We start from the raw sequence: 142339 nt of genomic DNA, 5'->3' as shown, positions 1-142339 counted from the left end.
AACAAAAGTATTTAAAATTGATCAATTGTTGTTAATCTAATTAACAAGTTGACTTTGGGGTTCTGAGGTTTGTAAGCTCAGAATCTGAGGTTTGTAAGCTCAAACTCCCCCTGAGTCTGATAGTCTTTAAGGTGAGGTTTGTAAGCTCCCCCTAAGTTCTATCCAGGTTAATTAAATTCATTTTGCGCGCAATAATTATTATCAGAGCTTAAAAGCAAAATTGAATCATTGAAAGAATTAACTTATAGATAAGAAGAATGGTTCAATTGACTTTACTTGAATTTTGATACTCCTTCGTTCATTCATAGCTTATACCAATAAGGTAAAAAGATAGAAGTTTTTCAAAAATTTCAAATGCCATTAATGGGGCTCAGAGCCTTTAAATACTTGTCACATATACTCCCCCTTTTGTCATTATCAAAAAAAATTAAAATAAATCTAAGCACAAAAGACAAAAAGATATGAGAAAAACTCAAACGTGAGAGAGTATACTAAGCAATGAACTAAATAAATCAGAGCAAAAAATCATGTATATTCAATTGTCAGAAGCAGCTAAACAGTCAGAATCAGTAAGCATTCAGAAGCAAAAGAAATAAGACAAGATGATTTCAGAAGCAAGGACTAAGAAAATAAAACAAACAACAAACAAAGAAAAACACAAGGGTGTGCAACTAAGGGTTGGTTTGTTGTTGTTTCTTCATCTCTTCCATTTCTTCAATCTTCTTCTTCAACAATTCTTCAAGTTGTTGTTGCCTCTGAAGAAGAGCTTGTTCCCTTTCTTTAGCTTCTTGCTGCTGCTGTGCCATCTGTTTCTTCAGAAGCTTACACAGCCTTGCTTCTCTGGTCAAGTAATCCGTTTCAAAGAAGAAAGGCTGGTTTGCCAGGAGCAGTGTAGAACTTCTTACTCTAAGACTCTGATTCAGATTTTCCATTAGCCTTCTGACTGAAGCTTGCTTGACTCTGATGCATTTAGCCTTGATCTCTTCAATAAGCTCAGCTGCCCTGTTCTGAAGTGATGCCCAGGAGTCTTCATATGCACCTGTGAGATCAATCGTCCTTCTTTGATCCACCAGATTGTGCATCTGACTCAAGATTGTCAGAAACTCAGAATCGATATACCCAGATTCCAGGATGTTTGTGGGTGGATGTTCAAGGATTTCAAGATCAGAATCACTGATTTCTAAATCTTGAATAGGGTTAGGAACTGGAATGGTAAGGTGTGTTTGTGTGTTAGAAGATGAGGGCTGGTCAGAATCAATGTGTGTGGTGGAGGTTGAGGCTTGAACATTGACTAGAGAGATGTCAACATCCATGGGAGTTGGTTCAGGAGAGTGTTCAGGTAAAGGTTGAAATTCAGTTTCAGATGGTGGTTGTTGTGGTGAAGTTGTTGTTTGAGTGTTTAGTTGGGGGTCAGTGATGGCTATTGGTGATTGTGGGGGTGTTGTGGGTTTTTGTGGTTCAGGTGTTTGTTGATGAGGGTTTTCTGAAACAACATTTTCAGAAGCAGCTGCTTCTGGAGTTGTTTCAGAGGCTTTTTCTGAGGTGGACTCAACATTTTCAGGAGGAATCATGTTGAGAGGTTGAATGTTAAGAGGTTGAGGGTGAAGGCGAAAAATAGTGTCAATGACTCTTTCTCTCTGCTCAGCCAGTTCAGCCAACTTCTCAATAATTATGTGACCAACTGGTTCATAAGTAGTTGACTGAGAGGGCTTATCGTTGGTTTTGGATGATGTTGATTGGCTTTTTACTGGTTTTCGAAACAGTTGAGCTAAGGGTATATCATCATCAGAATCATCAGAATCTGATAATGATACGGATGCGGAATCTGAAGATATATTAATTACCTTTTCTGGTTCAGGATCAGAATCCTCTTTAGAAGATTCACTGGACACCTGCAACAGTTGCTTGGCTTCTGAAACTACAGACTCTCGTAGCTCAGCAGCAATTTCCAGAACTTTTTCAGCGGCTGCTTTCTTCTCTTGTAACTCTTTTAACTTCAAATCAGAAGCAGCTTGAGCTCTTAAGGTGATATGAGGAAAATCCTTGGTTCTCCTCAAGGCTGGCTTTCTCTTCCTCTTTGGTATAGCAGGTTGATCAAGAGAAATGTCAACACCCATGATCATCCTGGAGTCCATGTCTTCAATGGCTTCTTCAATAGAAGGTACTGATGAACTTCCAATTTTGAGCTTGTCAGCAGCAACTTTTGCCTTTTTAGTAGGTTGTTCAACCTCTAGATATTGCTCTGCAGTCATCTTCCTTTTTGACTTTCTGCCTCTGGCTCGTGGCAGAGCACCACCATACATTTCCTCTGGAATATCTTCCAATCTGATTCTTTCATTGGTTGCCTCAAAATGTTCCTTGATATAGTACATCTGCACTTCAATGGGATCCTTCTTGCAGATGGGTGGAAAGTCCTTCATAAGATCAGACTTAACAAAAGATTCACTTAAATCAGTTTGAAGTTTGGTGACTTCACTGATTAGCTTCATATTCAAGAGAGTATGAGCATTAATGAATTTTCCAGTTTTTGTGTCAAGTAGCTGATCTGTGAAGCCTTGAGATTGACTGAGACTGTCCAAGATACCTCCTTGATAGAATATCTCTGAGAGGAGTCTTCCATAAGGAACCAAGGGTTTATCCAGTAGCTGACTCTGTTTCAAACACTCTACCAAGTACTTGAACATGTATTTGGGCACATTCACCTTTTCCTTCTTGATGAAGTGCTGGAGAAGGACCTTCTGAGCTAGATTTGGCTTCACACAGTCACCACTTGGAAACAGGGTCTCATTCTGAATCTTCAGAAGCATCTTGGTTTCCATGCTCAATTCAGCATATTTCTTCTCCTTCTCAGAATTGTAAATCACCAAGTTGGCTTGCTTTTTCCAAATGCGTTTTTCAGCAGCATCTGAAAGATCAATTCCAGAGTAGTATCCAGAGGCTGCAGCCTTGAGAACATACTCTATGTGCCATTGTGCAATTCTGATTGGAATACCACAGATGCTGGACCTGATTTCATCTTCAACAAATGGCGCAAGACCCATTTCTTCTCTTGTTTTCCCTTCTAATTCAGGATACATTAGCACCATTTGACTTTCCTCAGATAAGGATGCCGCTTTGTTGTAAAATTTTGCTCTTACCCAGAAGTGTCTAACCAGAGCTTCATATGTTGGTCCATTCAACATTCTGAAATAATCCATGAGTCCTTGCTCTTCATAGTAGCTTCTGATAGAACACCTATGAAAATTCAGAGAATCAAAGTCCACTGGATTCTCTATCTGAACTTGCAAATCCCATTCTTCCAATTTCATGCTTCTTCCTCTGTAGTCATATTCAGGGACCATTCTTGAAGTAGATACTGAATCTTTTCGTTGCGAGCTTGATGATGCCATTTGATGATTGACGAAGATTTGAAGAAGATGAAGATTTTAGGGTTCTAAGGTTGAGAGAATGCGCTTACTTCGCAAACGGTTTGAGAGCAAATGTGTTTGTTGTGAGTGAGTAGTGTGTGAATTGACAAAGTGTTAAAAGTAAAACGATTGCAATTCAAAAGAGACAAACAAAGATAACATTAATGACAAAATTGGGGGCGCGTGAAAAGTACTTTCATAGCTATTAAATCATCATTGCCCTTTTTAGTTATACACCAACACATACAGGCCACGTAAGAAGTTCACAGAGTAACTACCAAGTTAGTGGGCCAGAAGTTACTTTAAAAAGTAACTCCCAACGTTTCCACTAATCCAACTATTCAGAAGCAACAAATCCAGCTTCTGGACTTCAGATGCTGATGTCATCATCAGAAGCGAGTTTTCCTCAGAACCTCAATAAAGAGCTTCTGATGGACTACTGCTTCTGGACTAACTTCAGAACCTAAAATCCTATTCAGGAGCAAGCAAACATTTAATCAGACACGAAGTGCATGTTCAAATTTTTCTTTATAAAATCAAATCTTTCAACAGTTAAAGGCTTAGTAAATATATCAGCCCATTGATTTTCAGTATCAATGAATTGTATATCTAAAATTCCTTTTTGAACATAATCTCTGATAAAATGGTGTTTGATTTCAATGTGCTTAGCTCTTGAATGCAAAATTGGATTTTTAGACAAACAAATAGCAGCAGTATTATCACAATAAATGGGAATACTGTTAGCAGTTATCTGATAATCTTCCAACTGATGTTTCATCCAAAGTAGTTGTGTACAACAACTTGCAGCTGAAATGTATTCTGCTTCTGCTGTAGACATAGCAATAGTTGTTTGTCTTTTGCTAGCCCAGGATATAAGATTATCACCCAGAAATTGACAATTGCCACTGGTTGATTTTCTTTCAATCCTATCACCAGCATAATCAGCATCACAGAATCCAATTAGCTTATAATCTAAGGATTTCCTATAAAGGAGTCCAAGATTAGTTGTTCCCTTCAAATACCTGAAGATTCTCTTGACAGCAGTCATATGAGATTCTCTAGGATCTGATTGGAATCTTGCACACAAGCATACACTGAATAAAATATCTGGCCTAGATGCAGTGAGGTATAACAAAGAACCAATCATACCTCTATACAGCTTCTGATCTACTTTAGCTCCTTCATCTTCTTTGCTCAGGTTGCACGTAGGATGCATTGGAGTGTTCATCACTTTACAATCTTCAAGTTTGAACTTCTTCAGAAGCTCCTTTGTGTACTTTGATTGATGAACATAGACTCCATCTTTGCATTGATTGATTTGAATGCCAAGGAAGAACTTCAGCTCTCCCATCATGCTCATTTCAAATTCATCCTGCATTAACTCAGAAAATTCCTTGCAAAGAGATGCACTAGTAGAACCAAATATTATATCATCAACATATATTTGCACAACAAGAATATCTTTCCCAAGGGTCCTTCTGAAGAGTGTAGTGTCAACCTGTCCTCTCTTAAAATCATTTTTGATTAAGAAATTACTTAGTCTATCATACCAAGCTCTGGGAGCTTGTTTCAAGCCATATAGTGATTTCTTCAGTTTAAAAACATGGTCAGGATATTTAATATCCTCAAATCCAGGAGGTTGCTTAACATACACTTCTTCTTCTATGACACCATTGAGAAATGCACTCTTAACATCCATCTGATATAATATTATGCCATGATTAACTGCATAGGAAAGAAGTAACCTGATTGCTTCCAATCTTGCAACTGGAGCAAACGTTTCAGTGTAATCAATGCCTTCTTGTTGACTATACCCTTGTGCAACAAGCCTTGCTTTGTTTCTTGTTACTTCACCTTGCTCATTCAGCTTGTTTCTGAATACCCATTTTGTTCCAATAATGTTCTTGTGCTGAGGTTTGGGTACCAGATCCCACACATCATTTCTTTGAAATTGATTCAACTCTTCTTGCATAGCTAGGATCCATCCATCATCTGAAAGTGCTTCATCAACTGTTGTAGGTTCAATCATTGAGATTAGTCCAATCATTGACTCTTCTTGTCTGAAATGTGATCTTGTTCTTCTTGGACTATCTTTGTTTCCAATGATTAGCTCCTCAGGATGTGAAGAATTGTGTTTGAATGTGTTTCTGGGAGGATCTTCTTGATGTGAGCCATCTTGTGCTTCATCAGAAGCAGTTTCATTTTGCGCTTCTGATGTGGGTTCAGCTTCTGGACTATCTTCAGACTCAGCTATCTGATCAGGTTCTGGAGTAGCTTCAGGAACCTGTATCTCTGCAAAACTTTCACCTTGCTTTGAAGTTTTATCTTCAAGCTCCTTGTCATCAAATTTAACGTGCATAGATTCTTCAACACAGAGTGTTTCTGAATTATACACTCTGTATGCCTTTGACCTTTCAGAGTAACCTAAAAAGATTCCTCTTTGGGCCTTGGCATCAAATTTCTTTAGGTAGAGCTTGTTGTTCAGAATGTAACAAGTACATCCAAATTGATGAAAGTAAGAGATATTGGGTTTTCTTCCTTTAAAGAGTTCATATGCTGTTTTCTCCAAAATAGGTCTAATATAGATCCTGTTTTGAACATAGCATGCTGTATTCACTGCTTCTGCCCAAAAATGTTTTGGTAAATTGTTTTCATGAATCATGGTTCTGGCCATTTCTTGTAAAGTTCTATTCTTTCTCTCTACAACTCCATTTTGTTGTGGTGTTCTAGGAGAAGAGAATTCATGGAAAATTCCATGTTTTTCACAAAAAGCTTCAAATGGCTCATTTTCAAATTCTCCACCATGATCACTTCTGACTTTCAAAATTTTTGATTCTTTTTCAGATTGAATTTTAGTGCAGAAGCTACTGAATACATCACACGCAACATCTTTACTTTTTATGAATTTCACCCAAGTCCATCTGCTGTAATCATCAACAATGACTAATCCATATCTACTTCCATATAAGGATGCAGTACTCACTGGTCCAAATAAATCAATATGGAGTAATTCTAAAGGTCTTGAGGTTGAGACAATGTCTTTGGTTTTAAAAGATGATTTCACAATTTTCCCTCTCTGACATGCACCACAAAGTGCATCTGAATGATAGTCAATGTCTGGTAGCCCTTTCACAAGTTGTAACTTACTAAGCTTAGAGATTAACCTCCAGTTAGCATGTCCCAACCTTCTGTGCCACATCCATTTCTTATCATTCACTGATAGTAGGCAAATCACCTTCTGATCAGCCAGTTCAGAAAAATTGATTTTATAGACATTGTCAACTCTCTTTCCCTTGAACACAATGGATTTGTCTTCCTTGTTGATTACTGTACAGTTGGGTTTTTCAAAAAGCACATCATAACCATTATCACAAAATTGACTAATGCTCAAAAGGTTATGTTCAAGACCATCTACCAACCATACATTATTAATTGAGGTAGAGGAATTACCAATAGTTCCTGTACCTATGATCCTGCCTGACTGGTTGCCTCCAAATTTCACATTTCCTCCCTCTTTCATTGTTAGGCTGAGGAACATGGACTTGTCTCCTGTCATGTGTCTTGAGCAACCGCTGTCTAGGTACCATGATCTTTGCTTTGGCACTGCTCTTAGACATACCTGCATCATTGACATTTTTAGATTTAGGTACCCATTGTTCTATGGGTCCTGGAAGGTTAGTACTTAAGGCTTTACTCTTCACTTCTTGTACCTTGTGCTGTGAGTTGGGTTGCTTCTGATTAACCATCACCTTAGGTTTTGGTACTTCAGAAGCAGTAACTGTCTTCTTCTGAAACTTAGACTTCAGAACCCCAGATTTTGGTTTCACCAGACTCTGAGGAATAGGTTCTGATCTTTTCAGGATCCTAACCTTTGAAGTTTTGGAATCAGATTTGATCATAGCCTTTGACTTAGAGTTCTTTGGCTTTGAAGTAATCTTAGCCTTAGAACTAGAAGCTTCAGGTTCTGATTGAACAACAGTTTCCAACTCAGCCCCTTCTGGTACAAAGAATGTTTTCAGACCTTCCTTGATGCATTCACAACAAGACTTTAGATTGGTTTTCTCCAGTTTCACTTCTGGAAAACCAATTCCTCTGCCATTGTTCTTGTAAATGCTATAAATCATAGAAGCCACTCTGCTTCTGTCAATGCCAAATATAATGAAGTCTTCAAGAGCAATTTCATGATTACTTAAAGGTTTTTCATTACACTTTTCTTGTAGCTTCTGACATAAGAACCTGAGCTGGTCTTCATATGTTTTACACATGAAGTCAAAGCCCCTAAGTCCCTGTTCAGAAGCTTTCAGATCCAATAGAGTTGATTTTTGCTGTTGTACCAAATCAGCATATTTTTCTTTTAAATCCTTCAACTCATTGGTTCTTACTTCAAAATGTGTAAGAAGTTCTTTAAGTGACTCAACAAGTTCATCTCTGGGAATTTTGGAATATACCTCATTTTCATCTTCTGAGTCTGAATCTGATCCAGCTTCTGAAGTTGCTGTTGCTACCAACCCAACAGCTACCTTTGCATCTTCATCAGCTTCCTCTTTATCAGATCCAGATTCACTACCCAAATCATCCCAGGTTGCCATTAAACTCTGCTTAATCTGCTTCTTGAATTTGCTTGGTTTGAATGTAGACCTCTTTGACTTGTCCTTTGACTTTTCTCTTTGAAGATCAGGGCATTCAGCAATGAAGTGACCTGGCTTCTTACAGTTGAAGCATCCCTTCTGATCTTCTTTCCTTGAGCTTCTGGAGTTACCCCTTCTGGAGAGAAACTTTCTGTTCTTCTTGGCCAGATATTGAAGTCTGTTTGAGAGCATGGCCATTTCAGCAGCATCTGGTTCAGAGTCTGAACTTGACTGTTCTTCCTCTTCAGATTCAACCACTTTGAGAGCTTTTGATGACTTGCCTTTGGATGGAAGAGCTATTGATTTACTCTTCTTAGTAGACTCATGTTCATTAAGACTTAACTCATGAACTTTGAGAGAACTAACAAGATCTTCGACACTTAAAGTGTTTAAATCTTTAGCTTCCTCAATGGCAGTCACTTTTGGTCTCCATCTGGCAGGTAAGCTTCTGAGTATCTTGCTTACATGATCAGAAGCAACATAGCTCTTCTTTAGAATCTGTAGACCAGAAACTAAGGTTTGAAACCTTGAGTACATCTCCTCAATAGTTTCATCATCCTTCATTTTGAATAACTCATACTGATGTACAAGCAGGAGAGCCTTTGCTTCTTTGACCTTCTTGCTCCCTTCATAATTTGAACAGAGAGAAGCAAACATAGCTTTAGCAGTGGATTTGTCACTCATCTTCATGTATTCTGCTTTGGGTATGGCAGTGACAAGAGCTCCTCTGATAATATGATGCTTCTTGTAAAGTTTCCTCAGTTCTGGAGTATGTTTCTTTCTATCCACAGCAGCTCCTTCTTCATCAAGGACTAAACCACCAACGCCGTCTTCCAGAATATCCCACAATTCTTCATCTAGGCTCATGATGTAACTGTAAAAGTTGGTCTTCCACCAAGAGAACTCTTCAGCATCTCCATTGAACTTTGGAACTTTTCCAACACTGGTTTTCTTACTATCACTATAATCATGTGAGACATTTTTATAGCTAGTATCACCATCAGGAGGAGGAGTAGTCATGTTTTTCTCAGATCTTTGACTGTTGCACGGTTAAGTGATACACAACAGACCAAGGCTCTAGATACCAATTGAAGGTGAGAAAAACACAAGAAGGGGGGTTGAATTGTGTTTTAGAAAAATTCTTCGTTTCTCCTAAAAACTGAACACACTGATCAGAAGCTAAGTGAGACAGCTTCTGAAGTGATAATCAGAATCTAAATGCAGCGGAATAAAACAGAGAGAGAGAAGAAGAACGACACAAAGCAATTATACTGGTTCCTTCCACAATCCGGAAGTAGTCCAGTCCCCCTTGCACTTCCAAGGAGATTTCACTATGAGTAATATCTGATTACAAATGCTCAAGCACACAAGCAAGAGACTTCCAATGCTCAAGCACACAAGCAAGAGACTTCCTTTGCTCAAGAACACAATCAAGAGACTTCCTGCTCAAGCACAACTGCAAGAGACTTCCTAACTAAACAAAATTACACAGAAAATTGTTTAAGGTTGAACACTTGATATACAATCAGAGGTGCTCACAATACAAATCAGATACAGACTCAATGGACTTAAGAATTTCTAAGATATGACTTTGAGATACAGAAATTCTAAGTGAATGCAGAACAATTTCAGCAGAGGTTTGGTACTTGTGAAAATCTTTGTGAGTCTTTCGTTCAGCGTTCTTGCATTACCAATTCTCTAGGTCTTCACTCCTTTATATAGAGGTGTGAAAGAGACGTTGTGAAATTGCCAGCACACCAAAGAGTCGTTGTTGAAGCTTGATCTTTCACCAATGATCTTTTGCCTGATTTGGTTGTTGTCCTATGAAGAACAAATTTGAAATCCATTCCTTATCCAAAGGAACATCTATGCAGGCGAGACCGTATTCTGGAGCTGTTTTCTTGTCTTGAAGTGCAGACACAAAACAGAGTAGTGGAGAACGTGGTTGTACAATTCGTACAAAGTACAATGTCAACGCTTTTGTCCAAATTGCAAACACATGCCTTTAAACACCTTTGAAATGACCGTTGCAAACTCCACTAATCCTTTGGTTGTGTTTTCGAATCCAATAGACAGCTTTTGCATTGATGATTCTTCAATTCTTGATTCTTTGCAAATCCAGTTGATATTCAGCTTCTGGTGAAATGGCTTCTGATGAGGCAGCTTCTGATGATGCAGCTTCTGATGAGATGACTTCTGCAGCTTCTGATGATGCAGCTTCTGATGATGTGACTTCTGGACCTCTTGTCTTCAGGAGCAGCTTACTTCAGGAGCGCTATTTCTTCAGGAGCAGCTTGACTTCAGGAGCGCTTTTTCTTCAGGAGCAAGTTGCCTTCAGGAGCGTCCAAGCTTCAAATTTTTGTTGTTTCCATAGCTCTTTATTTGCTCATTCAGAACCAATGATGATGTAACTTTATAATTATGGTCCTGTACACTTGAACAAATATTAGCTAATCCAATTTACAATTTTTAATACCTTGTTATCATCAAAACTCTTTAAGGTTTATTGTTAAACACATTTTGTTCCAACAGATGATGTTGTTAATGGTTGTTGTTTCTTAAATTTTTTTTCTGGATTTTTTTTTATGAATATTGATGAAGATGATGAAAAAAGTGGAAGGAAGAAGATGAAGAAAGCAAAAAAATAAAAAAAAAATAGTCATTTAACAGCCAAAACAAATGGGGGGGGGGGGGGAGGGGTAATTGACTAACGTTTGACAATTTCAGGGGGTTTTTGAAGTTTCTTAAAAATCAAGGAGGTTTTTGACGAAAGTTACAATTTCGGGGGGGGGGGGGGGGGGGGGGGGGGGGGGGGGGGTTGCCTATTCACTCATTTTTGAATTATTGCATGTGATTATGTTTGTGTGCTTTCAACCACTGCCCAACGATTCACTACTCACAATTTCACTGTCAATTCATTCTCATATGTTTGTATTCTTTTTTAATATTTTATTTCTCCACCATTCAAAATAAAACTTTAGTCTCATCATTCTCTAGAAAGCCTCAAAGTCCCCATCTTTCTTATATCCTTGAAAGTTCTTAAAATTCTCATTATGGTTGTCCCAAAAGTTGTTAATCAAATGGTTATTCAAATAAGATAACTCTAACTTTAATTATATCTTATAGTTTCATGTACGTGTTATGCATTTGAAAAAAAAATTTATTAAATTATACTTCAAAACCTTGTCTCCCAAAGTTTAATTTATGGCTCCGTCCCAGTCAACATATGATACTACCTATTAGAGTTATGACATTCATCGTCAGATCCTTTTTTCCTCCAGTGATTGCCAAGAGAGGAGTGTAAGCGTTTGCCATAACAAGAATACAAAAATCTGATTGTATTTGCTTGATCTGGTGGTAGGTATATGGTGCTGACGAAAATGATCTTACTCACTATATATAGATAGGTAACAAATGACTTATGATTGACTACAAAACAAATAGGCGCAAGTTAGGGTAAAATTAGGGTTGACACCATAATAACTACAATCATTAGCAATCAATAACATTAAATGAGAAAGTCAAACCATGTTATAAATGATGATGGGAGGGAATGTTTGATTTTCAAATGAATGAATGATGATTAGGAAAAAAGTTTATTAGGATTTAATGCATGGCTAAAGGAGGGGCAAGTTAAGATAAAACTATGGTTCACATCATAATAACTGCAGTCATTGGCAATCAACAACATTTATTACGCAATTATCAACACGATATAATCACATTGCGATGAGAAGGTTAAATGTGAGCATTAAATGCTTGGCAAAGGGAGGGGGAAAATTAGGGCAATCTCCTTTAAATGAGAAGGTCAAACCTAATTATGAGGGTTTAGAAGCATTTATTGCACGATAAAGGGATTAGAAGGTCAAATGTGAGAATTTATTGCTTTGGAAAGGGAGGGAAAAATTTAGGTTAAAATTAGGGTTGTGGGATGCTTGAGGGGTTAAGTTTTAATAATAACTAGAACATCGACCCGTGCGACGCACGAGTCCAACCAACGAAGAAAAGCGACGAATAAGTTATATCGTCTAATTGGGTTGTAATTTAATAGTTCCATAAGGAGTATGATGTATTACATAATTAGTATTAAGTTGACATCGTTGGAGTATGACATCATTAAAGTACAAATAAGAGACATGAACAATATATGCAAACACATTCTTGGATTTACATGGACGATTTACAAAGCAAATTTTTACTACATTAGAATATATAACTATCTTTGATTTTTATAAACTCTAAATGGGAATGAAGATAGTGGAGGTCAGATGTTTGAGACATGCTAACCTCTAAGGCTTGAGAGAGGTTACACGTTCATTCAACATTATGTTACTTAAAATAAATGGTTTCAAACATATACATTCAATCATGGTCAGGTGTGCTTTACCATATGACCAACTAACATACATTAAAAAAAGGATAACTAATGATAGAAAAATATCTTGGCCATTTTCGGATTGAAATTCCATATGGATGCATGTTAAAATCATAAAATAAGTTGAACTTTTTAAAACTTTATCGTACTATTAATGTATTCAAACTGAGTTGAACTTGTTCAAATTTGAGTATTTTAGATCATCTAAATTTATATGTAGGTGATCTGCTTAAACTATATATTATGTGATGTCCGATAATTGTTAACTTGTAGCTTTGCTTCTATCTCAGCATGTTTGATGTCTTATAACTTTGCTTCCATCTCTTAAAATCATAAAATAAGTTGAACTTGTTTAAATTTGAGTATTAACGATGTATCCAAACTTTGTTTAACTTATTTAAATTTTGTTTACGCTATGTCAGCACATAATTTTTTTTGTCTTTTATATTTTCTTCTAACACTATATCAGATGGAATAATTTGCAAATACACTATATTATACTGAATCAAAATAAAGGTGGACATATAACTTAATGCAAAAAAGACATATTCATTAGATTTTCTGAGGATAAGGAAACATCTTACACGTTACTGAAAACATAAAACAAAAATACATCTCTAAATCATCATTGGTAAGTCTGAGATTAAAAACAGAAACAACTTAAAAACATATAAGAAAAATACATAGAACTAACAACATTTGAATCTCGTGTAATACACTTAAAATTCGATTTTATCTACAATTTGAAAAACCCCAATTAGAAATTTCTAAAACATGGATTGACTCAAAGAAAATATGGTGTATCTAAAATACCTCCAAAAAAAAAACACACATTTCCTTGACTATGCTGACCCGTGAGAGGGTGAAGATGATTTCTGCTGAGGGGGTTAAGCTTTAATAATAAGAGATAAACGTGAGCATATGAATGACATTCATTGCATGATTAAGGGGTAGAAGGTCAAATGTTAGAATTTATTGTGTGGTAAAAGATTATTTAAAAGATTGATCTTAAAGAAGAAGGTCAAACAATTGCATTTAAATAAGGAGAAATATTTTGGATTTGATGTGAATGAATTCATTGCGTGACAAAGGGGTGAGAAGGTCAAATGTTAGTATTTATTGTGTGGTAAAGGAGCATTTAAAAGATTGATCTTAAAGAAGAATGTCAAACAATTGCATTTAAATGAGGAGAGAATTTTCAGATTTGATATGAATGGTAAAAGTGCATTTAATGAATGGCAAAGGAGTGAGAAGGTCAAATGTGAGAATTCGAAATGCTTTAAGGGCATTTAAATGAGAAATTTAAACAATTGAATTTGAAATGAATGACATTTATTGCATGACAAAGGGGTGAGGAGGTCAAATCTGCGAATTTATTGCGTTGAAATGGGAGGGAAAAAGCTAGGTAAAAATTAGGGTTAAGGATTGCTTAACCCGACAAGCTTTAGAAACAAAGACAATTTGACTTGAACCATATTATTTTAATTTCCAATATCGTTTATTTTTTTTAAAAAAAATTATTTTATTTTCCAAACAACTGTGTCCTTAAATGAAATGAATTGCCAAACAATCTGAATTTAAATGAACTTATGGCGTGTATAAATGGTTTAAATGAAATGAATTGCCAAACAACCTGAATTTAAATGTATTTATGACGTGTATTAAGGGTGAGGAGGTCAAACCTGGAATTAATGCGTTAGAAATGGGAGGGAAAATGCTAGGTTAATTTTATGGTTAGGGTTAGCTTGACCTGACAAGCTTTAGTAAGTAAGATTTATGGCGTGTATAAAGGGTTTAAATGAAATGAATTGCCAAACAACCTGAATTTAAATGTATTTATGACGTGTATTAAGGGTGAGGAGGTCAAACCTGGAATTAATGCGTTAGAAATTGGAGGGAAAATGCTAGGTTAATTTTAGGGTTAGGGTTAGCTTGACCTGACAAGCTTTAGTAAGTAAGATAACTAGATCATTGACCCGTGCAAACTAACGGGTCATATCGAAGGTAATATCTGACAGTAATATGTAACAAAATAGTTTAGTTGAAGGTCAAAATATTAAGAAGTATATACGTTGATACGGTACCATAACATAATATTTCCATGACATCGTCCTTGGTACTATAACATAACATAATACTTTAGAAAGTAAATATTTGACATTAAATGCAAAAGTGTGGAGGGAAATTTGGCGAGAGAATTAGGTTAAAATTAGGTTTAATTTTGCGAGACGGGTTAAGATTTATAAGTAAGAAGAAAAAAAAATAGGACTTAATTTTCGCATGAAATGAGAAACATAATTTGACTGTAGATAAACATTAAATGCAAAAGTGTGGAGGGAAATTAGGCGAGAGAATTAGGTTAAAATTAGGTTTAATTTTGCGAGATGAGTTAAGATTTATAAGTAAGAGAAAATTGTCACAGGCTTAGTGGTGAAATTGTTTAGAAGAAGCCATTAAGACCCGGGTTCGAATCCCTGCAAAGGCTTTTTTCAATAAAGATTTTTTAGATTAATTGCGTGGAGAAAGGAGGGAAATTTTGAGATTAAAATTAGGGTTTAATTAGGGTTAATGATAGCTTGACGGGTTAACATTTATAAATAAGAGATTTTCAATAAAGATTTTTTAGATTAATTGCATGGAGAAAGGAGGGAAATTTTGAGATTAAAATTAGGGTTTATTTAAAGTTAAGGATAGCTTGACGGGTTAGCATTTATAAATAAGAGATAAGAGATTTAATGATTTGTTTAAAAGGGCGATTGATGTTGGATATCAATTACTGGAAGCAAAATTAAATCAAGAAAATTGCCAGTGGCTTAGTAGTGAAATTGTTGAGAAGAAGCTATTAAGACCCGAGTTCGAATGAGGGAAATTTTGAGATTAAAATTAGTGTTTAATTAGGGTTAAGGATAGCTTGACGGGTTAACATTTATAAATAAGAGATAAGAGATTTAATGATTTGTTTAAAAGGGTGATTGATATTGGATATCAATTACTGGAAGCAAAATTAAATCAAGAAAATTGTCAGTGGCTTAGTGGTGAAATTGTTGACAAGAAGCCATTAAGACCTGAGTTCGAATCCCTGCAAATGTTTTTTTCAATAAAGATTTTTTAGATTAATTGCATGGAGAAATGAGGGAAATTTTGAGATTAAACTTAGCAAATGTTTTTTTCAATAAAGATTTTTTAGATTAATTGCATGGAGAAATGAGGGAAATTTTGAGATTAAACTTAGGGTTTAATTAGCATTAAGGATAGCTTGACGGGTTAACATTTATAAATAAGAGATAATAGATTTAATGATTTGTTTAAAAGAGCGATTGATATTGGATATCAATTAATAGAAGAAAAATTAAATCAAGAAAATTGTCAGTGGCTTAGTGGTAAAAAATTTCTCGAGAAGAAGTCATTAAGACTTGGGTTCGAATCCCTGCAAAGGCTTTTTTCTTTTTCAATAAATATTTTTTAGATTAATTGCGTGGATAAAGGAGGGAAATTTTGAGATTATAATTAGGGTTTAATTAGGGTTAATGATAGCTTGACGGGTTAACATTTATAAATAAGAGTTTTCAATAAAGATTTTTAAGATTAATTGCATGGAGAAAGGAGGGAAATTTTGAGATTAAAATTAGGGTTTATTTAGAGTTAAGGATAGCTTGACGGGTTAGCATTTATAAATAAGAGATAAGAGATTTAATGATTTTTTTAAAAGGGCGATTGATGTTGGATATCAATTACTGGAAGCAAAATTAAATCAAGAAAATTGACAGTGGCTTAGTAGTGAAATTGTTGAGAAGAAGCTATTAAGATCCGAGTTCGAATGAGGGAAATTTTGAGATTAAAATTAGTGTTTAATTAGGGTTAAGGATAGCTTGACGGGTTAACATTTATAAATAAGAGATAAGAGATTTAATGATTTGTTTAAAAGGGCGATTGATATTGGATATCAATTAAAGGAAGCAAAATTAAATCAAGAAAATTGTCAGTGTCTTAGTGGTGAAATTGTTGAGAAGAAGCCATTACGACCTGAGTTCGAATCCCTGCAAATGTTTTTTTCAATAAAGATTTTTTAGATTAATTGCATGGAGAAATGAGGGAAATTTTGAGATTAAAATTAGGGTTTAATTAGCATTAAGGATGGCTTGACGGTTAACATTTATGAATAAGAGATAATAGATTTAATGATTTGTTTAAAAAGGCGATTGATATTGGATATCAATTAATAGAAGAAAAATTAAATCAAAAAAATTGTCAGTGGCTTAGTGGTAAAAATTTTCTCTAGAAGAAGTCATTAAGACTTGGGTTCGAATCCCTGCAAAGGCTTTTTTCAATAAATATTTTTTATATTAATTGCGTGGAGAAAGGAGGGAAATTTTGAAATTAAAATATTTTCTCTAGAAGAAGTCATTAAGACTTGGGTTCGAATCCCTGCAAAGGCTTTTTTCAATAAATATTTTTTATATTAATTGCGTGGAGAAAGGAGGGAAATTTTGAAATTAAAATTAGGGTTTAATTAGGGTTAAGGATAGCTTGACGGGTTAACATTTATAAATAAGAGATTTAATGATTTGTTTAAAAGAGCGATTGATATTGGATATCAATTAATGGAAGAAAAACTAAATCAAGAAAATTGTGTTTTCAATAATGATTTTTTAGATTAATTACGTGGAGAAATGAGGGAAATTTTGAGATTAAAATTAGGGTTTAATTAGGGTTAAGGATAACTTGACTGGTTAACATTTATAAATAAGGGATTTTCAATATAGATTTTTTATATTAATTAGGGTTTAATAACGGTTAAGGATAACTTGCTAATGGCTTAGTGGTGAAATTTTTCTCGAGAAGAAGCCATTAAGACTCGGGTTTGAATCCATGCAAAGGCTTTTTTCAATATAGATTTTTTAGATTAATTGCGTGGAGAAAGGAGTGAAATTTTGAGATTAAAATTAAGGTTTAATTAGGGTTAAGGATAGCTTGACGGGTTAACTTCTATAAATAAGAGATTTAATGATTTGTTTAAAAGAGCGATAGATATTGGATATCAATTAATGGAAGAAAAATTAAATCAAGAAAATTGTGTTTTCAATAATGATTTTTTAGATTAATTGCGTGGAGAAATGAGGGAAATTTTGAGATTAAAATTAGGGTTTAATTAGGGTTAAGGATAACTTGACTGGTTAACATTTATAAATAAGAGATTTTCAATATAGATTTTTTAGATTAATTAGGGTTTAATTACGGTTAAGGATAACTTGCTAATGACTTAGTGGTGAAATATTTCTCGAGAAGAAGCCTTTAAGACTCGGGTTTGAATCCATGCAAAGGCTTTTTTCAATATAGATTTTTTAGATTAATTGCGTGGAGAAAGGAGTGAAATTTTGAGATTAAAATTAAGGTTTAATTTGGGTTAAGGATAGCTTGACGGGTTAACATGTATAAATAAGAGATTTAATGATTTGTTTAAAAGAGCGATTGATATTGGATATCAATTAATGGAAGAAAAATTAAATCACGAAAATTGTTAGTGGCTTAGTGGTGAAATTGTTCTCGAGAAGAATCCATTAAGACTCGGGGTTTGAATCCCTGCAAAGGCTTTTGTCAATAAAGATTTTTTAGATTAATTGCATGGAGAAAGGAGAGAAATTTTGAGATTAAAATTAGGGTTTAATTAGGGTTAAGGATAGCTTGACGGGTTAACATTTATAAATAAGAGATTTTCAATATAGATTTTTTAGATTAATTGCGTGGAGAAAGGAGGTAAATTTTGAGATTAAAATTAGGGTTTAATTAGGGTTAAGGACAGCTTGACGGATTAACATTTTTAAATATAAGAGATAAAAGATTTAATGACTTGTTTAAAACAGCGATTCATATTGGATATCAATTACTGGAAGCAAAATTAAATCAAGAAAATTGTCAGTGGCTTAGTGGTGAAATTGTTCTCGAGAAGAAGCCATTAAGACTCGGGTTCGAATCCCTTCAAAGGCTTGTTTTAATAAAGATTTTTAGATTAATTGTGGGGAGAAAAGAGGGAAATTTTGAGATTAAACTTAAGATTTAATTAGGGTTAAGGATAGCTTCACGGATTAACATTTATAAATAAGAGATTTTCAAAAAAGATTTTTTAGATTAATTGCGTGGAGAAAGGATGGAAATTTTGAGATTAAAATTAGGGTTTAATTAGGGTTAAGGATAACTTGACGGGTTAACATTTATAAATAAGAGATTTTCAATATAGATTTTTTAGATTAATTGCGTGGAGAAAGGAGGAAAATTTTGAGATTAAAATTAGGGTTTAATTAGGGTTAAGGATAGCTTGACGGGTTAACATTTATATATTAGAGATTTATTGATTTGTTTAAAAGGGTGATTGATATTGGATATCAATTACTGGAAGCAAAATTAAATCAAGAAAATTGTCAGTGGCTTTGTGGTGAAATTGTTCTCGAGAAGAAGCCATTAAGACTCGGGTTCGAATCCCTTGAAAGGCTTATTTCAATAAAGATTTTTTAGATTAATTGCAGGGAGAAAAGAGGGAAATTTTTAGATTAAATTTTGGGTTTAATTAGGGTTAAGGATAGCTTGACGGGTTAACATTTATAAATAAGAGATTTTCAATAAAGATTTTTTAGATTAATTGCGTGGAGAAAGGAGGGAAATTTTGAGATTAAAATTAGGGTTTAATTAGGGTTAAGGATAACTTGACTGGTTAACATTTATAAATAAGGGATTTTCAATATAGATTTTTTAGATTAATTGCGTGGAGAAAGGAGGGAAATTTTGAGATTAAAATTAGGGTTTAATTAGGGTTAAGGATAGCTTGACGGGTTAACATTTATAAATAAGAGATTTAATGATTTGTTTAAAAGGGCGATTGATATTGGATATCAATTACTGGAAGCAAAATTAAATCAAGAAAATTTTCAGTGACTTAGTGGTGAAATAGTTCTCGAGAAGAAGCCATTAAGACTCGAGTTCGAATTCTGGCACTGGTTAAGTAACAATAAAATTAATGAGTCCCATTTAATTTACTTCAATTAATTTGAAAACTTAGTCAACTTAATTAAGATAGTAAAACGCTGCATTTAATACTCTTTAATATCTTAATAGTTTTTTGAATCATTTTTTTAATCCACTTGATTCCTTTGATATTTTAACAATTTTTTTTCTCCTATGAATTTTACTCTAACCCATTTTTGTTTTCGTGAATTTTTTTAATCACTTTTTCCTTTCAATTTTTCTGTAATATACCGCCTGTCAGTATCGGTATATTACCCGTTGATCGTGTCAGAGGAATTAAGTGTGATGAAAATATTTTATGAGATGTCAGCTTAATACGGATGAAGTATCAGTGTCGTATTAAATACGCTTAAGGCAAGGGCAAAATGGTAAATTCACGTGGAAAGGATATTTATTTGATTTTGGGGCAAAATATCTCATTTCCTTCTTATCTTTCTCTCTCTCTATGTTGGATAGAATTATCTTCCTTCTCTCTTCTCTTCCCTCACGCCACCTCCTTTCCTCTTCTCCATCAATCTTTCTTAAAGTTTCTTCCTTCCATGGTAAGCTTTTATACTATGTTTCCTTGTGATCTCTTGAGCTTAAGGAAGCTTGGTTTAAGTTTGGTTTCTTTATTTCTCCTCTCAAGAAGTTAGGGTTTTGGTTATGTTGGAAGTGGAAGTTTGATCTTGTGCAAGATGTGGTTCCTTCATGAACAAAGAAGATGACTTGAAGTTGAATTTATGAGCTAAGGCTATGGTTGTTGGTTCAACAAAGAACTTAGGGTTTGAGGATGGAGTGGTAAGTTGAGAGAGAAAACTTAAAGATTTATAATCAACAAGGATCATGATGCTTTGGATTGCAAGAAAATAACAAGATTGAGATGGTTTGAGCCAAGGAAAAGCAAGTGATCAAGAGCTAGGGTTTTGAGGTGTGAAAAGGAAGTGATGCTTGGGAGCTAAAGAATCTTGTGCAGCTTTGTTTAGGTGAGTTCCATAGATAGTTTTCCCACCCTTGGGATCATGATTATGTCTTGTAAGATTAATATGAAAACTATGAAAAGTCTAGGGTTATGTAAATGATAGTTACCCCATTTGTATGCCATGATTGCTTGACTTGGGAATACTTGCTAAGTTCATGTTTTACAGGTTTCTAATGATCCTAATGGTCATATTGCGCTTGGAGATGCTTGGTTTGAGGTTTTTAAGTCAAAAATATCAATTTTGAGGTTGTTGGACTGTCACAACTCGCCACGGCGAGCAAATAGCTCGCTAGGCGAGCTAGAAGGCAGAACAGGGGGTCCTGCTCGCCCCCAACTCTCCATGGCGAGTAAGAGCTCGCCTCCCACACAAAATCACTCGCCTAGGCGAGCAACACAGTGGGGAAACCCATTGTTTTGTTCGCCTCAGGTCGTTTCGGCGTTTTGCGGGCGGTTTTTCTTGTGCAGTCTTTTAATAAGATAAACCCCTCAATCCAAGATCCTAAATGTTAATCTTTGAAAGAAAACTTCCTTATAAATTAAGCAAGTATTTGACAAGTATAGTAAATCATGGTAAACGAGAGATAATACGATAAGAATTGGGTAGCAAGATATTCCTTAAGCAAAGGGAAAGAACTAGAGCCTCGACATAGTTGTCGAGAACTAGCATGTTAGCAAGAATCCCTAGAATGATAAGACGCGAAGTGTAATCTCTTCGCACATGATCAAGAATGACATAGCAAGCATGTTAAGTCGTGGTTTGATTAGTTAATCTCTCCACCATGATTAAGAATGTACATGAACAAGTATGAATTTACCATTAATCGGATCGATCAAGGTTCCGAGGTAAACATGCAAGCATGAACAAGTTTAACTTTCAAGAACGACAAGACCATGACAAGCATAATGTAGGTGGCATGTCTCTTGCTATCCACACCAGGGGGATACAAGGGGTTCTCATAATGAAAACGATTCAAGCCGTAAGGGACCCGCATGTCACCGAGTAAACAAGACGTAGGTGTTCGTGTCTCTTGTTATCCACATCAGGGGGATACGGGAGGTTCTCGACTCAAGGGGAACAGTTCAAGCCGTAAGGGACCCGCACGACACCGAGGGAGTCTGATGTACGTACATCGGTCATGTAAGGGATTGTTCTCGGGGTTACTCCACCCGGGGCTCTCCGTAAAATGAATCAAGATAATGATTGTTTGTTCAACGCTAACCTAATGAATGAACTTATGTACGACCATGCATGTTATGAATATGTTTATGATTATGCAAGAATGATTCCATGCACGATTATGTTTAAGAACAAGAGCACTAGATGCTATAAGTCAAGTTCAAGTGTTGTATAGAACATGATATTGATGACGGTCTTAGGTTTCCCCTAATCGTCCGGTTTAGATTCGTGTCATGACATGTTATGCTCAGGCCTCGATACGTAGAGCGTACTCTTGGCAATGCGGTCCTAGATTTCCCCCTCTGCCGCCATGACACGTATAGAAGTGAAGCCTATAACAAGTAAGATGAGCCTATGACGGGTCTAGCATGCTCTACCATCTGGGAAGCATGACCACTCACATATAATCAACCGCCAGGTTGTATTGTAGACACGTGGTGACCGTAGGTTTCCCCTAAGGTTACCTATAGCCTAGGATTTAGGGGAACTCACTGAGACATTATGTCTCATCCCAATCCTTATTTGTTTCAGATATCAGGTTGGATGACAAGCTAGTAGCCGGATGGATATTTCAGCAAGAGCTCATTCGTACCCTCAGCATGGAGAATATGGATATCAAGGATGCATTTATCTTATTTTAGACAAGTTGTGTTGTATTGATAATGTACGAACGCGTCTTTGTTGTATATATATTCATTCGAAGTTTTTATGTTGTAAAATTTTAATGTATCCAATACTAAAGATATCGTTCATGCTAAACTTCCTCGGTACGTTTAGTATGGGTGTTATATTTTCCTTTCAAACCAAATTCACGGGAAATCCTATACTCGAACCAGTTTTTTTCCATTAATTTTTTTCTTCCGGTGAAAAAACCTATTGTTTTTTTTCATCACTGATAGATGCCACGAAGCCTAATTCAACGAAAACCAAGATGAGACACAATGCAACAGTTACAAAAGTTTTTTTTAAATTTTAAAATAATATCATTTGGGCTTTGGTGGCAATCATGGTAGGGCTTGTGTTATTCTTAGGGTAAAATGTTCCGAAAAGGAAGTTTTACCCTGTACCCCAACATTTTCCTTTTTTTATTAAAAGATGTAGAAATATCCATGCCTTTGAGAATTAAGAGAGTATTTAATATAGCTTTTATTAATTTTAATTAGTTGATTTATTTTACACTTTGATTATGGTAAAACAAGTGGAACTCAACAATTAATTATTTCTAAACCAGTGCCCTGGTTAGCATTGCCCTAATAATAAAAGAAGAGATTTATCAATTCAAATGGTAACTATTGTGCTGATTTCTTAGCTAAATTGGGAGCATCATCTGAAGATGTTTTCACCGTGCATCCTTCGCCACCAATCGACCTTCCGGCTCTGATTAGGAATGACGCTTCGGGCACCCTCTTCACTAGGGCCTAGTCTTCTGTTTGTGTCTTCTGCTTTCCTGTTTCTGTTTTTGTTTTCTGTTTCTAATTTGCTTCTGTAACCAAAAAAAATTCAAATGGAAAAAAGAAACAGTAGGACAAAATGACACTCAACAGATTAGATTCACTATTAAACACAACCGTTACACAACCGTTAATGCAGATTCAAGCACACTGCTTTGCGGTTCAATATTCAACTTCCGAATGAATAATTAAACCCTAAGTTCATTACGTCCATTTGCATTGCATCACTAATTTCTTCAATCGGCATATAATATAATATTCTGTTTGAAATAATATCTTTTACTCATTTCTTGTCCCAACCATATGGACTATACTTCTGTACACAAATGCTATATATCATTTATTATCTTTCAAGTTTCATAGTTTAATTTTTAGTCTTATGATACGTAATACAACGCGGTTTAATTTTGTCATTTCATATTTCCTGGCATTAAAATATCCTAGGCGATTGAATTTTTCTTGTTTATAGTACCAAGTAACTTGGTATACTTTATTTAGATGTAAATTAATGTTAGTAATTGGTGTCATTTTCTGTATGAAATTTCATTCAAAGTTCGAAAGAAAATACGTAAAGACCGTGACACTATATAAATTGTCTTAGCTAATAGCTAGATTCACATTCACACAGGTTAATTTCAATATAGTGAGACTGAAATGGCTTATAACTTCAACGTATCTAATCCAATTTCTTTACGTTTTCTCATCTTGTTGATAATCGCCTTTACTTTGTTTATGCAATTGATTCCAGTTAGTGCAGGTTTGTCTTTGTCCACATTGAAATTAATGAACTAAAAATGTACAAAGTCATGCATGTTAATAATGTTCACAAAGTAGTAGTTAAATTTGTTTAATCTTGAAATATATTTTGAATTTTTTATAATAATGTATAGTTCAATTTGTAGATATGAAGATGAGGAAATTGGGAAACTCACTAAATTCACCTTCTCCACCTAAGTTTGCCCCAGCACCAGGGTCCGGTAATACTCCACCTAGGCCATGATCACAAAAATTTGGTAGATTCATTTCCCCCTAGTTCTGGGATAGGGATCATATCTCCAACCCAGTGGAAACCCCTGTTAGATATTAATTATAATTAGTTTAATATATTGATTAAAGTATTAGAAGTTTGTTATGATTAATCAAAAGTTGGTTGTATATCTTTGGATCACTAATATAAACTACTCCCTCCGTTCCTTTTTAAGTGTCTCTTTTGGAGAATTTTTTTTTCCTATTTAAGTGTCACTTTACATAGTTCAATGCAACATTAAATGTTATTTTACTAATATTATCTTTATTTATTATTGTGGAGAGAGAAATATATGTAATGAGATATTAAATAAATAAGGTCATTATAGTAAAAATATAAATTATTGTATCAAAAGTAACAACATTTATTGATTGTCTTAGTTTGTGTAAAATGTCAAAATGTGACAATTAAAAAGGAACGGAGGTAGTATTTATCATACTATCATTTCCAAATTCAATATTTTTAAGAATTATATTATATTTTTCCTTTTTTATGTTTTACCATGCTTCTCAACTCAATATGCATGGACGAAGTTAGAAGGAGGACCACCAGAGGCCACGGTCCCCTAAGCTTTTTTAATTTTTTTAATACTAGTACATATGTTATTATACTTTTTTGGTCTCTCTCTCTTTTTGTGACTATTAAACACTTGAACTTTTAGGCTTAATTACACTAATTATTAACTAGAATCTTTAACAACAAAAAAAGAAAGTGAAGTTTTGTCTACAATTTACAGATGAAATTCAAATCTTTAACTAGAATTTCAATTTATGGTTCCTCGTTGTTATTTCGCTCAGAACTTTTGATTCATTGCACGTGATTATGTTTGTGCGCTCTCAACTACTGCTCAACGATTCACTGCACACAATTTCATTGTCAATTCATTCTCATATGTTTGTATTCTTTTTTAATATTTTATTTCTCCACTATTCGAAAACATTTCTAGTCTCATCATTCGCTAGAAAGCCTCAAAGTCCTCATCTTTCTTATATCCTTGAAATATCTTAAAATTTTGAATATGTTTTAACTTTAATTATATATATCTTATAGTTTATTGTATATGTTATGCATTTGAAAAATTATTTTTCTTTATTAAATTATACTTTAAAATCGGATCCCCCGAAGTTTAATTTATAGCTCCGGCCCAGTCAACTAGAGTCATGACATCCATCTTGAAGAGGTCCTAACTCCATTTTTGTTCTTTCCTTTCCACCTCTTTTTTCTTTGTTTCATTTTCTCTTTTAATTTTATTTTTGTTCAAGAATGACTCAAATTTAGATGTGAAATATTTTCCTTTTAATCCAAGAAGTTCTATAAGACAACTAAAATCACAATTCTTCTCATGTTAGTTTCAATGGTGGTGAAGTTGAGTATGTGTGGTCATTTGTTAGAAATTTGTATAGTGTTTTGACCATTTCCGATTTGCAAGCATGCAAGCTGCATATTTTTTGTGTAGGCACTAGTGAGTCTTTACATAACCAATTATTTACCGTATTTTACCATCAAATCAAAATTGGATAACTCACACTTCTACTTTGTTTTTTCTAATTTGATATACCAAAGTTTGCTAAAAAAAAACTTGATATACCAAAGTCATACTGTGAATCGTCTAATTTTAAATTGACGGTTTGGATCACATAATATACTTTCTTTATCATTCTCTCTTCAGTTGGTAGGTACACTTAGCTGGAAAGTTTAATGCCCTAATTAGTAAGTATGTGTCTAAGACTTACCAAAATGGGATTAAACCCTAAAAGAATAATCAATCTTTTATTATTCACCTCTCTTTCCGTCATTCGTTTTGTGTCCTTTCTCTACATTGCACATGCATATATTCTATCATATACTATAATATATTATCCTTGAAAAGTTTATTCTGAATGCAACTTCAAATTTACATCCCAATTCACAAGTTCGTGGTCTAAAATCTATCAATGATGAACTTTTTTTGGTTTTATTTTCAAAGATACCAATCATAATTCAAAAACCCATCAAAAGCCATAAAGATATTTGCATCAATAATGTTGATGCTGTTTGGTTAAATTTAAATTAATAATATTGATTCCTCTCACACTTTTTCAAGAGTTATCCTTATATTGGCCAACCAAGTTGGTATGTGGTACCCAAAATAAATATTCAATAAACAAGTTAGAACTGACTACACACAAGAAGAATAGTCTTCACCCCAAAAAGGAAAGTCCAAAAGGTTGTAAATATATACATTCTATAACCAATGGCAGACCAAGGTGTCCACATTATGTGGCAGTTTCAATAGTGTTATCTATGATTCTCACTCTGATCAGTCAATGAAGTGGGTCTAGTGAGGCATAATGAAGAATGGTGGTATGGGGTACTGCCAGGTGTTGGAGATCAATTAGGTCTCCACACCTTCTTTATTCACCACTAAGTTCTAGTGAGCAATGGTCTTTCACCTTTTATTTTATGAGTCTTATATGTAGTTTTCGACTTGGAATATACAACTTTTATGAGTAGTTTTTGTCCTAGAAGAATGTCTCAGGAGTATTGGTTAAAACATCTAAAAATAAAATTTTGAGTATTGGTTAAAACATCTAAAAATAAAAATTTTGTCTTGAAAACGGAAGCTATTATTTTAAATTGAGTAATAATTGCACAACTTTTAACAAAAACTTATTTCTTTTGGTTGCTTAACCAATGTCTTTGGTGCACTGTTTAACATTGTCCTTATTTTATTTACAATCTTTTGTACTGGAATATTTATCTATCCACCCATGCAATATTTACTTACAAAAATGGAGACACTCACACAACGTGGTGAACTAAAGTTCAAACTCCGTTGAAAGAGTATACACATTTAGATATTCAAGACGCCGTAGAATAGAACTATAAAAAAAAATGTTATTCATTTCATACTCTCTATATACCTTTTTATAAATTCCTTTTCGATTATATATATACACACACACACGAGACTCCGCCTTGTAATTATGTAGTCTTGACATTTAATTTATTGTCACACCTTTGTTAATAAAATTGTCTTTGATATAATTAATATATATATATATATATATATATATATATATATATATATATTAAATTGTATGCCGACTCCTTTATTTATACGTGTGAATTTTCGATAGATAATATCTACCAAAAAATAATATAAAGGAGTGAGAGTATATTTTGTCGGATCTTACACTGAAAATAGCTTATGAAACTGTTTAGATGAAAAAGTAGCTTGGTAAAGGGATAAGAAATATCCATTTGCTTATGGAACTGTTTGGATGAAACAGAGCGTTGTTCTTAATTTCTTCTCCATGCTTCCAGGCATGTTGCATAACTTAGACATAGGGAAGTATTTCTCCAAGAACTTCAGCTCTAACTCTTCCCATGTTTGGACAGTCCCGTTTGGAATTGTTAGCAACCAATCTTTTGCTCTTCCCGTCAAGGTGAAAGGAAATAGCCTTAGCTTCTTTTGTGCTTCAGTCACGGTGGCTGGTTGCACACAAAACTCGCAGGTTTCAGCAAAACGGCTCAAGTGTTCATGAGGACTCATAGCTTCAGTCCCATCGAATTGCTTGTCCCTCAAACCGTTGAGGACAGTTGTCTTGATGTCGAAAGCTACAGGGTTAGCTGGTTGAAAAGTGTGGGTCAGTTGACCGCGATGAGTGGCTAACCCGTAGTCTCCTAGCTTAGGTCTCGGTGGTACAACTCCTTCTCCTTCCATAGTTGCAGATTTAGGAGAAGAGATTGTTTCAGATTCACTTGAGAGTTGCTCAGGTACTTGTTCTCGAACACCCGGTGGAACGGACTGAGCTAACCTTTGCGATCGGACGGCTTTCCGAAGTGCTCTAGCAGTCCTTTCAATTTCCGGATCGTATTCTAAGTCGTCTGAGCTCTGTTTACCTTGCATAAACAGCAAAATACCTTAGTAGCACTGCACAACGCAAAGTAATCAAGTGAATATGAAAACAGAAAAATAAAAATTAAAAACAGAAAAGTAAATTACAAAAACCCTAAATTATAACGTAATTGCCTTGTTGAAATAATTCAACAGTTCCCCGGCAACGGCGCCAAAAACTTGGTAGAAGATTGGCAAGTGCACCAATAACTATCGAAGTAGTAAAAATATCGTTCCCACGAGGACTGTTTTTAACTTCAATTATTCAATTTCGTTATAAAAGTATGATGTATAAAAGTTTATTTTGTTTTGCCACTAGGCAGTCGATTTGGTTTGATTTTAAGAAATCAAATAAAAAAGTAAAGATTTGATTAAGAAAATAGGAGAGAGATGAGATCAGGTCTTCGAATCCTCTATGTTTCCCCTAATTGGTTACTGCACCTATTATTACTAATGATTCTCTAGTTTCACGATAGTTAACAAATTAGCCCTAATCAATCCCTTGAGTTAGGACCCTCTTTTTAAACTACAACCCCTAATTCCTTAGGTGGTCTAATAATCATCAAAGGTTTAAGCACGTTAACCTAATATCACTAACAAACGATTATCCATTCCTAGACTAACCATGTTTATTAGAACAATTCAATTAGGTCTAAGTCGAAAGCTATGGTCAGTAGTCATTCGATCTCACAAAATCATGTTTATATTTGATCAGGATATAAAAAGCAGTAAGAACAATTGAATTGAATGAAAACTAGAATATCATTAATAAGTAATAGAGTTTCACAGCAACATATGATCAATTAGGGTTACATAGGTTCATCTCCGACCTAATCTCTAAGAGATTTAGCTACTCATAATTGAGTTTACAAATAGCATAATCAATGAAAGAATTAAAACATACATAAACTGGGTTAGAGATGATGAAATCCTCTCCGCTGCAGCCTTCTGGGTGTTAAAATCGCACTTTCGTTCTCCAAAATCGTAACCCTTGTTCTTCAGATTGAGTGCAGTATTTATAGAAGTCATGGGCCTGACCCGTCAAAATCGCGCCGCGCCATGTATATAGGCGTGCCGCGATTTCCCTCAAACAGGGAGGATGTAATTTTGCTTCAAAAATCGCAGCACGGCTTGAAATTGGCGTGGCGCGATTTCCTTCGAACAGACTTCAACATTTAAGCTTTTTGCACTCCAGAACAGTAGAAATTGCATAAGAACTCTATCAAAATGTCACAATAAGTCCCTAATATTACGTAATGACAGAATGTCATCACAACCCCAAACTTAAACCATTCCTTGTCCTCAAGGAATTTGCTTGCAACAGTGACAAACGACAGTAAAATAACAGTCACCTGACAAAACGATAGTACCCAAAAGTTCATTCTCCTTCTAGCTAAAGATGAGCTAGTTTGACTTGTTCGCATCCACCAATTCACAACTCCACGCAACAATATGAAATAGGGTTCTACCAGTCGACATGCAGGTCTACATATTACCATACGCTTGAAAAGTTTCTAAACATCAATCAAAGTCAATATCATTACACACTTTTGAGGTCTTTAGGGTTATAACGGGGCTTAGGTGAAAGGTGGGATATATTTGGATAAGTAGGCTACACAAAATTTGAGTTAGGCATTCCTACGGAAATTAAAGCACAAAATTCAATCCTTCGATCATTCACCTTGTGGAAATACAATCAATGCAAAGGTACTAGAGAATATTTTTTTACATTTAGGGACAATCGAGTTTGAAGTTACTCGGATTTTCAATGTTTTGTCCCTTTTTCATCATTCAATTTCTTTCTTTTTTTTTTTGATACACCATTTTTATGTGTATATTTTGCATGACAATCTCATATTTCTTTCATTTTTTTTTTTTTGTTCTCTTATTCTCTAGTACCCCCACCCCAAACTTAGTTGGTTGCAAATTCCAATAGCAACCCCAAACTTAATCTTTAGCAACATTCTACAATGCCTTAACTCAGAAATTCATTAAGGGACAAGTCCTAAAAGTCTCTAGGCTTGTAATGTAGTTTGTCACCGAACAAAAAGTTCTAATCCTACCGGCTCACAATTGGTTAAGAAAGGATAATTTCAATTAATATCAGGGTAGGCTTCAAAAAGGCTCACAGGACCAAGCACTTTTGCCTCAGTGTGTAATTGACAAAGACCAATCAATAATAGAGAAACAATGCAAGTTCTAGAAATGTAGTTGCATGGAAAACTAATCTAAATATAAGTAAATTGAAAAACAAATTTGGCAATGAACCTTATGGCTGAGATTTCTGGGAGTATGTGACTACCTAGCAACGCCGTACACTTCGCCTTTGAATCAAGTCACCCCTCCTTTAGAACTTTTGGAATACCGTTTCATCAAACAACTGTTACTAAACTGGAATAGGTCACATGAAACAAAACAAATTCATTAATAATAAACAAGTGCAGGAGCAATTACAATAGGGAAATAAGTTCAATGGACTTCGACATTAAAAAGAAAATAAAAAGAAAATACATCAAAAGAAAAATGACTGAAAAATAAAATACAAAGCAGAAAATGCTAATCCATCAGTAGATCAGCCCATGTCCTGATCATCATCCGAGTGTCCAGCCCCCGGTGTCCTCAATCCATCAAAGATGCCATCCCCTTGATCTTGCTCGGTGGTATTGAAATCATCAGTGATTTCCCTCCTCATGCGCAGCCCATACTCTTCTTGATGTGTAAAATATTTCTCCATGCGCTCACGGGAGCCTCCAAACCTCTCATAAGACCCACTAATCGGACCCATATGCAATTGAGCCTCCGCAGCAAACGCAGCTGAGAACCTAGGACGGTTCACCCACAGCTGGTCCGAAGTCTCATTCATCCAATTAGCTTGCACATGCATGAATTCCTCAAGCTTTGGATGAAGAGGAGCATAACCCCCTTGGCTACTACTCCCTCCTTGCTCCATTCGTTGTTGCCTTGCTGCCTCCCTCTCTCTCTCCTTCATATAGCCTTCATACTTCTTCACAAACCCATCCATGACCGAGTCGGTGATCGGCTTCATATTGCTTGTGTTGAGATCACTATCATAAGCCGGCACCAACTCTTGCTCACACAACCAATTAATTAAGCTTCCATGTCCCAATTGTGTGGTGTTCCCGGTTGCTAGATCATGAAGACTATTGGCCAAGAGGCGGCCAATATCTATAGGGTGCCCCTTGATGATGGCATAGGCAGCAAGCACCCTCTTGAGAGGAATTTCAGAAGTGCAAGATGCACTCTCAAGAGTCTGGACCACATATGATACCCACGCCTTGGGTACCGGCAGCATCTCCGCATAAGTAAGCATCCGGGACTTTTTCCAAGTCGACCCAGGCCTACACATGGTGGTGATGATCTCATCAAAGGTATCCTCCGTAATAGCAAATCTCTCCCTCCTCAATTTTTCAACCCAACACTCCTCCGGTGCCTGAACATTCAGCCATGCGTTGAGAGCATCCGGGCTGAAATCAATGTACTTTCCTCGAACAAAAGATTGAAAGGGTGTATCGGACACCCTTGCATTTGCAAAGAATTCGACGATCACCGTTTTGTTGTTTGCTTCGTCGATCATCTCATTCAACCTCGTCCACCCCCTCCTTCTTAATTCAGATTCAAAGAAAGGATATTTCACTAGCTTTGTGAAATCAAACTTCGTCTCCCCTATTACTTCGAAACTCTTCATAGATTGATGGAACTCTTGGGCTTGGTCATTGATGAAATGGATGGCGTTTTCGGGTGGTTCGGATGCGGCACGAGGACGTTTGGATTTGCTTGTGGATGGCTTGGGGTTGGTGGCTTTCTTTGAGCGAGTGTTTCTTTGGTTGGAGGCCATTTGTGGTTTGGGAAGATGGTGAATGGAAAGTTTTGTGAAGTTTGGGAAAGTTTTGAATGATTGTGGTTTGATGGTGGTTTGGATTGATGAATTTGTGATTGGAATGTTGGTTTGATGATGGTTAAGAAGTGAATAAGATGGTGAAAATGAGGAGAATTCGTGAATGGAAGTTTAGGGAAGTTTTGGTAGAGAAAGGTAGGAAGAATGGAATGAAAATGATGATGAACAGTTAGGTTTTTATAGGCCTATTTGGGCAAAATCGCGGCACGCCAAAAAGCAAGGCGCGGCGCGATTTTGTGTTGCAACGGCTAGTAACGGCTAGTTTTTAACGGTTGGGAAGTTTGGTGGGTTTGTAACGGCTAGTTTTTGCAACGGTCATGAATCTTTCAAGCAAAATCGCGCTGCGGCCAATTACAAGGCGCGGCGCGATTTCTTTAAAACAGGGAAAGTGTTCTCCTGTTCTTAAAAATCGCGGCACGCCAATTTGCACAGAGCGGCGTGATTTTTATGAAACAGGTAGTGTGTTTTGCTTCCTCAGGCCAAAAAAATTGTTTTCTTGAAAAAAAATGCCTGAGTTCCTTTAAGTTCTGAAAATTTTTGAGGAGAGAATCATGCAAGACATCAGTACCTTGCATGATTTTCTTGGCTAGAGGTATATTTTGAACAAATTTTTAAACTTTCCTGCCTTGTGTTAAAAGAAAAGAAAAATATTTTTGTGTTTTTATTTTTGAAAGCAATAAAATCATACCTGAAAAATAAATAGTGGGTTGCCTCCCACTCAGCGCTTCTTTACCGTCACTAGCTTGACTGATAACTATCCCTAAGGATCATTTGATGTGGCTCCCTCTTCATTGTTTGGGAGTCCTCCTTTACGGTACCGTTTCAGCTTTTGTTCCTTACCCTTGAAATTTCCTTGTGCACCAGACTTCCTTAGGTCCACAGCTTCATCAACAGGCTTGTTTCTTGCCAACCCTTCGTCACAGTACCTCCTAATTCTTTCTAAAGTATCAGAGAGAGTTGAAAGCATACACCATTGAAAAGCAGCCGGCCCATTACGCATCCCACAGGGAATCCTCTTATAAGCCAATTTACCACCTGGACCAGTGGTAGTAGTCTTTATTTCATTTTTACCAGTTGTCAATCCCCCATACTTGTTGTCACGGATGTCTCCTGATGATTGTTGTTGCATCTGTTCTTTGCTTACTTCCAGTTGTTTAACACCCTCTATCATTCCAACATCTTCAATCACTTCTTGTCTATCTATAGATTCCACACTTTCCACCTCCTTAGATTGAATAGGTTGAGATTCAAGGGTTTTATCTTCGACTGTTTCTTCCACAACGTCAATCCGGTAACACTTGGGATTCTCATCTTGGTGCTTCATTGCCTCAAAGATATTGAAGACTACCTGCTCCTTATGAAACCTCAACATTAGCTCTCCACGTTCAACATCAATCAAAGCACGACCAGTTGCAAGGAAAGGTCTTCCTAGAATGAGTGGCATGTCTTCATCTTCAGCCATGTCTAGGACAACAAAATCTGCTGGAAATACCAAGTCATTAACCTTGACTAGCACATCTTCAAGTATACCGAAAGGATAAGAGATTGACCGATCAGCTAAAGTAATGGTCATTCTTGTTGGTTTTGGTTCCCCACACTTAAGCTTCTTCATCATTGAAAGAGGCATCAGATTTATACTTGCTCCCAAGTCACATAAAGCTCTTCCAATGTCTATCGGTCCAATGGAACAAGGGATAGTGAAAGCACCAGGATCCTTCAACTTAGGTGGCAGCTTCTTTTGAAGAATAGCACTACAATTTTCAGAAAGTGCTATGTTCTCATCATCCTTAGGCTTCCTTCGTTTGGTTAACAAGTCTTTCATGAACTTAGCATATAACGGCATTTGATCAAGAGCTTCGCCGAAAGGAATATTCACCTGAAGTTGTGAGAAAAGTTGCATGAACTTCTTGAATTGGCCTTCATCCTTTTCTTTCTTCTTTGAAAGGTGAGGGTATGGAAGCTTCACATATGATGGAATAACCTGTGGTTTGTCTCCATCTTTCAAAATTTGACTCTTCGACTTCCTCAAGATTGAATCTTCATCAATTAACTTCTCACTTTTTTCTCCCTCTATTTTTTTCTTCCTTTTGTTTTCAACTACTCCATGATCATTTTCTTTTTCAACTCCACCCTCATCATTTTTTTCAACTACATCATCCTCCTCTACCTCAACTACATCATCAACCTTCTTTGGAGCTTTTGGAACTAAAGGTGTCAAAACCTTTTTGCTCCTCAATTCAATAGCATTACAAGACTCATTCTTAGGGTTATCTTTAGTGTTACCTGAGAATCCGCCTTTACTTTGTTCAGCCAATTGCTTAGCTAATTGCCCCAGTTGAGTTTCAAGCAGCTTCCTAGAAGCTTCATTGTTCTTTCTTTCAGCTTCTTGACTCTTCTTCATCTCTTCAAAGTTGCCTTGAGTCATCTTCATGAAGTTCATCATAGTTTCCTCAAGAGCTGATGGCTTCCTTTGTTGTTGTTGAGGAGGAGTGAGCATCTGAGAGTTCAAAGCATTGTTATTTGAGTAGCTTAGATTGGGATGCTTGTTGATGCCTGAATTGTAGTATTGATTCTGCCTTTGATAACCTCCCATGAAGTTAGCTTCTTCATTTGACCCTTCTGGAACACATTCACCGTTGGGATGTTCTTCACCACATAAGTCACACTTGATTGCAGCTACTTGTTGTTGTTTATGGGCCAAAGTGAAGCCTTGAAACTCCTTAGTTAGAGCTTCAATTTGTTTGTTCATCGCTGCTTGGTTAGCAAGGATAGCAGTTTGCTCACTTACTCCAAACACTCCTCTTTCTTTCTTCTTAGCTTCAGCACGATACTCATTTCCAGCCATGTTTTCTATCAAAGCTTGGACTTCATGATCAGTTTTGCTCTTGAGACTACCTCCCGCGGAAGCATCTAAGAACATTCGAGTGTTTGGTGTTACCCCCTCAGTGAAGATTTGGAGGTATTGCTTCTCGGTGAACTCATGATTAGGGCATCTCTTGAGAAGCAAATTGAATCGCTCCCAAGCATCATACAATGATTCACCTTCTCCTTGCTTGAAGTTAGAGATCTCCATCTTCTTGTCCCAATACTTAGACATAGGGAAGTATTTCTCCAAGAACTTCAGCTCTAACTCTTCCCATGTTTGGACAGTCCCGTTTGGAATTGTTAGCAACCAATCTTTTGCTCTTCCCGTCAAGGTGAAAGGAAATAGCCTTAGCTTCTTTTGTGCTTCAGTCACGGTGGCTGGTTGCACACAAAACTCGCAGGTTTCAGCAAAACGGCTCAAGTGTTCATGAGGACTCATAGCTTCAGTCCCATCGAATTGCTTGTCCCTCAAACCGTTGAGGACAGTTGTCTTGATGTCGAAAGCTACAGGGTTAGCTGGTTGAAAAGTGTGGGTCAGTTGACCGCGATGAGTGGCTAACCCGTAGTCTCCTAGCTTAGGTCTCGGTGGTACAACTCCTTCTCCTTCCATAGTTGCAGATTTAGGAGAAGAGATTGTTTCAGATTCACTTGAGAGTTGCTCAGGTACTTGTTCTCGAACACCCGGTGGAACGGACTGAGCTAACCTTTGCGATCGGACGGCTTTCCGAAGTGCTCTAGCAGTCCTTTCAATTTCCGGATCGTATTCTAAGTCGTCTGAGCTCTGTTTACCTTGCATAAACAGCAAAATACCTTAGTAGCACTGCACAACGCAAAGTAATCAAGTGAATATGAAAACAGAAAAATAAAAATTAAAAACAGAAAAGTAAATTACAAAAACCCTAAATTATAACGTAATTGCCTTGTTGAAATAATTCAACAGTTCCCCGGCAACGGCGCCAAAAACTTGGTAGAAGATTGGCAAGTGCACCAATAACTATCGAAGTAGTAAAAATATCGTTCCCACGAGGACTGTTTTTAACTTCAATTATTCAATTTCGTTATAAAAGTATGATGTATAAAAGTTTATTTTGTTTTGCCACTAGGCAGTCGATTTGGTTTGATTTTAAGAAATCAAATAAAAAAGTAAAGATTTGATTAAGAAAATAGGAGAGAGATGAGATCAGGTCTTCGAATCCTCTATGTTTCCCCTAATTGGTTACTGCACCTATTATTACTAATGATTCTCTAGTTTCACGATAGTTAACAAATTAGCCCTAATCAATCCCTTGAGTTAGGACCCTCTTTTTAAACTACAACCCCTAATTCCTTAGGTGGTCTAATAATCATCAAAGGTTTAAGCACGTTAACCTAATATCACTAACAAACGATTATCCATTCCTAGACTAACCATGTTTATTAGAACAATTCAATTAGGTCTAAGTCGAAAGCTATGGTCAGTAGTCATTCGATCTCACAAAATCATGTTTATATTTGATCAGGATATAAAAAGCAGTAAGAACAATTGAATTGAATGAAAACTAGAATATCATTAATAAGTAATAGAGTTTCACAGCAACATATGATCAATTAGGGTTACATAGGTTCATCTCCGACCTAATCTCTAAGAGATTTAGCTACTCATAATTGAGTTTACAAATAGCATAATCAATGAAAGAATTAAAACATACATAAACTGGGTTAGAGATGATGAAATCCTCTCCGCTGCAGCCTTCTGGGTGTTAAAATCGCACTTTCGTTCTCCAAAATCGTAACCCTTGTTCTTCAGATTGAGTGCAGTATTTATAGAAGTCATGGGCCTGACCCGTCAAAATCGCGCCGCGCCATGTATATAGGCGTGCCGCGATTTCCCTCAAACAGGGAGGATGTAATTTTGCTTCAAAAATCGCAGCACGTCTTGAAATTGGCGTGGCGCGATTTCCTTCGAACAGACTTCAACATTTAAGCTTTTTGCACTCCAGAACAGTAGAAATTGCATAAGAACTCTATCAAAATGTCACAATAAGTCCCTAATATTACGTAATGACAGAATGTCATCAACACTCATGTTTGTACGGCCACACAACATATGGTTAATCACATTCGAAAATGTGGTTAATTCAGTTAAGAAGATGACTAATTCGAATTCACGACCAAAGTTGTGTTTTTTTTTCATAAATGGAAAAAGGAAAGATAAACAAACTAATCAACTTGTTGCCTAAAGACCCAAGAGGAGCCGGCTAATAGTGAGAACTAATTGTTGCCGAGAGAAGTTCAAATAGTCAATGGATCGATATTTATAGTCTCAAACTTAACTAATCAATCAAGATATTTATTGTCTTCTCTCAAGGTATATGAATAGTCATACCGAGATGAAAATTGAAGTTATAAACATCTTCAATAAAATCCAGAGCCGTTTTAGAGTTAGATTTTGTTGTGGTTAACTCAATGATTTTTATACATTGTCTGCTCAATATAATGCAAACCGTTGTGGTCACTGGTCCCTAATTATAGTTCCTTCCTTTCTTTAGAGGATTTATTTTCCATATCTTCTACATTCTTGGATAATATTACTAACTCCCATGGATCAAAAATACATGATGGGGTCAACACATCACAGACATACACATGCTGAGTTCGGAATCCAAATGTGTAGTTACATCCAAGATTTCTTTTAGAAGAAGTGATATCTATCAAAATATTGGATATTAATATGAATAAAATAAGATAAAATTAACTCAAAAATTAAATTTAATTAACAATTAAATTACATATAAAAAATTGATGTGATGTCAAATATTTTGGTGCTAATTATGAACTGTATCCAACAAAACACTACAATAGAGAAGTTATCACCTTTTTAGTTCAAAATAGTTTTTGTGGCAAAACTCAAGAAAGAAAAAAAAAAAAAAAGTAATCCTCTTTTATTTAACAGAAAAATGTAAAACCAGAAAACCCTAGAGTTTTGTGAATTAAGTCATGCTCTCTTCTTTTCTATGAGTGCAAGGAATGGAGAAGCAGAAGTGTGAAAAGAAAATACTTTATCTCTTATACTTTAATACAAATCATAAATCTAGATAGGAATAACATGGAAAGAAAAATGAGAAAAGAAAAAGAATACTCAGAAAATGTTTAGTGTACACCTCTATGTGGTGTATATACATCTTGAAATAAAAAGAAAAAAAAAAGAATGATGTGATAGATGTAATATGTTGGTGAACTCAGAAGTGATAGAATAAAAAAAAATATAAAATAAAGTGTTGAATAAATTAGGATGTTTACATATCATTGTTACGGATTCAATTACCAAGCCAAAGAAAGATACCTACATCACTTCCTTCCAATACAGACAAGGGAGCCACACGCCAATAATAAGATGCTCACCTAAGACATACTCCCTTCGTTTCAAAATATACGTAAAACTTACTTTTTAGGTTCATTCATTTAATGATGTATGTGGTCCATATTATGAATCACATACATCATTAAATGAATGAACCTAAAAAGTAAATTTTGCTTATATTTTGAAACGGAGGGAGTAGGCATTTGGTGCATTATTTTCAAAAATACTCATTTTTCAATTATCAAATAACCTAAATCACTGAATGTTCATATGATTAAATCTCTTCTCTCAATCATTGATGAAGCTGACAAAACAAGCTTTTTTATTTTTTTGGCAAACTAATAATATATTGCAAGTGATGCTCAAACCCAAAAAAATGACTGAAACCAAATAAAAAATAAACCAACTCCTAGAAACGGCTCATAAAAAATAAAAAATGACAAGCAAACCACTCTCAAAAACCAGGTATAACCTTGAAAGGTGTTGACTCAAAGAAACGGCTCCCAAAAACTATAATGAGATTAAGTTCCTATTAGGGCTACTTGGGAATCATACCTCGTCACTAGAACTTCCTACCCAAGACGTGACCTCAAGTTAGGGTCTTCCATCTCCACTTTTCCAACAGAGGCAAGTTGAAGAGATGAAAGTCCATAACACTGAGATTTGTGATATTTATCTTTATATCACATATTTCGTTTTGAATTTTCATCAAGCCCACTCATTAATGAGTGTCAACAGGATAGCTTCAAAAAAAATGTGAAACACCTTATTGATGCTCAAATATGAAGCAATTACGTCATGACACTTTAACATTTTTAACCCACATAATTAGATATTTGACTTCTATTAAATGTTTTAAGATATCATCACAACTTAGACTCTTTAGACATGTTATATGACTAATTTTTGAGTCAATAACGAGTATTTGACTCACTCCTAAATGGATGATATATAGGAATTAAACTCGTGTTGTTGTTTTAGGAAGAGTCGTGTTAACGACTCTCCGAATACTTTGTTGCTAGATGATTAACATTTATTTATATCATTAAAAAAAAATTGTTTGATATGTATTAATATTCCAAGAATAATCCGAATTAATTATCTCACACTTGTCCTAATTAAGTCCTTCTATCATTCTCCCTTTTCTTTTCTCCAACTCTCACATCACATCCCTCAACTAAAATGTGATACAATCTTTATCCTTACGATACATGGACACAAATTGAAGGGACATGAAGAGAAAAACATCCCTACAGCTAGCAATACCCTCAATATTTACCAATCCTTTTGGCCTGCTTGTTGATTGTGACTTCCCAACCATGCATGAGTACATATCATCATCACAACGATTCAACATTTGTGTGGTTAGGTTTCTTTTAAGAGCCATATACCTCTAAATAGGTAAAATCAATTGACACATCCTAGCCATCCAAGTCGAGAAGGAAAAAAAGTATATATATACATAGACATGAGATAAAGATTTATTTGTCACCATATATTATAACTTTATTACATGTTCAAAAAAAAAGTCTTAAACCACAAGACAGCTTCACTTGCCTAAGGTCCTACATTAAAAACTGGTTTGTATTTTCAAAATATGTGGGGCTCACAGACCACTCATGGTAAGTGAATGAGATGGAAGTAAATCACAACAACTCGATCTTTATATATGACATCTGGATTGCTAAGTTAGAAGGAAGAAATTGTGTGATGTTTGATGATGATCTCACACAAGATTTACATCAATCCCATTGCACATGGGTGCATATCAATATCAATAACTACTTACTACTCTTGCATAAATGTATGATATGGACCCTGTAGTACACTACAACCACTTGCATTGTACAATTTGAATAGATCACACATTAGTGCCTTAAAAATAACCTCAACACATAAGTAGTAAGAATTTAGGGGGTTTAGATAGTAAAATATTTTTACACATGTACGAGAATAATGGTGGATTAACAACTTGAGTTAGTAGAGGCAATTTGTTTCAAAAATAAAGTTACAAGGAGTGCAATGAACACTCTCGTGTTAACCTTCTCTCTAATGCTCATTCTTTTATATGGTGAAACTTATGAGTCACACACTTTAAAAATGGATCTCATATGAAGTGGGAAGACCCACATGAGTTTCATCTAATAAGAGAGTGACTGTTCGAACTTAGAAAGAGAGTGTTAGCAATTATGTAAAGCTATTATCAATACCAAAGAGAGATATGGTGGTTCGTTATAATTGGTGATTAATTGACTCACATTGTGACTTCAACAAATGGGACATTCTGCTGTGTAGCAAGTGTGAGTTAGAAATCCTACCTCAATTAGAATAATGGAAGTTGAACATTTTATAAGTGAGATGACTCATAAACCTATTATCTTAAGGTTATTGCTAAATGTGTGGTGTCTCTCTCGCTTGTGTGGTTGCTCTTGCCTAATGTGGATGGTATCCAAGGCTCCCGTCGTGACCCAACAATGGTATCAGATCCAAGGTTCGACGAAGGGTTCGATCGGCTCCTTGTGTCGAAAGTCTTCTTGATCAATGGTGTTTAGACGAACACTTTGTAAGTGAGAGAACCCATAAGTCATATTCACTTTCACTTATGTAGTTACTCTTACCAGATGTGGGCCGCGCTCCCGACTCCACTCCCTGATGCAGAGCACATTATAATCTAATATGGATAAAAAAAAAGTTTCAAAAAGTAGACTCTTACCCAACTTTATTAAAATTGTGGTTTTTAAAATTATAAATAAAAAAGGAAGGAGATATACATTTTATTAAAATATTTACTAAAAATGATAATAATGATTCACCTTTTGACCTATTTTGTGGAGGTCCAATTTGTAATGCTCCTCAACCACTAAGAAACTTAAAATCTCATATTTTTTTATCCACGGTGGAGAGACATTACCCTCCAATATTTGTGTATGAGCCACATGAGATTAAGGTAGCCAATTGGCATGCATTGTTTTACATGGAGTACGTGTGATAAGGGTTAGGAAGTTACCAAGCTATAGGGCAGTGTACTTTTTAAGAGCATATTTTCTCTCGTGAAAAGCGGTTACAAATATCCGTATGTATTGGAAAAAGGGCCATTGAAATATTTGTACTATATTTTCTCTTGTGGAATATTTTCATGACCCTTTTCACCCATTGTTAGTTTCAACTACACCCTTCCACCTTTCCATTTTCTCCTATAAATAGGTTCTCTTGGCTTGTTACAAACACAACAAAAACTTCAAAACACCATACACACAACTCTCTATTCTCTCTTATAATAAATTAAGTCTCTTCTATTTAATATTATAATTAATTAGTTAATTAATTTTCTTATATGCACTTTTCTTCTTTTTATAGATACATATCTTTTGTATAAAAATATTATATGAGAATATTGGAGAAAATGAAGAGGGAGAGGGAGGAACTACTAGCTAGTTAAGTAAGGTTGTTGACAGAAGATAGAGGGCACTAAGGATGATATGCATACACATATACAACATGGAGGAAGAGCTTAATTGCATTTCATTTCCTTTGTGCCCTCTAGACTTCTGTCATCACCTCATCTTTACCCTCCATTCGCTCACCTTTTATTAACTCCAATTAATGATCATATATTATATCTGCAATTTTTTTCCTTGATAAACCTAGAATGGAGTTTGTTATTATAGTTTGATCATCATATTTATTTATTTCTTTATTATTTTTTATGAAAATCATCATATCTATGTTTACACACACACACACTTGTTTTTTTTTTTTAATATATAAATCATAATAATACAACTTTTTTCTTTTGTTGATAAGTCCTGTTTAATTTTTCATCTCAAATTAACGCATTATGATCATAATTTATGACCTTCTCCTAAGATAATTTTAAGTTTTTTTTTTTTTGACAAATTTAAGTATTTGTTGGCATTGATATTTACATTTTGATTTTTTTTGTTATCATAATTAAAAGGAAAAGATTAATTCTAACTTGAGTACAAGGGTGCTAGCCATTAAACAGCATCATACAAAAGATGAAACATAAATAATAAAATGGTACTGATATTGTGATTGTTTGTTGCTTTTTTTATGATCAAAACCAATTTATTGATTAAGCAAGATGTATCAAAGTTTGCATATTTCTTTCCAAAAAAAAAAAAAATATGTATCAAAGTTTAGATTGTTAATTATTGTTTGTTGTTTGAAATTTGCATTTTGCAGTTTGACATGGAGAAGTGATCAGAATGATCAGAAAGGTGAATTAAGGAGTAAACTTGAACAAGTGCATATGTTCATTCCATGTTGAACTCTTCTATAAGAAATTTTGCTATTTTACTAATTACCAAACAGGAACCATAACACTATTCCTGCAAAAAGATAAAGATACTTCATATTGGTATTTTCTTTCTTTTCTTTTTGCAAGCTTAAGTACTAAAAAGATCTCTTAATTTAGAAATATATATATATATATATGCTGATTAAATAAGTAATTAGATTTAACATAGGTTGTATTTTCATTTATGTTTGATCCTTCCATTTCCATAGAAAAAATATTGTACTATGTTTCTAATTAGTTTTTTTTTCTTTTTGTCTTTTGAGTTTGGTATATATATTAAATTTCAAATTGGTTTTTACTTTCTTCTAATAGCTAGCTAAAGAACTAAGTATATCATTTTGAAAATTGGTTTCGAGTTCCCCTTAAGAACTAATTATTGATGCTTTATAATGGGTTTCAAGTACCCCTTAATAAAAGTTTTGCTTATAGATGAAAATATCAATTAATTTATATTTTTTTGAGAATATAGGTAGTATTTTTTTTAGTAGCAAAAAAAATATACTTCCATAAGAAGGAAAAAAAATTGCTTAAATTTATATTTGTTGGGCTTATGTATAGTTAAATTTCATATTGGTCTTTTTTCCTTTTGCTAGCTAAATTATTAAGTGGATACTTTAATTTAAAAACACTTTTTTTTAAGGGTAGAAACACATATCGATTAGGACTTTATATATAGGGGATATGTTCTTTAATTTTTAATTGCTCATTCCATAAGAAAAAACCATGACACTAATTTTTCTTTTTTTCGATTTAGGTATAGGTATACATGTGAAATGCTAAGAAGGGTATAGCTAGAAGAACTGCATCTACAAATCAATCTACTACTTTCTTGGTGGAGAAAGGACCAAATGGAAATTAATAGGAATATATATCAAGCATGTGGGAGGATTAGAGAAGGACCAAAGTGAAAAATAAGTAGGAATATCTGGCATGCAGAGAACAGGGTCCAAAATGATCAGTACGACATATTGTAGGGCATATACTCTGCAGGATATTTTTTTCCATGTCAGTGCCCCCCACCCACATTTGTTCACCGATTCGAAGAGGCTAGCTATGTGATCACTCTATCTAGTCAATGGTGTACGGAATATTACAAGATTATGTGTTTTAATTTTTAGGTGACCACTCTAGCTAGGTCTTCTAATATACAGTGATTATTAAGACCAAACTTGATGATAAGTTTCAATGTAATATATCAATAATATTATATTTACCATTTATTCATGAATTGCTTTAGAAAAAAGCATTTGCTCATGAATAAGACCAGACTCAGATCAAAGTATCGTATAAATATGATCCAGTTGTATGTGTATGATCAATGTGAAAAAAAATATTTGTTATGCCAGCATAAGTTAAGGAACTAATAGAGATAATTAATGTAAATTATATATGTGTGTGTGTTTTTTAAGAATAAAAAAATAAAGCTATCCCTCTTGATATAATATATCCATTCAACAAGTTTATAAGCCTAAAGTCAGATCTTTTAAAAGCTACCAACAACAAATTAAAGAAATTCAATTAAAAAAACAAAATTAAAGGAATTTTAAGTTTATTTTTTCTTTACCTTAGATTTTGCAATATTAAACAATACAAAATAAATATTTAATTCATTCACATATTTTTACTCGAAACAAGTTAACTTATTTCATTGCAAAGAAAATTCATAATACAATTAGGAGGTTAATGAAAATCATTGCAAGGACAACAAAAATTGTTGTTAGCACTAAAATGACCTTACAACCCTCAATAATAGAATCATATTTTGATCTATTAAATAAATTTTACATTAAACACATCATAAATAACTTGTTTACAATCAAGCTCAAATATGACGTTCATCATACCACAAGTTATATAATTCATTGAAGGGATAGTAATAAACCTAAAGCTTCATCCCTTCAACAAAAAAAAAAAACCTAAAGCTTCATAGTTTTTCACTTGCAGGTTCATGCATCTCTACAATTGGTTCTGGCCATAACAAAACAACCCGAAGAATCCAATTTACACATTTCTATGTCTGGACATTGTTCTTGTTGGAATAATGCACCATCAACATTACATTTACGTGTTTCTGTTTTGTCGGTCTCTGTTTGTCTTATATATGGATTTTTTTCGAAAGAGTCTTGTGAATGGATTTGGTTATCAATAAATATTGTATTAAAAAAAACATTACATTTACGAAAACGAATAGGAGGCGGTTCGCAATAATTTATGAATGTAGAGTGAAATATTGTTTTGAGCCTTTATATTTTTGTGTGCAAGGTAGCATGAATGGAGAAGGTCTCTAACATGAAGAATAATGCCATCCACACAATTTCAGATTTTCCATCCTAAAGTTCACAGTTCCATTTGTGAGAAATGCTTCAAGAGGCAAATAAAGACATTTGATATATTATCAGCAAAATGACACCAAACTTGCCAAAAATTTCATCAAATCCCAAAGAGGAGAAAATTGGTGAGTGTAAATTTCAAGGAATAAGTTATATTATGTTTAAATGAATTGACCGCAATATAATCAATATGGAGGGTAAATGACTCCTTTGCTATGCAAGTTTGGTCTCTACAAAAGTGATATGACCTTGGGTGGTATGGTATAGGTAAACTCTATAATCTGAGTGATTCACCAAAAATTTTGAGATCATCTTTATTTAGAAAATGCTCACCATACACACGATAAGCACTTTTAACATTGCATAGAGCCCTAGTGCCAATGAATAAAAAAAACTCATGGTAAGTTGTTCATTCCAAGTAGCATCATCACAATTAGATGAGCCATTCCAATTCTTCTCTCAACACCACATGAGAAAACCGAATACCACGCCAAACATAGCTTGGGTTATGGCCTAGCAGCCCCTAAAATTCCAACGTCGAAAATATTTTTCTTTGAAAACTATAGAAATCGTAGAATTTGGGTTGCTTAAGAATTTACAACTTTGGTTCCCAACATTGTTAGATTGAACACCTACAAGTCATGAAACTTTCCATGCCTACCATTCAATTTATTTCTCTTGGTCTGCTTTAACATAATATCATCTTTTTGAATAACTTCTACAATAGAATTAGGAAGCATGATAGCACTAATACAATATGAAACAGTCACAATCTTATAGGTAAGTAAAGTCTCCTCAAAATTGATCTTAATCGAACTCGGGTTTTTTCGAATGATTCATCATAGAGAAAGCTCATTAACCACTTGAGTCTAATTGTTTGGTAAAAAAAAAATATAGAATTTATCTATGTGGAAAATAATTTTACACTTGCATTCAATTATAATTTGTTATATTATTTTTTAAAAATTGTCTCCTTAAAAAAGGATCTTTGATGGAAAAACAATGTATATGTTATTAGAAACATGCATAAAAAAAAATATAATGAAAATAATACTAAGTAAGGATGCATCTATAATATCAACCTCAAAAATACTGGTTCAAAAAGGTAAGTGTATGCCAAAAAAAAAAAAATTATGGACTATTTTTTAAGGTCCATATTACATTGCCCCTGCAAATTAAACTCAAAAATATACCTTTTTCTTTCCTCAATCAATTATATAAAATTAAGGGAAATGATAACTTGTGCCCTTGGGACATAAGTTAAGAAACCAAATTTAGTTGTTTTTTCTTGGAAATTGTGCATTTAATGTCTTAAAAGTTTCAAAAACTTATGTTTTCAATACAAAACTTATTTTTTATTTCCATTTTAAGCTTTTTAACTTGTGTCCTAAGGGCACAAGTTAACATGGCCCTAAAATTAATTAATTTCCTAATAGAATGATAATTTTTTATTATTTTCTTTTTCATGAGTTAGGTTACAAATTACCCAATCAATAAGGTTGTAATGCAAACAGCAGAAATTGAACTCACACTCTTATGGATATAAATCAACTACTTATCGATTCAACCAATCACCCTTGTTAAATCTAACGGACACTTTTGTGGGATATGAATCAACTATTTTCTACAATTACATGTTATTATGATCAAACGGGTAATAAGGGGAATTAAAGTTACTCTTTAAAAAAGAAAAAGTAGGTTCAAAACTAAATGACATATGTATACTCCATATGGAATGGAAGGATCTGTCCACAATGAAAAGGACTTTGCCGTTATAGTGTCTCAAAAATTTAATTGTGTGGTAATATTAACCCCATCATGCGACATATTCCAATTAATACTTTCTATTAATGACACGTTTCGGTTTCTGATTTGCTGTTCAATAGATACCATTTCCGGAAACTATTGTGAACCATATATACAGAGAAATTATATGTCACTTTCCAATTTAATAGCTAGGGCTCCTTTCATTTTCTCATCCTAGGCATTGCCACTATAGCTCTATCTATATAGATATATATTATGGGATGTATGATGTATCTTGCTAGGTCCCAAGTTTAGGTGCATCGTGGATAATTAAACATGTCTAAAATCTTGAGTCAATGTATCTTATATTAAACTTTTTATTTTCATTTGCATGTATTGTAAGCAAACTCACAGCTTATCTGTAAATGAAAGGGACTCTTAACAAGAAAGATCCATGAGATGTTGACCTATCATAGGGATGTTTTCACTATGAGTGAAGTTGAACAAGTAGTTTTATATGTTTGGGTCCACAGACAGATTCGTTTAACCTACAACTTGTGTATATAATGTGAATCGTTTTGATGCGATGACTTATACGGATTGTGTCTGTTGAGCTCATCGGTTATATAGGTGTGTCTTGTGGGTTGACTCGTGGACCACAATATTTTTCTTTTAAAAATAAAAATTTGAAAGTTAAATAACATTCTTAAATGTCGGTTTTTAGGTTTTCTCTACAAATTCATTTGCAAGTCGGTTAATTTGTTGTTATTTTTAAAAAGGTTTTCTAGTTTTAATTTTTTTTATTAGTCATGGTCCGCCTAGTGGGGCAGATGCAAACCACAAATTTAACCCTATTTACTTTTGTTGATGGACTGGCCCGAACTATCAACATTCTGAGTTGACATGTTAACATCGTAAGTCGGTCTAAAAGAGAGAAAAGTAATTAAAAATAAATCATTTATAATTATTGATGTGACTTAATAAAGAAAATGATAATTAACAGATTTAATTGTATCTGTCGTATTATTTTGGCTAAAGTGCAACTTTGGTCCCCTATCTTTCAAAAAGTTGCGATTTTGGCCCCCTAAGTTTGAAAACTACAATTTTGGTCCCCTATGTTTTAGCCCCATTGCATATTTGGTCCTTTTGGTCAATTTTGACCAGGTCAACGCATACGTGGCATGCCACGTGTGTAACTAATTAATTAAAAAAATAAAAAATCGAAAAAATCAATTTTTAAATTAAATAAATGAAAAAAATAATAAAAAAATATAAAAAAATTATGGAAAAATAAAAAATAATAAAAAAATATTAAAAAATTTTGGAAAAATGAAAAATAATGAAAAAATAAAAAAATTTAAAAAACGAAAAAATATTACAAAAAAATGAAATAAATTCTTGAAAAATAAAAATATTAATAAAAATGATTAAAAAAACGAAAAAATTTTCACAAAAATTCATGGACAATTCCAAGAATCACTTATTCGAAAAAGTAATGTCATGGAAACATTCATTTCCCTAAAGAAGAAATATGTACCAAATTTGCGGCCAAGTTGTATTCTCGTCGGTGTTTTTGTGTATACTTTTTTCGTTTCCTTGCGCCTTTAGAATGTCAAATTTTCAACATTAGAAAATTCTGTAAAAGATTCTGGAAAAAATTTGAAAAAAAATATTCGAAAAAAATAATATCAAATTTTCCATATTTTTTTAAAAAAATTCCGTATTTTTTTTTTTAAAATCTGGAAAATTTGATATTATTTTTTTCGAATTTTTTCATTATTTTTTATTATTATTTTTTTCATTTATTTAATTTAAAATCTGGAAAATTTTTAAAATTTGTTTATTTTTTAATTCGAAAAAATTAAAAAAAATTCCGTTTTTTTTTAATTTTTTAAAAAATCTGGAAAATTTGACATTATATTTTTCGAATTTTTTCACTATTTTTTAATTTTTTATTATTATTTTTTTCATTTATTTAATTTAAAAATTGATTTTCTGGATTTTTTTCATTTATTTAATTTAAAATCTGGAAAATTTTTAAAATTTGTTTATTTTTTCATTATTTTTCATTTTTCCAGAATTTTTTAATATTTTTTCATTTTTCCTGAATTTTTTAATATTTTTTTATTATTTTTTTTCATTTATTTAATTTAAAAATTGATTTTTTCGATTTTTTATTTTTTTAATTAATTAATTACACACGTGGCATGCCACGTATGCGTTGACCTGGTCAAAATTGACCAAAAGGACCAAATATGCAAATGGGCTAAAACATAGGGGACCAAAATTGTAGTTTTCAAACTTAGGGGGCCAAAATCGCAACTTTTTGAAAGATAGGGGGTCAAAGTTGCACTTTAGCCTATTATTTTTGTCAAATAGCTTAGTGGTTCGATATTCATCCCATAAGATAAATAAGTAAGATGTCTAGAATTCAAACTACGGTCCTACATATTTACATGCAATGTCTTTGTTGTATCTTTGCCGTATTTAATTGGTGTCGAACATCAATTTTGTTGTCAAAATAACGTTTAGTGCAGCTACTCTTACTTGTTTTGCAGTGTCTTTACTCTTTAGACTACTCTTAGAGTTACAGTCTTACTCTTTGCATGTTGAATTGGTTGTTGATACTACTACAGTTGAGGTGGCCTTTGATAATGACTACTGCAGTTGAGGTGGCCTTTGATAATGACATAAGTAATGGTTGGAATGTGAATCTCAACTTTTAATTTTCTTCTATTGACAGTGTTCTTCGGCATCTTCGGCCAAAGTAGAAGAATTGTGTTTTAAGATTTCTCAAATGACTATCATTCATATATACACACACACACACACTAATAAATGTGTTTATGATTTTTAGGTGTATTATATTTTTAAAATGGAAAATGTTAACTTGTGCCCTCTAGGGCACATGTTAAGGAGCTCTTTATAGAAATATACGCCTTAAAAGTCGTGTAGTCAACTTCTAAAAAGTTAAAATATCATGTTTTTTAATGCAAAGTTGCTTTTTTTGGGTTTCTTAACATGTACCCTTAAGGCACAAGTTAACATGACCCTTTTAAAATACATAAACTATCGTTAAACTTCTTCACAAAAAATAATAAATTATCCTTAAACAGTTTTACTCTTAAATCCATTATTTATGATTTGGTTGATATAAATATGTCTTTGTTTAATCTCAAAATTAAATAGCAGCGGCAGTTATGAAATGAATATTGTAGATAAGGGTTTACTTTTTCTTATTTTTTTTAAAAAGGATAAGGGTTTTGCCAAATCTTTTTCTAAATCAACTTTTCCTAACCTATAGATATGATAAAGTTAAAATAAACAAACTAACTTAAAATTGATATAATACTGATAAGTAAAAATGCGGATAGATAAACATATTAGTGCTCGTTTTTCGCTAGTATTTATAAAGAGAATGTTCATGTAAATACTTATTTATGTTTTTTTTCCCGTGGGTTTGAGTAAAATGAAATTTAATGTACGACACATAATTGATAAGGGTAGGAGTGTCGATTTTGTTGAGATTTTAATTAAAAAAAATTCACATGTATATATGCATCGTTATCTTAAACAGTTGTTAAAGAGAGACAAAAGTGTAACTCTTTTTGATAAAGAGAAACAAGGAGAGTGGTGATGTAAGTGATTCAAGATTGCTACTAAAAGAAAGTTGAATTATCAATAAGCATTGAAACCAAATAACAGTTTTTTTAGTTTTTACATCTCTAACACTAAGATACAAAATTAAAACTGAAATTCCATTTTTAATCGTCACTTTGATCTAATGACTAAAACTTGTACATAGTGAACCAAATGTAACCCAAACGCAGTTTTTTGTGAACGCATCCAAACCAAACACAATTTTTTACGATTTTCAGTTTGAGTTGATTCGACTTGCGGTTTTCTATTAGGTTAGTTCGGATTAGAACATCCCTAACGCAACATATAAAATTCAAGAGGCTAATCATAACTTTGAGCTAAAAAAAAAAAAAAAAAGATTAAAACATGTTTGGCAATAGAAGACACGAAGAGTCACATAAATCATCAAAATCTAATTTTATTTAGCCGGTGAACCATATATATTCTCATGTACTCGATAAAAGTTCGATAAAAGTTGATGGCTTTTTAGGACAGGATTATTTCCTTCACCAAAATTGTTACATAGATAAAAGGAGTTACAATATTTTACAATACATCTTCAAGTTGCAGCTTAAGCTTTGAAGTCTCTAAGTGCTTTTTTCCACTGCTTTCCCTAAGGATGTGAAGTTCAACCTGAAAATAAGGAGTCAACCAACTAAATTTAGCCAAGATTAACCTAAATAACAACATTAAAGGAGAGTATAGTGTGAACTGAATGAATTGCTATCCATAATGGAGCAACTTCTAATAACCATTGATATATAAAGAATTTAATCAACCTGCACTGATAAAATATCTCAACAAATCGATGACTTTAAAACTTTTTGGGGTTAATACCTCAAATAGCCTCTGTAATTTGAGCGAGGTCTGAAAATAGCTTCTGTGAAAATAAAATACAAATAAAACCACAGATTCCACCCCTTAAATTTGGATTCTTAATATTTTAACCTTTTACAAAGGCTTTTTCAGACTTCACCCAAATATTTGTGTTTTTCTTATTGAGGGCTATTTTCAAACCTTGCCGAAATTACAAGGGCTATTTGAGGTATTAACTGCAAAAAGTTGTACATGGTCATCGATTTGTTGAGATATCTTAGGAAGTAATATAACAAAGCAGCACTATAGTCATATATGATTGGATGAATCGGTGCATGTCCATTAAACTCATATAGATTCTGTTATAATATACCAAATGGTTATTAAAAATTAGTACATTGCAGACCAAAAATCAATTGGTCCACTATGACAATGTTAACAATGAATATTGTCCATACCTGATAAGAGGCTTCTTCTGTGGTACAGGAGCAGGAATCCCACAAAACAATGGTGCTGTCAGCTCAGCAGGCTTTTCATTCCAAAAGAAAAAAGGAAAATAGTTAGAACTGCTTTCAATTTCTCAACACTATTACACTACTAAACAACTTGTAATTTTCACATAATGCAACTGAAATAAAACAATTGTTAAGGAACAAAATAAGTAAAAAGAAATGGATCATCGCTCTAAATGTGAAGGTTCTCTTAGAAAACAAACAGTAATGAAATGCAGTTGTTTGTGTGTCTTGGATTAAGGGATTGATTGGATTGTCTTATTTACTGGCATAAGCACTTGTCTGAGAGAGCTTATGGAAACAACTTGTGAAATGTTCATAAGTTCTTTTCAACTTATTTCCATACTCTTCAGGATAACTAATGAACACAGTTTATATAAAAACAGTCTGCCTTAGTTTATCTTTTATTATAAAAAAAAATAGCTTATACACAAGCGCTTATTTGATATGTGCTTATACTATAAGTGCCTAAGTAAGTGTTTTATCCAAACAGAACCTAAGTGACAAAATAAATGCAAATAATACCCTCATTGAAACAATATGAATTCAAGATAACCTCATCATATATATAACTATTTACAAAAGCCGCATAACATTTTATTGAAGAATTTGACAGTGAAAATCTTCCAAATATAAGCCATAATAAGAGATTAACCTCAAGCTCCTCCAAGCCTCCATTAGATAATGAATGAGTTGAACATACTGTCTCCTTAGAAATAACTTGATCTTCCACTACCGCAAGATTTGGATTTGAAGAGTCAAAGTTGTTGCTTTTCACACTTCCACCATTATCATTGACTTGATTTCTATACCCCATATCTCGTTGAAGCTCATCAGGTTCTTCTGTCAAAGCTTGATGCGCTTCATACGGACCAGACATGATATGCTCGATGGCTATTCGTTCTTCTTCTTTAGTGTTAGATGTATCAGGAGCATCAAGTTGTTTGTTATCCGGCGCTGATCCATTGGTTACACTTACACCAGAAGGAATCTCACCAACCGATTTCAGACAGGGTTTCTCGATCTTTTGATCACCCATGCTATTGACTTCAGAGTCATCAAATTTCATAGAACAAGAACTAGTAGCACTAAAAGGATTTCTATCTTCAGGAACATTCCTATTGGGAGGGGATACAGATGCAGAGGACTTTGAAACCCTTGAGTTATTATTATCCTCCAATCGCTTTCTCTTCCTTTCATCATCGGCTCCAAGTACACCCGCTTTACTTCCTTGAGACTTTTCAGATTGACTTTGACCAGCAACCCTTGATTTTGAACTTCGTCTATTCTCACCGTTTACTTTAGACGGAACGGAAGGTCGAACGCCGCCAGGAAATATGAAGCTTGGTATGTTACGACGTTTCACATGAGAGACGCGGATGTCCATTCCAGGTTTCCATGCAGTGTACGCGTTTACATTATGCTTGAATTCTTCTACGGTTTGCCTTATATCAAACTGTTCACCTTCGCTTACTGGAACTCCTTGCTTACGCTGCAGACCCATAAAGTAACACTGGTGGAAGGATCTAGATTTGTCTGAAAATTCGCCAGGATACGGATGACACTGAAGCATACCATAAGTGTACTTCTCAATCTACAAGATTCAAACAAGGAATTAGAAGACCTATTTTTCAAATCGTGAATCAAATTTCTTACGAGTCGTAAGATACATTACTAATCAAAATATGAAATTTTTAAGTAAAAACAAATGACATAGCAAAACTATAAGTTGATATATCATAACAAATGATGAAATTTGCAGTGTTATACCTTCAATGTCAACTGGCGGAGACGAGACTCAACCCAACCTTTCCATTGTCTAAGGTCGTCCGGATTCTCTGCTGTAATGTCTATTTGTAGGTAATTCTTGTAAGCTTCAAAAAATGGGTACGGCTCAAAAAGAGTATCCCAATCAGCTTTGCTAGCCTCCATAGCCTACAAATACCACAAACATCAAATTTAAGCAACCCAAATATCACAATAAGAACAAAATAGTCAACAAAAACAACAGCAACCAAACCTTATCTCACTAGGTGGAAATAAGAACAAAATATAAAATTATCAAATTTATAATGAATAAAAATCATGGCCAAACTATCAGATCAATAAAATAAATCATCTAACAAGAAATTGCTGATCAATCCTTTTACGAAAACATTTTAAAACATTTTTCACTTGTAAATCCATTTATTAATGTTACTGCTTCCTACATAAATTAATTGACAATATTTTTATGATTATCCAAAAGAACACATTTTTAAGACCAACATATCATATCATACCTCGCATATTTCAGTTCCCCTCTTGAACTCATCTGACATAATACGCAGTGTACTTGTTGTCACATTGTAAGTAGAGTTCATGCAAGGATAAGCAGGAGTAATTATAGGCATTAGATGATATCTATCTCTGGGATTTCTTCTAGGATCCCAAACCGATAGTCCAAGAGATCCTTCTTCAATAGCACAAAGCATGACTGGATTTGGCCATCGCCACTGAGTATATACTCTAAAGAATCGAGACACCAACATATTAGGAAGTGCGTTAGGATAAAGCTGGCATATTCGACCAACAAGCAATGCCAGATTTATACCACCCAGAAAACCAGCAACCTGTGAATAATATGGCAAAAAGATGCTTTAGGAAAATCAGAATCAATCAAATAATAATAATGAACAATTTTGGAATAGAAAATACGCCATCATGCATGATTATATCAATATCATTGGCATACATTTGAATAAACACCACGACGCTTTGCCCAAAACCTCATGAATCTTAATGTTGTGCGAAAATTCTGCATTGAAGAAACAGAAAACAATTATTCATAAGAATGCCACACAAAATCTTAACATAAATTCTACGCGAGTAAATTTCATAACCATCACCTGAATATTTGGAACTAAACGCAAGACTTGATCAGTTACTCTACATCCGTTGAGACTGAGAACGGTCTGTTCATCTACATTTTGTAATATTGATTCCTGTGATATATCTAAGTCCTGCACATGAAAAATCATTATTACTAAATGGTAAATTTGAAGTAATATACAATTTACACTATAAAGCCAGAACAAAACACATATTTTATCAAAAAGCTTCTATTTTTTAACTTTGAGAAAATAAAGTACTAAAAAATATTTCAGTATAAAAAACTCAAAATCATCTCCAAAAAATTAAGCATACAAATTCTTGTCCACACAACTCTTCGGAAGCAGATACAAAGAAAGGAAATTGACAGAAACAAAAGAACAAGAATTCTGCCCAAAAGTATTAATATTTTTGCATAGAAAACTTACTTCGGGAATAACCCACAATGCCAATCTTGCATACAGGAGATCAACAGAAACTCCATTAAACTTGAATTTCATCACAGGGACATGAGCATCAGGCACAGGGTGCAATTCAGTTACTTCCTCCATCTCAGATAGCATCTTCTGTAGCTCACCAAAGAAATCCTCCTAAACCCAATGTAAATGACAATAACAGTTAAAAAGAGATAAAATCTGAAAAAAAAAACGATATTTTCATCATAAAAAGCAACATTATCATACATCTCTGGTTGCATGTCTAGGTCCTACACAAAGGGTATCTATATCCGCTCCAGGACCATGCACCTGCAAGATTCCGAGTGAAAAATTTTGTAAGGAAAACAATAAAAATGGATATTACGAAATGTATATAGGATGACATGAAATATCTAATAATCTCAGATTTAGTTCCTAGTTTCATAGTGATTCGTCAAATATATGCCTTTCAACAGAGTGTCTGTACACAAACGAGAAAGATTTGGAAGATAAGAATAGCTCCGTACCCCTAGCCGATAGGAGCCAAAAGTGAAAATCTTGGCATTTGCTTCCTGCACCAGTTGTTCATTGAATCCCTTCGCCCTGCTAATGGTTTTCACCCAAATCTTCACAATCTGATTCACATTATAAGAGCACAATCAAAACAAACGAATTCGTTGCAATATATTTTGAATATGTATATGTCGCAGTCAAAAATTATATAATCACTACAATCAGTATATCGGAGATGTTCAATGAAGATTGGATAGTTCATATCAGTGTTGTTAAATAGCAGCTATAGATGCGTTTAAGTGCTGCAAGCCTGAAGCGCAGCGAAATTTGAACAAATTGCTTTTGTTCCGTGATGCGCTTTTATTTAGAACAAAATGTTGTCGTACGAATGTAGCACTATTGCGTAGCAGAATTGAACAACCATCTATTTTCCATGATCCACAATTAACAACACGATTTAACAAAACAATAAAACTCAGAATGTGAATTGTAATATCTTCATTTAACAACTCCAATTTTCTGACCCTAGAAACTATATCGGTTTATCACTGCAGCTAATCCTACTCCCTATTTCTAAGATAGAATAAAATGAAATTGCATCAACAACTAAACAAGGTCAACCTGGTCCAGTCTGCCAAGCACTTCCTCCCTACCAACTGCCTCCTGCTGACTCTCATACAATCCAGCACCTTGCAAGTACTGAACACACAGAATCCGAAGTCAGCACAAAATAACACTTACAAACTTTGTAGCACTGACACTTCTTATCGAAGGCGTGTTCAGTGTCCAACACATGACACGACACTAACACATGCGATTACATTATATTATGTCATTTTCTTAAATTACTACTATTGTCAATGTGTTAGCGTCGTGTTTGGTGTTTGTGCTTCAAAGCTTACAAAAGCTCTAAAATACATAAAAATTCACAATAACAAAAAACAATAACCTTTTCAAGTTCATGAGTCTTTGTCACATCTTCCTCAGTTGGTCCAGCCAATGAAATTGGCTCAGTTATCCCTAACCATTGTTTTCCATTACTCTGATTTCCCATTCCAGGGATCCCCATCAACAAAATTAATACAATTTTTTTTCTTTTTTTTTTTCTAATTATTATAATTTTTTTTTCAATGATAGGGTTGCAAATTTGCAATAAGAATTATCAATTACTTTTTTTCACTTTTTTTCCAATAAATTCAAATAAAAACAAAATAAAATACTAAAAGTAACAAAAAAAATTACAAACACTGTAACAATGTGACGATGATGATAATTGTTTTTGATTTTACAATAATTGCGATGATACCTTCCAAAGCTATGAACTTTTTACGATAATAACAAAAGGGAATAAAATTACAAAGCTAAAAACAATAAATTGATATCGAAATTGAACAAATAGTACAAAACTTCAAATTGGGGCTTTTTGAACCGTAACCCTAAATCAACAATTCCGAGCAATCACGATGACCCAGATGAATGAATTTGTGAAAAACGCGATCAGAAGTGCAGAAAGCCTTCAACTTGATGAATTCTCGATTGTTGAATTGAACCTTGAAAGCTTCAAAATAAAAATAAAAAATGTTTCAATAATTAGATAAATAAATTAAATTAAATTAAAAATAAGGAATGAAATTAGAAGGTAGGTTAGAGAGAGAGATTACAGAGAAGAAGAAAAAGGGTGCGAGCGATGATATGGCTTTGGAGTTTTCTCAAAACTATGATATGCTGATGAAGAAGAAAGGAAGGGATAAATAGAATCTATATTTATATAGATACTTATACTATTTATAGGAATAAGGGTTGTGGCATGTTTTTTTTATTATTCCTAAGTTACCCTTAAACAAATTTGTGTATATTTTGGTGATGTCGTTTAAAAAAGATAAAATTTGTATTAATTTTTTTTTTAAAGTTAATATATTTGTTATTTTGTTAATGTTATGGAAAAAGATGAATATGGTTTGTTACCCCCTTAAAAAAGTATTGTTAGTTACGATCTGAAATTACAATATAGGAATAGAGATTATGACAAGTTTATTACACTCGTAAAAAAGTATATTGTTAAAAAAATATTGAAAAAGATAAGTATGGTTTGTTAGACCATTTACAATGGTCACCACCCTTTAACACCCACTTTTTCAATTTCCAACACTCCACGTCATCTTCTCTCTCTTAATTCAACACTCATTCAACTTTAACATCTCCAATGGTTTTTTTTTCATTCAACACTCTACCCCACCACCTTTTATTTCTTATTCTTATTTAATTTTATATTTTTGTTTTTATAATTACATAAAATTACAATTATCAATTATAATTAAATTAAAATAAAGAAACACTTAACATTTTTTTTTGTAAAAACAAAATTTATTTAAATAATTTATTTTTATTTTCTTAACTTAAAATGCAATACAACAAACTAAGCACGCAACACACAAATAACTTAAAATGCAAGAAAAAAAAAAGCACACAACACACAAGCAATTTATTTAGTACGATACAAATCATCTTCAATCACGAAACATTCCAAACTTTGTCCATATGTGCTTCACTAGATCTGCTTGCAATTCGTGATGAACATTTGGATCACGCAACTCGGATCTAGCACGCACATGATTTGCAAAAGTGGGTAACACCTCGGTTGAGTATGGTTGCGGTGTACTAGATCCACTTCCCTCAGATTGCTCAAAATCAGTCCAACGTTGAGCATATGTATCTCGTTCATCCTCAATAATCATATTATGTAATATGATGCATGACCTCATGATGATACCCAAATCAGCTATGTCCCACAAGCGAGCTGGTTCACGGATGATTTTAAATCGAGCTTGAAGCACTCCAAAAGCACGTTCGATGTCCTTCCTACAGCTCTCCTGTTGTTATGCATAGTATGTGTAAAGCAACTACTGAGGAATACCATGGGTTGTGATGCATAGTATGTGTAAAACAAGTAGTTTGGAATACCATGGGCTGTGAAATTAAATTCAAGTATGCATAGTATGTGTAAAGCAAATAGTGATGAATACCATGGGCTCTGTGAAATTAAAGTCACGTATGCATAGTATGCATAATTATTTAAAGTAAACATTGGGGACTAGACAACACTGACAATTATTTAAAGTAAACATTGGGGACTAGAGAACACTAACAATTATTTAAAGTAAACATTGGGGACTAGACAACACTGACAATTATTTAAAGTAAACATTGGGGACTAGACAACACTGACAATTTTGACCGAATACAAACAAATATTACAGTGAAATTAATTTCCATACAGCTCACGCTCCAAGTTTTCCAACATTTCTTTTTTCCTGTCATTGAGATGCTCTTGGGAACTTAACTTTATGTACAATTTCATTTTCTTCAATCTATTTTTCTCTTGTTGCACTGCAGTGTACTCTTTCATTTCTGCAGTGTACTCTTTCAAGTGTTCAATCTCTTGCACCTTCATTTCTTTGAATTTAACCCACTCATTTTTCTCCTCCTCCAAGGCAGCGTCCTTGCTTTGCTTTTTTCCTTTTTTTTTAGCTGCCTCCCTACCCATTGGACGAGCACTAGATCCTACAGAGTCCTCGTGAGATCTCTTAGATCCACTACTTCTTGAGCCAACATTTCCTCCTACTTGACTAACATAACGTGGTTGATCACGGAGAGCGCGCCATTCTTCCTTTAAAGTAAACTGAACATTCTTCCCACATGCATATAATTCCTGGGCTTTTGCCTCCACATCATCTTCCGACCAACCGCTTCCTTGCAAACGCTTAGCGGCATCATAAGCACCAACCCATTTATTTATTACTTTGTTCATGTAATTAAAACGGTTTCGACATGCAACTAGATCACGGGGAGAATCAAATGAGCAATACTCATTACAATACTCAGTAATTTTACCCCAATATGTTTCTCCTCTCTGGTTTCTCCCAACAACACTGCTTGTTCCATATTTAATCCATGCACTAATTAGCACCAAATTTTGTTGAGTGTTCCATGCTGGTTCCTTACTTTTCTTGCTCTTAGGAGTTGAATCTTCAGTGCCTTCATCAGCAACTGCCATGCCACCAGGAGTTATTTGTGTTGAAAATTCAGGATATTGAGATGCACTACCACTGGGAAAATTTTCATTCTCCATTGGCATATAACCATGAAACGGGGGTGTTTGAGATGGATATCTCATCATCGATCCATAATATCCATGAAAGTTTGGAACAGAGGATGACTGGTTGAAATTTGGTGTAAAACCAAAATTAGGTATGTTTTGAGGTATGTTTTGAGGACGTTGGTTGAAAAATAGATTTGGATTTGGATGATTGTTGAGATTTTCGTAGTTAAATGGGAAATTAGAATAATTTTGGCTGTTGAAAGGGTTATTATTGGGATCCATTTCACAAAAAAGAAGATTAAAACTTCACTTAGTTTGCTAATAGAAAGATAATAATGAGATGAAGATAGTGAAAAACTTGGTTTTTTTTTTCTGTGTCCAAATCAAATGAACCAAGTCTCTATTTATAGAGGAAAAAAAATCATGAATTTTGGTATTTTTTTTTTATAATTATTTTTCACCAAAATAATTGATTTAAAAAATTAAAATCATAAAATCTGCGTGACCAATCAGAGCGTGACACGTCTGAAGGCTTATCCAAAAAGCAATCCCTCTCTCTTCTGGTCTGCAGCTCACACGCTGCTGTCTGCGCGTGTGCTGCACGCTCCTGTGCGGTCCAATTGCACGCCGCCACGTGGCATTCTGTGGCAGATTAATTGGTGTTGAATCCGTTAATCCTCTCTCTCATCCAGCAGTTCATTCAACACAGCTTCAACATGCCATTGCAGTGGTTTTCCTTGTTGACTGTCAGGTTAAACACTCCCATTGCACATAGTCTTACATCCTAAATCAAAATAATGTAATCAAAATAATATAGAAATAGAGATTATGATTTTTTTTATTATTCCTATCTTATTCTTAAACAAACTTCTCTATATTGTTGGTATTCCTATCTTATTCTTAAACAAACTTCTCAATATTGTTGGTGTCATTTAAAAAAAAAATACAAATTTATATGATACTTGTTACTATATTGTTAGTTACAATTTGGTTTGTCCCCCCATGAGCTTAGCTCAATTGATAAGGACAATGCATAATTTATGCAAAGTCCGAGGTTCGAACCCCGGACACCACCAAAAAAGTTACAGTTTGGTTTGTTACAACTATTGTCAAAAAAAAAAAAACTTTGGTTTGTTACAACTTACAACTTCAAAGTTTTTTCAAGGGATAATTTAAAAGTTAAAAATGTCTATATTGTGATTTTAATTAAAATCAAAATAATTTTAATCAAAATTTTATTAAAAAATGTTTGAAATTTATACACATTGTCACAATAAAAAAAAAACGGACAGATGTACGCGTATGAAATACTCTTTGAACGCTACTATGCATAAATAAAATTGGAGTTTTTTTTTTTTTACAAGAAAATTAGAGTTAGTTGAGTTTTAGATTCTTATAAATATATCATAAAAAACAATTCGAAGAAGTAAAAACGAAATATGATATATTTATAACGATCAAAAACCAATTTAACTCATAAAATTAAAAGGTTTAAATTCATGTTTGTTTGTCAACTTATTTTAAAAGTTTAATTTGGTATGATTCAACTAGCTTTAAGATCGTTTTGCGTTTATTGATAAAAGTATTAAAAGTTATAAAGTTTTATATGACTATTTATAGTATTATGTTTTTTTAATAAGTTAACAAATCACTGAATAATAAAAACATCAGTCTCATAAGTGTAGCGCAGTTGGTAACTATCAAAGATAATTTGTGCATGGGCCGGGGTTCGAACCCCGGATTCGCCACATCTCCATATGTGTGTGAATCTAGCCACTAGACTAGACAAAAAAAATACCAAAAGTTTTCATCTAATTTGGCAATGAAACAACTAGCATTTAAAAGATTTCGGTTCTTTCGACTTTATGACAGTAGGTCCAAAGAATTCATCACGTAGATGCTAGCTAAAACACAACATTTTTCTACCTACTTAATCTACTTAAAATTGAATCAGGTTGATCATTCGGTCAACATGCACATGCTACTTGAACATACAACTTGAAGACGTTCTAAACATTAATCAAAGTATATACAACACACACGTTTTTTGAGGACATTACAGGTTATAGAATGACTTAGGTAAGGGGTGGATATATTTAGGAAAGTAGTTTTTAAATTTGGAGTTAGGTATTCTTAATTTTTGATCTATTTATCATTCCACAATTACCAAGCACATGTGCATTTCAAATAAATTCAAAATGTATAGAAAGAGAACTTTCTAATTTTTATAGAGGAACCTAATTTTGAAATTTTGTAGTCCAATTCCTTCATTTTTTTAAGAGACTTATCTTGATGATGTCTTGTGGCTCTCTTGTACCCCTCCCCCTAACTGAGAATTTTGATAATTCCAAAAGTAACCCCAAACTTAATTTCAAATCTAAGGAATATTTTAATTCTTCTATGTAAATTCAAAGAGTGTAAACAATATAAAAATAATTCTGAAGGTTTAAATCAGCTTATATTGTGGTTAGTTACCAAAATAAAGGGATATGCATGAAAGCTCAATGTGGTTTTAGAATAGGATATTATAAGCATCAAAGGTGGCTTGAAAAAGGCTCTAGTTAACAATAAAATGCCTCAATTTGTGTATGTAGAAGTGGTTGTTAGTTTGTATGATGATGGTGAGATTCTATGGAGTTTAAGAAATGGGTAGGTTTGGGTGTTATGGGAAGAAATAGTGGTACATTTTATTTGATTTGTTGATGAGTTTGAGGTAATTTTTTTTTTTTTTTGCTTGGGTAAGTCGTAGGTTGATGAATACAGTAGAATGAGTCTCCACCATCAAGTACAGATCTACACACATCACTCATGGCTTTTCTTCCACGCCACTACTCATGTTCTTCATATGTTCTTCTTGCACCATGATCTCAATCTCAATCACCTTCTTTTCGCACTCATCTGCTTTCTCAACAAGATTATCTCACTGAACTTCAATTTTTTCAAAAGAAAGTTGATTGAACCTCAAAAATTCGTCTAGAATATTGTTGAGTACTGAGTTGTAATTAATGTTGAACATTGTCTGCTCTTCTTCTCCCACGCAATACTACTTGCAATAGTCACCCAAACATCTCTCATTTGATATTGAGTTCACCCAAATGTATGATCTTACGAGATAACAAATAGTTCTCATACTGAATGATATTTATCTCTTCAGATTATTCACTCACACTCTATCTTTCATTGCTACAAAACTCATAGAAACCATTAGTAGCACAACACTATAAAAAATAAATAGAGAATACAACAATGCTTTGTTAATTATTATTATTCAACAGATAAATAAAGAGAATGAATGCCTTAGTTAAAGTAAACCAAATAAAATAAATCTTTTTGAAATTTTTTTAATATTTGGTAAGAAAAATAAAACAAAAACAGATCTTATTAGATTTTTTTTAAGAGTAGCAACTAAGGCTCTGTTTGGTAAAATTAAGCTATAAGCTAGCTGATAACTGATAAGCTAGCTGATAGCTGAAAAGCTAGCTTATAGCTGATGACTGATAGCTGAAAGCTTATAGCTGAAAAACTAGTTGTTTGAAATTAAAGTGTTTGGTAAAATTAGCTTTTGAGATGAGTTATTTGTATAAAATGACATAAAAGTACATGTATGTTTAATTTTTTTATAAATTACATTTATAAATATTTTTAACTGATATATTTATCTTAAATAATTAATTTACTTCAAAGTATTTTTTATCTTTAAAATGATAACTGTGATTTATGAATTTAATTGATATATTTCTTTAACAAATCTTATCTGACTTCATTTTTATATCTTTTTTATTTTTTTATGAATTTTTTCTTCTTTTTATTTGAATCGGTAAATAAGTTAAAAGAAAAAAAATTATAATATCAACGTAGTATCTAAAAAAGAGAATCTTATGATTTAATGTATTGATAATCAACATATTGATAATCAATATATTCTTTGTTTATATAAGGGTAAAAAAGTAATAAAAATAAAATAATAAGGTTATTATTGGAAGAAAATGTAAAAAGCTATCAGCTATAAGCTAAAAAGCTACTTGAAATAGCTTCTCAAAAAAAGCTATAAGCTTGTGAGAAAAACTTGTTACCAAACACATCACGTTTTCATTCAACAAGCTTATAAGCTAGTCCAACAAGCTATAAGCTAGCTTTTTTGTGTTACCAAACACAGCCTAAAAAGCAAAACCACTCGAAAACTAAGATATGACTGAAAAATAAGGGTATGTTTGTTACGGATTAAAATAAAATTGATTTTGACAATGAATAATTTAGAGATTAGTATTTTTTAGATATTTTATAAAAAAATCATAACATATTTTGCTTTTGCTTATCGTGATTTAAATCAAAAAATAAATAGTTTGTTTTGTTATAGCTATATAAAAAAGATTTTTTTTGTTACAAAAATTAGTTCAATCTTTTGACTATATTTTCTTTCTCCTATAAAAAATCTATTTTTTTAGAAGCTACTCTTAACAACTTCTCATATGAAGTTAATTTTAGATTTTGATTCTTTTTTTTAAAAAAATTATAACAAACAGATACAATATAAACTTCAAGTTTTGAAAATTAAGCCTCAGCAATTCAATTTGTTCTGCATTTAGATCAACATATAGGTATGTGGTGGGTGATAAAGGGAGACAAAAGGAAAAGAGAAATAAAGAACATTTTTTTTTTGAAGGGGAATGGATCCACACTTTTAATGTGTCTCATTTAAGAAATTTGTATGTGATGTTGGGTTGAAAGGATTAAATGTTTATTAAACATTATTGTTAAAAATTATAAATGAATGATATATATGTTATCTGATTAATAACAACTAATAACTAAATTCCAAAACTTGTCAAAGAACTAATCTTGCATTTTTGTTGTACTTTGGCCCTAGTTTTTTTAGTGAGAGAAACTCCAACTTTTAAGTTTTCCTTCTCTTTCACTCATCAAGGAGGGGTGGTTTTAGGTCATTTTTTGACCTAAAATCACCTCTCTGCATCATTTTTCCACTTTCTTTCGATCTAAATAAGTGATTTTCACAAATATCAAACGTTTTCTTTTGTGTTTTTTCGTGATTTCGTCGTCTGAGTGCGACCTTGTGTTGTTCGTCGTCTTGTGCGACGTTGTTTGATTTGGCATCTTGTTGCGGTGTTTGTTGGTTCATATTGAAAGATCAGCTTCAGTCAATCACAGATTCAATCAATGATTTGGACGTCAACGTTGCAGATCCAGAAGCAAGAGTATTCTGGTGATTTAGATTTTATCATATTTGTAGGCATTTTGCCGTTGTATGCTATTAACTTGGGTGCTGTGAGTTTGTTCGCAGATTCATCATTTACGTTTTTAGCGATCTTGATTCTGATGTATTCTATCGATTTGAATGAAAGAATATCGTTTTGTTTTTGTCAAAAAAAAAAACTAATAACTAAATTCCATAATTGAATAATTGACTAGAAGATTCAATTATGGCAAAGGCTCTTGGGGGACCCTTTTACGTTCTCTCTAACCATCATGACGATTGTTAATTCCCCAAAATGGTGTCCTCACTTAGATCTCTGGACTTTGGTTGGAAGTTTGAAGGGGAGAGAAAGAAAAGATTTTGAAGGTGGGAAGTATGGAGATTTTTTTTTTTAATTTTTTTAAAGATTTTTTTTGTGTAGAGAATGGTAAATTAAAGTTTATAATTAATATACGGGTTAAATATGTTTAATACCTACAAAATCACCAATTTTCAAGTTTAGTCCCTATAAAATTTTAATGGTAATTTTAGTCCTCCATAATATTGTAATTTGTAAGAATAGTCCCTATTTAAAAAACTTTTTAAAAAAAATGAAGTTTTTTAATCCTTCAAAATAGTCCCTATAAAATGTAAATAAGGACTAAAAGTGAATAAAATATTTGTAGGGACTAAATTGAAAGCTTGTAATTTTGTAGGGATTAAAAACATATTTAACCCTTAATATGTATTTAATTTTAAGAATATTATAGCAATATTTTTTTTGTGGTGGTGGCGAACCCCGGACCTTGCATATATTATGCATTGTCACTATGCATTGTCCATACCAACTAAGCAAAGCTCGCAAGGACATATTATAACAATATAGATTAAATTTAAAGAATTTATATAAACCATCCCAAACATAAATTAAATTTGGAGAATTTTGTATTACGAAGAAAAATTAACCCCCGCAAAGTCCTTCCCTCCCAATATCCTCTATTTATTCCATTTGTTCCTTCAAAGTCGCAGACAAAGCCTAAGTCACAACATTTGAAAGTGATGTAGGTGCTATTAGTCTACCACAGCACAACACCATGACAAGATTTTATGAATTGAATGAAGAAACCAGTCCTTTTACTCGGTCAATTCCTTGACTTCATTGCCCGCGGGACCATACGTATACGAGGAATAGACACCGATCTGTTTCGGCCTGAAATAACATACAAGAGGCTGTTCGAATTGATCTATCTGAGTTTATCTATTGATATAAGTATTTGTGACTTGTAAGATTGTTTGAAAAAACTTATGAAAACAATTTATGATATGTCCATACACTATTTTCAGACTCTATAAAATAGTTTACGAAAACAATTTGACATTATTTCATCTTTTGTTATAAATAAGTGTTTATGATATATGTGCTTAGTTAAATTGTTTATCATTCATGGAAATCATGCACCTATGTTGTGAAAATTAATGGACTACAATTCTTCGTATGTTTCCTTTCCGTAACAATTAGCATTATTCTTATTTTATATATTCTAGTAGTTCCGGTCTGGTCCGAGTTTTAAAACTATAGTTTATACTCTTCTGTTACTAGCGGATATTCTAGTAGCTCCTCAATTTCTTTCTAACCAAGTTCTGTTTGGCTTTGCTTTGCTTTGAAGTGTCAATGGCAGATATAGTTTTTGAGAGAGTAACTTATCATCTTCTGAAACTTGTGACCGAAGCATGTGGCTTCCACGATGAGATTGACAAACTCCAACGTTCCTTACGCCATATCAAACCACTGCTTGAAGATGCAGAACAACAACAATCAAATAACACAGCTCTCAAATCATGGCTCTTAGAGCTTAGAAGTGTTACTTATGATGTTGATGACTTGCTAGACGAATTCTCCCTAAATCATTCCTCTGATGGGTTGCGAATATCTCACTCAGGTCGTTTGTTTCACTATCAATTTGTTGATAACGCTGTTTCTTCCTTTCGATCATATGCTTCTTATCTTGAATTGTTCCCCAAGTTGAAACACATTAGGCAGAATCTTGATGATCTAGTTCGCGACATCTCAAGTTTTCATTTGAAACAGTTAAGTGTTGAATTTGATCGGAGGAGACAAACTGGGTCTTTTATAATCAACAAAGAGGTTTTTGGTAGAGAAAGTGATAAGGAGAAAATCTTGGAGATGGTTTTGAAGAAGAATAATGAGAGATGCCAAATCCCTGGAACTGTTTCTGTCATAGCTATAGTTGGTTTAGCCGGGATAGGCAAAAACACTATTACTCAATTAACTTACAATGATGAAAGGGTGACTTTGGGAAGTCTTATGCACTTGAAAAGAGATGAAAGGGAATGGTTGTATGTCCAAGAAAGAGAATGGAATGTGCTTAAAGGCGAGAACGGAATATTGCCAGCCTTAAGGTTAAGTTACACTCATTTCATTTGCCGTCTCATCTGAAAGGATGTCTCGTGTACTGTTCAATATTTCCTAAGAATTATGTTATTAAGAAGAAGAAGTTAATCTTGATGTGGATTGCACAAGGTTTGATTCAATCAGCTGAAGGAGGAAAACCACTTGAAGACATCGGAGAAGAATATTTCAGAGTTAATGTGGAATTTTTTTCTTTGAGGTTGTCAAAAGGCAGGGCCGTTCCAACGAATTTGGAGGCTCGGTGCCGGAAGTAAAATGAGGCTCATTCATACAATGTGTTTTGGAAAGGGGAAAACGCTAATTTTTTTTTGAAACTGCATATATTTCAAGTGCCAAGCACCAGGAGTGCACTAAATGGCAAACTGTTACAACAGATAAAATAAGGTGCCCAGCCTACTATACCAAAGCAAACAGCGGCAAAGGACACAGCAGAAAAAAAGGCCAGCAACAGGAAAGAAACCAAAAAGCCATACACCAAAAGAAAAATAAACAAAATTCCTCCCAAAATACCGAAACAGCAACAGCAAAGCATGCTACAACAGCATAGGAACTGGTATGTTAGTGGGGGGTACTAGGCTGTAAATATTTTTTGGAGGCCCATTCCTTTGGGGAGGCCTGGTGCTATAGCGCTGCTTGCACCCCCCAGGGTCCGGCCCTGTCAAAAGGAGTAGTGATGGTGATGTAACTGAGTGCAGATTGCACAATCTCGTTCATGATCTTTTGCAATTGGTATCTGGGAATGAATCTGTGATGCTAGAATCTAGTAGTTTACCGAGATATCTTTTGAAGATTCGTCACACGTCTGTGGTTTCTGACTTTGGGGCACATGTCAATCCTGAGAACTTGTATGAGGCTAAAAAGTTGAGAAGTCTTCATTTGCTTTTTCCAAAATATCACCTTGGAGAAGGCCCTGCCCTGCTGATTGGTTTTCGGAGTTCAAGTATTTGCGCGTGCTGAATTTGGAGTTCAACCGAGGCAAAGCTAGCAAACTTAAGAGGAAAGTCACAGCTCCATTCTTTAATTTTGTCATGGAAACATTATGACGAGTTCTGCGAGCTGAATAGCAAAGTAGTTCTTGAGTTTATTGAACCACCCCAAAGTTTGAAAAGTTTGTGTGTTGAAGGATATCCGGGGATGGGCTTTCCAAGATGGATTGATGCACGTCAACTCCCTAATTTGACCAAAGTGGTTATGATTAATTGCCGAAGATGTGCATATCTCCCGACACTCGGTAAATTTCGATTTCTGAAAATTATTCACTTACAAGGAATGCATAGTGTGATAAACATTGGCAGAGAGTTCAGTGGTGCGTCCTCAGGAGGTTCCTTTTGAAAGCATGTTTCAAGATAATGCTTCTCTCACTTCTCTAACCATTAGCTCCTGTCCAAATCTTCTCTCCGTTCCCTCAACTTTAGGATGTTTGGCTGCACTTAATCGCTAATAATCCGTTGGTGTGAACGGCTTGTCAACCTACCAGAAGATTTGCATGAACTATCCTCATTAGAATGCTTGGAGATAAGTGAATGTCCTAACCTTGTTGCTTTGCCAGAAGGTATACAAGGTTTACGCGCACTTAGGTCTTTATCTGTTGAAAATTGCAATAGCATATCATATTTACCAACTGGACTGCAACATCTCACTTCCCTTGAGCACTTGGCTATAATGTTTTTCCCGGCTGTGGATCATTTGCCATCTGAATTAAGCAATCTTTCCAAGTTAAGGAGTTTGTATATCTTGAGCTCCCAAAAACTTTCATTTCTTCCCGAGAGTTTGAAGCAAGTGACCTCACTACAAACTCTTGAAATACACAGTTGTCCTGAATTAAAAGCTCTTCCAGGGTGGATCGGTAATCTTGCATTTCTTCGGTCATTGGTCGTATCAGAATGTCATGGTATAAAGTCACTTCCAGAAGGTTTGATGAACTTGAGCAACCTACAGCACCTATCAGTACGTGGATGTTCGGCTCTTGAGGAGGAATGCAGAGAAGGTCTTGGTAGAGACTGGCCAAAGATAGCTCATATTCCACATATCTATGTTGGGAATTTCGAGCAAGGGTCATCTTCCACAGGGAGTAGTGCAGTTTACTAGCATGATTTTCTTATTCCATTTTATTTTTATATATCCTGCAGAGGTTTGTATTGTATTTCAGCATATTTAGTTATCGATAGGGATGATAATATATACGTGGAAAGTGGAAACTGTATTATGATCCTTTGGTACGAATATTTTTGTGTCTGTAGTTGGCAAAATGTTAATGGGAATGTTTGTTAATCTTCTTTGGTCTAAGTTTCAGATTTCATTGATTTAGGTAATTATCATGCATGTAATAGTTATGACCTCATAAGCTCCCTCCACAAGAGGTCTTTCTATTAGAGACATTGTCGGACATTGAATGTCTTGGATTCGAACACTCGTTCGCCAAGTGAGAGTCTAACCCCTTCTCCGAGACATAACCTCCACGGGTTACTATAGGTTAACGGCTTAAAATATCAGCGAGACTCTGTCAATTGTTACACAAATCCGTCATTCTGTCAAACACCATAGGTTAACGGCTTTAATGTTGTTGCACTTGTTGATGTGTCGGGTTAAATTAGGGGCGGATGCATTTGAGAGCAATGTGGAGCTAAAGCTCCACATGAAATTGTCATTTTTTTTTAATAAATAAAACACATGTTAAAAAGAGATGTTAAAAATAAGATCTTTGAATGTTTTATCACTTGTTAATGATACCAAAAAATAATTATAAAAAAAGAGGAATGAGGGATGAGAAGAACTTATATCTAAAGTTATTAAAATATGAAATAAGCATGATATTGATGTGCCTGCTATGGATGCACTTTTCATTGAAAAACACCAATTGTTTATTAAAAAGTTATATATTTAATATAAAATACACAAGTTATAAGACAAACTTACCATTTTAAATTTCTTAACATGCGCAAATTTGTACATGATAGGAAAAAAAACTCTTCTAATTTTTAATATAATTTGCATTATTGTTTCTTCAAAATTTTAGCCCCACGTATACTAAATGTCTAGATCCGCCCCTGGGTTAAATGCCAAATATTTTCTTCTAGTGAAAATATATTTTACTGGCATAAAATATCAGCCACACCACTTATCGTAAATCACTTTTAAATGATGATAAAAAAAAACTTAAAAAGGTTAATTTTTGTCTCTGTAAATTAGATATTTTTTACGTGCAATTAAAGAGACTTACTAAAACAATGAATATCATAAGAGCAAATGGTATTAACCACAAATTTGAACATGATCGACCATAATTGTCTTGAACACCTGCCTATAACATTTAAATTTGTGGTTAGTGAAATTTCATTAGTGATTAAAGAGAGTTTTGACATCAAATATATTTTTTGATCTACTACCGAACCAATTTATCACATTTAAATCACGTTAATCATTTAACGGTTGTCGTGAAAATTGTCTATTTTTTTGGGGTTATGTTAAATTTACGAAGTTTCTGCCATCATTTCACGGTGACTAATCTTCGACACAGAACTAGTTGGACACACAAGATGAGTTCTCATCTTTCAACTAAAATTTCTCCATATGAAAGAGTTAGAAATTAAATCTCTAGCCACTTGCTTAAGGGGACTCAAATCTCTTACTACTTGAACTAATCCATTGTCAAAATTGGACAAAATAAATTCAGATTACTTCTCACTTTTGAATTAATTAATGTAATCAAAATGGGACAAAATAATTAATACAAGATACAAAAAAAAAAATGTCTTTATGCAATGATCACTCACATCACAACTCACATTTCTCAACCGAACCAACACATGATCTTTGTCCTCATTGCATAATTCAAAGAACAAATCCGTCCTAATCATCTTGCCTTCTGAGTTCTGAGCTGTATCCCCATCAATTCCATCCATATCTCAAAGGAATCCATTAATAAAAAAAATAATAAATTTTTTTCCTAATAATTCTTTTACACTTTCTTCAAACTTGTGTCCCTTTAACATATATGAATATTCAATCATATGTGCAAGAATTCTTGAGGGAAACTAGAGCACCAAGTTTCTTAGGATCCAAGGTGATGGAACATTGAATCCTTTTATAGTATTTGTGCTTCACCAAATTTCCAAGTACATAAGCTCTTGATCTCATCACAAAGTTAAGGTTCAATGGTACTGGAACTGTAGGCATACCCGTTGTGCTGCTAAGGCTTGCACCACTTCCATACAAAGGGACCTTGCTACCCATCACTGCCACACTCACCAATCTATGACTCTTCCTAGATTGATGAAACTCCTTCATCTGCAATAATCAATGTGTTAGAAAAATACAAAAGGGAAACATTCATGCACTTTGAAGTTAAGTAGTTAATCAACCATATATATGCATGTTTGGATTCACTTTTGTGGGGTAAAAGTGATTTCAAACACATAAAATCAATTTGACATGTTTAAGTGTATGTTTCGATTAACCCACTTGGGTTGGCCTGGTGGTATTGCCTTGAGGCCTGAGAGTCTGCTCCTCCTCGAGGTCTCAAGTTCGATTCTCCCCAATGTCAATTTGGGTGGGCTAATTTAGCTTCTTCAAAAAAAAGTGTATGTTTCGATTCACTTTTGAGGGAGCTAAAAGTGATTTTGAAGACTAAAAATTGATTTTTGTATGTTTGATATATTTCGATTAGAATTGATTTGACTCTAGAAATTGATTCTAACTTGAAGATGAAGTTTGAAGATGGAGTTTGTAGCTTTTCTCTTCAAACGTTATTTTTACAACTCACTATCATGTGTAATTATCCAAACATAAATCATTTAATCTTAAATTCACTTTTACCACTTGTAACTCAACTTTCTCTATAAATTATTAAGGAAATTTAGTGCAACCTTTCAAACGTAATTAAGTTTACTTTCTAATGGCATAATAATCAATATGTTCTGAAGTCTATACATGGAGTTATCCTCATTTACTACATGGTCCAAACAGAATTCAGATTTAAATCTTCAACTCGAAATCGATATTTCTCAATCTTCTATCAAAATCATTTTTCGCACGGATAGTAGCATTTCAACATCCCAACGCCAAAACAAACATACGCTGAAGTTTGTGTTTGGTGTGGCAGTGAGAGACAATTTCTCACGTCCCAACGCAAACTCACAGTGAAAATTAAGAAGCTTCAATTTGTAGGAACAGCCAAACAGTCACAAAGGACTATACCATAAATGCAAATAAGTATTAAGCGATCTCAAATAGAATTTTTTTACCCCTAGAATGAATTCTAACTTGTAGCTGAGATTTATAGTTTTGGCTATTAAACATGATTTTTAACTTCACATTTATTGTTCAACTCACTTTCACTTGAATGAATGTATACAAACATATGTCACTTTACATTCTACTCATTTTCAACCAAAATCAATTTTCATAACTACAAAACCAAACAAACGAGTTAGTGAATCTTACATTTCCTGAAGCAATGACTATATCTGAATAGGACAGTTCCAAGGGTGTAGCTGAAACATGGACTCCAAAGAAAGTGCCAGTGTTGCGGTATGTGAATTTCAAAGTAGAGTTCATGGTGATCATATCAGTGGCCACCCCAGTCGAATCCGAACCGGCTTGAACAGTAACATGATCAAACTTTATGCTCTGCAAAATGCTAAATTGATCAAGATTCAAGACATAGTTTAGAGTTCATCCTTGAAAAGCAAAAATTGAACATGTCCCACTTAAGATATCATCCTAAAAAAATGGAAAATGGATAAAAACCAAGTTCTTATCTTCTTTCATTCTAAAATGCAAAATTGATCAAGAACCAGTTCAGGTTTCAACCTAAAAATGAAAAATTGGAGCATCAACCCAATCAGATTCCAACCCTAACATTCCAAGTTGTTCATGAGAAATACAAATTGATCTTAAATCAGTTCAGATTTCAACTCTAAAAATGCGAAGTTGATCATGATTGAGTTCAGATTTTATCTTAAAAATGCAGACTTGATCTTAACTCAGTTCAGATTTCAACCTTAAAATGAAAAATTGAATATGATTCAGTTTACATTTCAAACCTAATCCAAATTTGATCATGACCCAGTTCAAATTTCATTCTGCAGTGCAAAATTGACAAAGACCCAGTTCAAATTCCAACTTTAAAGTGAAACATTGGAGCACAAACCCATTCAGATTTCAAGTTTTCAACCCTAAAAATGAAAAATTGATCTTAACCCAGTTCAGATTTCAACTTAAAAATGCAAAATTGAACATGACCCAGTTTACATTTCAACTTAAAACTGAAAATTTATCATGACCCAGTTCAAACATCATCCTAAAAATGCAAAACTGATCATGACCCAGTTAAAATTTCATCTTAAAAATGTAAAATTGATCTGAACCCAGTTCATATTTCAACCCTAAAATGAAAAATTGAACATGACCCAGTTTACATTTCAACCTAAAAATGAAAAATTTATCATCACCCAGTTCAAATTTCATCCTAAAAAAGCAAAATTTATCACAACCCAATTCAAATCACATCCTAAAATCTCAAAATCAATAAACACCCAATTCAAATCACATTCCAAAACTGAACAATCAATCAAAACCCAGTTCCAATTTCATCCAAAAACCCTCAAAAAACAATAATCAAAACACAAACCTTGATCACAATCTTGGGCTTCATAGGTCTACTAGCACCCCAAAGAATAAGCGAAAACAAAGAGAACAAAACAAAGAACCCAACAACAAAAGCCAGAAAATAACACTTCCTAGAATAACCACCATTCCTCTCTTTCTCAAGAAACCCTTCTTCTTCAATAACATCAATATGCTTCCATGGATTAACACTATGTTGATGTTGTTGTTCTTTCTTAGAAGCAGAAAAATGAGTGGAAGAAGAAGAATGATGAGGTGAAGCAACAGGTGTTGAATGGAAGGATGTAGTGACGGTTTTTTCACCGTCGTGTGATGGACTTTGAACGTAGTATAGTGGACGACGTGGTGGTGATCTTGTTGGTGATGTTGATGTAGCTACACTTGTTGTTGTAACTTCTGAATCTGTTTTTGTATGCATTTTTCTTCTTCTTCTTATGTTTCTATGATGAATGATGATCTTGCGTAAAAGTGTTACTATGTTTTTTCTTCTATTTCTATGAACTATGATTTATGATGAATTATATAAAAGTGCTTATATTATGATTTGTGGTTTGTGTTAGTTTTGGTTATTTTTTTGTTTTTGAAGAGAAAGATGAGAATAATTTGGACAGTGGATTGGAAGAATCTGTACAACTGGAGATTTGAGTTTGATAGTGACCTGTTTATGAAAGACAGCAAGCATCTAAGCAGGTAGCGACTAATATTTTGTGATTTTTGTGGAAATTTATGAGAGAATAGAGATTAATAAAGGAGGGTTAAATATGTTTATGATATCTATAAATATACGGAGTAATTTTTTGTTTTAATGTTTTAAAAAATTTGTTAGATTTTTAGTCTTCAAAAAGTTTTCCATTACTACTTTTTAGTCCGTTCATATTTAATCCTCATAATTTTTTTTAAAAATTTAGATATTTGTCTCAAATTTAAGACTTGTTTGTGTTGATCTTCTCTATGATATGAAGTCACTTAGACTTTGTTTTAGAGTTTGGAGGAAGGGGTGGTTTTTTTTTTTTTGTTGGTCAGGGTTCGAACCCCTGACCTTGCATTTATTTATTATGTATTGTCCATACCAACTGAACTAAACTCACAGAAACGGAGGAAGGGGTGGCTAGAAATATAGGAAAAATTAGAGAAATTTTTCACATTTTTTTAAAAAGTATTTTTTTATGGAGTGATAAATTAATACTTATGACTAATATATTTTTTATTTTAAGAATATTATAACAAAATAAATGAAATCTGAAAAGTTCATATAAACCCTCACAAACCTTCATCCAATACAATTTCTTAGTTCCTTAAATGAGAAAAGTTCCATATTTTGAAGAAAAATAAACCCTTCACTTAGATCTTTTAAGTTAATTGATTGTCGCAATTTGCTTCTTTAATTATTTTCCGTAACACTTAGGTCTATCGTAACTTTTAAGCCTCAGATAACTTACATTTTTAAGATATAAAATCCCCAAATTGTTACAGTTAGATAAGTTAAAAGACCTAATTGGTATAAAAGAAACTTATATGACCAACTTGTTGCAATTAACTAACTTAAAAAACTTAAGTGGTACAAAAAAACTTAAATGACCAATATGTTACATTTAAATAACTTAAAAGACCTTTGATGTAATTTAGCCTATATTGTATGTCATTTGTTTATGTTGTTATGAAATCATTTGCACCGGCTCTTGAAGTGAATACATTATCGCGCCTAACAGTTTGAGAGAGATATTTGTACATAAGTTTTATTTTTTTTTAGTTTTAATTTTTTTTTGTCAAGTAGCCTAATAGTTACTCCCTCTGTCTCACAATAATTGTCTCTTTACCGTTTTTTATTTTTCTCAAAATAATTGTTACTTTAAAATACCAATGCAGCATTTATTATGTTTTTCCATTATTATACCTTTATTTATTGAATTTCATCCAACTTAACTACCACACTAACTACAATTAATAAGGGTGTTTTAGTAAATGATACTAATTTTACCATCAAAATCGACACAACTAATCATTTCCTTAATAATCGTGCATAAACCTTAAACGATTAATATTAAGAGACGGAGGGAGTAGAATTCACTTTTTTCAAGGTGAATAAGTGAGGTGTTTAGGGTTCGAACCCGACCCCTGCATGTAATAATGCATGTATCTGTCAACTGAACTATACTCACATGAACACATGAACTATACTCACATGAACACATAAGTTTTAAATTTAAGGAGATATTTGTTACAAAATTTTTAATTTGATGGAAGTACTCTTTCAAAAAAATAAAATTGATATAGATGTGGTGACTGAGGTTCGAACCCCAGACCTTGCATATTTTATGCATAGTCCACACCAACTGAGCTAAGCCCACGAGGATAAATTGATAGATATTTACATATAAATGTTAAATTTGAGATGGTATTTGCCTATTATAATAAGGGTCTTGTTAACAAGTGCCATAAGGGCATTGTTTAAAGAATCCATAAAAAGAAATTATGCTTTAAAAATATAAGTCAAACACTTGTTGAAGTTATAACCGTACAATTTCCAATACAAAATTGATACTTTTAGATGCTTAAACAATGCCGTTAGACACTCGTTAACATTTTCCTTTTAATAATAATAAAAAAAGGCTTAATTACACTTTTGGCCCCATAAAAAAATAGCTCTTTTCTGGTCCCTTAAGTTTACTTTCTGTTGCAATTTTGGCCCCCCACGCCAATTTTGACCCAGTCAACACACGTGGGCGCCACGTGTGTAAATTATTTTATTTTATTTTATTTTTATTTTTTTAATTTATAAAAAATAAAAAAATATTTTTGTAATTAAAAAAATGTTTTTTTAATTACAAAAAAATTTGAAAAAAAATCTGAAAATTAATAAAAAATTCTAAAAATATTAAAAAATTATGGAAAATTGAAAAATTAATAAAAAAAATTATAAAATTCTGGAAAATTGAAAAATTAATAAAAAATATAAAAAAATAAAATAATCTAAAAAATTCTGAAAAAAATAAAATTTCGAAATTTTCTGAAAAAAATGAAATTTTCGAAATTTTAATGAAAAAATTTAATTAAAATTTTCGACATTTTAATTAAAATTCTGGAAAAATTCTAATTAAAATTTTAATGAAAAATAAAAATTCTGGAAAATATTGAAAAAAAATTCGAAATTTTCGAAAAAATTAAAAAGTTTAATCATTTTTAAAAAAATGAAATTTTTGAAATTTTCATTAGTATTTTTCGAAATTTCGAAATTTTCATTAGTATTTTTTCCGGGAAAATTTTCATTAGTATTTTATCCGGGAATACACAAATTATGTGGAAAAAATTATGTGTATTCCGGTTTATAAATACACAAAAATTCCCGGAAAAAATACTAATGAAAATTTCGAAATTTTTTAAATATTTTTCAGAATTTTCAATTTTTCAATTTTCCAGAATTCCGGTTTTTTAAGAATTCCGTTTTCAAATTTTCCAGATATTTTCGAAATTTTTAAATTTTTTTAATTTTTTCAATTTTTAAATTTTTTTAATACTAATGAATTTTCAATTTTTTATAATCATTTTTTCCTAAATTTTTTAAAATTTTCCAGAATTTTTAAATTTTTTCCGTATTTTTTCAATTATTTTTCATTTTTATTAATTTTTCAATTTTCCAGAATTTTTTAAAAAATTTTTTCAATTTTTTTATTAATTTTTCATTTTTTCAGAATTTTTATTTATTTTTTAATTACAAAATAAAAAAAAATATTAAAAATTACAAAAATGCATTCACGTCAGCGTTGACTGGGTCAAAATTGGGCTAGGGGGCCAAAATTGCAACAGAAAGTAAACCTAGGGGGCCTGAAAAGAGTTATTTTTTTTAGGGGGCCAAAAGTGTAATTAAGCAAAAAAAAAAAACCACTTTTCAAGTTCTCAAAATCTCAAACAAACACCACCGGAGCAGCTCAACCAAAGCGACTTGGGTTCTCACTTCTCACTCACTACTCAAACTTCATGCACAATACTATAATTGGTTTATTCACAGTGTCATCATCTTTAGAAGCCACAGCTGCAACAATCACACCTTACAAACAATGCCATCATTCTCAAAATTAAGGTACACAACTCTCTCTATTTCTAATCCTCCCAACTTCTTTCTTCTCGTCATTTACACTACACTCAACCTCTTCCTTCATTCATCAACAATCTCGACTCCGCTGTTTCCACATTCAATCAATTACTCATTAAAAACCCTACCCCACCCATCTCGAACTTCGGTAAAATCTTACTCCCTCCATCTCTAAAGTGTTTTGGCTGTTATGATAAAACAAAGTGTGAAACCTGATGTTGTTACTTATAGTTCTTTAATGGATGGGTATTTCTTGGTTAAAAAAGTGAACAAGGCCATATATATATTCAACACTATGGCTCAAAGGGGAGTGACTCGTGATCTTCATAGCTACAATATGATGATTAATGAATGGATTATGTAAGGCTAAAATGGTGGATGAAGCTGTGATTCTCTTTAAAGAAATGCAATTCAAAAGTATGACTCCTGATACTGTAACATACAGTTGCCTTATTGATGGACTTGGCAAATTGGGAAGAATCTCTGGTGTTTGGGATCTTATAGATGAGATGCGTGTTACAGGTCGGTCAGCTAATGTGATCACATACTCTTCTTTATTACATGTTTTGTGCAAAAGTGGTTATTTTGACACGGCAATTACAATATTTACAAAGATCAAAGACAAAGGATTTCAGCCAAATATGGTTACATACAATATACTTGTTGATGGACTGTGCAAAAATGGAAGACTTAAGGATGGACAAGAGATTTTTCATGATCTTCGAATTAAGGGCTTTCATTTAGATGTTAGAATGTACACTGTGATGATTAATGGGCTTTGTAAAGAGGCTTTTTTTTGATGAAGCATTGTCCTTAATGTCAAAAATCGAAGACAATGGTTGCACTCCTAATGCAGTAACTTATGAAATTATCATTCGCGCTTTGTTAAAAAATGACAAGAATGACATTGCAGTGAAACTTCTTGGTGAAATGATTTCTAGAGGTCTACTATAAGAGTAAAACTAGGTGTGATGATTTCTAGTTATAACTTGTTATTTTGAATTTTAAAACGACCGTCCAATCTTTTATTTCTTTTGACTGTCTCTTGTAATGGAAATTGGACTATGCAGCAGGTTAACTTCCGCTTTAGTTTTTGGTAAAAACCAGGTGTTATAAGATTGATATTACTGTTCTAACTTGTAACAACAATGCTGAATGATCTATTTTTATTTATTTTTTCTTGTCTTGACAACTTGTAGCTGAAATTGGTCTATACTTTATACTCAGTAAGGCAAACAGTTACTGTTATAAAGTGCAATACAACAGATAGGAACATTAACTCATTCTCAATCTGTTGAGCCATTTATTCTTTAATTTGATCCTTTGTTTTATGATGCGGTTCTTTTCTTACAATTTGGATACTCAACTCTTGATATCAACATCAAGCGGGGGAGTTACAAGTTTCTTGATATTCTTAAACCAGACTAACTTAGACCCCCCACAAAGTTGGTTTGAGGTTTTTTCCCCCCTAAGTTAGCTGTGATGATCATCATGCCGTCTTTGTGATTTTCTCTCATTGAATATTTTTCTATTATGATGTTTTGAGGTCTGTTCGGATATATGATAATGAGTTTGTTAGCATAAAGGATAAAGTGGAGTTAGTAACAATATAGTATAAGGAGGTGTTTGTTAGGATTAAAGGTAAGAAGTAAGTAACAATATAGTATAAGGAGGAGTTACTTAATTGATTAGTTATTGAGTAGCGTGTATAAATAGGAGAATGGAAGGATAGAGAGAGGAATTGAGATTTGTTAATATTCTGTGAATAGATCAGTGGCTCTGTTGTCGATAGGGAAGCCCTTGGAATAGAGTTCTCTCCTACTCTTTCCTATTTTCTTAACAGAAAAGTTCTTTTTATTCAATTCAATTTCTTGACTCCTAACAAGATCACACAAAAATATTGTTCACTCTTAACAGAAAATATTGTTCTTGCCAATTACAAAGTTTGCTGAATTATTATTTTCAATACTATAGCTTCAACGTAAATGTCCTCCTCCTCCCTCTTGTATATACATTTAATGTAATGCTGATCCATTATTTAATGGTTCTTTCTTCAATGTGATTTTCTCCTTCCTCTGTCTTATCTCCCGTCGATATTATGGAAGAAACCAACCACCATGATTATGAAGTCCTCCATTCACAGGAAAGGACAGATTTGGACCAGATCTGTATGTTAAAAAATATACAATGCGGTTGTATATTTTACCAAGTAAATGGGATATCTCTGTTTAATGACTAGACCAGTTTTAGATGCGGAAATTATATTTGAAGTTGCTTTACTCAAAAAGACAGAATCTATAACAAATTTTAGAGATTTTTTCTTCACTGTAGTGTTTTGCCTTCTACAAGATCAAATTTTGATATTGTCTTTCTTTTTTTTTTTTTAGATATTTTAGCTCAAACCACTTCCTTTTACGTTTTCACTCTCATTGACAATGTTGCTTCCCACTACAGCAGACGCGCATCACGTTGTGTCAGCTACCTAAGTGTCTGCTATCAATTTAAGAAAAGTGAATACTAAAAAAATCCAATACTTATATGTAGAAAAACCAACATATTTATAAGAATATATAGATTCTTTGCTTTTGTGGTTAACTAATCCATTGGGATGTTTCAATTCTAGGCAATAGTTTGGCAGAAAAGTTGTATGAATATTGATGTTATTCAACATCCAATGAATTTAAGGTGCTCTATGTGTGCTGAGACTGTTATTGGTATATTTTGCTGCAGGTGTTTGTTCCTTCGGTCTCTATTGCAGATGCTGATACATCTGTTGATGCCTATTGTTGGTGTATTGGGTTCTTTGTTGCTATAATGACATTTAGTCACTTTTGCATTTGTTAATTTAACTTGAACTTTTCAAGTAAAATATGCTACCTGCTATAATATCCCTACAAAAGTTGCTCCACAAGCTTTTGGGTGAGTGAGATGTTAGAGAGGCAAGGTCCCTTCTGCAGGGTCATTTACACAAAAATCTACTAGTGATGCATGAGAGAAGGAAATAAGAGAAAAAATGAATAAGATAAGCTAGAATCATATCTTCATTTTGTTAAAATACAATGTAAACATTTGAGATTTTAGATGGACAACCATAACATTTGCATCAGTTATTATGCTAAAGTTTCACATGCATCAGATGTTCCTTATAGAAAAATCTGTCAATGTCTGCTGTTACATTTTAAAGCAAAAGACCATATTACAAGTCTGCTGCTTTCTATTTCCAACGACAGTCTGCTACAGCGTACAACCACTTTGATTCACTGATCTTTGCCTTGTACTATTTGTTTCAACACCATTCTGTCTTGTTTACTATGTGTTTCATCTCTTTCCATTTAAAAAGATTTGATTTTAAAGTTCAACGTGTCACTGACATAATGAATTAATATTACTACAACACAATGAAGATAGAATGACATAATAAGAAGGAATACAACAATCTGATAAAAGGTTGTGGTTTTATGATTGCGTGAAGCTCACTTACTGGTTCCTATTACTGTTTTTCTTTTTTGAAAACTCGGTATTTAGCCTAAGGAACGATTAATCCAAAGGGTCCAATCCCATGTCGATTTACAGGACTCCATGTCAAGTCAGAGCAAAGCTCTGTATGGACTAGTCCACAAAACTAGCGTGGAAAATCACATTAACGTGAAAGCTTGGTTTTGTTGCTTCTGCAAATTCTCAGTAAATATAACATTTAATGCAAGCAAATGTTTATCCAAACATATGCTCAATGGCTTATCAATTATCAGTGTATTTATATTTGGCTTGTGAGAAAGATTAAAAGAAATATCACTACTAGTCATGGTTACATTAATATTATAAAAAGCTCACCCTTACTATTATCATCAACGGATCTTACAATGATGTCTGAAAAAAGGTACATATAACTTGTACAAAGCCCTGGGATGAGGAATTATACGTTACTTGTGACTAAAAGTTGCAAATTAGAGTGAATTATTCACGATAAATTTCTAAAATTCAACAACATAAAATCTCTAATTAGTAATTAGTTTTCATAACATTGGATTTTTCTCATACTTTAGAATCCGAACCATAGACTCTTATATACTGCAATCTACTTGACCCTCTTGATTATATTGGTTTCTTTGCACGGAGAAACAAAGATGGTGCGACCTCAATGTCACCATCTAGCTCTTTCAACAAAGCCTTCACTTTAGAAGTTCCTCTAAATCAAGATCAGTAGGGGCAAGAGGTACTTTACCTTTGTCAATTTCCTCGACCTTCTTTAGCTATTCGATCAGTAGGGATTTTTCTCATACTTTAGAATCCGAACCAATGACTCTTATATACTGCAATCTACTTCACCCTCTTGATTATATAGGTTTCTTTGCAAGGAGAATCAAATATGATGCTGCCTCAATGTCACCATGGTGCTCTTTCAATGAAGTTTAATTAGTAATTAGTTTTCAAAACATTGTACTTTTCTCATGCTGTACAATCCGAACCAATGAGGCTTGTATGCTGCAATCTACTTGACCCTCTTTATTATATAGGTTTCTTTGAAAGGACAACCAAATATGTTACTACTTCAATGTCACCATGGAGCACTTTCAATGAAGCCTTCACTTTTAGAAGTTCTTTTAAATCAAGATCAACATGAGAGATAGGGACTTTTCCCTCTTCAGCTCTTCGGTCAAACTCATAAGCTATTTGTTGAGCATGTTGATATTTTGATTTTGAGAAGGCTTAACATTTTTCCTTGATGATTCACATTGTCCTTCATGAAGGTACTCTTCAGTCACAACTTAAAATGTTGAAGAACCAAAATCAAATAGGTTACCGACAAAGGTGAATCCAACCATACCAACTCTAGAACCGCAAAGAATTGATAATTCACTTGCTTTCTTAACAAGGCACAAATAAGTTGAATTATTTACACTAAACATCTAAACTTATCTTCCTTAGCATTGGAATCGCCTTATCCGATCAATACCTGCAATATCATAGAATCATATAGTTATATTCTATAAAACCTAGTCATCCATTTCAAATCATACAGTAAAAGAATGAACAATAGGTCCAATTTTATTCATTTCTTGAAAATTAAGGACCTGCTTACTTTGTAAAAATGTCTTTTGTTTTAATTATGTGTTCATTTTAACTTGCTAATAAGAAGAGAAACTTTTGAAATGATTTATTTTGATCTATGCAAGGTAATTTGTTATCTAAAGATGATGCATTTTCTGAAATAATGAAAACAGTTATCATCCATGTAACTAAGAGCACCGGATGATGAAATTTTGAGTCTATTTGTATTTATTAGTAGTCTTAGGTTTGAATTTAGCATGAGAATGCAAAAACCTTGAAATTTTTAGATAGAGTTTTGTCATCTACACAGTTTGCTTTAGATCAATGTACACATGACATTTGTATATGAGATGCCCAATTCTATACAATATAAAATAAAATTATACTTCTATAGAAAATATAGATGCTACCTTTGCGAGAGTAGGTGGTTCATGTCCATGTTCAACTCGTTTTGGTGGACGACCACGCCCACAATATTTTGGTGCCTCCTCTTTTTCTCCCTAGTGCAACACAAATTTAGCTATGTGGTCTTAATTATTCAATCTTCTGAAGAGATTAATGTACACATTTGAAAATGAGACAGCCAATTTTATACAAAATAAAAGTATCCTTGAAAAGAAAATATACACACTACCTGTTGAGGTAGTCTTCTAGGACGACCTCAAGGACGTTTGGGAGCCTCATCTTTATCTCCCCCTAGTGCAACAAACATTTAGCCATTTTAGTTATTTAATTAGTTCAGTAATACCTCACTTCAAAAATGGTACTGTCTAGAGTCTCAAAGATAAACAAAAAATCAAGTTGATCTTTTATATAGTTTGTTAAAGAGATTAATTTACACATTTGTATATAAGATGTCTGATTCTATACAAAATGGGAAATATACATACTACCTTTTTGAGGTTGGACACATTTGAACTCTGGCCGGGTTGTTTTGGTGGACGACCACGCCCACGCCCACGACGTACATGCGGCTCCGCTCTATCTCCCTAGTGAAACACACATTTAGCCATCTTTAATTTTTTAATTACTTTAGTAGTTTCTCATTTCAAAAATAGTATTCTTTGTTATCTTAAATATAAGAAAAAAGCCATTATTTTGCAAGTCAAATTTATTTAGTCCAAATTTAGACTAAATTTATTTAGTCCAAATTTATTTAGTCACAGCCTGAAAAGGCATAGATAAGTTGAATTATTTACAATTCCTGCAATATCATAGAATCATATAGTTATATTCTATAAAACCCTAGCCATCCATTTCTAATCATACAGTAAAAGAATAAATAAATAATTTTGTTCATTTCTTGAAAACTAAGGACATGCTTATTTGTGAAAATGGTTTTTGTTTTAACTCAGGTTGTATTCATTTTAACTTGCTAATAAGAAGATGAGAGACTTCTAAGGACATGCTAAATTTGTGAAATGATTTAATGTGATCGATGCATGGTAATTTGTTATCTAAAGATGATGCATTTTCGGAAATAATGAAAACAATTATGTTGACATTTTTGTTGTTTCTGGAAATGCTAGGAAATTGTTCGCTTCAAGAGTCTTTTTTTTATAATATTATTTGGTAGCATGAATAACTGGGTAGCACTTGGGTGACATAGAATTTGGTGACATTGGCTAAAGAGAGACAAAAAAACCACTTGTGATATTGTGGTTGGCCAATGTCACCAATGTCACGTGCTAACCCGTGAAACTACATATTTAATCACAAGGTAAATAAAAGTTATACCAATCTAGTAGCAGCATCGCTGTCTTTTCATGTCTGTATTGCATCATCACTGCAAATGGAGATATCCTTTGCATGCAGTTTCATCTCTCTAAAGACAGATCTGCAATGAGATTATGCAAATTTCATCTTTAAACTATCAATGAAAGATACAAAAACATTAGATAAATTATGGTAGCAATAAAGGTAACAAACAGATAAAATCACCTTCTGCAGCACATAAGGAGGTTGATTTCGACCTTAGCTCTAGCACCATGACAATCAAACAAATCCCGTCCAAGGAAATGCGATTCAATTCGATTGAAATTCGATATATTTGGTACTTCGTTGATTTGATTGGAATTCCATATTTCACGAAGAATAATTTGATATATAAGGTATCTATCATCACCCGTTGGTTATAACTTTATTATTGAATTTTAATCTTGACACCGTAAAATTTTTCCATATATTATTTCTATGGTTGGTAAATAACGATTTAGATCATCAGATCTTAAAATTCTAAGATTTCTTAAGAAGACTACATTCAGATCTCATGTTAAAACAACCACGCAAGGCTAAAAAAAACTTACTTGTAAAACAATGGGCTAAAAATCATTAGAATACACTTTTTTTCCAAGAAGCGTTTAAAATCTGGTCTTCAAAACCTAAAGGTGGTGGATCTTAACTCTTATCAACGATAAGCGATGTTAATGATTGTGAAATATTTAGATCTAAAAAACCTAATATATGAAGCACAACCAAGTTTTGATCTCGAACAAAAGGGAGAACATCGATTGGACTAGATCTGAGGTTTGCACGGCGTTTTTCTAAAAGAGCTTTGATGGCTCGATGATTTAACTCTAAGGAGGTTTTATGAAACTATGGTTGGGGTGAGCAACCACGACTACGAGGGCTCCTTAAAAAGAGTTCAATGTGGGTCCTCTCCATTTTTGGTAAAAATACTACATTAATTATTTTCCTTTTTTTACAAAGTTTATTATTTTAATGAAAAATGTGATGGTCCAATTTTAAAACTATTTTGAGATGCATATTAAAATTACCACCGACACCGACTATGAATCACATTTGAGAAAATTTTTCAATATATTAACTTAAAAGTTAAACCCAAGTAATTGTTTCAATTTAGAATTATTTTATAAAAAAAATTGATTCCTCATTATATAAACCAAACATAAAAAATAAAAAAATTGGTCAAGCCGACCATTGTTAAATTAAGTTGGTGAAAGTTAAGATGAAGGGAAAATATAGGATATAGACACAGAGATAAATATGAGATAGAAGAGATTAGAGAGTTAAGAGAGAGAGAGAGAGAGAGAGAGAGAGAGAGGGAGAGGGAGAGGGAGAGAGAGAGAGAGAGAGAGAGAGAGAGAGAGAGGCGAGAACATGGATGAATTCAGGGAGAGGTGGGTGTGGGCCCTGGTCCATGGCTCTCTTTTTGGATAAAAGCAAAACTGAGGAAAACATCAAGGAAATTTTAGACATCCCAACTAGGTCGACACTTCTCAAAACTCTTACCCTCTGCCGCTCACTCATAATATATATTAATGAAAAGGGTCATGTTAACCAGTGCTCCCGGGTATCAAACCAAAACCCTCAGAAAATCAAAACAAGGAAAAAAATTAAAGGAAAGGGAAACGAAGAAGAAAAAGCTAGGGGAACCGGTAATTAGGTAGACGAAGAGGTCCTTAAAAAAAGATTCTCTAAGAGGCATGGGAATAGAGTCTCACCAAACTGTTGTTTGAACATTATTATTAATGGTGTTCGGTCAAGTTGTCTGTTCTTTTTATTGCGATAATACAAATTTGCAAGCAACAATTTTTATGATATTTTGATTTTAATTAAAATTATATGTATAGATAATTTGTGCGTTCATATTGTAACAAACTATATTTATCCTTTTCAATGACACTAATAATATAGTAAATATAATATATATTTTATGTTTTTGAATTACACCAATAATATAACATTCTTATAGATAAATATGTTTAAGAGTATAATTGGAAGTGAAAAGTCACCCTAAAATGAGGTAGGTTTGTGGCAGGGTAGATATGTACACTCCCACCCTCATCCTATCGCCGAATTTAGAATATCGAACAAAACTTGCACAATCCCTATCAAAGTGAGGTTTCTCTGTCAAAGAAGAGGCGAGTTATTGTCAGATTTATCGAGTGAGTCACCTTTTCATGCCTAATTCTATTGTGATAAAATTAAATTTTTATTGAATTATTTTAGTTGGGTGTAAAAAAGTATATGTTTGAATGCATTTACATAAAGTTAGTTTTTCTGAAATTTATATTTCCAATGTTAGTTGATCGTTAATATATTAAGAGTTTAACTTTTGAAACAATGCCAATGTAAAAAGTTTACACCGTCAATAAACACAATCACGTATAGTTATGATTAAAATCAAGCGGTTTTAATGATGAAACGACTATAATTGACTGACCACGAAAAAAAACCATTACACTAATAGTGTATATTGTTACTATTCCCTATGTTGAGTAAATTAAGAAAATAAATATATTTAAAATAAGGACCTCTCTAACTCTAAAGGCCTATAAATATCACTATCTACCATATAAAAACTCAAAGAGGCAGTAGGTGATAGCACGAGTCGTGTGTGCTTGTATGAAACTGAAGATGAATCTTGATCGATCGACGAAGTATCAAATGAGATAGAAATCATTTTGATTTTATATTATTTGGTACTTCGTCGATTTGATTAAAATTCGATATTTGATGGAGAATAATTTCATAGAAAATGTAGTCATGACCACTCGTTTGTCATAAATTTTGCTCTGTTAATGAATCTCAATTTAACACTTTTATTTTTTTTTTCAAATATTGTTTCTATCGTATGTAAAACCATTTAGATTCTCATTTCTTCTGATTTTTTAGATTATTTACTGAGACAAAAAAATCAGATCTTGTGTTAAAATGATCACGTGGGATCAAAAATCCCACATGTAAAACTGAGTGATTTTGAAATCGTAATATATCTTTGCATAACACCACATTTTTCTTCAATAAGAGTTATAGATCTAGTCTCAAAAATTGGAAATTGGTGTATCTTAATGCTTATCATGGACAAATGACGTTAATTGTTGCAGAACATTTAGATCTAAATAACCTAATTTTTGAAACAGAACCTAAGGTTTGATCTCGATCAACAAATATAGCAAGTAGAGAAGTAGATCTGATGTGTGTACAACTTTGTTATCGGAGCTCAGATGGCTCGACGATTTTACTCTGAGGTGGTTTTGGATGACTGTGATTGGGCGAGGGGGGGGGGGGGGGGGGGGGGTAAGAAACAACAACTATCAGGGTGCTCCTAATATGATTAAAAAAAGTCTAGGTGTGGACTTGATAAGTGCTCAAAAGTGATATATTTGTTGTGTTAGTTTTGGCATTTTAGTAACTTGTTTTGCAAGATTATCTATGGGAAAGTTTCAATTTTATGCAAATATGCCATTTATGCTTTATGTGCCTTACTCTACCCTTTTTGTGCAGGAAAATACAAGTAAGGACCAAGAAATCAACCAAAATGCAAGGTCATCTCGCTTCAAGGTTGTTCGCTTCAAGCGAACGCTGACAGATTCAGCCATATAAATAGCTTTTCTCTCATTTTTTGAGGGAATTATTCATTGTTTTTGATATTTTTCCGATTTTTAGAGAGAGAGGGCATCTCTAGAGAGAGAAACATGAAGCAAGAGTGCTAGAAGTGGATTTTTCCAAGATTTGTAGAGAAATCATGAATCTTGTCATGAATCTTCATCTTTCCTTCCATTTTTGCAAGGCTACTATGAAAGTAAGTAGCTAAATCTATCCTTTGGGGTTAGAGGTACTTGATCAAGTTAATATGTACTCTTTTTGATACTTAAATATATGATTCTAGCTATATTTTACTTGATGTTGATTTTATTCTTTTGTTTAATGTTATATTTATGATTTGAAATGATGTTGAAAGATGCTTTTGAATCTAGGGTTAGAATAATAATTTAGCAAAACTTTAATTCTAGACATGGAATTTAGGTTTTTATAATCACTTTGAATATTGGAACTCAAATCATTTGTATTGTTTAATAGTTCGGGAAATTGACAATACAACGATGCAATCGACTATGTGATTGTTTAATAGTTTGGGAAGTCGACATTTAAATAATCCATTAGAAATCACGACATCATTTGGACACGAATGATGTTGTTGAGCGATATGTGATAATATCGAGTAAAGCTAGAATCCATTTAAGCAATCATTAGAATGCACTATTTAATGCTTGGTCAACGACTCTAACCCCAGGCGTGAATTACCCGACCTTGTCTCAATTTTATTGCTATATTCCAATTTAGACTAGTTTTAAACAAACAAACTTTTAAACCATAACTTGAGATGATAACAGATTGTTGAACGGCTTAAATATCGCGCTAGTCCCTGTGGAGATGATACACAAAAATACTTACTTTTGATACTACATCAAGACTATCGCCGATTTTAATAAAATAATATATTATTTTTGTTGGAACAAAATGTGTTTAACATTACCCTTTGAGTTTTAATGATAACAAGGTATTAAAAATTGTCAATTGGATATGCTAATATTTGTTCTAGTGTGTAGGACCATAGACAAAAAAAATTGTGTCTCTTTAAAGCATAGGTTCTGAAAGAACAAATGAGAGCAATGGAATCAACAAGAAGGAAACTTGAAGCGTCTGAAGAAAAGAGGTTCTGAAGACAAGTGCTCCTGAAGAGATGACATCATCAGAAGCACCTCATCAGAAGCAGATCACTAGAAGCAGATTTCATCATAAGTTCTGAAGATCATCAGGAGCTGAAGATCATCAGAAGCTGAGAGAATTGAAGCTTCAAAGGCTGTTCAAATGATTTAATCACGCCTATCATTGCAGAAGACTGGAAGAATGAAGCAACGACTAATTCAAATGGATTTGAAGGCATTGGATGCTTTTTCATTAGAGAGAGTTGAAAAAGGACAATTGTACGAATTGTACAACCACTACCCCCACTACTCTGTTTTGTCTCTGCAACAAGACAAGAACAACAGCTATTCCTGCACCAGTGTTCCTCCAGATTTGGAACGAATTTGAAATTGATCCTTCATCGGACAATAACCATATCAGGCAAAAGATCATTGGTGATTTGATCAAGTTTCAAACGACTCTTTTTGATGTGCTGACAATTCATGAACGTCTCTTTCACACCTCCTCTATATAAAGGAGTGAAGACTTAGATAATGGCAAGACTTAACAACAATTTACAAGCGCCAAAAACTCTACTGAAATTGTTCTGCATCAAAAGTTCACTTAGAATTTCTTAAACACTTTCATATCTTAGAAATTCTAGAGTCTTAAGAGTCTGTTTTATTCACAAACTTCACTATTTAAGTAATAGAAAAAGATTAGGGTACACCTTTAAATCTTTTTTGAAATCTAAATTAGAAGCACTCCGATTAAGAATTGCACTTGATTGTTTGTAGTCTACTATATCTTTATGAAAATTACCCCACTACCAAAATTTCTACTTTCTTAATTAATTTTTTAAAATCGATTTACATATAAATAAGTGAATCTAACTTACTATCCCTCTACGTTAACCAATCACTCTGTATGACCCATTTTTTTAATATATTAACTACAATGTAAAAGTTGCGAATAATTTTGAGTTCGAAACATGGGCAGATCCAGGAGGAGGTGAGTATGTGCACCTGGACTCCATCTGATTCTCATTATAAAAACCATCCCAAAATATGGTCAAACCGTATTAACCCATTTGGGGTTGGCCTAGTGGTTGGCTTGGGATCTTGGAGTTTGCTCCTCCAAAGGTCTCAGGTTCGATTCTCTCTGGTGCCAATTTCGTTGGGCTAAGTCCATGGAGAGCTTGCTCTAGCTTTAAATGGGGCACCCGCAAGTGGGCGGTGGGATTGGTCCCCTCAGATTAGTCGGTTCTTGGATCAGATACCGAGTTTTCAAAAAAAAAAATGGTCAAACCGTATTTGACCATCATAATTTTAGGTAAGGGACGAGGGCGGATCCTGTGTGTGGTGAGGATGTGTGTCTGCACACTCTGAACTTAGAAAATTAGTACTAATATTTCAACTTCTTTGAATTTTTACCCATTGAATTTCTTGATTTGCACCATAGACGCAAAGATTTTGCAATTAAACGACAAAGAGCTCTCCTTTATGCTGACATGGCATACATTTTTTCAAAGAGTGTATATTATTTATGATGCTTTCTAACCAAATAGAAGACATTTGAGTGACCCATCATATCATAATCATAATTATATTTATCAAGAATACATGGTTCTAATTTCCATTTGCTTGTTAACTTTTGAAAGTTCAAAAAAAAGGAACCAGCGGTGGTTTGAAGAATCAAACTAAAGATTTTCACTTTCTTCATAATAATTTTAAGACGCATGTTACTTGACCATCCATTTTTATGACAACTTATGGTATAACTAAATAACTAGAACTCTGACCCGTGCTGACGCACGGGTCTTATGTAGAAACTAACAATGTAATCTAAGCATGCATGTATTAGACTATAGTAGAATAGGTGAGAAGTCATATAACAATAAGTCATGAATCATACAAATAGAATAAATTTAATTACGTTTAATCATATATAAAGTACACAATTTATGATACATTTCAAGCCATAAAGCATACAAATAGAATAACTATAAATCAGTTAAACCATATAAAGTACAGAAATTATTTGGATACATAGCAAATCATAAATAATATAAACAAAAGAACAGTAATTCTGTTCAATCATACAAAGCTCACAATTTAGGATACATTGCGAAAAACTTCGTGATAAACAACATTATACGTTACATCTGTGTCTTCACCATCATCATCAGATATTAGTATCTTCAAACCTTCTCTTGAAGTAACCCTTGATAATGCCACGTACAATTGACCATGAGAAAAGACAGGCGATGACAAATATACGCCAACATGTTTTAGAGATTGACCTTGGCTCTTGTTGATAGTCATTGCAAAATAAACGGTCAACGGAAATTGCTTTTGTTGAAACTTGAAAGTCCTGTCGTTAGGATCCTTCTTAGATGGTATACACCATACATGAGCAACGCGTACTTTCCCATCAGTAACAGGAAAAAGGGGAGTGTAAGTGTTGGCCATAGTTGCAGTACACAAAACCAATATACTAAACCTTAATATATGGAATGGTGCAATTGAGAATGCACAAACAGAACTCAGTATTTATAGGCAATCAGTCACATAATTCACGTAAAAATGAGGAGTAGCCAATAAATACAGGTTTCCTGAATTTGTAATGTTGACGTTGTATAATCATTGAAAAATTTCTTATGAATGGAGAATTATTTCAAACGATAACCTCATGAACAATTACTTGCCCCAATTAATATCACTCCAAAATTAAAATAGAAACAATTTGTTGGCATTTGTATCTCGAAAATTCTGGATCAGCAAATCAATAAACTTATTTTTTAGCAGCTGAAAGGGGCGGTCAACCCTCAATGGTTTAAGAACTGATTCAAAGTTTTGAGAAATATGTTGCCTTATTAATATGATTAAATACAAATGAAAAAGTGTTATAGTGACAATCAAAATATTTCTTACGGATGGAGAATTATTGCACAACATCATTGCACAATTATTACCGCCATCATTTGCTAATTATTATACTTTACAAAACAGTTATTAATGCCATCATTTGCTAATTATTATATTTTACAAAACAGTTATAATGAAAAAATTAACCATTAAATCAAAAAAATGCCATCATTTGCAGTTACTCCATTGACCCAAAAAATTAAATTAAATCATACATTTACTCCATTTACAAAACTGTTATAATGTCATCATTTGCTCCATTGTCCCGGAAAAATTAAATTAAATCATGCATTTACTCTATTTACAAAACAGTTATAATGTCATCATTTGCTCCATTGACCCTAAAAAATTAAATTAAATAGTGCATTTCCTCCATTTACAAAACAGTTATAATGCCATCATTTGCTCCATTGACTCTAAAACATAAATTAAATCATGCATTTACTAATTAGGGAGCAATCAATGGCGCAATAATAATGAGAAAACAAAATAGATGAATGATTTGATTGGATTAAATGCAATAGAAGAAAGTCAGATCGGCAGGAGTGAAAGATGCGTGGGATTGAAACATAAATTTCAAATGAACTATTGATTAGGATATGCATTCAATAGAAATTAATGCTTGAACATTGGAGGGAAAATATTAGGTTAAGAATTAGGTTAACATATAGTTTGACCAATATCCCAAATCGTTGAACCTGATCCTCAAAGTCGTTCGTGAACATGTTAGGTAGCATAACAGCCCCCTGATTCAACAACAAAAACGATTAGAATCGTTACAAATAACAACATTAAACAGAAAAAATGAAACATTTTAGATCTAATCATCTTCACCTCTTCAACATCATATTCGACTATGAATGTCCTAAACTTCACACAAAACTTGTTGACAGCCCTTTCAAAATTTGAAGCAGGATTTTTGGGCAAAGGACCTGCAACAACATAAAGCTTTAAAAAATAGGAAAAGATATTGAAAACAGACATCGTAATTGTGAGAAAAAATAAGCGTATCACCTGTCAAGCAGTGATAAGAAAGCAGAGTTTCAATACCACAACCTTCCATTTCTAGTATCAATGATAGAATAATGGAAGAGATTGAATTTTTTTAAGGTGTATAGTTGTGAGAAAAAATTACGGTATCACCTGAATCAAGAGGCGCTGAAGCTTTAAACTGCGTAGGGAGCTTTAATCATGCGCATGAGTCAAAGGTGAGAATTAAATGCAATAGAATAAATTCAGATCGACTGATTAGGAAATGCTCTCAAATTTGAAATGAATTGCCTTAAATTATTTAATGAATGACAAACAATTTGAAACGAAATGAATTTATTGTGTGTTAAAAGGGTGAGGAGGTCAAACCTGTGAATTAAATGCGTTAGAATGGGAGGGAAATTGCTAGGTTAGATTTAGGGTTAGGGTTAGCTTGACCAGACAAACTTTAGTAAGTAAGATCACCTGAATCAAGAGGCGCTGAAGCTTTAAGCTGCGTAGGGAGCTTTAATCATGCACATGAGTCAAAGGTGTGAATTAAATGCAATAGAATAAATTCAGATCGACTGATTAGGAAATGCTCTCAAATTTGAAATGAATTGCCTTAAATTATTTAATGAATGATAAACAATTTGAAAAAAAAATGAATTTATTGCATGTTAAAAGGGTGATGAGGTCAAACCTGTGAATTAAATGCGTTAGAATGAGAGGGAAATTGGTAGGTTAGATTTAGGGTTAGGGTTAGCTTGACCAGACAAGCTTTAGTAAGTAAGATACAAAGAAATGTAGGTATTGGCACGAAAACCAAAGCAACAGATATGGAGAGCGTGAGAGAGATAGTTGTCTCAAAATTTGTCACAAAACGTTTGTTCTAATATCATATCTCTTATTTCCACCACTAAGCCTATTTATAACTGGTTGTACATATGTCATATCTTTTTTTTTTTCATTACAAAATCATGCATTGCATTAGAAATGATATTTTTTTTTTATCATTTTAGAGAAGGATCGTGAGGATTGTCGTCAAAGATGGTTTCTCTTGTAAAATGTTACATTCCATTAGAAATTGATAAAAGAAGAAGGATAAATTTAAGAAATTCAGAGAGAGAGAGAGAGAGAGAGAGAGAGAGAGAGAGAGAGAGAGAGAGAGAGAGAGAGAGAGATTTGGGTTATTGAAAGAGAAGATTTTTTTAATATATATAATTCTTTAAATAACATTTTTAAAAAAGAAATCCAAATGGAATAAAAAATTTGGGAGAAAAATAAAAAAGCCAATTAAGTGTGCCACCCCGTTAATTAACGTGCAATCAGTATGCACATTAGCTGTTGTGCAAAGTCAGATTGGTTCGAGATTGAAAACAAAAGAATCTTCAAATTATAGTGGGTAAATCAAATTTCGCCTAAATGACAGAGGCTGAAACCTTATTAACCCAAATAATAATAATTTATTTTAGGATATTTTGATTTATAATAGGGGTTTATCATATTGAATATACTAAAGAGAGAAGAATCTCACATAAAAAGAAATAATGAGAAAAGAATAGTATTATTTTTAAAAAAGAAAAAGAAATTCAACAAAAAAAATGTGCTTTAGTCCTAAGATAAATATAGGACATACATATATCAATAGGTCAAATACCTTTTTTGATATTTTAAATTTGACCAAAATACCTGATTAGTCCTAAGTTTCATTGTTAAATTTTAAAAAAGTCTCTAAAAAATATTGTTGTATTAAATTAACAATTTAAAGTCCCCATGAACTTAGCTCAGTTGGTAGGGATATTGCATTTTATATGCAGGGGCCAGAGTTCGAACTCCGGACACTCCACTTCTCCACAATTAAATTGTGTGAGCTTTAGTCACTATAGTACTTAAAAAAAATCCTCGTGAGCCACCAAATAAAAAAAAATTGGGAGATTAGTTACTTTAGTCCCTCAATAGGAAAGAAGTCGTCACTTTAGTACCTAAATTCAGATAAATTGCAAAATAGTCCCTGAATGTAGACTTTGTTAGTCAAGTTAGTCCTTGAATGTAGATTGCGTTAGTCCCTGAATGTAGACTCCGTTAGTCACTTTAGTCCCTGAAATTGATCGACAAAGTCTATATTCAGGGACTGTTTTGCAATTTCTCAGCATTCAAGGACTAAAGTGACTACTCCTAATTCTTTCTGCCACCTCGGTCAACTCAATTATGCTTTTTCCGTATTGGCCAAGATTCTCAAAATGGGTTATTAGCCTGATACCGTAACTTTGACTACACTTTTGAAAGATCTTTGTATTAATAACGAAGTTAAGAAAGCGTTGTATTTTCATGACGACGTTGTAGCAAAGGGGTTTCATCTTGATAATGTTAGTTATGGGACGTTGATCAACGGGTTATGTAAATCCGGAGAAACAAAAGCTGCCCTACAGTTGCTTGGAAAGATTGAAGTGTTGCTGGTGGTTAAGCCGGATCGGTTTATGTACTCCATGATCATTAATCGTCTATGTAAAGATAAACTTGTGGTTGGTGCGTATGATTTGTATTCTGAAATGGTTGCCAAGAGAATTTTTCCTGATGTTATCACGTATAATACTATGATATATGGTTTTTGTATTGTGGGTCAATTGAAAGATGCTATTCGTTTGTTCATTGAAATGATATTGAAAAACATTGACCCAAATGTATGTAGTTTTAATATATTGATCGATGGTTTATGTAAGGAAGGAGATGTGAAAGGAGCTAAAAGTGTTTTGGCGGTTATGATAAAACGAAGTGTGAAACCTGATGTTGTTACTTATAGTTCTTTAATGGATGGGTATTTCTTGGTTAAAGAAGTGAAGAAGGCCAAATATGTATTCAACGCTATGGCTCAAAGGGGAGTGACTCTTGATGTTCATAGCTACAATATATTGATTAATGGATTATGTAAGGCTAAAATGGTGGATGAAGCTGTGATTCTCTTTAAAGAAATGCAATTCAAAAGTGTGACTCCTGATATTGTAACATACAGTACCCTTATTGATGGACTTGGCAAATTGGGAAGAATCTCTGATGTTTGGGATCTTATAGATGAGATGCGTGCTACCGGTCGGTCAGCTAATGTGATCACTTACTCTTCTTTATTACATGTTTTGTGCAAAAGTGGTCATTTTGACATGGCAATTACAATATTTACAAAGATCAAAGACAAAGGATTCCAGCCAAATATGGTTACATACAATATACTTGTTGATGGACTGTGCAAAAATGGAAGACTTAAGGATGCACAAGAGATTTTTCATGATCTTCTGATTAAGGGCTATCGTTTAGATGTTAGATTGTACACTGTGATGATTAATGGGCTTTGTAAAGAGGCTCTTTTTGATGAAGCATTGTCCTTACTGTCAAAAATGAAAGACAATGGTTGCACTCCTAATGCAGTAACTTAGGAAATTATCATTCGCGCTTTGTTAAAAAATGACAAGAATGACATTGCAGTGAAACTTCTTGGTGAAATGATTTCTAGAGGTCTACTATAAGAGTAAAACTAGGTGTGATGATTTCTAGTTATAACTTGTTATTTTGAATTTTTAAACGACCGTCCAATCTTTGATTTGCTTTGACCGTCTCTTGTAAAGGAAATTGGACTACGCAGCAGCTTAACTTCCGCTTTAGTTTTTGGTCAGGTGTTATAAGGTTCATATTACTGTCGTAACTTGTAACAACAATGCTGAATGATCTGTTTTTTATTTATTTTTTCTTGTCTTGATAACTTGTAGCTGGTGTCGGTCTATACTTTATACTCAGTAAGGCAAACAGTTACTGTTATAGTCATATAGAATAGTTGTAATTCTCTATTGATATTAAGCTAAACCCTCACCAATGCTCACCTTAGAATATTAGCAGATAGGAATACTAATTCATTATCTGTTGAGCCATTAATTCTTTAATTTGATCCTTTGTTTTATGAATGTGGTTCTTTCCTTACAATTTGGATACTCAACTCTTGATATCAACATCAAGCGGGGGAGTTACAAGTTTCTTGATATTCTTAAACCAGACTAACTTAAACCCCCATAAAGTCGGTTTGAGGTTTTTTTCCCCGTAAGTTAGCTGTGTGATCGTCATGCCATCTTTGTGATTTTCTCTCAATGAATATTTTTCTATTATGATGTTTTGAGGTCTGTTCGGATATATGACAAGGAGTTTGTTAGGATAAAGGATAAAGAGGAGTTAGTACCAACAATATAGTATAAGGAGGAGTTACTTAATTGATTAGTTATTGAGTAGCGTGTATAAATAGGAGAATGGAAGGATAGAGAGAGGAATCAAGATTTGTTAATATTCTGTGAATAGATCAGTGGCTCTGTTGTCGATAGGGAAGCCCTTGGAAGAGAGTTCTCTCTCCTATTCTTGATTTTGGTTCTTGCCGATTACAAAGTTTGCTGAATTATTATTTTCATTACAAAGTTCCCTCTTTAATGTAATGCTGATCCATTATTCAATGGTTCTTTCTTCAATGTAATTGCTCTCCTTCCTCTGTCTTATCTCCCGTCGATTTCATGGAAGAAACCAACCACCACGATTATGAAGTCCTCCATTATTGGGCAGGGACAGATTCGGACCAGTTCTGTATGTTAAAAAATATACAATGCGGTTGTATATTTTACCAAGTAAATGGGATATCTCTGTTTAATGACTAGACCAGTTTTAGATGCGGAAATTATATTTGAAGTTGCTTTACTCAAAGAGACAGAATCTATAACAAATTTTAGAGGTTAGTTGGAGTGTTTTTAGTGAGATTTTTTTCTTCACTGTAGTGTTTTGTTGTTCCACAAATCTTGCCTTCTACAAGATCAAATTATGATATTGTCTTTTTTTTTTTTTTTTTTTTTTTTTATAGATATTTTAGCTCAAACCACTTCCTTTTATGTTTTCACTCTCATTGACAATGTTGCTTCCCACTACAGCAGACGCGCATCACGTTGTGTCAGCTACCTAAGTGTCTGCTATCAATTTAAGAAAAGTGAATACTAAAAAAATCCAATACTTATATGTAGAAAAACCAACATATTTATAAGAATATATAGATTCTTTGCTTTTGTGGTTAACTAATCCATTGCGATGTTTCAATTCTAGGCAATAGTTTGGCAGAAAAGTTATATGAATAATGATGTAATTCAATATCCAACTAATTTAAGGTGCTCTAGGTGTGCTGAGACTGTTTTTGGTATATTTTGCTGCAGGTGTTTGTTCCTTCAGTCTCTATTGCAGATGCTGATACATCTGTTGATGCCTGCTGTTGGTGTATTGGCTCCTTCGTTGCTATAATGATATTTAGTCACTTTTGCATTTGTTAATTTAATTCGAACTTTTCAAGTAAAATATGCTATCTGCTATAAAATCCCTAAAAAGTTGCTCCAGAAGCTTTTGGGTGAGTGAGATGTTAGAGAGAAAAGGTCCCTTCTGCAGGACTTTGCTACTCTTGCCTTTCATTTTTTTGTCTTGATGAACGCCAAGACAAATTTTTTTCCCTAAACAATCTAAACGATAAATTCAAAGGTCTGTCATTGCTTATAAGTATACTGTTATTACTTACATTACTTCATTAGGTTCCTATGTTGACATAGATACAAATTTGCATTACAAAGCATTTTGATATCCTCTGTGAGTTGTGAGGAATATTCAAGTTTTCAACGAGTTCAACGAGTATTTGTGGGAACAAAATTTGATCTCAATTATTGAGATGATACTAACTGGTGTTTGATATATTGGCAAACGTGAAGATAGCTAGAATCATCTTTATTTAGTTAAAATACAATGCAATGCTATATTTGAGAGTTTAGATGGACAATCATAACATTTGCATCAGTTATTATGCTAAAGTTTCACATGCATCAGGTGTTCCTTATAGAAAAATTTGTCAATGTCTGCTGCTACATTTTAAAGCAAAAGACCATATTACAAGTCTGCTGCTTTTCCATTTCCAACGACAGTCTGCGACAGCCTACAACCACTTTGATTCAACACCATTTTGTCTTGTTTACTAAGTGTTTCATCTCTTTCCAATCAAAAAGATTTGATTTTAAAGTTCAATGTGTCACTGGCATAAATTAGCAAATCTGAAATGAATTACTACAACACAATAAAGAAAGAATGACATAATAAGAAGGAACACAACAATCTCATAAAAGGTCGTGGTTTTATGATTGCGTGAAGCTCACTTACTGGTTCCTATTACTGTTTTTCTTTTTTGAAAACTCGGTATTTAGCCTAAGGAACGATTAATCCAAAGGGTCCAATCCCATGTCGATTTACAGGACTCCATGTCAAGTCAGAGCAAAGCTCTGTATGGAAAATCACATTAATGTGAAAGCTTGGTTTTGTTGCTTCTGCAAATTCACAGTAGATAATAACATAATGCAAAAAAATGTGTATCCAAACATATATGCTTAATGGTTTATCAGTGTGTTTGTATTTGGCTTGTGAGAGAGATTAAAAAAAATATCACTACTAATATTATCCTCAACGGATCTCACAATTATGTCTGAAAAAGGTACATATAACTTGTACATAGCTTTGGATCAGGAATTAGAATTCTGCACTATACCCAACCAAAAATGTTCATTCCCAACTGAAATGATTATAATGCCCCTGCGTGAGTTAACTCACGCTAGTGTTAATCTCTACGTGAGTTAACTCACGCTAGTGTAAATCTCTGCGTGAGTTAACTTACACAGCGTGAGTTAAGTCACGTAGATTTAACACCAGCGTGAGTTAACTTATGCAAGGGTATTTTTGGAATTTCAGTTGAGAATGAGCAAAATGTGTTGGGTAAAGAGCAGAATTCCAGGAATTATATGTTACCTGTGCTAATAATTGCAAAACAGAGTGAATTATCACCATAAATTTCTAAAATTGAACAACACAATCTCTAATTAGTAATTACTTTTCATAATATTGGATTTTTCTCATACATTACAATCCGAACCAATGAGGCTTTTACGCTACAATCTACTTGACCCTCTTGATTATATAGGTTTCTTTGCAAGGCGAAACAAAGATGATGCCACCTCAATGTCACCATCAAGCTCTTTCAATGAAGCCTTCACTTTAGAAGTTCCTCTAAATCATGATCACGGGACTTTACCTTTGTCAATTTCCTCGACCTTCTTCAGCTATTCGGTCACACCGATAAGATTATATAGGTTTCCTTGCAAGGAGAATCAAATATGATGCTGCCTCAATGTCACCATGGAGCTCTTTCGATGAAGTTTAATTAGTAATTAGTTTTCAGAACATTGTATTTTTCTCAAGCCTTACAATCCGAACCAATGAGACTTGTATGCTGCAATCTACTTGACCCTCTTGATTATATAGGTTTCTTTGAAAGGAGAGCAAATATGTTGTTACTTCAATGTCACCATGGAGCACTTTCAATGAAGCCTTCACTTTTAGAAGTTCCTCTAAATCAAGATCAGCAAGGGAAATAGAGACTTTACCTTTGTCAACTTCCTCCACCTTCTTGAGCATGTTGATGTTTTGATTTCGAGAAGGCTTAACATTTTGCCTCGATGATTCACATTGTCCTTCATGAAGGTACTCCTTAGTCGCAACTTAAAAGTTGAAGAGACAAAATCAAATAGGTTACCGGCAGAGGTGAATCCAACAATACTAATTCTAGCACCGCAAAGAACTGATAATTCACTTGCTTTCTTAACAAGGCATAGATAAGTTGAATTATTTACAATAAACTTATCGTCCTTAGCGGAGGATTCACATGCCTTCCCTTGCAATCAATTCCTGCAATATCATAGAATCATATAGTTATATTCTAGAAAACCCTAGCCATCCATTTCAAATAAAAGAACAAACAATAGGTCCAATTTTATTCACTTGAAAACTAAGGACCTGCTTACCTTGTAAAAAAGTTTTTTGTTTTAATTCAGGTTATGTTCATTTTAACTTGCTAATAAGAAGAGAGACTTTTGAAGTGATTTATTGTGATCGATGCAAGGTAATTTGTTATCTAAAGATGATGCATTTTTGTTGTTTCTGGAAATACTAGAAAATTGTTCACTTCAAGAGTCTTTTTTTCTATTATTTGGTAGCATGAAACTACATATTTAATCACAAGGTAAATAAAAGTTATACCAATCTAGTAGCAGCATCGCTGCCTTTTTCTATTATTGCATCATCATTGCTAATGGAGATATCCTTTGCATGCAGTTTCATCTCTGTAAAGACAGATCTGCAATAAAATAATGCAAATTCCATCTTTAAACTTATCAATGAAAGATACAAAAACATTAGACACATTATGGTAGCAATAAAGGTATAAAATCACCTTCTGCAGCACATAAGGAGGTTGATTTCGACCTCCCGATGTAGTAGCTCTATCACGATGACAATCAAACAAATTCCGTCCAAGGACATGCGATTCAATTCGATCGAAATTCGATATATTTGGTACTTCATTGATTTGATTGGAATTCCATATTTCACGAAGAATAATTTGATATATGAGGTATCCATCATCACTCGTTGGTTATAACTTTATTATTGAATTTTAATCTTGACACGGTAAATTTTTTCCATATATTATTTCTATGGTAGGTAAATGACGATCTAGATAATCAGATCTTACAATTCTAAGATTTCTTATGGAGACTACAATTCAGATCTCATGTTAAAATGACCATGCAAGGCTAAAAAAAACTTACCTTTAAAACAATGGGCTAAAAATTATTAGAATACACTTTTTTTCAAGAAGCGTTTAAAATCTGGTCTTCAAAACCTAAAAATGGTGGATCTTAACTCTTATCAACGATAAGCGATGTTAATGATTGTGAAATATTTAGATCTAAAAAACCTAATATATGAAGCACAACCAAGGTTTTGATCTCGAACAAAAGGGAGAATAACGATTGGACTAGATCTGAGGTTTGCACGACGTTTTTCTAAAAGAGCTTTGATGGCTCGATGATTTAACTCTAAGGAGGTTTTATGAAACTATGGTTGGGGTGAGCAACCACGACTACGAGGGCTCCTTAAAAAGAGTTCAATGTGGGTCCTCTCGATTTTTCGTAAAAATACTACATTATTTTCCTTTTTTTACAAAGTTTATTATTTTAATGAAAGTTTATTATTATTTTATTAAAACTATTTTGAGATGCATATTAAAATTACCACCGACACCGACTATGGATCACATTTGAGTGTTAATGGTTTTCAATATCTTAAAGCAAAGTAACCGATAAAAAAAATTAAATTGTCCCTTAATAAATTCTTTAACATCAACTTACCTATGAGTAAATTTTTCAATATATTAACTTAAAAGTTAAAAGCCAAGTAATTGTTTCAATTTAGAATTATTTTATAAAAAAAATTGATTCCTCATTATATAAACCAAACATAAAAAATAAAAAATTGGTCAGCCGACCATTGTAAAATTAAGTTGGGGAAAGTTGTCCTCGTGAGCTTACCTCAGTTGGTAAGAAAAATGCATAATATATTAAGGTCCGGGGGTTCAAACCCCGGCAATGAAAAAAAAAGTTGGGGAATGTTAAGATGAAGGGAAAATATAGGATATAGACACAAAGATAAATATGAGATAGAAGAGGTTAGAGAGTTGAGAGAGAGAGAGAGAGAGAGAGAGAGAGAGAGAGAGAGAGAGAGAGAGAGAGAGAGAGAGAGAGAGAGAGAGAGAGAGAGAGAGAGAGAGAGAGAGAGAGAGAGAGAGCAAGCAGATGAATTCAGGGAGAGGTGGGTGTGGGCCATGGTCCATGGCTCTCTTTTTGGATAAAAGCAAAACTGAGAAAACATCAAACAAATTTTAGACTTCCCAACTAGGTCGACACTTCTACAAACTCTCACCCTCTGCCACTCACTCATAATATATATTAATGAAAAGGGTCATGTTAACCAGTGCCCACGAGACACAACTTAAGCAACTAAAAATGACAAGAAAAGAGAAAATTAACATTAAAAGCAAACACTTTTTCATGTTTCAAAATGTAACATACACAAGAAAAAAGGGAATATATATATATATATATATATATATATATATATATATATATATATATATATATATATATATATATATATATATATATATATATGAGAGGGATCAAACCAAAACCCTCAGAAAATCAAAACAAGTAATTAGGTAGACCAAAAAGGTCCTTAAACAAAGATTCCCTAAGAGGAATGGGAATAGAGTCCCACCAAACTGTTGTTTGAACATAATTATTAATGGTGTTCGGTCGGGTTGTCTGTTCTTTTTATTGCGTTAATACAAATTAACAAGCAACAATTTTTATGATATTTTGATTTTAATTAAAATTATATGTAAAGATAATTTGTGTTTTCATATTGTAACAAGCTATAATATAAGATTCTTATAGATAAATATTTTTAAGAGTATAATTGGAAGTGAAAAGTCACTCCAAAATCATGTATTCCTTTTACACGTAAAATGTTTGCAAATACTTCTTTCAATAAAGACGTAGGTTCGGGGCAGGGTAGATATGTGCTCTTCCACCCTCCTCCTATTGCCGAATTTAGAATATTGAACAAAACTTGCACAATCCCCATCAAAGTGAGGTTTCTCTGTCAAAGAAGAGGCGAGTTATTGTCAGATTTATCGAGCGTGAGTTACCTTTTCATGCCTAATTCTATTGTGATCAAATTAATTTTTTATTGAATTATTTTAGTTGAAGTAAAATATATTATGTTTGAATGCATTTACATAAAGTTAACTTTTATGAAGTTTATAGTTCCAATGCCAGTTGGCCGTTAATATATTAAGAGTTTAACTTTGAAACAATGCCAATGTAAAAAGTTCACACCGTCAATAAACACAATCACGTATATTCCTAACGTTAAAGATAGTTATGATTAAAATGAAGCGGTTTAAAATAACCATTACACTCATAGTGTATATTGTTACTATTCCCTATGTTGAGTAAATTAAGATAAAAAATACAAATAAAAAATATTTAAAATAAGGACCTTGCTAACTGTAAAGGCCTATAAATATCACTATCTACCACATAAAAACTCAAAGAGGCAGTAGGAGATAGTAAGAGTCGTGTGTGCTTGTATGAAACTGAAGACGAATCTTGATCGATCGACGAAGTATCAAATGAGATAGAAATCATTTTGATTTTATATTATTTGGTACTTCGTCGATTTGATTAAAATTCGATATTTCATGGAGAATAATTTGATAGAAAAGGTAGTCACGACCACTCGTTTGTCATAAATTTTGCTATGTTAATGAATCTCAATTTAACACTTTTATTTTTTTCCAAATATTATTTCTATCACATGTAAAACCATTTAGATCCTCAGATCTTCTGATTTTTTTATTATTTACTAAGACGAAAAAATCAGATCTTGTGTGGGTTAGGCTCCCACGAGTTGTTGTTTCTGCCTTACTCGATGACGGAACAGTTAGGTGTTGCTTGTCCTTGAGCTGTTGCGGTTACGGTGTCGCTGAGCTTTTTTGTTGTTTCGCCGGCTGTTTTGTGTTGTGTTGTGTTTGTGGTTATGCTTGTGTTCGTCGTTGTGCCATTTTTGTGTTTCCGGGTCCTGTTTTTGTGTTGTTCTGTTGGTTTTGTTTTGTTTTCAGGACGATGAAGATGGTGGAGGTTCGATCCAGATCTTAGTTGTTGTTAATCTCAAATCTAGTTTTCCAGATTTAAGATCTGGTTCCTTATGTTCTGATTCATCTGTGTGGATTCGCCAGATGTTGCTCGAAAGAGTTTGGTGCATAGTCACTTTGTGTTGGTGGTAGCAGTCATTAATCGTACCTTCATAACTGTTTCATCCGTCACGGTTGTGCCGTAGGTGGATTGTGTTCCGACGTTTGTCCATTTATCTGGACTTTGATCGGATTGATTGGCCCGAAAGGGCGCTTTGGCTTGCTGGTGTTTTGAGGGAGCTGTTGGACCTTGAACCGTTTCTGTGTTGGCAGACGATTCATACGCCTACCTTGATACTCTAAACATTCACTCTGCGTTTTTTTTTTTTTGCAGTTCGATTTCGTATCCATGCGTGGGTTCGCTTGGCTGTCATTAGTAGTGTTGTTTAGAGTTGTTTTCTTTACCACTTGTGTTCTGATTTGATGTATCACCCGTTAGGGTTTGTGTCAGTGGTTATCTGGGTCAGTTCATCCCCCCAGTCTTGTACTTCCTCTTTATTTAATTTTATTTCTACTTTGCTTAAAAAAAAATTTGCAAAAAAAAAAAGATCATGTGGAATCAGAAATCCCACATGTAAAATTGAGTGGTTTTGAAATCGTAATATATCTCTGCATAACACCACATTTTTCTTCAAGAAGAGTTATAGATCTAGTCTCAAAAACTGGAAATTGGTGTATCTTAATGCTTATCACGGACAAATTGCGTTAATGGTTGCAGAACATTTAGATCTAAAAAACCCAATTTTTGAAACATAACCTAAGGTTTGATCTCGAACAACAAATATAGCAAGAAGAGAACTAGATCTGATGTTTGTACAACTTTGTTAACGGTACTCAGATGGCTCGATGATTTTACTCTAAGGTGGTTTTGGATGATTGTGATTGGGCAGAGGGGGGGGGGGGGGGGGGGGGGGGGGGGTGAGAAACAACGACTATTAAGGTTCTCTTAATATGATTAAAAAAAAGTCCAAGTGTGGACTGTCGCCAGTTTTAATAAAATAATATATTATTTTCTTTTTTATTTACAAACTTCAGTATTTAAGTAATAGAAAAATATTAGGGTACACCTTTAAATCTTTTTTGAAATCTAAATTAGAAGCACTCCGATTAAGAATAGCACTTGAGTGTTTGTAGTCTACTATATCTTTATGAAAATTACCCCACTACCAAAATTTCTACTTTCTTAATTAATTTTTATAAAATCGATTTACATATAAATAAGTTAATCTATCTTACTATCCCTCTAAGTTAACCAATCACTATGTATGACCCATTTTTTTATAATTGGTACTAGCAATAGTAAAAACAATAATTTGTACTAATTGTTTATAATTGGTATTAACGATTTTTGATTTTGCTATCCCATTTATTTTCATATTATGAATACTTCATGAAATTTTGAGTAATGTTCAAGGTATTTTAGTATTTCTTTTTGAATAGTATGATATTTAGTATTAAATTTATTAGTGGCCGCACCACCAAAATAGCTCCCCGCTCCTGCGCCGCGCCAATTTTTGGGTTGGCCGCGCCGAGCCGCATTTCCGCATTGACAACATAGAGATAAATATTGTCTGAATGCCTCTATTGTATTGTTGTCAACTGAGGATTTCACAGATACTTGATGAATCAATAAATAACGTGACTGTGCGATTGCCACAGATATAAATATAATGAGGTCTTTTATCAGATGAGTTATAGAACTAAAATGGTCAGGATAATTAAGAATGAATTAGTAATTACCAACTTTTTAATTGTTAATTATATATCCCAATTATCAACACAATCCAAGACTTTTTGAGCAGGATTGTGCATCAAATGAAAGGGAAACAAAAGGTTTTATAATGTTTGAGGTGTTACCAGTCATGTGTAGGTCATGATATACAAATTCATTAATAATGACTTCTGGTTGGCTCCTTGCAAGAACATCCTGCAGGACCATTTACACAAAAATCTACTATTGATGCATGAGAGAAGGAGATAAGAGAAAAAAAATGAAGAAGATAGCTAGAAATAGAATCATCTTCATTTTGTTAAAATACAATGTAATGCTATATTTGAGATTTTAGATGGACAACCATAACATTTGCATCAGTTATCAGATGTTCCTTATAGAAAAATCAGTCAATGTCTGCTGCTGCATATTACAGGTCTGCTGCTTTCTATTTTCAATGACAGTCTGGTACAGCCACTTTGATTCACTGATCTTTTCCCTGTACTATGTTTTTCAACACCATTCTGTCTTGTTTACTATGTGTTTCATCTCTTTCCAATCAAAAAGATTGAATGAATTTAGGGCTATAGAGCTAGTATTACCTACCACCTTAGATTTGATTTTAAAGTTCGATGTGTCACTGGCATAAAATGAATTACTACAACACAATGAAGATAGAAAGACATGATAAGAAGGAATACAACAATCTGATAAAAGGTCATGGTTTTATGATTGCGTGAAGCTCACCTACTGGTTCCTATTATTGGTTTTTTTTTTTTTTTTTTTTTTTTTTTTTTTTTTTTAAAAAAAACTCGGTATCTGACCTAAGGACTGACTAATCCTAAAGGTCCGATCCCACATCGACTCGCGGATCCCCATTTAAAGTTAGAGCAAAGCTCTATATGGACTATCCCACCGAACTGCTGTGGAAAATCACATTAATATGAAAGCTTGGTTTTGTTGCTTCTGCAAATTCACAGTAGATATAACATGTAATGCAAGAACATGTTTATCCAAACATATGTATAATGGTTTATCAGTGTGTTTGTATTTGGCTTGTGAAAAAGGTATATATAACTTGTACAGAGCTCTAGATCAGGAATTATACGTGACTTATGACTAATAGTTGCAAACTAAGTGAATTATTCACGATAAATTTCAAAAATTGAACAACACAAAATCTCAAATTAATAATTAGTTTTCATAACATTGAATTATTCTCATACTTTACAATCCAAACCAATGACACTTATATGCTGCAATCTACTTGACCCTCTTGATTATATAGGTTTCTTTGCAAGGCGAACAAAGATGATGCGACCTCAATGTCACCATCTAGCTCTTTCAAAAGCCTTCACTTTAGAAGTTCTTTTAAATCAAGATCAGCAGCAGGGGAAATAGGGACTTTACCTTTGTCAATTTCCTCGACCTTCTTCAGCCATTCGGTCACACACATAAGATTATGTAGGTTTTTTTGTAAGGAGAAGAAAATATGTTGCTACCTCAATGTCACCATGGAGCTGATCTTTCAATGAAGTTTACAATCCGAACATTGTATTTTTCTCATGCTTTACAATCCGAACCAATGAGACTTGTATGCTGCAATCTAGTTGACCCTCTTGATTATATACGTTTCTTTGAAAGGAGAAGCAAATATGTTGATACTTCAATGACACCATGGAGCTCTTTCAATGAAGCCTTCACTTTTAGAAGTTCTTCTAAATCAAGATCAACAGGGGAAGTAGAGACTTTACCTTTGTCAACTTCCTCCACCTTCTTCAGCTCTTTGGTCAAACTCGTAAGTTATTTGTTGAGCATGTTGATATTTTGATTTTCAGAAGGCTCTACATTTTGTCTAGATGATTCACATTGTCCTACATGAAGGTACTCTTCAGTCACAGCCTGAAAAGGCATAGATAAGTTGAATTATTTACAATTCCTGCAATATCATAGAATCCTATAAAACCCTAGCCATCCATTTCTGATCATACATTAAAAGAATAAACAATAGATATAATTTTGTTCATTTCTTGAAAACCAAGGACATGCTTACTTTGTGAAAATGGTTTTTCTTTTAAGTCGGGTTATGTTCATTTTAACATGCTAAAATGAAGATGAGACACTTTTGAAATGATTTATTGTGATCGATGCATGGTAATTTGTTATCTAAAGATGATGCATTTTCGGAAATAATGAAAACAATTATGTTGACTTTTTTGTTGTTTCTGGAGATACTAGAAAATTGTTCACTTTAAGAGTCTTTTTTTCTATTATTTGGTAGCATGGAAACTACATAAATAATCACAAGGTAAATATAACTTACATCATTCTAGTAGCAGCATCGCTGTCTTTTCATGTCCGTATGGCATCACCACTGCGACTGAAGATATCTGTATCATGCAGTTTCATCTCTCTAAAGACGGATCTGCAATGAAATAATGCAAATATCATCTTGAAATTTATCAATGAAAGATACAAAAACATTAGACAAATAATGGTAGCAATAAAGGTAACAAACAGATAGAATCACCTTCTGCAGCATATAAGGAGGTTGATTTTGACATCCAGATGTAGTAGCTCTAGCCCTATGACAATCAAACAAATCCCGTCCAAGGACATGCGATTCAATTCGACTGAAATTCGATATATTTGGTACTTCGTTGATTTGATTGGAATTCGATATTTCACAAAGAATAATTTGATATATAAGGTATCCATCATCGCTCGTTGGTTATAACTTTATCATTGAAGTTTAATCTTGACACTGTAATTTTTTTCCATATATTATTTCTATGGTAGGTAAATAATGATTTAGATCATCAGATCTTACAATTCTAAGATTTCTTTTGGAGACTACAATTCAGATCTCATGTTAAAATGATCACGTGAAGCTAAATAAAACTTGTGAAACAATGGGATTTGGAGATCGTAATATATCTTTTGAAAACACTTTTTTCCAAGAAGCGTTTTAAAACTGATCTTCAAAACCTAAGAGTGGTGGATCTTAACTAATATCAACGATAAGCGATGTTAATGATTGTAATATATTTAGATCTAAAAAACCTAATATATGAAGCACGACCAAGGTTTTGATCTCGAACAACAAAGACAACGATAATTGAACTAGATCTAGATAGGAGGTTGTACGGCGTTATTCTAAAGGAGCTCCGATGACTCAATGATTTAACTCTAACGAGGTTTTTTGAAACTATGGTTTGGGTGAGCAATCACGACTATGAGGGTTCTTAATAAAGAGTTCAATGTGGGCCATCTCCATTTTTAGTAAATGTGAAGGTCCAACTTTAAACCTCTTTTGAGGTGCATATTATAATCACCACCGACTATGAATCACATTTGAGTGTTAATGGTGTGCAATATCTTTGAGCAAAGTAACCAATAAAAAGATATTACGTTTCCTCTAAATAAATTCTGTAACATCAACTTACCTTACCTGCGAGTAAAATGTTCAATATAATAACTTAAAAGATTTCTCAAAAAAAAAAAAAAAAACTTAATAGTTAAAGCCAAATAATTGTTTCAATTTAGAATTACTTTAAAAATAAAAATGATTCTCATTATAAAAACTAAAAACACACACACAAAAATATGGTCAAACCTACCATTGTAAAAATAAGTTGGGAAAAGATAGAATGAGTGATGCAAGTGATAGTTGCTTGACCACACACTCTTGACCACTTGTCTTATATAGAAAGCCATGTAATCCTTATTTTTGAACCACTTACCTTACAAGATATTTTTCCATGGTCACAAATATAAATGAATAGTGTTTGATCACATATACATAAAAGTGCTTTTCCTTGAAATACTAAATCAATATATTATCAATTTTATTTTTATTATTAAAAAAACACTTTGATGTATGTGTGTCCAAACACTATTCATTTATGTTTGTGCCCATATTAGAATTTCTCCTTACCTATAATCTGGTATTATATTACCTTTTTTATTTTATTTTTATTTTGTATGAAACAAAATGTTAATTTATTTTTATTTTTTTACAAAACAAAAGATAGGATATAGACAAATACAGAAAAATAGGAGATATAAGATGTGAGTGAGAGAAAGGGGAAAAGTGTTTAAATTTTGTAACCACTTATGATATTTTATCTTTGGCTAAAATGCACTTTTGCCCCCTCAAGTTTTTTTTTAGAGAAACCCCCTCAAGTTTTTAAAACTAACGATTTTGGCCCCTCTAGTTTGAAAATCGCACTTTTAACCCTTCATGTTTCACCCCTTTGCAAAATGACGACCTTCCCTGATTTTGACCTAGTCAAAGCTGATTTGGCGTTTTTAAAAAAAAAAATTGGCACCTATAATTTTTTTTAATCCATATGGATTTTAGAAAAATTGACATTATTTTAAAATTACAAATTATAAATTAAAAAAATAAAAGAAATCTAATGATAAGATTTCCGAAGACTAGAACCACGATCCCTAAACTTCGGACCTAGATCCCCTGCTATAACTGCTTCACGCAGTGGTCGATCTCAGCCATGAAGCATTGATCCAACGGTTGAGATTTATGCTGCTAGCCTTCTCATAGTTTGATATCAGCCACTTATCTTTGATCAGACGACTCACATACCTTACAACATCCTGCTGTTACAACAGGAAATCTGCTTCCCTAAACTTCTTAGCCTCACATATTTTTGGTTATACCGAACAAGGATATCCTTAATCTCTTTCTTACTCTGTTCATCCATATATTTTTGGTGTTTGTGTAGATATGAGCAGTTTGACCTCCTCCCTTCACACGAATACTTATACCGACACCAGGGAAAAACCAAGGAAAAACAAAAGGGCCTGTGAAGATTCATAATTTTTTGGGATTGATTATCCAGGATTGATGATTTTGTTGTTATGGATTTTGAAGATTGAGGGTTTTTTTCGCGTGTTTTAATTTAAGTTTAATAATTTCAAATAATATTAATCAATTTAAATCCAAGTGGATTACAGTAATCATAGCTGGCATTTTATATTGTAAAAAACGTGTCCACATTAGCTTTGACTAGGTCAAAATCAAAGACAACCACAGTTTTGCAAAAAGGGTGAAACATGGGGGTTAAAAAAATTTGTAGCACCGCAAAGAATTGATAATTCATTTGCTTTGCTAAAAAGGCACAGATAAGTTGAATTATTTACAATAAACTTCTAAACTTATCGTCCTTAGCATTGGAATTGTCTCCTTCGATCAATACCTGCAATATCATAGAATCTTATAGTTATATTCTATAAAACCCTAGTCATTCATTTCAAATCATACAGTAAAAGACTGAACAATAGGTCCAATTTTATTCATTTCTTGAAAACTAAGGACCTGCTTTGTGAAAATGTTTTTTGTTTTAATTCAGGTTGTGTTCATTTTAACTTGCTAATAAGAAGATGAGAGACTTTTGAAGTGATTTATTATGATCTATGCATGGTAATGTGTTATCTAAAGATGATGATTTTCGGAAATAATGACATTTTCATTGTGTCATGAAATGCTAGAAATTTGTTCACTTCAAGAATTTTATTTTCTATTATTTGGTAGCAAGAAACTACATATATCAGGGCCGGACTTTGGGGTGTGCAAACCGCTCAATGGAACTGGGCCTCCCCACGGTATGGTTTCAAAAAAAAAAATTATAGCTCAATAGTACTATTAAGTGTTAGATGGGTGTTTTTTTGAGGGTGGTTTGAGGTTTCTCGTGTATACGGTAGTGATTTTTACCTTTGGGTGTACCGCATATATACGGCACTTTGTATTTATCTTTTAAAAAATTTAAATTGAACATTGTTCTTTAAAAGAATACATTTTTATTTTACTACAGGCCTCTTTTCATTTACAGAACAGAGCCTCCATATTCGTCGGAAAGACCCTGACATGTATAATCACAAGGTAAATGTAACTTACATCAATCTAGTAGAAGCATCATTGTCTTTTCTTGCCCTTATTGCATCATCACTGCAAATGGAGATATCCTTTTCATGCAATTTCATCTCTCTAAAACAGATCTGCAATGAAATAATGCAAATATCATATCTTTAAACATATCAATGAAAGATACAAAAGCATTAGACAAATTATGGTAGCAATAAAGGGAACAAACAGATAAAATCAGCTTATGCGGCACATAAGGAGGTTGAATTCGATGGCATGATGTTGTAGCTCTAGCTTCATGACAATGAAGCACAGCCCGTCCAAAGACAGGATATTCAATTTCACCAAAAGTCGATATCATTTGGTACTTCGTTGATTTGATTGAAATTCAATATTTCACGAAGAATAGTTTGATATATAAGGTATCCATCAACACTCGTTGGTTATTACTTTCACTTTATCATTGAATTTTCTTGTAGTGATTACACCCTCCGGTCACTATTACAAGCAAAACTTTGTATTTTAGATTCATTCATTAAATGATGTATGTGGTCCATAATAAAGACCACATACATCATTTAATGAATGAATCTAAAATACAAAGTTTTGCTTATAATAGTGACTGGAGGGTGTATCTCTGTAATAAAATAAATATAATATGTTTCCTCTCTAATAAAATTAATCCCTTTGTGTCCCAAGGGAATAACTTAATTCGAAGAAGTATTACAATGTGTTGAGATCAAGGTTCAAACCTATTACTCCCTTTGGTCTCATATATAAAAAAATATTATTTCTCTAGGTTCATTGAATAATTAATGTATCTAGTCTACATTGTAAAACAGATACGTTAATTATCCAACGAACATAAAAAAATAATTATATAAGACCGGAGAGGGTATTTATGTTACGGTATCGTTGTTCCATTTACTTTAACGTACATATAGCTCGCTAGTCTTTTTTTTTTGTGGTGGCCGGAGTTCGAACCCTGAACCCTGCATATTTTATGCATTGTCCCTACCAACTGACATAAACTCACAAGGACAAGCTCGCTAGTCTAGTACATGTTACTATGTCTTTTAGATTTATGCACACATATAGCTTTGTACAGAGACCGGGAATAGCAATTATATGTTACTTGTGATGTGACTAATAGTTGCAAATTAAGTGAATTATTTACGAAAATTTCTAAAATTTAACAACACAAATTAGTAGTTGGCTTTTATCACATTGAATTTTTCTCATACTTTACAATCCGAACTAATGAACTTGACCCTCTTGATTATATTGGTTTCTTTGCAAAGGTGGATTAAACATTTCCAAAAGAGGACGGGAGTGAGTTACTGTTGTCTTCATTTTCATGTTCATGCATCAGTTGTTGAAGAAATCATAGAAAACAACCACTTTTGAACTTGAAGCTGAGTTCTTCTTCTTCACCTAACCAAAGTTGTTGCCACTGCTTGGCTTCACTCCTTTCACTGTCTCTTCTCCATTTTTAGCACCATCTCTCCTCTTCAGAAATATGCGACACAGAACCCAATTTTCATTCTGCAAAACCATGTTGCCGTCCAGTTGCCTTCCAACAACTTCACAACTTCTTCCCATTTGGATACTTGGCTTCTTTAGTACTGAAAAAGTACATCTCTTGTTCCATATCACCTAATAGAACAACACACACTCAAATTAAGACATTGCTGTAGTAGTAGTAGCAGCAGTAGTTATCATGTCTCGGTATCAGAACATGTCTGACACCAACACATGTATTTACATTGATTTATATAATTTTCTCAAAATTTAATCGGTGTTGACATGTCAGTGTCTATGTTGTGTTTGGTGTCCGTGTTTCATTATAAATTAAGAAAAAGAAAAGGTGCATACCAGGTAAATCCCAAGGATCAGACTTGCAAAGATCAACTTCAGGAATGATGAAAGCAGGTAAAGGGAAAGAGAAGACCTTACGCTTCAAATATTGAAGAACAAGTACTTCATCTGTTGGATGAAAACGGAAACCTGGTGGCAATCTCACTTCACCATTCTTCACAAAATAGGGACTTTACCTTTGTCAACTTCCTCCACCTTCTTCTGCTCTTCGGTCAAACTCATAAGTTATTTGTTGGGCATGTTGTATTTTGATTTTGAGAAGGCTTACCAATTCTAGCACCGCAAAGAATTGATAATTCACATGCTTTCCTAAAAAGGCACAAATAAGTTGAATTATTTACAATAAACTTCTAAACTTATTGTCCTTAGCATTGGAATCACCTTCTCCAATGAATTCCTTCAATATCATAGAATCGTATAGTTGTATTCTATAAAACCCTAGCCATCCATTTCTAATCATACAGTAAAAGAATAAACAATAGATATAATTTCGTTCATTTCTTGAAAACTAAGGACATGCTTGCTTTGTGAAAATGTTTTTTGTTTGAATTCAGGTTGTGTTCATTTTAAGTTGCTAATAAGAAGAAGAGAGACTTTTGAAGTGATATATTGTGATCGATGCAAGGTAATTTGTTATCTAAAATGATGCATTTCTGGAAATAATGAAAACAGTTATCATCCATGTAACTAAGAGCACCGGATGATGAAATTTTGAGTCTATTTGTATTTATCTAGTAGTCTTAGGTTTGAATTTAGCACGAGAATGCAAAAACCTTGAAATTTATAGATAGAGTTTTGTCATCTACACAGTTTGTTTTAGATCAATGTACACATGACATTTGTATATGAGATGCCCAATTCTATACAAATATAAAATAAAATTATACTTCTATAGAAAATATAGATGCTACCTTTGCGAGAGTAGGTGGTTCATGTCCATGTTCAACTCGTTTTGGTGGACGACCACGCCCACAATATTTTGGTGCCTCCTCTTTTTCTCCCTAGTGCAACACAAATTTAGCTATATGGTCTTAATTATTCAGTTTGCTTTAGATCAATGTACACATGACATTTGTATATGAGATGCCCAATTATATACAATATAAAATAAAATTATACTTCTATAGAAAATATAGATGCTACCTTTGCGAGAGTAGGTGGTTCATGTCCATGTTCAACTCGTTTTGGTGGACGACCACGCCCACAATATTTTGGTGCCTCCTCTTTTTCTCCCTAGTGCAACACAAATTTAGCTATATGGTCTTAATTATTCAGTTTGCTTTAGATCAATGTACACATGACATTTGTATATGAGATGCCCAATTCTATACAATATAAAATAAAATTATACTTCTATAGAAAATATAGATGCTACCTTTGCGAGAGTAGGTGGTTCATGTCCATGTTCAACTCGTTTTGGTGGACGACCACGCCCACAATATTTTGGTGCCTCCTCTTTTTCTCCCTAGTGCAACACAAATTTAGCTATATGGTCTTAATTATTCAGTTTGCTTTAGATCAATGTACACATGACATTTGTATATGAGATGCCCAATTCTATACAATATAAAATAAAATTATACTTCTATAGAAAATAGATGCTACCTTTGCGAGAGTAGGTGGTTCATGTCCATGTTCAACTCGTTTTGGTGGACGACCACGCCCACAATATTTTGGTGCCTCCTCTTTTTCTCCCTAGTGCAACACAAATTTAGCTATATGGTCTTAATTATTCATTCTTCTAAAGTGATTAATGTATACATTTGAAAATGAGACAGCCAATTTTATACAAAATAAAAGTATCCTTGAAAAGAAAATACACACACTACCTGTTGAGGTAGTCTTCTAGGACGACCTCAAGGACGTTTGGGAGCCTCATCTTTATCTCCCTAGTGCAACAAACATTTAGCCATTTTAGTTATTTAATTAGTTCAGTAATACCTCACTTCAAAAATGGTACCGTCTAGAGTCTCAAAGATAAACAAAAAATCAAGTTGATCTTTTATATAGTTTGTTAAAGAGATTAATTTACACATTTGTATATAACATGTCTGATTTTATACAAAATGGGAAATATACATACTACCTTTTTGAGGTTGGACACATTTGAACTCTAGGCGGGTTGTTTTGGTGGACGACCACGCCCACGACGTACAGGCGGCTCCGCTCTATCTCCCTAGTGAAACACACATTTAGCCATCTTTAGTTTTTTAATTACTTTAGTAGTTTCTCATTTCAAAAATAGTATTCTCTGTTATCTTAAATATAAGAAAAAAGCCATTATTTTGCAAGTCAAATTTATTTAGTCCAAATTTATTTAGTCACAGCCTGAAAAGGCATAGATAAGGTTAATTATTTACAATTCCTGCAATATCATAGAATCATATAGTTATATTCTATAAAACCCTAGCCATCCATTTCTAATCATACAGTAAAAGAATAAACAATAGATATAATTTTGTTCATTTCTTGAAAACTATGGACATGCTTACATTGTGAAAATGGTTTTTGTTTTAACTCAGGTTGTGTTCATTTTAACTTGCTAATAAGAAGATGAGAGACTTCTAAGGACATGTTAACTTTGTGAAATGATTTAATGTGATCGATGCATGGTAATTTGTTATCTAAGGATGATGCATTTTCGGAAATAATGAAAACAATTATGTTGACATTTTTGTTGTTTCTGGAAATGCTAGGAAATTGTTCGCTTCAAGAGTCTTTTTTTTTATTATTATTTGGCAGCATGAAAAACTGGGTAGCACTTGGATGACATAAAATTTGGTGACATTGGTGATATTGGCCAATCACAATGTCACAATTCTTGTGAAAGAGAGACAAAAAAACCACTTGTGATATTGTGGTTGGCCAATCTCACCAATGTCACATGCTACCCCGTGAAACTACATATTTAATCACAAGGTAAATAAAAGTTATACCAATCTAGTAGCAGCATCGCTGTCTTTTCATGTCTGTATTGCATCATCACTGCAAATGGAGATATCCTTTGCATGCAGTTTCATCTCTCTAAAGACAGATCTGCAATGAGATTATGCAAATTTCATCTTTAAACTATCAATGAAAGATACAAAAACATTAGATAAATTATATATGGTAGCAACAAAGGTAACAAACAGATAAAATCACCTTCTGCAGCACATAAGGAGGTTGATTTCGACCTTAGCTCTAGCACCATGACAATCAAACAAATCCCGTCCAAGGAAATGCGATTCAATTCGATTGAAATTCGATATATTTGGTACTTCGTTGATTTGATTGGAATTCCATATTTCACGAAGAATAATTTGATATATAAGGTATCTATCATCACCCGTTGGTTATAACTTTATTATTGAATTTTAATCTTGACACTGTAAAATTTTTCCATATATTATTTCTATGGTAGGTAAATAACGATTTAGATCATCAGATCTTAAAATTCTAAGATTTCTTATGAAGACTACAATTCAGATCTCATGTTAAAACAACCACGCAAGGCAAAAAAACACTTACCTGTAAAACAATGGGCTAAAAATCATTAGAATACACTTTTTTCCAAGAAGCGTTTAAAATCTGGACTTCAAAACCTAAAAGTGGTGGATCTTAACTCTTATCAACGATAAGCGATGTTAATGAATGTGAAATATTTAGATCTAAAGAACCTAATATATGAAGCACAACCAAGGTTTTGATCTCGAACAAAAGGGAGAACAGTGATTGGACTAGATCTGAGGTTTGCACGACGTTTTTCTAAAAGAGCTTTGATGGCTCGATGATTTAACTCTAAGGAGGTTTTATGAAACTATGGTTGGGGTGAGCAACCACGACTACGAGGGCTCCTTAAAAAGAGTTCAATGTGGGTCCTCTCCATTTTTGGTAAAAATACTACATTAATTATTTTCCTTTTTTTACAAAGTTTATTATTTTAATGAAAAATGTGAAGGTCCAATTTTAAAACTATTTTGAGATGCATATTAAAATTACCACCGACACCGACTATGAATCACATTTGAGTAAATTTTTCAATATATTAACTTAAAAGTTAAACCCAAGTAATTGTTTCAATTTAGAATTATTTTATAAAAGAAATTGATTCTTCATTATATAAACCAAACATAAAAAATAAAAAAATTGGTCAAGCCGACCATTTTTAAATTAAGTTGGTAAAAGTGATGATGAAGGGAAAATATAGGATATAGACACAGAGATAAATATGAGATAAAAGAGATTAGAGTTAAGAGAGAGAGAGAGAGAGAGAGAGAGAGAGAGAGAGAGAGAGAGAGAGAGAGAGGAAAGAGAGAGAGAAGAGAGAGAGAGGCGAGAACACGGATGAATTCAGGGAGAGGTGGGTGTGGGCCCTGGTCCATGGCTCTCTTTTTGGATAAAAGCAAAACTGAGGAAAACATCAAGGAAATTTTAGACATCCCAACTAGGTCGACACTTCTCAAAACTCTTACCCTCTACCCACTCACTCATAATATATATAATGAAAAGGGTCATGTTAACCAGTGCTCTCGGGTATCAAACCAAAACCCTCAGAAAATCAAAACAAGGAAAAAAAGGAAAGGGAAACGAAGAAGAAAAAGCTAGGGGAACCGGTAATTAGGTAGACCAAGAGGTCCTTAAAAAAAGATTCCCTAAGAGGCGTGGGAATAGTGTCCTACCAAACTGTTGTTTGAGCATAATTGTTAATGGTGTTCGGTCAGGTTGCCTGTTCTTTTTATTGCGATAATACAAATTTACAAGCAACAATTTTTATGATATTTTGATTTTAATTAAAATTATATGTATAGATAATTTGTGCGTTCATATTGTAACAGACTATATTTATCCTTTTCAATGACACTAATAATATAGTAAATATAATATATATTTTATGTTTTTGAATTACACCAATAATATAACATTCTTATAGATAAATATGTTTAAGAGTATAATTGGAAGTGAAAAGTCACCCCAAAATGAGGTAGGTTTGTGGCATGGTAGATATGTACACTCCCACCCTCATCCTATCGCCGAATTTAGAATATCGAACAAAACTTGCACAATCCTTGTCAAAGTGAGGTTTCTCTGTCAAAGAAGAGGCGAGTTATTGTTAGATTTATCGAGTGTGAGTCACCTTTTCATGCCTAATTCTATTGTGATCAAATTAAATATTTATTGAATTATTTTAGTTGGGTGTAAAAAAGTTTATGTTTGAATGCATTTACATAAAGTTAATTTTTCTGAAATTTATATTTCAAATGTCAGTTGATTGTTAATATATTAAGAGTTTAACTTTTGAAACAATGCCAATGTAAAAAGTTTACACTGTCAATAAACACAATCGCGTATATTTCTAACGTTAGAGATAGTTATGATTAAAATCAAGCGGTTTTAATGATGAAACGACTATAATTGACTGACCACGAAAAAAACCATTACACTCATAGTGTATATTGTTACTATTCCCTATGTTGAATAAATTAAGAAAATAAATATATTTAAAATAAGGACCTCGCTCACTCTAAAGCATATAAATATCACTATCGACCACATAAAAACTCAAAGAGGCAGTAGGTGATATCACGAGTCGTGTGTGCTTGTATGAAACTGAAGACGAATCTTGATCGATTTACGAAGTATCAAATGAGATAGAAATCATTTTGATTATTATTTGGTACTTCGTCGATTTGATTAAAATTCGATATTTCATGGAGAATAATTTCATAGAAAAGGTAGTCATGACCACTCGTTTGTCATAAATTTTGCTTTGTTAATGAATCTCAATTTAACAATTTTTTTTTCAAATATTATTTCTATCGTATGTAAAACCATTTAGATTCTCATTTCTTCTGATTTTTTTATATTATTTATTGAGACAAAAAAATAAGATCTTGTGTTATAATGATCATGTGGGGTCAGAAATCCCACATGTCAAACTGAGTGGTTTTGAAATCGTAATATATCTTTGCATAACACCACATTTTTCTTCAATAAGAGTTATAGATCCAGTCTCAAAAACTGGAAATTGGTGTATCTTAATGCTTATCATGGACAAATGGTGATAATTGTTGCAGAACATTTAGATCTAAAAAACCTAATTTTTGAAACATAACCTAAGGTTTGATCTCGATCAACAAATATAGCAAGTAGAGAAGTAAATCTGATGTTTGTACGACTTTGTTAACGGAGCTCAGATGGCTCGACGATTTTACTCTGAGGTGGTTTTGGATGACTGTGATTGGGCAGGGGGGGTGAGAAACAACGACTATCAGGGTGCTCCTAATATGATTAAAAAAAGTCTAGGTGTGGACTTGATAAGTGCTCAAAAGTGATATATTTCATGTGTTAGTTTAGGCATTTTAGTGACTTGTTTTGCAAGATTATCTATGGAAAAGTTTCAATTTTATGCATATATGCCATTTATGCTTTATGTGCCTTACTCTACCCTTTTTGTGTAGGAAAATACAAGTAAGGACCAAGAAATCAACCAAAATTCAAGGTCATCTCGCTTCAAGCGACCACAACTCGCTTAAGCGAGCAAGTTCCAGAGAGCACAAGGTCAGCTCGCTTAAGCGAGCACAACACGATAAGGCTACGTGGCAGTCAACCAGTGGCCAACGTGGGATTTCAAGGCTGTTCGCTTCAAGCGAACGCTGACAGATTCAGCCATATAAATAGCTTTTCTCTCATTTTTTGAAGGAATTATTCATTGTTTTTGATATTTTTCCGATTTTTAGAGAGAGAGAGGACATTTCTAGAGAGAGAAACATGAAGCAAGAGTGTTAGAAGTGGATTCCTCCCAAGATTTGTAGAGAAATCATGAATCTTGTCATGAATCTTCATCTTTTCTTCCATTTTTGCAAGGCTACTATGAAAGTAAGTAGCTAAATCTATCCTTTGGGGTTAGAGGTACTTGATCAAGTTAATATGTACTCGTTTTGATACTTAAATATATGATTCTAGCTATATTTTACTTGATGTTGATTTTATTCTTGTGTTTAATGTTATATTTATGATTTGAAATGATGTTAACAGATGCTTTTGAATCTAGGGATGTCGACATTCAAATGATCCATTAGAAATCACGACATCATTTGGACACAAATGATGTTGTTGAGCGATATGTGATAATATCAAGTAAAGCTAGAATCCGTTTAAGCAATCATTAGAATACACTATTTAATGCTTGGTCAACGACTCTAACCCCAGGCGTGAATTACCCGACCTCGTCTCAATTTTATTGCTATATTCCAATTTAGACTAGTTTTAAACAAACAAACTTTTAAACCATAACTTGAGATGATAACAGATTGTTGAATGGCTTAAATATCGCGCTAGTCCCTGGGGAGATGATACACAAAAATACTTACTTTTGATACTACATCAAGACTATCGCCGGTTTTAATAAAATAATATATTATTTTTGTTGGAACAAAATGTGTTTAACATTAACCTTTGAGTTTTAATGATAACAAGGTATTAAAAATTGTCAATTAGATATGCTAATATTTGTTCAAGTGTGCAGGACCATAGACAAATTTTTTTGTGTCTCTTTAAAGCATAGGTTCTGAAAGAACAAATGAGAGCAATTGAATAAACAAGAAGGAAGCTTGAAGCATATGAAGAAAAGAGGTTCTGAAGACAAGTGCTCCTGAAGAGCTGACGTCATCAGAAACACCTCATCAGAAGCAGATCACCAGAAGCAGATTTCATCAGAAGTTCTGAAGATCATTAGGAGCTGAAGATCATCAGAAGCTGCGAGAATTGAAGCTTCAAAGGCTGTTCAAATGATTTAATCACGCCTATCGTTGCAGAAGATTGGAAGAATGAAGCAACGGCTAATTCAAATGGATTTGAAGGCATTGGATGCTTTTTCGTTGGAGAGAGTTGAAAAAGGACAATTGTACGAATTGTACAACCACTACCTCCACTACTCTATTTTGTCTCTGCAGCAAGACAAGAACAACAGCTATGCCTGCACCAGTGTTCCTCCAGAATTGGAATGAATTTGAAATTGATCCTTCATAGGACAATAACTATATCAGGCAAAAGATCATTGGTGATTTGATCAAGTTTCAAATGACTCTTTTTGGTGTGCTGACAATTCAAGAACGTCTCTTTAAAACCTCTATATAAAGGAGTGAAGACTTAGAGAATGACAAGACTTAACAACAATTTACAAGCGCCAAAACTCTGCTGAAATTGTTCTGCATCAAAAGTTCACTTAGAATTTTTTAAACACTTTCATATCATAGAAATTCTAGAGTCCTAAGAGTCTGTATCTGTTTTGTATTGTGAACACCACTGATTGTATATCAAGTGTTCAACCTCAAACAAATTTCTTTCTAATTCATTTTGAATAGAAATCTCTTGCGTGTGTGCTTGAGCATATGAAGTCTCTTGATTTAGTTCTTGAGCATAGCAAATCTCATGCAGTTGTGCTTGAATAGTTTGAAGTCTCTTGCTAGTTGTAGCAGTGAGCAATTGTAATCAGATATTACATTTTTAGTGAACTCTCCTTGGAAGTGCAAGGGGAACAGGACTACTTCCGATTTGTGGAGGGAACCTGTATAATTTCTTTGTGTCTTTCTTCTCTCTCTCTCTCTCTCTCCCCCTCTGTTTTTATCTGCTGCATTTAGATTCTGATTATCACTTCAGAAGCTGAACTCTATCTGCTTCTGATCAGTGACTTCAGTAGGAGAAATCGAAGAAAAAGCTAACACAATTCCACCCCCTTCTTGTGTTTTTCTCACCTTCAATTTTCTTTTTTATTCACAAACTTCACCATTTAAGTAATAGAAAAAGATTAGGGTACACCTTTAAATCTTTTTTGAAATCTAAATTAGAAGCACTCCGATTAAGAATTGCACTTGATTGTTTGTAGTCTACTATATCTTTATGAAAATTACCCCACTACCAAAAGTTCTACTTTCTTAATTAATTTTTTAAAATCGATTTACATATAAATAAGTGAATCTAACTTTCTATCCCTCTACGTTAAGCAATCACTCTGTATGACCCATTTTTTTAATATATTAACTACAATGTAAAAGTTGCAAATAATTTTGAGTTCGGAACATGGGCAGATCCAGCAGGAGGTGAGTATGTGCACCTGGACTCCGTCTGATTCTCATTAGAAAAACCATCCCAAAATATGGTCAAACCGTAATAACCCATTTGGGGTTGGCCTAGTGGTTGGTTTGGGATCTTGGAGTTTGCTCCTCCAAAGGTCTCAGGTTCGATTCTCTCTGGTGCCAATTTTGGTGGGCTAAGTCCATAGAGAGCTTGCTCTAGCTTTAAATGGGACCCCCGCAAGTGGGCGGTGGGATTGGTCCCCTCGGATTAGTCGGTTCTTGGATCGGATACCGAATTTTCAAAAAAAAATGGTCAAACCGTATTTGACCATCATAATTTTAGGTAAGGGATGAGGGCGGATCCTGTGTGTGGTGAGGATGTGTGTCTGCACACTCTGAACTTTGAAAATTAGTACTAATATTTCAACTTCTTTGAATTTTTACCCTCTGAATTTCGTGATTTTCACCATAGACGCAAAGATATTGCAATTAAACGACAAAGAGCTCTCCTTTATGCTGACATGGCATACCTTTTTTCAATGAGTGTATATTATTTATGATGCTTTCTAACCAAATAGAAGACATTGAGTGACCCATCATATAATTATCATAATTACATTTATCAGGAATACATGGTTCTAATTTCCATTTGCTTGTTAACTTTTGAAAGTTCAAAAAAGGAACCAGCGGTGGTTTGAAGAATCAAACTAAAGATTTTCACTTTCTTCATAATAATTTTAAGACGCATGTTACTTGACCATCCATTTTTATGACAACTTATGGTATAACAAAGAAATGTAGGTATTGACACGAAAACCAAAACAACAGATAGGGAGAGGGTGAGAGAGATAGTTGTCTCAAAATTTGTCACAAAACGTTTGTTCTAATATCATTTCTCTTATTTCCACCACTAAGCCTATTTATAACTGGTTGTACATATGTCATATCTTTTTTTTTTTCATTACAAAATCATGTATTGCATTAGAAATGACATTTTTTTTTTATCATTTTAGAGAAGGATCGTGAGGATTGTCGTCAAAGATGGTTTCTCTTGTAAAATGTTACATGCCATTAGAAATTGATAAAAGAAGAAAGATAAATTTAAGAAATTCAGAGAGAGAGAGAGAGAGAGAGAGAGAGAGAGAGAGAGAGAGAGAGAGAGATTTGGGTTATTGAAAGAGAAGATTTTTTTTAATATATATAATTCTTTAAATAACATTTTTAAAAAAGAAATCCAAATGGAATAAAAAATTTGGGAAAAAAATAAAAAAGCCAATTAAGTGTGCCACCTCGTTAATTAACGTGCAATCAGTATGCACATTAGCTGTTGTGCAAAGTCAGATTGGTTCGAGATTGAAAACAAAAGAATCTTCAAATTATAGTGGGTAAATCAAATTTCGCCTAAATGACTGAGGCTGAAACCTTATTAACCCAAAAAATAATAATTTATTTTAGGATATTTTGATTTATAATAGGTGGTTTATCATATTGAGTATACTAAGGAGAGAAGAATCTCACATAAAAAGAAATAATGAGAAAAGAATAGTATTATTTAAAAAAAAAAAGAAATTCAACAAAAAAAAATGTGCTTTAGTCCTAAGATAAATATAGGACATACATATATCAATAGGTCAAATACCTTTTTTGATATTTTAAATTTGACCAAAATACCTGATTAGTCCTAAGTTTCATTGTTAAATTTCAAAAAAGTCTCTACAAAATATTGTTGTATTAAATTAACAATTTAAAGTCTCCGTGAGATTAACTCAGTCGGTAGGGATATTGCATTTTATATGCAGGGGCCGGAGTTCGAACTCCGGACACTCCACTTCTCCACAATTAAATTGTGTGAGCTTTAGCCAATATAGTACTTAAAAAAAATCCTTGTGAGCCACCAAACAAAAAAAAAATTGGGAGATTAGTCACTTTAATCCCTCAATAGGAAATGAGTCGTCACTTTAGTCCCTAAATTCAGATAAATTGCAAAATAGTTCCTGAATGTAGACTTTGTTAGTCAAGTTAGTCCTTGAATGCAGATTGTGTTAGTCTCTGAATGTAGACTCCGTTAATCACTTTAGTCCCTGAATTGACCAACAAAGTCTATATTCAGGGACTGTTTTGCAATTTCTCAACATTCAAGGACTAAAGTGACTACTCCTTTTCCATTCAGGGAATAAAGTGACAAATTCCCCTAACAACCAATTCTCTTGTGAATATTCCCTGCTTCGGTTTCCGTCGAGAATGGTTATCATTCTCTTGTTTACTTTCTTTCTCACTCCCTACTCCAACTTCTTTCTCAGTATTAATTTAAGCATCCTCATTAATTCTTTCTGCCACCTCGGTCAACTCAATTATGCTTTTTCCGTATTGGCCAAAATTCTCAAAATAGGTTATCAGCCTGATACCGTAACTTTGACTAAACTTTTGAAAGGTCTTTGTATTAATAACGAAGTTAAGAAAGCGTTGTATTTTCATGACGACGTTGTAGCAAAGGGGTTTCATCTTGATAATGTTAGTTATGGGACGTTGATCAACGGGTTATGTAAATCCGGAGAAACAAAAGGTGCCCTACAGTTGCTTGGAAATATTGAAGGGTTGCTGGTGGTTAAGCCGGATCGGTTTATGTACTCCATGATCATTAATCGTCTATGTAAAGATAAACTTGTGGTTGATGCGTATGATTTGTATTCTGAAATGGTTGCCAAGAGAATTTTTCCTGATGTTGTCACGTATAATACTATGATATATGGTTTTTGTATTGTGGGTCAATTGAAAGATACTATTCGTTTGTTCATTGAAATGATATTGAAAAACATTGACCCAAATGTATGTAGTTTTAATATATTGATCAATGGTTTATGTAAAGAAGGAGATGTGAAAGGAGCTAAAAGTGTTTTGGCGGTTATGATAAAACGAAGTGTGAAACCTGATGTTGTTACTTATAGTTCTTTAATGGATATGGGTATTTCTTGGTTAAAGAAGCGAACAAGGCTAGATATATATTCAATGCTATGGCTCAAAGTGGAGTGACTCTTGATCTTCATAGCTACAATATAATGATTAATGGATTATGTAAGGCTAAAATGGTGGATAATTCAAAAATATGACTCCTGTAACATACAGTACCCTTATTGATGGACTTGGCAAATTGGGAAGAATCTCTGATGTTTGGGATCCTATAGATGAGATGCGTGTTACAGGTCGGTCAGCTAATGTGATCACATACTCTTCTTTATTACATGTTTTGTGCAAAAGTGGTCATTTTGACACGACAATTACAATATTTACAAAGATCAAAGACAAAGGATTTAAGCCAAATATGGTTACATACAATATACTTGTTGATGGATTGTGCAAAAATGGAAGATTTAAGGATGCACAAGAGATTTTTCATGATCTTCTGATTAAGGGATATCGTTTAGATGTTAGAATGTACATTGTGATGATTAATGGCCTTTGTAAAGACCATTTCAAAAAAAAAAAAAATGGCCTTTGTAAAGAGGCTTTTTTTCATGAAGCATTGTCCTTACTGTCAAAAATGGAAGACAATGGTTGCACTCCTAATGAATTAACTTATGAAATTATTATTCGCCCTTTGGTAAAAAATGACAAGAATGACATTGCAGTGAACCTTTTTGGTGAAATGATTTCTAGAGGTCTACTATAAGAGTAAAACTAGGTGTGATGATTTCTAGTTATAGCTTGTTATTTTGAATTTTAAAACGACCGTCCAATCTTTGATTTGCTTTGATTGTCTCTTGTAAAGGAAACTAGACTTTTGACCCGTGCGACACACGGGTCTAAATATAATATCTAATAAAGATACAATATTATTGAAAAATTCTCTAATATTCACTAAATGCATTTGAGTCTTACCAAAACTTCCCGTTCAATTCTATCGAAATTATAGATATTTCATTCAACTTATTTTTCTCTATCAACAAAGACAACCTTTTGGTAAACAAAAATTTGATGATAGTTCATGTATTATGGACAACAAATTAAACAAAGAATTATGATTTCTAATAAGAAACATAACATATACTAATAGGGAGTGTTCACATTTTCATATTAAACATTTATAGTAGCAGATCTTGAAACTGCTGAACAATTAAGTATCTTGCTTTGTACTCTTGTTGTGACTTGGGCATTGTTGTTTAATAAGTCTTTTGTGGACAATAAATTTGGTAAAAACCAGGTGTTATAACGTTCATATTACTGCTGTAACTTGTAACAACAATGCTGAATGATCTGTTTTTATTTATTTTTTCTTGTCTTGACAACTGTAGTTGGAGTTGGTCTATACTATATACTCACCAAGGCAAACAGTTACTGTTATAGTCGGATATAAATTCTAATAGTCATATAGAATAGTGGTAATTCTCCATTGATATTAAGCTAAACCTTCACCAATGCTCACCTTAGAATATTAGCAGATAGGAACATTAATTCATTCTCAATCTGTTGAGCCATTAATTCTTTAATCTGATCCTTTGTTTTATGAATGCGGTTCTTTCCTTACAACTCGGATACTCAACTCATGATATCAACATCTAGTGGTGGAGTTGCAAGTTTCTTGATATTCTTAAACCAGACTAAGTTGGTTTGAGGTTTTTTTTTCCCCCTAAGCTAGCTGTGATGATCATCACGCCATCTTCGTGATTTTCTCTCTTTGAATATTTTTCTATTATGATGTTTTGAGGTCTGTTCGGATATATGATAAGGAGTTTGTTAGGATAAAGGATAAATAGGAGTTAGTACCAACAATATAGTATAAGGAGGAGTTACTTAATTGATTAGTTATTGAGTAGCGTGTATAAATAGGAGAATGGAAGGATAGAGAGAGGAATTGATATTTGTTGATATTCTGTGAATAGATCAGTGGCTCTGTTTCGATAGGGAAGCCCTTGGAAGAGAGTTCTCTCTCCTATTCTTGATTTTGGTTCTTGCCGATTACAAAGTTTGCTGAATTATTATTTTCATTACAAAGTTCCTTCTTGTATACTATACATTTAATGAATGTTGATCCATTATTCAATGGTTCTTTCTTCAATGTAATTGTTCTTCTTCCTCTGGCTTATCTCCTGTCGATATTATGGAAGAAACCAACCACCACGATTATGAAGTCCTCCATTCTCGAGCAAGGACAGATTCGGACCAGATCTGTATGTTGCGGTTGGGAAAGTTTTTCCTCTCATATTGCTCTGTCAAAAATGTACAATGCGGTTGAACTTTCTGCTCTTGGAATTGGTAGTTGTTTTTGCTCAACATTTGTATGAATTTTAGGTATATTTTTCATTTGATTGCTCATTGTTCTGGCCTTACTAATTTTATTGTAGTATTTGTATTATATTCAAACACTGTTAGAGATTTGTGGATAGGTGTGAATGTCACTCTTTCTCCAAAGTTTTTGCTATTTTTGCCATTTCGTTCTTTCTGGCACTGTCAACTAATATTTCTTTTGATAAAGGCTTGCAACCTCCTTTGCATATAAAGGTCTGTACTAGCTCTACTTTCTATCTTTGATTGATGTCATTTAGTTGGTTGACTGAATATACAAGTACTTGCAATATAGGATGTTTTTCAATAAAAAAGCTGAAGATATAAAGAATATTTTCCGCATAGCCAAGATGTAAAGTTTCTTACGATTATATAACAACATTTTAACAAGTAAATTTTAACAAGTAAATTGGATATTTCTGTTAAATGACAAGACCAGTTTTAGACGTGGAAATTATATTTGAAGTTGTTTTACTCAAATAGACAGAAGCTATAACAAATTTTAGATGTTTAGTTGAAAGTGTTTTCAGTGAGATTTTTTCTTCACTGTAGTGTTTTGTTGTTCTACAAATCTTGCCTTCTACAAGATCAAATTTTGATATCGTCTTTCTCTTTTTTAGATATTTTAGCTCAAACCACTTCCTTTTATGTTTTCACTCTCATTGACAATGTTGCTTCCCACTACAGCAGACGCACAGCAAGTTGTGTCAGCTACCTAAGTGTCTGCTATCAATTTAAGAAAAGTGAATGCTAAAAAAATCCAATACTTATATGTAGAAAAACCAACATATTTATAAGAATATATAGTTTTTGAAATCGAAAGGGTTGTGGAGGAAGTAAAAGCGGTAGCTTGGAATTGGCTAAAAATAAAAGACAACATGATTTGATTATTCTTTGCCTTTGTGGTTCACTAATCCATTGGGGTGTCTCAATTTGAGAGAATAGTTTTGCAGAAATGCTGTATGACTATTGAAGTCATTCAACATCCTGCGAATTTATGGTGCACTAGGTGTGCTAAGACTGTTTTTGGTCTCTTTTGCTGCAGGTGTTTGTTCCTTCGGTCTCTATTGCAGATGTTGATTCCTATTGTTGGTATATTGGGTTCTTTGTTGCCATAATGACATTTAGTCACTTTTGCATTTGTTAATTTAATTCGAACTTTTCAAGTAAAATATGCTATCTGCTATAAAATCCCTACACAAATTGCCCCACAAGCAACTTACTCGATATCTGACCTAAGGACCGACTAATCTGAAAGGTCCAATCCCACATCGACTTGCAGGGCCTCATTTAAAGTTAGAGCAAAGCTCTATATGGACTATCCCACCGAACTGCTGTGGAAAATCACATTAATGTGATATACCATATAATGCAAGAAAATGTGTATCCAAACATATGCTTAATGGTTTATCAGTGTATTTATATTTGGCTTGTGACAGATTAAAAGAAATATCACTACTAGTCATGGTTACATTAATATTATAAAAAGCTCACCCTTAACTTGTACAGTGCTCTGGATCAGGACTTATACGTTACTTGTGACTAATTATTTTAAAACAGTGAATTATTCACGATAAATTTCTAAAATAGAACAACACAAAATCTCTAATTAGTAATTAGTTTTCATAACATTGGATTTTTCTCATACTTTACAACCCGAACCAATGAGGCTTATATGCTGCAATCTACTTGGTTTCTTTGCAAGGAGAAACAAAGATGATTCAACCTCAATGTCACCATCTAGCTCTTTCAATGAAGCCTTCACTTTAAAAGTTCGTCTAAATCAAGATCAGCAGGGCAATAGGAACTTCACCTTTGTCAATTTCCTCGACCTTCTTCAGTTATTCCGTCACACCAATAAGATTATATAGGTTTCTTTGCAAGGAGAATCAAATATGATGCTGCCTCAATGTCACCATGGAACTCTTTCAATGAAGTTTAATTAGTAATTAGTTTTCAGAACATTGTATTTTTCTCATGCTTTACAATCCGAACCAATGAGGTTTATATGCTGCAATCTACTTGACCCTCTTGATTATATAGGTTTCTTTGCAAGGCGAAACAAAGATGATGCGACCTCAATGTCAGCATCTAGCTCTTTCAATGAAGCCTTCACTTTTAGAAGTTCCTCTAAATCAAGATCAGCAAGGGAAATAGAGACTTTACCCTTGTCAACTTCCTCCACCTTCTTGAGTATGTTGATGTTTTGATTTTGAGAAGGCTCAACATTTTGCCTTGATGATACAAATTGTCCTTCATGAAGGTACTCTTCAGTCGCAAACTGACAGAAGTGAATCCAGCAATAACAACTTATCGTCCTTAGCATTGGAATTGCCTTCTCCGATCAATTCCTGCAATATCATAGAATCATATAGTTATATTCTATAAAACCCTAATCATCCATTTCAAATCATAAGTATAATAATGAACAATAGATCCAATTTATTCATTTCTTGAAAATTAAGGACCTGCTTATTTTGATCTATGCCCAATTCTATACAAATATAAAATAAAATTATATTTCTATAGAAAATATAGATGCTACCTTTGCGAGAGTAGGTGGTTCATGTCCATGTTCAACTCGTTTTGGTGGACGACCACGCCCACAATATTTTGGTGCCTCCTCTTTTTCTCCCTAGTGCAACACAAATTTAGCTATATGGTCTTAATTATCATTTCTTGAAAACTAAGGACCTGCTTACTTTGTGAAAATGTTTTTTGTTTTAATTCAAGTTATGTTCATTTTAACTTGCTAATAAGAAGATGAGAGACTTTTGAAATGATTTATTGTGATCGATGCATGTAATTTGTTATCTAAAAATGATACATTTTCGGAAATAATGAAAACAGTTATGTTGACATTTTCGTTGTTTCTGGAAATGCTAGAAATTTGTTCACTTCAAGAGTCTTATTTTCTATTATTTGGTAGCATGAAACTACATATATGATCACAAGGTAAATATAACTTACATCATTCTAGTAGCATTATCGCTGTCTTTTCATGTTCGTATTGCATCATCACTGCGAATGGAGATATCCTTTTCATGCAGTTTCATTTCTCTAAAGACAGATCTGCAATAAAATAATGCAAATTTCATCTTTAAACTTATCAATGAAAGATACAAAAACATTTGACAAATTATGGTAAAAATAAAGGTAACAAACAGATAAAATCACCTTCCGCGGCATATAAGGAGGTTGATTTGGATGGCCGGATGCTGTAGCTCTAGCACCATGACAATCAAGCAAATCCCGGTCAAGGACATGCGATTCAATTCAACTGAAATTCGATATATTTGGTACTTCGTTGATTTGATTGGAATTCGATATTTCACAAAGAATAATTTGATATATAAGGTATCCATCATCACTCGTTGGTTATAACTTTATCATTGAAGTTTAATCTTGACATTGTAATTTTTTTCCATATATTATTTCTATGGTAGGTAAATAACGATTTAGATCATCAGATCTTACAATTCTAAGATTTCTTATGGAGACTACAATTCAGATCTCATGTTAAAATGATCACATGAAGCTAAAAAAAACTTACTTGTGAAACAATAGGATTTGGAGATCGTAATATATCTTTTGAAAACACTTTTTTTCCAAGAAGCGTTTTAAAACTGATCTTCAAAACCTAAAAGTGGTGGATCTTAACTAATATCAACGATAAGCGATGTTAATGATCGTAAAATATTTAGATCTAAAAAACCTAATATATGAAGCACGACCCAGGTTTTGATCTCGAACAACAAAGACAACGACAAGTGAACGATAGGAGGTTTGAAGGATGTTATTCTAAAGGAGCTCCGATGACTCAATGATTTAACTCTAACGAGGTTTTTTGAAACTATGGTTGGGGTGAGCAATCACGACTATGAGGGTTCTTATAAAGAGTTCAATGTGGGCCCTCTCCAATTTTAGTAAAATGTGAAGGTCCAACTTTAAACCTTTTTTGAGGTGCATATTATAATCACCACCGACTATGAATCACATTTGAGTGTTAATGGTGTGCAGTATCTTTGAGCAAAGTAACCAATAAAAAGATATTATGTTTCCTCTAAATAAATTCTTTAACATCAATTTACCTGTGAGTAAAATGTTCAATATAATAACTTGAAAGATTTCTCAACAAAAAAAAAACGTAATAGTTAAAGCCAAATAATTGTTTTAATTTAGAATTACTTTAAAAATAAAAATGGTTCTCATTATAAAAACTAAAAACACACAAAAAAAAATTATGGTCAAACCTACCATTGTAAAAATAAGTTGGGAAAAGATAGAATGAGATGAGTGATGCAAGTGACAGTCGCTTGACCACACACTCTTGACCGCTTGTCTTATATAGAAAGCCATGTAATCCTTATTTTTGTACCACTTACCTTACGAGATATTATTCCATGGTCACAAATATAAATGAATAGTGTTTGATCACATACACATAAAAGTGCTTTTCCTTGAAATACTATATCAATATATTATCAATTTCATTTTTAATATTAAAAAAACACTTTGACGTATGTGTGTTCAAACACTATTCATTTATGTTTGTGCCCATATTAGAATTTCTCCTTACCTATAATCTGGTAATATATATTACCTTTTTTTTTATTATTTTGTATGAAACAAAATGTTAATTTATTTTTAATTTTTTTTACAAAACAAAAGATAGGATATAGACCGATACAGAAAAAAAAAAAAAGGAGATATAAGAGGTGAGTGAGAGAAAGGGAAAAAGTGTTTAAATTTTGTAACCACTTATGATATTTTATTTTTGGCTAAAATGCACTTTTGCCCCCTCAAGTTTTTAAAACTAACGATTTTGGCACCTCTAGTTTGAAAATCGCACTTTTAACCCTTCATGTTTCACCCCTTTGCAAAACAACGACCTTCCCTGATTTTGACCTAGTCAAAACTGATTTGGCGTCTTTAAAAAAAATTGGCACCTATAATTTTTTTTAATCCATCTGGATTTTAAAAAAATTAACATTATTTTAAAATTACAAAATATAAATTAAAAAAATTAAAAGAAATCTAATGATAAGATTTTCGAAGACTAGAACCACGATCCCCAAACTTCGGACCTAGATCCCCTACTATAACTATTTCACGCAGTTTCACGCAGTGGTCGATCTCAGCCATAGAACATTGATCCAACGGTTCAGATTTATTCTGCTAGTCTTCTCATTGTTTGATATCAGCCACTTACCTTTGATCAGACGACTCACATGCCTTACAGCATCCTGCTGTTACAACAGGAAATCTGCTTCCCCAAACTTCTTAGCCTAACTTATTTTTGGTTATACGAACAAGGATATCCTTAATCTCTTTCTTACTCTGTTCATCCATATATTTTTGGTGTTTGCGTAGATATGAGAAGTTTGACCTCCTCCCTTCACACGGATCCTTATACCGACACCAGGGAAAAACCAAGGAAAAACAAAAGGGCGTGTGAAGATTCATAATTTTTTGGGATTGATTATCCAGGATTGATGATTTTGCTGTTTTGGATTTTGAAGATTGAGGGGTTTTTTTGTGTTTTAATTTAAGTTTAATAATTTCAAATAATATTAATTATTTTAAATCCAAGTGGATTACAGTAATCATAGATGGAATTTTATGTTGTAAAAAACGTGTCCACATCAGCTTTGACTAGGTCAAAATCAAGGACAGCCACCATTTTGGAAAAAGGGTGAAACATGGGGGTTAAAAAAAATTGTAGCACTGCAAAGAATTGATAATTCACCTACTTTGCTAAAACGGCACAGATAAGTTGAATTATTTACAATAAACTTCTAAACTTATCGCCCTTAGCATTGGAATTGCCTCCTCCGATCAATACCTGCAATATCATAGAATCTTATAGTTATATTCTATAAAACCCTAGTCATCCATTTCAAATCATACAGTAAAAGACTGAACAATAGGTCCAATTTTATTCATTTCTTGAAAACTAAGGACCTGCTTACTTTGTGAAAATGTTTTTTATTTTCATTCAGGTTGTGTTCATTTTAACTTGCTAAAAAGAAGATGAGAGACTTTTGAAGTGATTTATTATGATCTATGCATGGTAATGTGTTATCTAAAGATGATGATTTTCGGAAATAATGACATTTTCATTGTTTCTTGAAATGCTAGAAATTTGTTCACTTCAAGAATCTTATTTTCTATTATTTGGTAGCAAGAAACTACATATATCAGGGCCGGACCTTGGGGTGTGCAAACCGCTCAATGGAACTGGGCCTCCCGAAGGTATGGGCATAAGAATTTTTTTATAGCTCAATAGTACTAATAAGTGTTAGGTGGGTGTTTTTTTGGGAGGGTGGTTTGAGGTTTCTCGTGTATACGGTAATGATTTTCACCTTTGGGTGTACCGCATCTATACGGCACCTTGTATTTATATTTTAAAAAAATACATTTTAATTTTATTACGGACCTCTTTTCATTTACAGAACCGAACCTCCAGATTCGTAGGAAAGACCCTGACATTATAATCACAAGGGGAAAATGTAACTTACATCAATCTAGTAGAAGCATCGCTGTCTTTTCATGCCCTTATTGCACCATCACTGCAAATGGAGATATCCTTTTCATGCAGTTTCATCTCTCTAAAACAGATCTGCAATGAAATAATGCAAATATCATCTTTAATCTTATCAATGAAAGATACAAAAACATTAGACAAATTATGGTAGCAATAATGGTAACAAACAGATAAAATCACCTTCTGCGGCACATAAGGAGGTTGAATTCGATGGCATGATGTTGTAGCTCTAGCTTCATGACAATGAAGCACAGCCCGTCCAAGGACAGGATATTCAATTTCACCAAAAGTCGATATCATTTGGTACTTCGTTGATTTGATTGAAATTCAATATTTCACGAAGAATAGTTTGATATATAAGGTATCCATCAACACTCGTTGGTTATTACTTTCGCTTTATCATTGAATTTTAATCTTGACGCTTTGATATCTTTTCCAAATGGATAGAATAATTATGGAGAGAATAATTCAGATCTCATGTTAAAATGATCATGTGGGGCTAAAAAAATTGCTTGTAAAACACACTTTTTTTTCAAGAAGAGTTTTAAATTTGGCCTCCAAAACCTAAAAGTGGTGGATTTTCATTCTTGCTCTCCAAAACCTAAGAGTGATGGATCTTCATTCTTATCATTGATAAGTGGCGTTAAGGATGGTAAGATATTTAGATCTAAAAAAACCTAATATATGAAGCACGTCAAAGGTTCTGATCTCGAACCACAAAGATAACGACGATGAGACAAGATCTGAGGTATGCACAACGTCATTATAAAGAGTTCTGATGACTCGATAATTTAACTCTAAGGAGGTTTTAGTAAAAATACTACATTATTATTATTTTTTTTACAAAGTTTATTGATACAATTTTAGCAAGTGTACTAATTTATATCGAAGTAATAAATAATTCGTATCCTCAGGGACTGTTTTGATTTCCACTAAACAAAAACGTCTTCGTTAAGATGTGATTAAATAAGGGGTTTGCCCTAGGCAGTTGGATTTTAAGTGCAATTGTAATTTAAAAATAACAGAAATAAAGTTGGTTTTTGGAACGTTTAAAGAGATGATTAGGTCAATCGATTCATCTATACATCACCCATTAAGTAACTTGTAATCTTAAATCCACGAATTTCACAAAGTCAACGACAAATTAACAATTTAACTTAGGTCAATCCCTTGATCCTAAGTCCTCTTATCTAATTATAATTCCCTAATCCCTTAGGTGAACCTATAATCATCAAAGGCTAATCGATTCGTTAATTCAATGATCACAATCTAACAACGCTCTATCCCTAGATTGTCCGTTAGAAAGAACAACATAAATATTTTCTGAGATAAACGCTAGTGTCAATAGTCATCTAATCTCTTAGATCAATTATATCTGGTCAGGATCATAAAAGCAATGAGAACAAATTATGCTGAATAAACTAGATTGAAATTCATGAATGTAAGAGTTTCAGGTTACATCAAATGAGCTATTACAGAATCATCTCTTGACCTAATCACAATAGATCTAGCTAATCATGGCTAAAGCACAAATAGCAAATGATAAAGAAGGATTCATTACATTCAAGTGATGACTGACTATGAGTTTTGATGGTCTCCCACCGTTGGCTCAATGCTTCAGACTCCAATTCAAGCTTTTCTCCGTAAAAATTCCGAACCCTTTGCAAAGAGAACATTATGGCTTTTATAGAAAAAATTGTGTCACGCCAATATCGTACTACGATGTTGGTATATCGTAGTACGATGCCTCATTAAACCAGATCATCAATCAACGCTCCTTGACATCGTAGTACGATGAAAGCACATCGCACTACGATTTTTCCAGTAACCTCAGCCTTCCAAAACGCCTTCAGATCGTAGTACGATGCTACAGATCGTAGTACGATGGTTCATGTACTTGTGCACTTGAATTTTCACCTCTCTGTGGCTCATAACTCATACAAATCACCTGAACTTAACTGAAAATTACATAGAAATCAAAGCAAAAGTGCTATATGACCTAGTGTCATCACAACCCCAAACTTGCATCGTTACTTGTCCTCAAGGAACTTACTTTATAAATGGATTCTAACAGTAAAATAGCACCTACCTCATCAATGGTAAATCAAAAGTTCATCTTCTAGTCAGCAATAGTGGGCTAACTTGCTTGCCAAATCCTTTACTCCACAACTTCACGCAACATCATTGAAAGGGTTCACACAGTCGACAAACTAATCACTATATTACCGAAACTTGGAAACCTTCTAAACATCAATCAAAGTCACATTGCCATACACACATTTAAGGACTTTTAGGGTGTAACGGGGCTAAGGTCAACGGTGAGATAATTTGGAAAGTAGGCTTAAACATGACACTATGGAGTTAGACACTTCCTACTTATTTCGACAAAGATCATCACAACTTGACATAATATGCACAGAGTTAGAGAACACAATATGATTCAAATCACCACATTTACAACACACGTCTCAATTTATTTCACAAAAGTTTCTTTTTTTTTGAAGTTGATTACTTTTTGTATCAACTTAATTGACATTTTTCCATTTTTTTTATATATATATGAGATATTCTGATTGAGACATTTGTGATCCATAAACTCATGTTCTCTGTAACCCTCACCCCAAACTTAAGTTGTTGCTATCCCATGAGCAACCCCAAACTTAGAATTAAAACCTCATCACAATTTGTCTAACTCCAACAAAACATTGGGATAAAATCCTATGGTCTCTAGGCTTAAAGACGAGGTTTGTCATTGAAACAACGGGGTCTATCCTACTGGCTCAAAGTTGGCTTAAAATGGAAAAAAAAAAATTACATTCAAAAGGTAGGCTTGAAAGGCTCAAGGTACAAGCACTTTGCCTTAGTGTGTAAGCAACATTAACCAATCGACATAAAGAAAATCCGCAAGTCTCAGAAATAGCATCAGTATGGAACACTCATATTTGGTGAAAATTGAAAAATAAAAGTTTTGGCTGTGGAACTTACTGGTTGAGGTTTATGGAAGTTGTTTCACATTGCCGTACCCTTCAACCGAGACCTTCGTGCAAGCTCTTCCTCCTTGAACTTTTGATATACCATGGATGAACAAATGCTACTAAACTGGTAAAATTCAAAAACAAAGCAAGTCCATTAATAACAAACAAACGCAGATGCAATTACAACAGAGGGCATACAAAATCAATACACTAGCAGCAGTCACAACACACTGTTTTTTTTTATTGTGCAAAAACAAAGAAAGCAAAAACGTAAAACTAAAAGAAACTACTGCTCTGTGAGTCTGGAGTCAACCCTCCTCCTCATCCATCCGGTCCTGCTGATCGTCTGCAGACAAGTCGGGAGGGTCAGTGCTTAACATGTTTGCAATCTCCACATTCTCTCCGAACTCAAAATCTTCTCTAATATCCTTCTCTAGCTGAACTGCCCTGTTTCTAGTAGCCTCAAAGTAACCCTCCATGCGGTCCTTAGAGCCACCAAACCTCTTATAAGAACCCGTCGGTTTTCTCTTGTACTGAAGTGCCATCGCAGCAAATTGTTCCGAGAACCGGGGAGGCTCAATTAGCAGCTGAGATGATGCTTCCTCCTGCCAGTTTGCTGATGTGTAAATATACTCAGCCAAGGCAGGGTGCATAGGTGGGTACTCAGCCTCAGGTGCGCCCTGCTCTTCTGGTGCCCCTCCTTGTTCATTCTGGATACCTCCTCCTTCTCGCATCTTCTTCTCATACCCCTCCAATGTGGTGTCCGTAATAGGGTTCTGAGACTTAACAAACACATCCAACGGCTCAGTTTGGACTCCAGCATTTTCACATAAAAGATTAATCAAGCAGCTGTGACCCAATGTCGAACTCTTCGTTCTCACCATTTCCTTAATACTGCGGGAAATCAGCCTTCCAACATTCATCTGCTCATGCTCTGAGAGGAGAACCAATAATATAAATACTCGATTCAATATCATTTGAGCAGCAGCAGACGTACCTTCAATCGTAGAATTGATGAAAGATGCCCAAGCTCTATAGGTTGGCAACAAGTGTGCTGTGTTAATCCTTTGAGGATTGCTGGTTGGGGTCTTCCTCCTCCACCCTTGTCCTTCTTTCATTATCCCGACCAGCAGTTCATCCCATTCTTCCTGAGTCTTGGGCCAATTTGCACTGGCAATTCGCCGCACCACATCACAGTTTACCGGAACAGGCAATCCCAAGACAGCGTTGATGTTACCTGCGTCATACACTACCTTCTTCCCCCTCACAACTGCAAAATTTCTATTCTCCTCTTCCGCATAAGCATTTGCGAAAAATTCTAAAGCAATGGACTTATTGCTTGTCTTTGTCACCATGCCATTCAAGCCTTCCCAACCTTTTTCCCTCAGTGTTGCTTCAAAAGTGGGATGTCCGGTGAGATTGATAACATCAAATGCTCGTTCTCCAACAAACTCCCTCTCCTTGATCTCTTGGTATCTTTCCTCTGCCTTTTTCGTTTTAAAACGTTGGTAAGTGGTTGATTGTGTTGGTGGTGTTTGAGTTGGGGGTTGATTTGGTGGTGGAGGGTTTGATGAGGATGCTTTGGATTGGTTTCGGGTACGTTTTCGTGGTTGAATTTCGGTGTTTTCTGAAGTTCTAGCCAATTGTGTGGGTTGGGGGAAAGAAATTGACTTGTACGGAAGGTGTTTGATGAAATGTGTGAGAGAAATGTTGAGATTGTTGTGGGTTGTTGATGGTTTGTTTGATGAAGATGATGATTTGTTGATGGATTAGTGAGAAGAGATGAGAATTTGGTGTAGATTGGGTTTGGTTTAAGGTATTAAGAGCATTTGGGAAAAATTTGACAGAGCTTCGCTAGGTTGGGGCGAAAATGGAATGACAAGATGCGGCTTCAGGTTTTATAGGGGAGTAGGATCGTAGTACGATGGTTAATATCGTAGTACGATGTGTTTTGTAACCGTTAGGAACACAGAAAATTTTTTGTATCGTAGTACGATGTCCCTGTATCGTACTGCGATATTTCCAGAGACGAGCAGTTTTCTAAAGTTTAAATATCGTAGTACGATATATGATATCGTAGTACGATTTTTATTGCTCGTTTGACTTTTCTTGACTTTACTATCGTAGTACGATTTCTGGATATCGTACTACGATTTTTCCAGAAGGAACCACTTTTGTTGGCTTCTCACATCGTAGTACGATGTGAAATATCGTAGTACGATTCTTTGCTCTGAAAATTTTTCTGAAGCCTCTTTGAAACTATTCGCAGTTGTTCCTTATGTATCACATTGAAAACATTTTTTTTTTTTTTTATATCTATACAGAAAATGAAAAATTACCTGAAACATAATTCAGTGGGTTGCCTCCCACTCAGCGCTCGTTTTCCGTCATTAGCTTGACTTCTGACGACCTTTTAAAGGTCGGTGAGTACCAGGCCCACTCTTTCCTTGGGCAAGTCACCTCCATGATAGGGCTTCAGCCTTTGCCCGTTCACCTTAAAGCTTCTTTCACCATCCGGTGTCATCACCTCCACAGCTCCATTTTGGGACACGTTCTTCACAATAAACGGTCCGGACCACTTGGACTTCAACTTTCCTGGAAACAACTTTAACCTGGAATTGAACAACAACACTAGTTGCCCAGCATAAAACTCCCTAGAAACAAGGTTGCGATCATGATATTTTTTTGTTCTTTCTTTATAAATCGATGCATTCTCATACGCCTGCAACCTCATTTCTTCCAATGCATTTAGTTTAAGAAGTCTTTCCTTACCAGCCAATGTGTGATCAAAGTTTAAAAATTTAATCGCCCAATAGGCCTTGTGTTCCAATTCAACTGGTAAATGACAAGACTTCCCATAAACTAACTGAAATGGTGAGAAACCAATGGAAGTTTTAAACGCAGTTCTGTAAGCCCACAATGCATCATCAAGTTTCTTAGACCAATCTTTTCTAGATGATGCAACCGTTTTCTCTAGGATTTGTTTCAATTGTCTATTAGACACTTCTACCTGCCCACTAGTTTGAGGATGATAGGGAGTAGCAACTTTATGCTTCACATTATATTTCGCAAGAACACTTTCTAAGTATTTATTGCAAAAGTGCTTCCCCCCATCACTGATCAAAACTCTAGGGGTCCCAAACCTAGGAAAAATGTTTTTCTTAAGAAAATTAACGACCGTATGGGCATCATTAGCTATGCATGCCACAGCTTCTACCCACTTGGTCACATAATCCACACAAACAAGGATATAGAGATTAGAGTAGGAGGACGGGAATGGACCCATGAAATCGATGCCCCAACAGTCAAATGGTTCAATCTCAAGGATTCCCTTGAGGGGCATCTCATTCCTCCTAGAAATGTTACCTGTTCTCTGACACTTATCGCATTGTTTGACAAACTCGTGGCAATCCTTAAATAAGGTTGGCCACCAAAACCCGCTTTGCAATATCTTGGCTGCGGTCCTTTCACCGCTGTGGTGGCCTCCATAAGCTGAGCTATGGCAGTGCCACATGATACTGTTCACCTCATCACCTGCAACACATCTACGCAACAAACCATCAGCATTAGTTCTAAATAAGTATGGGTCATCCCACACATAAAAATTCGCCTCCTTGAAGAATTTCTTCTTCTGTTGATATGTAAAATCCTCGGGAATCAAGTTCCCTGCTTTGAAATTCGCCATGTCTGCAAACCATGGCCGTTCAGCTACCACAAATAACTGTTCGTCAGGAAACTCGGCTTGGATGGCCTTCTCTTTCTTAGTAACCGCCTCATTTTCCAAACGGGAGAGGTGGTCAGCCACCACATTCTCCACTCCCTTCTTATCACGGATTTCTAAATCAAACTCTTGTAATAAGAGTATCCATCTCAGCAACCGGGGTTTAGAGTCCCCCTTTGTAAGCAAAAATTTTAGAGCTGCATGATCTGTGAAAATAACAACTTTGGATCCAATGAGATACGAGCGAAATTTTTCCAAAGCAAAAATTATAGCAAGCAGTTCTTTTTCAGTAGTTGCATAATTGACTTGATTTTCATTCAGAACTTTACTTGCATAATAGATGGCATGGAAAAATTTCTCATGGCGTTGGCCAAGCACTGCTCCAACCGCGTAATCACTTGCATCACACATTAGTTCAAATGGGAGGTCCCAATTTGGTGCAATGATTACCGGCGCAGTGACCAACTTTTTCTTAATTAATGAGAATGACTCCAAACATTCAGCATCAAAAACAAAATTATTTTCTTTAACAAGGAGGTTACAGAGGGGCTTAGCAATTTTTGAAAAAT

The 142339-nt window shown here is 33.6% G+C and overlaps 4 protein-coding genes, 5 long non-coding RNA genes, 1 other non-coding gene and 4 pseudogenes across 14 annotated transcripts; 5 read left to right on the top strand and 9 right to left on the bottom strand.

Annotated features, from left to right (window-relative positions):
- Positions 1–34814: 34814 nt before the first annotated feature.
- On the top strand, positions 34815–34921 carry LOC146918059 (small nucleolar RNA R71). The gene has a single exon (XR_015017191.1). It is a non-coding gene; the product is annotated as a small nucleolar RNA R71 (small nucleolar RNA).
- Positions 34922–41270: 6349 nt separating this feature from the next.
- LOC146918058 (uncharacterized) lies at positions 41271–43589 on the top strand. Its single transcript, XR_015015962.1, has 3 exons — positions 41271–42085; positions 42251–42425; positions 43120–43589. It is a non-coding gene; the product is annotated as an uncharacterized LOC146918058 (long non-coding RNA).
- Positions 43590–50482: 6893 nt separating this feature from the next.
- LOC146918057 (nuclear poly(A) polymerase 1-like) lies at positions 50483–56957 on the bottom strand. 2 transcript variants are annotated; one of them, XM_085719732.1, is made up of 13 exons: positions 56870–56957; positions 56002–56766; positions 55830–55962; positions 55223–55330; positions 54963–55025; positions 54708–54869; positions 54297–54410; positions 54143–54205; positions 53691–54020; positions 53179–53343; positions 52064–53002; positions 51355–51425; positions 50483–50713 (listed from the first exon to the last, which is right to left on the bottom strand). In XM_085719732.1, the coding sequence occupies exons 6-13, from the start codon at positions 54840–54842 to the stop codon at positions 50668–50670; spliced, it is 1863 nt and encodes a 620-aa protein (XP_085575858.1). In that variant the 5' UTR covers positions 54843–54869; positions 54963–55025; positions 55223–55330; positions 55830–55962; positions 56002–56766; positions 56870–56957; the 3' UTR covers positions 50483–50667. The 2 variants fall into 2 exon arrangements, with proteins under 2 accessions (XP_085575858.1, XP_085575857.1); XM_085719731.1 differs by having other exon boundaries at positions 55830–55907; positions 56158–56766.
- A 1332-nt stretch (positions 56958–58289) lies between these two features.
- LOC146918056 (uncharacterized) lies at positions 58290–59734 on the bottom strand. The gene has a single exon (XM_085717361.1). It carries the CDS (start codon positions 59587–59589, stop codon positions 58471–58473), a length of 1119 nt encoding a protein of 372 aa, XP_085573487.1. The 5' UTR covers positions 59590–59734; the 3' UTR covers positions 58290–58470.
- A 10849-nt stretch (positions 59735–70583) lies between these two features.
- LOC146918055 (uncharacterized) lies at positions 70584–74109 on the bottom strand. The gene is made up of 3 exons (XM_085719730.1): positions 73561–74109; positions 72372–72557; positions 70584–71216 (listed from the first exon to the last, which is right to left on the bottom strand). The coding sequence occupies exons 1-3, from the start codon at positions 73972–73974 to the stop codon at positions 70932–70934; spliced, it is 885 nt and encodes a 294-aa protein (XP_085575856.1). The 5' UTR covers positions 73975–74109; the 3' UTR covers positions 70584–70931.
- A 3502-nt stretch (positions 74110–77611) lies between these two features.
- On the top strand, positions 77612–78819 carry LOC146918054 (uncharacterized; annotated as a pseudogene).
- A 3513-nt stretch (positions 78820–82332) lies between these two features.
- LOC146918047 (uncharacterized) lies at positions 82333–132428 on the bottom strand. Of its 3 annotated transcripts, XM_085719727.1 has the most exons (10): positions 117336–118015; positions 117128–117227; positions 116278–116367; positions 116021–116080; positions 115797–115886; positions 115567–115656; positions 115335–115424; positions 115103–115192; positions 83106–83195; positions 82333–82600 (listed from the first exon to the last, which is right to left on the bottom strand). In XM_085719727.1, the coding sequence occupies exons 2-10, from the start codon at positions 117199–117201 to the stop codon at positions 82594–82596; spliced, it is 681 nt and encodes a 226-aa protein (XP_085575853.1). In that variant the 5' UTR covers positions 117202–117227; positions 117336–118015; the 3' UTR covers positions 82333–82593. The 3 variants fall into 3 exon arrangements, with proteins under 3 accessions (XP_085575853.1, XP_085575855.1, XP_085575854.1); XM_085719729.1 differs by lacking the exons at positions 116021–116080; positions 116278–116367; positions 117128–117227; positions 117336–118015 and adding exons at positions 131073–131162; positions 131498–131599; positions 131705–132428 and having other exon boundaries at positions 82336–82600; XM_085719728.1 differs by lacking the exons at positions 82333–82600; positions 83106–83195 and adding an exon at positions 114234–114500 and having other exon boundaries at positions 117336–118016.
- Positions 83487–84846, bottom strand: LOC146918053 (uncharacterized). The gene is made up of 3 exons (XR_015015961.1): positions 84637–84846; positions 84433–84532; positions 83487–83684 (listed from the first exon to the last, which is right to left on the bottom strand). It is a non-coding gene; the product is annotated as an uncharacterized LOC146918053 (long non-coding RNA).
- Positions 93249–96598, top strand: LOC146918052 (uncharacterized; annotated as a pseudogene).
- LOC146918051 (uncharacterized) lies at positions 99927–102108 on the bottom strand. Its single transcript, XR_015015958.1, has 3 exons — positions 101356–102108; positions 101163–101259; positions 99927–100811 (listed from the first exon to the last, which is right to left on the bottom strand). It is a non-coding gene; the product is annotated as an uncharacterized LOC146918051 (long non-coding RNA).
- LOC146918050 (uncharacterized) lies at positions 107595–109646 on the bottom strand. The gene is made up of 3 exons (XR_015014241.1): positions 108960–109646; positions 108753–108854; positions 107595–108331 (listed from the first exon to the last, which is right to left on the bottom strand). It is a non-coding gene; the product is annotated as an uncharacterized LOC146918050 (long non-coding RNA).
- On the bottom strand, positions 113413–114360 carry LOC146918049 (NAC domain-containing protein 83 pseudogene; annotated as a pseudogene). Its single transcript, XR_015015959.1, has 2 exons — positions 114189–114360; positions 113413–113969 (listed from the first exon to the last, which is right to left on the bottom strand). The product of XR_015015959.1 is annotated as an NAC domain-containing protein 83 pseudogene (transcript).
- Positions 125087–126969, top strand: LOC146918048 (uncharacterized; annotated as a pseudogene).
- Positions 132429–134124: 1696 nt separating the features above from the next.
- LOC146918046 (uncharacterized) lies at positions 134125–135813 on the bottom strand. Its single transcript, XR_015015960.1, has 3 exons — positions 135255–135813; positions 135049–135149; positions 134125–134372 (listed from the first exon to the last, which is right to left on the bottom strand). It is a non-coding gene; the product is annotated as an uncharacterized LOC146918046 (long non-coding RNA).
- Between the last annotated feature and the right edge of the window lie 6526 nt (positions 135814–142339).

Source organism: Medicago sativa, chromosome 6, assembly GCF_051527215.1.
Source record: "Medicago sativa cultivar Bolivia chromosome 6, Bolivia_mono, whole genome shotgun sequence".
NCBI lineage: Eukaryota > Viridiplantae > Streptophyta > Magnoliopsida > Fabales > Fabaceae > Medicago > Medicago sativa.
This window is presented reverse-complemented; position numbering and strand designations above follow the sequence as displayed.

Excerpts from the sequence above, each read along its gene's own strand:
- LOC146918056 (XM_085717361.1), bottom strand. The coding sequence starts at position 59,589 with ATGGATCCCAATAATAACCCTTTCAACAGCCAAAATTATTCTAATTTC.
- LOC146918047 (XM_085719727.1), bottom strand. The coding sequence starts at position 117,201 with ATGCAAAGGATATCTCCATTTGCAGTGATGATGCAATACAGACATGAA. Across the intron at positions 115,887-116,020 it reads CTAGAAGACTACCTCAACAG|GGAGAAAAAGAGGAGGCACC; the intron begins GTAGTGTGTGTA and ends GTGTTGCACTAG. Across the intron at positions 115,193-115,334 it reads AACCACCTACTCTCGCAAAG|GGAGAAAAAGAGGAGGCACC; the intron begins GTAGCATCTATA and ends GTGTTGCACTAG.
- LOC146918057 (XM_085719731.1), bottom strand. The coding sequence starts at position 56,277 with ATGGGGATCCCTGGAATGGGAAATCAGAGTAATGGAAAACAATGGTTA. Across the intron at positions 55,026-55,222 it reads TTGGCTCCTATCGGCTAGGG|GTGCATGGTCCTGGAGCGGA; the intron begins GTACGGAGCTAT and ends GGAATCTTGCAG. Across the intron at positions 54,021-54,142 it reads GTCGTGGTGTTTATTCAAAT|GTTGCTGGTTTTCTGGGTGG; the intron begins GTATGCCAATGA and ends TATTATTCACAG.
- LOC146918055 (XM_085719730.1), bottom strand. The coding sequence starts at position 73,974 with ATGCATACAAAAACAGATTCAGAAGTTACAACAACAAGTGTAGCTACA. Across the intron at positions 72,558-73,560 it reads AGCCCAAGATTGTGATCAAG|AGCATAAAGTTTGATCATGT; the intron begins GTTTGTGTTTTG and ends AGCATTTTGCAG. Across the intron at positions 71,217-72,371 it reads TAGTCATTGCTTCAGGAAAT|ATGAAGGAGTTTCATCAATC; the intron begins GTAAGATTCACT and ends TGATTATTGCAG.